Below are 115445 nucleotides of genomic sequence, written 5' to 3' on the forward strand. Positions count from 1 at the left end.
CAGTTCCAATCCAGATGTGTTGGACATTACTGAGACGTGGTTAAGGAAGAGTATTTTGAATACTGACGTTAACCTTTCTGGTTATAACCTTTTTTGGCAAAACAGATCTATCGAAGGTGGGGGAGTGGCAATCTTTACCAAGGATCACCTTCAGTGCTCGATTGCCTCTACCAAGTCTGTCCCCAAACAATTAGATTTGGTGGTTTTCAGCATTAAACTTTCAAATAGCTCTTTATTGACTGTTGCTGGGTGCTATCATCCTCCATCAGCAACGGCCTGTACCCTATCTGCCTTAAGCTCTCTCCTGGCCCCTTATAATAAGTCTGAATTTGTCCTGCTAGGTGACCTAAACTGGGACATGCTTAAACCACCTGAACAAATCCTAAAGCAATATGACTCCCTAAATATTTCTCAGATTATTACCAATCCCACAAGGTATGACTCCAAACACCCAGAAAAGGCTACTCTCCCTGATGTTATCCTCACAAATAATCCAGATAGGTATCAGTCTAGTGTTTTCTGTAATGACCTTAGTGATAACTGTTTTACAGCCTGTGTTCGTAATGGTTGCTCAGTGAAACGACCTGTCCTAATTTGTTATCATCACTTGCTAAAAAACATTAATGTGCAAGCCTTCCTTCATGAACATAGCTGAGCTCTTAAATCACCACTTCATTAAGTCAGGATTCACATTTGACTCAGACATGCCTCCTTGCTTGTCCAACATTTCCTCATCTCCTACACCTGCCCCTCTACAAATTTTCTCCTTGCAGCCAGTCACTGAGTCCGAGGTGCTAAAGGAGCTCCTGAAACTTGACCCCCCAAAAAAACATCTGGGGCAGATGGTTTAGACCCTTCTTCTTTTAAGGTTTCTGCCCCTATTATCTGACCTATGTATCCTGTCTCTCCTTTCTGGGGAGGTTCCCCTTGCTTGGAAGGCAGCCGCGGTTCATCCTTTATTCAATGGGGGAGATCAAGCTGATCCTAACTGTTATAGGCCTATTTCTATTTTCCCCTGTTTATCAAAAGTTTTGGAAGAACTTCTCAGAAATCAACTGACTGGCTTTCTTGATGTCTGTAGTATTCTCTCTGGTATGCAATCTGGTTTCCATTCAGGTTATGCATGTGTCACTGCAACCTTAAATATCCTCAATGATGTCACCATTGCCCTTGATTCTATGCAATGTTGTGTTCCTATTTTTATTGACTTGGCCAAAGCTTTTGATACGGTAGACCATTCCATTCTTGTGGGCCAGCAAAGGAGTATTGGTGTCTCTTAGGGGTCTTTGGCCTAGTTTGCTAACTACCTCTCTCAAAGAGTGCAGTGTATAAAATCAGAAAATCTGCTGTCTCAGCCACTGCCTGTCACCAAGGGAGTACCCCAAGGCTCAATCCTAGGCCCCACGCTCTTCTCAACTTACATCAACAACATAGCTCAGGCAGTAGAAAGCTCTCTCATCCATCCATTTGCAGATGATACAGTCTTATACTCAGCTGGCCCTTCCCTGGATTTTGGGTTAAATGCTCTATAACAAAGCTTTCTTAGTGTCCAACAACCCTGTCCCATCCGTCCAGAGATTGTTTTCAATTAAAATGTACAAAAATATATTTTTTAAATGGCTTCTTATGAAAGAACAATTTCTCAAGCAAGAGTGGTCTGAGTGGGGAGGGGAAAATGGAAAATTAGCTGTTACTGGCAGAGAGATTTGGAACTCTCTTTCTTATTAGTCTATTAAATAACTTACCGCATGGTGATGTCACCATGGAAGGCCAAAACTTCATCCCACCAAAGCAGGCTGACATTTTACACTAAAAGGCATTATTATAATTTTCTGAATTTCATAGTATTATTCCAACCTCATTTGTGGAAATATACACTCAGCGAACAGTTTCTTAGGTACACCCATCGAGTACCGGGTCAGACACCTTTTTGCTTCCAGAACAGCCTGAATTCTTAGAGGCATAGAAATGTTGTTTAATTGGTATCAAGGGTCAACTGGTATCAAGGGTCCGAAAAGGTTCTGCACACCACTATTGTACTGCGCCGTTATTTGCCTGTTTGTGTCCCGCCTGTTAGCTTGCACAATTCTTGCCATTTTCCTTCAACCTCTCATCAACAAGCTGTTTTCTCCCACAGGACTGCCACTGACTGGATGTTTTTAGTTTGTCACACTATTCTTGGTAAACCCTAGACACTGTCATGCGTGAAAAGCACAGGAGGCCATCCGTTTCTGAGATAATGGAACCGGCGGATGGCACAGACGATTATGGCACACTAAAAGTTGCTTAGGTTACTAGTTTTGCCCATTCTAACACTCAATTGAACAGTAATGGAATGCCTCGATGCCTGTCTGCCTGATTTATATAGAAAGCCATGTTTCTTACCCATATTTATAATGGATGGACGTGTCTCCTATTGGAGCTAAACATTTTCGTTAACAGGGTGTTGTACCTAATAAACTAGGTACTAATTGTGTATAAAACACAGGAAAATAACTGGGCCTTTAGCATCCATTTTAGCCTCTATCTCTGCCTGTCATATAAGTTTCAACATTAACATAATAGGAAAATTCTCTGTTATGACGCTTTATGAAGGGAGCATGTCGCTTACGCCTAGCCTCATCTTGGGAACTGTCTGTTGTGCTTGAGACCTTTCGCAGCAGCCTTTTAAGCCACTGGAAAGCTTGGAGATGATATACACTACATGGCCAAAATACTACATTTTATTATGTTTAATTTTGACTTAAAAAAAACAACATGTTTTTGCTTTTATATTTGACCATCATTCTATCTCCCACACAGCAACTCCACTGCCACTTGTCTCCAATTCCATATACCAACCCACAGCTTCCCTCAGCCCATCCCATCTTTCTCTGCTGGCCACCCACTCGGGTTTCTACGCAACGCATATCTTTCAACTATGCTGTGATGTTTAACGTACAATTTCAATCTATCTAATCGAATAGATTCCACAGATTGCGAGTTGAAGGTAAATACTTTTACTAAGAGTATTAGTATATTAGTCATTTATTGACACGGTCTCTCCATATCTCCGAACAGTACGATTTCTAGGGTCAATTTTAGATCAAAGGTTCAAAAAACATTTTTGGGGGCATACCGTGGTATACGGTATGATATACCATGGCTGTCAGCCAATCAGCATTCAGGGCTAGAACCACACAGTTTATAAAATAAAATAATGGCAAGGGACTTGTGAATATATCTTGCCAACTAACAGAACAAGCCCACGGAATGGAGCATATGGAGTCTTCATATCATAATGTTTCCTTGGACCTGACCAAAATAAAGAATTAATTTATTGTGATTGTCTATATTACATTTATTTGTTATTTGTTTTGTTTTTTTCAAATGTAAATGTCCAAAGGTGTGCATCAGTGGCATGTATTCAGCTTGTTTGAATGTAGGCCTGGAGATGTTAAACGTGTTAATGTCAATTGCCGTGAGACCATCAGTATTTTGCATGAAAATAACTGGCTGACAAAATGTCATGACCACCACAGCCCCCTTTTCTTTTTTTTGTACCTTCATTTTTAACTCGGCAAGTCAGTTAAAGAACAAATTCCTATTTACAATGACGGCCTAGGAACAGTGGGTTAACTGCCTTGATCAGGGGCAGAACGACAGATTTATTTTACCTTGTCAGATCGGGGATTTGATCTAGCAACCTTTCAGCTACTGGCCCAAAGCTCTAAACACTAGGCCCTACTCCGCCCTTTACTACTACAAAAGAACAGCGTCTCCACCGTTCCACATTTATATGGATCAAACAAGAGCTTTACGCCAGAGCTACCAACTCTTCGTTTCTTGGGCACCTCCCTGCAAGGCTATGCCCCTACCTCGTCAACGACTCTCCTGATGGATAGTGGAGGCTTTTATGTTGGTTTATAATAGCAGGGGTTTACAGCCCTTGGATGGCCTGAGGGCTCACTCCACCAGAGGTGTGGCTACCTTCTGGGCACTGCGTCTCTTTACAAGAGATTTGCGATGCTACATGTTGGGCCTCCCCGCATACATTTATGAGTTTTTTAATGACTAGATGTCCCTGCACCTTCGTTGTTGCATACTGGCCTCAATGTCGAAGCCAGTGAGAGTTGCTTATGTTGGGATTGCCCTGGCTTTGGAGAGCATGTCTGCGATATGGGACTTGGCCATATGCCAATGTGATACATTGAAGCAAGTATTTAAAAGAGAACTTAGGGTTACTGCCTTAACCCTGATTCTCTGATAATATGAGTGAGATGTATCACCGCATTTCCCTGCTTGCAGGAACGCAAGGAAGAGAAGCACGTTCGAGAATAAGCAGAGGGCGGGCAGTGGTGCCTATAAGTAGGGGATGGACTCACCTCACTTGCCACTCAACCTGTCTTTCTCCAACAGACGTGTTGTGATTGATTCTTCCCCGAGTAGTGATTCTAAGCATATCCCAAAGTCATACATCTGGCTCATATTATCAGAGAACTGGGATTATGACATTATCCCTACATTTCAGACACACTCTTTACAAAAGTTAATGTTAGAATTTGCCGTAGTACTAAACAGGGGCAATATGGATCCTCTTTCTTCCCCCCTACCAGAGGGCCTCTTTGACAATTAGAAAATAAGAGCTCACACTAAGAGAGAAAAATGGGGTAGCGAATGTAGGAGAGGAAGAAAGAGGGTTCTGGAGATCGAGAGAGGGGGAGAGCCCTTCAGAGTGACGGCCAACTCCCCTGGACTGTAGAAAACATACATTTTGATGCCTGAATGTTTATTTCATTTTACAAATATATATTTTATACTTAACAACTAAATATTGATTGTTTTTAAAACAATTAGAAATGTTGTATTTTTTGCTGCAGTATTTTTATAACTTTAAAATGGGTACATTTTATTAGTCAGCATACTCAATTTAGCATCAGTCTCACACTTCTACCGCAAGTTCAACAGGCAAAAGAAACCCATAGCATTCGCTTCATGTCGTGTGTACTGTAGGTGCTGAATAAAGAGTTATCCATGGCACCAGTCATAATCCATCTTTCAAAAGAGCCAAATGGAAGGGATAAAGTTTCAGTCAAAATATTGTTTTTGGACTGAGGTGTGCACACTCCCTCTTACCCTCCCACTTCATCTCTTTCTTATTTTTCGTTCGTTCTTTCTTTCTTTCCTTTTTTTTCTGTCTTTCTTTCTTTCTCTCACTCTCTATGTCTCTCTCTCTCTATATAAATAGATCTATATCTATATATATCATTCTTTTGCTTTTCCTGTGCTGTGTTTTATCAGCCAATGTCACAGGGGCCTTCTTAGAAAACCAACAGTGCTCATCAGAATAAGTCTTCTGAGGAGGGGGTCTAGTTGGTCCATTTTGAGCCAGGCCGGGCTGTTGGGGCTGCCTGCGGGGAAGAGGTATGTGCTAGGTGGTGATTGTGAGCTGCGGTCTGCCCTCTGTCTCCAGGGCCGAACACACACAGAGAGACTTTGTGTGAAGCAGAGGGCTGAGAAGACACGCTGAAGTCAGCTCACGCCACACAGAGCACAAACGCAGGAAAAACACACCGCCACCGCTGACCCCCCCCCCTGTCTTTCACACACACTGTACATACGCAGATGTGCAGACACACACACACACACACACAGAAACACACACGTCACCTAAGGTAAGGTAATACTTTATGTTACAGCTACAGTGCTTTCAAAAAAGTATTCAGACATCCCACATTTTGTTAAGTTACAGAATTGTTCTAAAATGGATTGAATATGATTATTTTTTCTCAGCAATCTACACACAATACCCCATAATGACAAAGCGAAAACATTTTTTTTTAGAAATGTTTGCAAATCTATTAAAAAAAAAAAAAAATAGAAATACCTTATTTTCATAAGTATTAAGACCCTTTGGTATGAGGCTCAAATTGATCTCAGGTGCATCCTGTTTCCATTGATCATCCTTGAGATGTTTTTACAACTTGATTGGAGTCCAGCTGTGGTAAATTCAATTGATTGTACATGATTTGGAAAAACACTCATCAGTCTATATAAGGTCCCAAAGTTGACAGTGCATGTCAGAGCAAAAACCAAGCCATAAGGTTGAAGGAATTGTCCGTAGAGCTCCGAGACAGGATTGTGTTGAGGCACAGATCTGGGGAAGGTACAAGAGAATGTCTGCAGCATTGATGAACCCCACGAACACAGTGGCCTCCATCATTGTTAAATGGAAGTTGTTTGGAAACACTAAGACTCTTCCTAGAGTTGACTGCCCGGCCAAACTGAGCAACTGGGAGAGAAAGGCCTTGGTCAGGGAGGTGAACAAGAACCCGATGTTCACTTTGACAGAGCTCTAGAGTTCCTCTGTGGAGATGGGAGAACCTTCCAGAAGGACAACCATCTCTGCAATACTCCACCAATCAGGCCTTTATGGTAGAGTGGCAAGACTGAAGCCACTCCTCTGTAAAAGGCACATGACAGCCCGCTTTACAGCCCCCCAAAAAGCACCTAAAGACTCTCAGACCATGAGAAACAAGATTCTCTGGTCTGATGAAACCAACATTGAACTCCAGGCTTTCACATCTGGAGGAAACATGGTACCATCCCTACGGTGAAGCATGGTGGTCGCAGCTTCATGCTGTGGGGATGTTTTTCAGGGGCAGGGACTGGGAGACTAGTCAGGATCGAGGCAAAGATTAACGGAGTAAAGTACAGAGAGATCCTTGATGAAAACCTGCTCCAGAGTGCTCAGGACCTCAGACTGGGTCGAAGTTTCACCTTCCAGTGCTCCCCATCCAACCTGACAGAGCTTGAGAGAATCTACAGAGAGGAATGGGAGAAACTCCCCAAATACAGGTGTGCCAAGCTTGTAGCATCATACACAAGAAGACTTGAGGCTGTAATCGCTGCCAAAGGTGCTTCAACAAAGTACTGAGTAAAGGCTCTGAATACTTATGTAATTTTTTTTTTTTTTTTTTTTTTTCAATTTTATACATTTGCAAAAATGTCAAAAACCCATTTTTGCTTTGTCATTATGAGGTATTGTGTGTAGATTGATGCGGGGGTGGAGGACTATTTAATACATTTTAGAATAAGGCTGCAATGTAACAAAATATGGCAAGTGCATGTGGCATGTCTCATGCCAATCAGCATTATACAATATTTACTCACATGCATTAGTCACTCATGAACCCACAAAACGGAAATGATGGACAGAAACATAAACACAGACAAAAAGAGAAGTAGAAGTACAAATGAATCAGGTGACGCTGAATCAGTAGCTCTCAGCCCGGCCGGCCAGCAGCAGTAGTGATGTTATAAAAACATGCATAAATCCAGCCGGCCTTCCACAAATCTGTCAGTGGTTTCACTATTATTGTTCATAATTACCATAATTTGCTGTTGATGATTTAACGATAAAGCAACAGAAAAAATGGGAAAGAAAACGATGAAAGGAGTTTTCAGGGGAGGCGCCATGCCGAGTTTCCTATCGATCTTCTGTCACCTTGTCTTCGACAGAACGCTTTGTGTTCCACCTCTGGCGCAGCCTGCAGTCTCTAGAGCAGTGGCCCGTACATCCAGCCACACCCTCTGTCTCTCACACACACACACACACACACACACACACACACACACACACACACACACACACACACACACACACACACACACACACACACACACACACACACACACACACACACATGCACGCATACACACTATCCTTGTGGGAACCAAACAATTGATTCCCACTCAAAATCCTAGTTTCCCTCACCTTAACCGAACCATAACTTAAACCCAAAACCCTAACCCAACATGTAACACCTAAACCTAACCCCTAACCCTAATTCTAATTCTAACCCTAACTGTAACACTAAACCTAACCGCTAAGCCTAAAATAGCCTTTTCCTTGTGGGGACTGGCGAAATGTCCCTACTTGTCAGAATGTTTGTTGTTTTACGATCCTTGAGAGGATTTCTGGTCCCCACAATGATAGTATAACTTAAACACACACACACACTATAAAACACAAAAATACTCAAAGAAACACATTCTCACACATAGGGCCATGGTGTGGACAGACAGAGTCTTCAGACAGGCCAGATAGGTCCTTGTTTAAGAGGGACAGTACGTTTGCTGGTACCCCTACTAGCTCCTGCGGTCCAGTACTGTACACTGTACCAGGCAAAACTGCCATAGAGTGCCAATCCCTCTTCCTCCTCCTCCACCTTGCCCAGACCAACAGACAGACAGCCAGGCTCCGGGGCTCGGTCTCCCCTCATTGGAGCAGACTCCTGTGGGGAGAGAGACAGGGGAGAGAGCTCAGGATCAGGCCTCCAAAGCCTGGCCCAATCACGCTGGGCGGGAAGCCCCAGCCAAAATCAAGACGGCAGGACACCAGTTAGTGTTTGCGTGTGTATAGGCATGCGTGCGTTTTGTACTCTCTGGGAGTATGCTTTGCCTTGCAGACCAATGGAGAGAGCATACGCTCTTGAACACAGAGAAGCTTGTAAAAGTTAGTAAATAATATTGTTTAATTCCTGTGATGATTCAATGTCCTGTAGTGGTATTGTTATGGACTCTATCATACATTAGTATAAATATTGTAGACAAAGAGATCCCCCTCACTTAAAAAAAACAGATAAGTGAATTTCCATTGTCCAGAACCATGTAAACAATATAACAGGGTCAGATCAATACTAATGTGTTTGCACAAAGACAACAGCATGATTCCCTAAACATCAGAGGAGGCCGGTGCTCCAACCCAATCTTTAATAACAATGTCCCCCTTTTCTGTTTAGGAGGAATATTCATCCATATTTCACTCATATTTCCAACATATCACCCCTCATTTAATATTATCTATCTGTACATCAGTTTTATTGATTACAGTGGAAGCATGAAATAATATAGGAGTACCAATCAATATTGTTAGATTTTGAGATTGTCATATTTCGTCACTGGAAAATAACCACGTAACAAGAAGTTCCTCTTCTGAACTCTTCTTTTGTGATTATTTAGTTGATACTAAGGCTTATTTCATTTATTCAACTTTCTTCTAGCTGCTTTGGATGATTTTATCAGGTATTAATTTAACTATTTCCTGAATATTGTGGTTATTTTTAAAAATACAAGACTGCAATTTGTTTTATTTTTTTTGTGCCCCTTATTGGACGGCAATATTATTTGGGGGGCAATAATCTAGCGAATATATGCCACCGCTGACAAAGGTCTGGGTGTCACTGATCCCTCAGAGGACTAAATATACTCAGGAGTGACTGAGGCAGGTGGACCGGCTGGAGGGGAGAGGGGGACATGGGGTGGGGGTGGGTGGGTGGTTGGCCAGAACAACTCCTGAGTTCAGTGTGGAAAGAGATCGGAGGCTAAACACAACCCAAAACGGGGGTTTCTGTTCAAAGCCAGCTGGTCTGGCTTTTATACATGCAGGACATTTTTTGTTTTGTTTTTCAGTTAACTTTTTACTCTTCTTTTACTTTTTATCTCTAACATGTATCTCTTTTTTTCCCACTTGTGACTGTTTGATTGAGCTGGCCTTCAATTGGTTCTGTAGGGTGATACTTCCTGGAGAAGCAAAGTACGGCACGGGTGAGTTTACAGAGCACAATCCCACCTTCCCCTTTTCCTCTCCATGGTGTACTGTGACTTTCTGCCTGTGGAAAAATCAGATTCTGGCAGTGGTGCTCTTTTTGCCATAGATTGAATGATGGCATGTTCCAAGCCACCGGCAATAAATCTGTCAAACAACTAACTCTCTTGTAATATAGTATTCGCATATTGTTAGTAAATTATTCATTTTGACTTTATTGAAAAGTGCAGCAATCATTTTGTTGTGTTATCGAACCCATATGGACGGACAAGGGCAGATAAATGACGCTAGGTTGTTTTACCTTAGGTATTTACACTTAGTGCGTGACAGAGAACCAAGTGGATGGAAAATCTTAAGGGTTGAGCTATGCTGAAGCTGGAGATCGGGCAGTCACTAACAGCTGTTGCCAATCACTTCTGTGCGAGTGAATGGCCAATCGAGGCTCCTGTAGCTAAATTTGTCTACCTTTTTACTTCTCTAAGGCATGACAAAAGGTTTGACTATCTTCCTAAGGTTAATTGCTAATAACACCTCATTGCGCAATCTGAAATCCTCTGTGAGTGAAAAGCCCCTGGATTCAACATGCTGTTTTCCTTACAAATGGCTTACACCTGCAAGGTAGCTACCTAAATGGCTGCTGCAGATGTCAATATCAATTTTTGTCACACAGATTAACAGTAACAGGCAAACGTCCTAAAACAACCAGGAAGAATTCCATATCCAAACAAAAGTTTAGTTCGATTTTTATGGATGCTGAATGGCTTTGTTAAACTTTTTCTTCAGACATTTGATTTAAGGAAGTAATTCCTGTATTGCCGATTGGGCATGTGGGAATGTTCTGGGAGCCTAATTTAGCAACCAGATTAAAGACAAATGTTGATGGCCCATCAGCAGTCAATTCAGTAGCAGTAATATCTATTATAACAATTTAATAATATCCATAATAACAATAATAATAATAATAACAGAGTTACTGCAAATGAACAAATGTATAATGGTATACATTGTACCATTCTTATTTCTCCCACCAAGATGATTGGGTTAACCCAGAGTCATATAGAGTATTAACCTAGAGTCGCTGTCCGTGCCCCCTCAGAAATCGAATTAGCATAATATAAAAATCCCCACAAAAATCGGTCAGTTTTAAGCGAGACATATCTGTTTTCTTTTGCATCAATCAACTGTTTTAGGACATCGTATTTCCGCATCGGCAGTGAAAGGTGGCAGAGATAGAGCGGTGTTTGTCAGACCACAAAACTGTCTGTAGTGTCCGAAAGGTTTGGCCTACAAAGAAAGATGAGACTCTCCCTCTATGGAAATATGAGACTCTCATGAACACTATGTGGTGATCCCCCCCCAAAAAAAACGTCTTGGGACTCGTCTGAAGTTGGTACAGATGATTTTCCATCAAATACTTTTTTCATATATTGTTTTGATACTTCAAGGGATCTTAAAATTCTAAATCAAATAGAAAAATGATCATTGGTATGACCTTCTTAAAACAATTTCATATAGCTTAGTAGTAGGTTCAGGCATACATTGTGAGGCACAAACTTTTTTTACCTCTTAACATTAACCCTGAAAAGAGGAGACATCTCTTCTAACCAGTTTACAAAGATCTCTCTTCACTTACAAACTTTTTGCCACCAAATTCCACCGCTTTGATCGGAAGCGGAGTTGAGGAAACCCTCTCTGCAGGGTGGCGAGCTCTCTTACGCAGGCATCTCTCTCCCTTTGAACCTCCAACCACCACCCCCATCCTGTCGCTTCGCTACCACTCTGTACCATTTCCTGTGTCACTTTTCTGTACCTACCCATCCTCTTGGAAGCTTCTCACAGTCTTGATCCACTCCAAATTGACCTTCTATCCGTAATGACAAATTACGCTTATTGTGGGGTCAGTAGTACACCTGACAATCACAGCAAAAAGATAACCATGTGTTTAGGTCTTTGTTTGATTCTAAACTTGGCTACCTTAATTACAGAGATTAGACTTGAGCACATTGTCCTGGTCATTTTATAAGTCTGGTGCAATCGATATGCTTGTTTGGATTTACATTAAGCCTTACGTAGAAAGTAGATTGCGGAGAAAGCAGGATCTATAGGCGTCCATAGCTACTGTTGTGTTTTAATTGCTCTTGTTATATGGCTTGGCAGTAGTTGTCATGGTTGTGCTGGATATTGCTGATCCAGACACCATGATCTTTGGATACACAAGCCATGTTATCGTAGAAAGTACAATTCATATTCAAAATAAATGATCACTTAACCAAGACGTATTATACACTTGGAAGCAGTTTCATCGCAAAGGCATAGAAAGGACAAGTATCTTTGTTCCACTGTAATTGCTTGCAGTAACGGGCCTAGTATATATATTTTTTCCCTTTCTCTTCTACTCGCTTTATTATTTCATTTCAAATTTCCACGTCCCAGCGGCAGTCAGGCCTCGTTTATGAAAAATACCTTTCCAGTCTAAGTCTACCCCCCTGAGCAGTGTCGGTGCCGTTTGTACAGTACGCCGCTCGGTTTCTCTGCCGCCCCTACAGAGTGCCAGTGCACTGGGGCTGCCTAAATCTACAAAACATTAATGGTGCTCGCACTACGCGAGGCAGCGAGCCTTTTGATCTGCAGCTAATCTCAGTGGCTTGCCTCCTGTCTGATGGCGTCTGAATAAGAATAAGTGTGCCGCTGGAGGCACGGAGAGATTAGACGCCGCCTCACGTCTGCCACACTGTGTCTCCCTTTGCCGGGGGTCGCGGGGCCTACTGGATCATGTTAGGGCTGAGTTTCACATTAAAGCACAACGGCTTCCATTTGCTTTGCTTCACAGCTAGATGTTATCAGAGTCAGTTGCTGTATGTGGGAGACACATGCTGCATAGTTCTGCCGAGTGATGTTAAGTAGTCAGGAGAATGGGTGGAGGTCACTGCTGCTGTATGTAGTTGTGCTGTGTAGTGGTTGTCATGGGAATCATCAGTCCTATTGTCCCGTCCCCAGACCTCATGCCCTCATTATAGGCCCCAGCCTTACTGATGCACAAACAGCTGTACCACTTTAACCTGGTGGTTTACAAGCCATGCAGGTGTCTGAAAGGGCCAAAGCCTTGCATATGGACTGACCCTAGATCAGGTCTGGGCACAGTATTGAGAGGTCCTGGGGCCCAGGCTGAACAAGACCTAGGTGGAAGGACATCCTTGTCACGCAAGTGGCCTGGACTCTCAGATTTCATTTGAATCATTTATGATTGGATTTCTTTCCCCCTGTAGCGTGCCAAAGGAGTAGGGCAATATCACCACAGGGCCCATCCCCACTCATACACATATTGCACTGTACACCCCCTAACCTATCAACCAATTCTGTTACACCACTCTTCTTCTGCGCATTATACCAGCTCTTATGGTTCTAAAGCAAGGTGTGCACTTGTGTTATGTAAGAGTATACATGTACTGTACACAAGTGTGTGTACGTGTGTGTGTGCAGCATGCCTAATTGCATGTATACTTCAGGGGCAAATATATCATTTTATATAAATTCAGCAGCTGGTGAAGAGCATTCAGACTGTGTAAACATATTGCATATGCTGTATAATAACAGCTCAAAACTACAAATGATGATCATGTCAGATTCTTAAATATGATTTACCTTACGGCAGTAGGATTTATGTTAACAACGACAATACTCTACCTTGATCGGTTTAAATATTCACATTATGACCATGACTGCTGAAATGTCAAATCACGTGTGTGATCTTTCCAATGCCACAGGGTAACACACAACATCTGTCAGGTACAGCCTTTGCTCAGCCTCAGGAAACACTGGTTGGCACCCCTCCACTGGAGAAAAGAAAATGTTACGCTGACATCCCCACTACACAGGCTCTGTTATAGAGGGGCTGAAACCATAAAATAGCTATGCCTGTTTCTGAGCAGTCAGGAGCGAATGACTTTCCAGCCGTTCAAAAGGAGGAAAAATCATTAGCGAGGGAGAAGCCATTCTATTTTTCTCCCAGGAAGTCATCTGGAGACAAAGGGGACGTTGAGTGAAAGACTGACGTGTAGAGCGAAACCACGGCCGTCCTGCGTTCTCTGAAGGGAAGAAAAGCGGGGAGTTTAGGCAGCGGAGACGACTGTCCCTGTCAGCATTTGCGATTTTAGCAGCTTGAGGGGCTACAGCAAATGGAAGTTTATGTGAATATTAAAACGCTTCATGTATTGATTAAATATGCAGCACTATTAATGAGGCTGTGGGATGCTGTCTACAAAGGAATGGCAATTCTTAATATTTTACGACCCATTGAAACAAAGATAGTAGCAATGACATGTATACTTTCCATTAACAAGAAAACTGTGTGGGATACGATCATTTGCAGTTTCTTGTTAGATAGTTGAACAATGAGTCGTCATAAGTTTCACTGGCCAGTGCCACGCATAGCTCATTTGCTAAGCCAATTGAATCAGCTTTGACAAGGGTCTATGGCTCCCCTATAGACAGCACCTATAACTGCATAACAACTCAACATACTGTGCATTGGTCTCCACATGGAGGACATAACAATACTTTGAGCTTTCAACATCAAACCCTGGGAAAGCCATGTGATTATCGTATCATTATTAGAATAATGAATGAGTTTATCTATATAATGACCAGCCAAGATTTGTCTTGGGGGCGTATGTTCAGTCGTGAACCGTTTGGCAGAGCAGGGTAGGAGGTGGTTACCTCAAGGTGAAGACCCAACACGTCCCCAATGCTGGCCTCACCCTTCAGTACCAATAGCAGTAGTTCAGCCAGCGAACACAGTCACACGACCGTGGGCCTTCTCCTGTGGGGTAACAGAAGTGTCAAGCAGAATAAAGGGAGAGCTTGTCCTGCTGCTTGTGCCTCATCCATAATGTATCAGAGGTGTAGTGTTCGGACGCTGTTTGAACAAGACAACACGCAAGTTACCAAAAGCATCTCTCACGTGGCAAAGCTCTGTGCCGACTTCACCACTTACTTCACCAGTCGTCACGCAAAAGTTGTGAAAAACCTTCAGCGCGCGGTTACGATAGTCCGTCGACGATATCAAATGAATTCGACATCTAATAAGCTTTTAGCATCGAGAAGTACAATTGTGAACACGCTACCACTGTATGTGCATTGCGTCGTGGTATTGTAGCTTTCGGCCTACCAAAAAAATGTAATTATACATGCCTCACCCAGAAAATTGCCTCTAGCTAAATTAAAGCTCTTTAGGACTTTATGGGGGAAATAATATAAAGTACTGCCACAATGAATAGTGAAAAGACTGGATCTCTGCATTGTATGGAGGAATATTTTACAGTGCTCTTGATCCACTGCTGGTGGGGGGAATAGTGAGGGGGTCGGGCAATTAAAAGAAAGATAGCAATGCTAGTTGAGCCCTGTATTGGCTGTAGATCTGGGGGTTATACAGTACAGTATAATCCCCATGTGTCTCCTGCTAACGTTACACTGCTTTTTATGGGTGAAGTCAGTGGCTCAGGCCAGAGAGGGGGACTGGAAAACCACTAGGCCGTACTGAACCAATAGTATCTTTGGGAGTTCTGAACCATTAGTAGTACTGAACCATTTCTCACTTCCTGTAGAGAGGGGAAAAACCCAAACCAAAACATATTTAGATATTTTTCTGATACTTGACTTTTCTGACTTTTCAAATCCTACAGTGTATACAGTGAGCGCCATACACAACCTTTTCATAATTCACCACATGAAAATGCACTTCGTTGCACGATGTTGTCAGAATCTCACCCTTGAAATGTGGGAAACTATTGTGTCATTGTGTACAGAAGTATATATTAAACACAATTGTCTTGCATAAGGGCATATGGCATCTGTTAATTAAAAAGTGGCTTTCTTGCCGTTGCTTTTCTAATTATACTGTACAGTGGTATCATTCTACAACTGTAATTACTAATGATATTGCCTTCAGAGTTTCATTATGAGCTTTATTAATAAGGCAGACAAAATTATATGTAATGAAATGCTTTGGATCACTTACACAAATACTGCAGAAGAGGGGAAGAGAAAGTTCCCACAGTGTAAATCTTTATCTCTGAATATTCTCCTGTGCACTGTGCAGTGAGTATTGTATTGGTGTATCTTCCATGAGATCAATAGCCAGTACATATGGTGGACTGATCTAGAGATCTCTGGCAGTTCCGCTACTGTTTAAGCACAGTAACGGAGATTGTAGTGTGGTATGCAGAGACACGCGTACACACGCTCGCACGCACACACACACACACGCACGCACGTATGCACGCACGCACGCACACACACAGGCATAAGCACTCGCACACACACACACACACACACACACACACACACACACACACACACACACACACACACACACACACACACACACACACACACACACACACACACACACACAATCTATAGACCTATGGATCCTGTGTGAAGTTAGCCTGTAGGTCACTACAATGCATTTGGCCTCATCATGTAAAATCAAGCCAATGTCAAAACAACACCTGTCTCTCTCCAACTCATTACGGAATAGGAGACAGAGAGAGACTGTTACACACCAACAATGGGAAGCCTCTTCAAATATGTCACTGCAGCGCTAAGCTGATTCTCCGGGGTGGGACTGAGTGCTTGACAACCTTATCAACTGTGACAGGCAGATTGTGTTTTCACATGAGCATGATCGACAACAGATTACACCTGGCCTGGGCTGTTCCTGTTTACCCAGGAAATGTATCGGTGTTTACAGTGCTCTTATGAAAGGCAGACCGGCTCCCTTTTTTTCTACCCATTACAAAAACACACACACATCAGGCAGCCTATTATGTGTCACATGCTATAAAGTCACTCCCAGAGAATTCTTTAAAGACTATCTGAGTAAGATCAATATCCGTAACCGCACTTGTGTGTTTGACTCACAACCAGTCATCGTTTATCCTCATCTCCTCCATGCACAATTCATGCCAAACCTCATGAAATTGCATTCGACCAAAAGCCTACCGTGTGTATATACAGAGTGACATATTTCAAATTGCATAATCATTCTGGCAAATAGTACATTATATGCATGTGACTGTCAATTCCCTTAAAGTGCTAAACATGTACAGGTTGGGAATTTCTCATAATGGGGGGGGGGGGCAGTGGGATCCAGGGGGGCTAAATGTTGTTTTATTGGAAATATAGGTCTATATGCTGTTGTACACAAAATAGTAAACTCGACAAATATTCTATGTTAAAAGCAAAGTTATGTTGTATATTATGCGCCATGACCCTGCTTCAATTAGATGACGTGACGCATTACTCTGGGAATTAGATTTACTTAAATATGGTTAGTTGATTAACGGACAACATTCAACATTATATATTGTGGCAAGATAAAATTAGGGTGTAGGGGTTGCTATCAGCGGGCCATAATGATATGTCAGGCTAGTTTAGGAAACTAGCAAGTCAATCTATTTACAAGGCAGGACAAAGACTATGAGGAGAATGGGAGACGAGAAGATGTAACAATGTCCTGGAATGGCTGTTCACATGAAAAGAGAGTGGCACAACAATGTCTTCAGATTTGTAACGTTTTTGTCAGTAACCGTATACCCACAAGACAAAACAGACTCAGTTAGATGTGCTGACCCGATCATTCTCACGCCTCTCTGCAATACGATCAAGTGCTATAATAACTCAATCCCTATATAAAGTTATCCAATATAAATGATATGATAACATTGCATACACATAGTGTTTGCCCATGATGCAGAGCACGGACTACTTTATTACTATTTTCATACTGTTCAGAGGCCATTGAGTTATACATTGTGCAGCCATAGTGGCATCTAATTTTCAACTCCTTCGAGTAAGTTCAGTCATTTGTGTGCGTTGACTGAGCAAGTCTCTTTACCATAGACTCCTCCCTCTAGATCCTCGCCACTTCAGGTCAACTTTCCCAATAGTTGTATACTTTCAATATAGCCATTGCATCTCACACACACTCTTCTATAAGTGACTGGTTTACTCAGCATTCTCCCAGTCTGATTACCATCCTCTGATCTCTCCAAGAGCCAACCATTTGAAGACGACCTCAAACACTGATGAATTCGGATGAATTACTGACAGACTACAAACAACACACACACCACAAAGGGCATGGAGTTTGACGACTGAAAACGAAGGAATAGTGAATGTGGTGGGTGCAATCTCCCATAAATTGTACAGTCTGTCAATCCATAGCAACCCCCAACACATGACACAATAAAAATACACAGCACCACCCTGTGAGCAAGGCTCCACAAATGATCACCATAACACTCAAATTCAACTATCCTATACAAAGTGATATGATATGAGTTACTATGTGACCTGTGTGTGTGTGTGTGTGTGTGGGGGGGGGGGGGGCATGCTGAGCTTCAAGGCCTGCCATTGATAACTGTCATGTTTCGTGATGGGCCTACTATGTCTAACACATTCTAGCCTATCAATTATTCTGGGGTTTAGTCGGAGGATATGCAATTAAAGATGAAAGGGTCACGTGATGTGAAGGTGGTATCCCGAGTTATCGGACACCACAAGCTTCAGTTGCAGGCAGTAATGTGTAACGTCAAGCAGATTAGCAAGCGTGATTTATTTACGTCTAATTTCATGTTTCCCCCTTTTCTCTGACTTGCCTTGTATTGTACTGAGGTGAAAGGCCTGTAGAGGGGTTAAAATAATGCTAAGCGAGTCTATGGCCAGGAATACTGTTTGACAAAAAGGGGAAATTAAGATGGTTCTTTTTCCAACTACTATTCAAGAAACTTGAGGCTGAGATGCATATCATTTGAATATAATAGAGTCCTGTATTACCAGGCCTATCTGGGATCATCTCACAAATAGGTTTGGCTCCTCTGTCTTATCTGAAGAGGCATGCTTGCTGTTTTTATTGTTATCTTCACACTAATAGAGTGGATGTTTTCAAATCATTTGGTTGGGGGATAACACTTGCTAATTTCCTCATGCTTACTGTCTGTGTCAGGCCTTATCTTGTGAGATAACTGGGGACTGGAGAATGATTGGCAGATGCAGGACAGCTCTTGTAGATCCTGAACATTGCATTTTCTCACAGAAACATCTACTTATGCAAAGATCTTGAATGTTTTTAGAAAATATCCTTTGACAAATTGAAACAATATATTATTATTATTACTATTATTATTAGTAGTAGTAGTAGTAGTATTGTGGTTGTTTCATCTAGGCCTATAGGCTATGCTGCATCCGATAAATAAATAAAAAACAAATTAAAGTCAACTATATTTAGCGCTTAATTAATGTCAGTGCGTAAATTTAATATAATATATTACAAGGACAACAACAACAGTTTGGTAACTTGAATTTGATGTAGTTGAAAACGCACCCTCCACGGTTATTTAGATCGCATAATCATACACTGACAGTCCTTTCACGGCGCTTAATTGTCTGTCCTCTTGATCGGGTTTGAGATAGTAATGCATTATTGCTATGCCTCTTTCATTAAAGTAGTTGGGAAATGTGAGCCCGCCCCCTTTCAGGAGTAAAACCGATTATTTCTCCTCGCGCTAAGAGAGGGTGAGTGAGAGACTCGACCGGGATTGTGGGAGCGATCAGAAACAGCCCTCACAACATCATCAGCTACAGACGTCCACGGCTTTAACCGTCCCATTCCTTTCGCCGACACATCACTGGAGACCAAGCAACCATCCCCACTGTCCTCAAACACACTTTCAGACGAGAGACCGACTTGTTTTTTGTTGTTGTCATTTTAGACACACATAGGCGACTTTTCGGCACGGTTCTTTTTCATGTTGCGTTCCTGCCCGTGCTGGATTTAAGTGCGTCTTTGCGAAGTCCATCCCTGGCACGCAACGGCTTCCTCTACGCTGTCATTCGGCCGGACGACACAGCCGGAGACTGCCTGTGGTATCTCACACTTACCGGACAGATTTCATGCATAATAAAGTGAGTAGCGTGCTCCTACATCTATAATTCTTTTTGTCATATCCAGAGGACACGTTGTATCTCGAGCAGCGAGGTCTCTTTATTTATAATTGTATGTGTCAGTTTGACATCACCGGTATACTTGAGCGCGATTTTGAAGCGCGTTGCCTCCCAACAAACTATACAACGTAACCATGACCATTGTATCTCCAGACCTATAGGCTAAACGCAGCAAAGTAGCGTTTTATGGAGTCTATTTACGAGAGTCAAGGTTTTGTCTTGTGGTATTGTTAATGTGTGCTTTGACCTTGAAGTGTTTATTTCCCACAATATCGCAACGCCGTATCAACAGGCGCACAATGGGCTCCTAGGGCGACTCATATTCTCGGTATATGACTTATATTATGTAGTATTTAAAAATGATTACTCTGAAATATTCGTATAGGCCTATTCGTTTCAATATATGTACCGGTAGTCGCGTGTGAATCTACTGAAGCCTATGCATTTATAACGGGTCACAACCCAGAATAACATTCACCATTTCTGCGGGTCCCACAAATTAGGAAAGTATGGACTGTTAATAATTAAATAATTGTAGGCTTATTTGAGCGGCTCGTGTTCTAGGTTGAATTCAATTTGTCAAAAGTTAGGCTCGTATTAGATAAACACATTTTACAATTCGACAAAGTTTTCCAAAGAATTCTGAATGAATCCAACTCAACATCACATGTTTTTCTGGCATATTATCAAGATGAGGGTTAGTTATTATACCTTACTGTTTTAAACAGTGTACAATAAGTCACATTCACACCCGTTAACTTACATTACTGCCAGGCCAAATGGTTCAGCTTCTCTATTGTATTTATAGTACAATGTCCATGTGGAATTATACTCAGTCTCTGGAAATTCATTATTGGTGCAAAGTAAGGCGCTCAAGCAATGTAGCCAAATTGTGGAGGAAAGATAGCTTGGTGATGACTATTCTGACAAACTGAAGCTTGTCTGTTTTCTTGGGGGTTAAGGAAGATCTAGTAGGTGGCCGTTTCTACCCATCAGAAAGATAAGTACTTATTCAGCTATGTGTATAGTGTAGATGGTGCTTGTAAATCAGGGCTCTATATTAATTGGAGAAATATATTTGAAATATATATTATACATAACATATCGATATTGATAGCTTTTGGTTACAGTAGATAATGTTCTGTAAACTTTTTTTTCTGACCGTTTTCTTGAAATGTGTGTGTCTCTTTTACCAGGCTAATTTGACTTTGTCATAAAGGGTGGGACAGGGAACACTACCTCAAATAACCTGTGGCAATTGCCATTGCTTTTAAGAAATGTCAAATACATTTGCATTCATATTTTGGCATCGAACCCCTTATCGATATTTTCACATAGAGTAAGGCTTGTTTCACATATTAGATTGTGGCTCTGTACTTTTCATTTCTGTTACCATAGGGAAACAGTGGGTAGAGGCTATAGCTAAGACTGTGTGTGTCAAAGGCAGATCGTATGCACACTATAATTGTATTCACTCGTATATATAAGATTAATATAATGCAACTTTTTATAGGCTACCTGTAAATTAGTGTCATCATTCGAGATGCAAATGAACTATTTACTCAATGTCATGATTTCTGCAAATGATTCAACTTTATTTAACTACCTTTTTTTTTGCGAAAAGTAATTGAGTAAAGGTGGTGATGGTGAAGACATGCTGGAAAAGTACAGCCACATCCAGGGGCATTTGGTGTTGCAACCATCTCTGGGTTGTTCTGTGACTACTGTAAATACAAGCACAGCTCAGTGCAAGGCTAATGTCTCTGATTTTATAAGTTCTATTAGCTTAGTAAGATTTCAGTAAAGTGTGATTTGTTTGCTTGATTTGAGGCGCCATTGTATTTTTGGATTACTCAGTGTTCTTGACGTTCTGCTGTGAAATAACAGAGGTGAAATTGCCTTTGGCAAGGAGCAAAGGACGTACGCTCGCGCCTATACTCTACTCTTTCCCACCCCCCACCCCCACCATCAATGAAGTTGTTCTGTGTGTCGCTCGCCTGTTGCTCTCTCGGGATTGAGCGTTAGGTTAATCTGCTCAGAGGGAAGGTGAACGCTCGCATGTGGACACACGATTACACACAGAGGACTCTCTCAGCCAAGCTCTGTCATCTCAGAGACACACACATATACTCTCCCTCTCTCTCTCTCCCTCTCTTTCTCGCTCTTTCCCCGGGTCTGCTTTGTTTCTCTTACTCTTCTCAGATCTGTCCTTCCTAACAAATCATTGGGGATTTTGGCTGCCGATTCACAAAACCAACAGTGACAAAACACTCTTACCCTTCTCATAAAGAGGGATTAGGGGGTCACGTGTCACTCTGATTGGCCAGCGCATTGAGCCAATTGTCGGGGCACGTTGCCGTACACCAGGGCCTCATTAAAGCTTTATTCAAGTGAAGGGACACCTTTTGAGCCAGGATCAATGCTTTTGCAATAATCCCAAAACGTAGCTTCAGCCTCCTCTGAGTGGCCAGTGTAGTTAGAATTTGTAGTAGTAATTTATGAATAAAGAGAAGATTTACTGGTTGATATTCAACAGCATGACCTGAGAGAGTTCAGCTCTCTGTTGGCATTCAGTGAAATAAGGGAATCTGTCAAAGAGTGCTTGATTTAAGGCGTACACTAGCATGCTCCATAAACTCTAAAAAGGACTGCTAAATTTGTCCGCTTAGGTTTGAAGGGAATAGTCTCGACGTTGATACCTATGAGCATATGCTATATAAAGCATGGTTCAAAATAGGCTACCATCCTAACGAAGGAAAAAGTAAATCCATGAAAATATATATATAAATAGAAACATCACATGCGTTTACGTTTAAGCAAATAGTTTAATAGCCCGTATTGGTGTACTTTAAAGTTGTATTTCTTTTTGTTGCAATGGTTGCAAATGTTTTGGAAGGGGTTTGCAGAGTTTGCTCAGTTAAAGGTCAGTAAAACACTTTCATTTGCAGTTTGCAGGTTTGCAAGATCTGGTGGTAGATACTGAAGTACTCTTTAAACCCTTAGGCTTGAAGTAGTGAGTGATATACGAAGCAATTATATTTCAGATGCGGAGGGCACATGAAAGTTTACATCATATTCTCACAAATGACTTTTGTATTTTTGGTTGCTTTTCCCACTCTAAACGTAACGATCATACACCTAGGAACTCAATCGTACAGGACACAGGAGTCGCCGGGTAACTCAGCGAGTTTCAGTATGAGCCTGTGTTTATTTTACAGCAGGTGTTCCCTCTATACGTATGGAAGGAATAGTGTTCTCTTTTTGCACCATTTCTATAGCTCATGAAAAGTATCCGAGCCGACCTCAGCATCTGTTTATTTAGTAATTTAGTGCAGATCTCATTTTTATTTTCCTAACTGTTGTATGTGTTAGACATATTTTCCCTGGTGTTTGTGTTTTTTTTGCAAGCATTGTCTCCGTATCTTTATTAAGATGCAATTACTAATACAGTTAAGAAATAAGCACAAGAAAATAATGTAGTCCTTGAATGGTTTATGATGTATTTGAATGCAGATATGAGTGTGTCCTGGTTCGCATAACAATGCAGTCTTCTGTCTCTATCTAGTAATTAGCCATGACGTTCAGCAACTTTTCCTCAGCACTGTAAGTGGAAGAGGGTGTGTGGGGTTTGTTCACTAGGGTGTTAAAGATCACAGAGGAATAGCTCATGCTTTGATGTTTAATTGTATTGTAAAACACATTTTAGAATATTTCAGCATAAAGTAGAATTCTAGCTGTGCTGTGCTGTGCTGTGCTTTGTGTTTGGTGTTCCTTTTGTGTGTGTGTGTGTTTGTTTGTTTGTTTGTTTGTCTAAGTTTTCTTGTGTCCGTTGGTACACATTTAAATAAAAATTAATGTATTTTGGTTTTCTTTCATTCTCACATGGAGGAATTGATGTCTGGAAAGATGGAATGGTATAGAAGAAAGTGTCATTGTGAGGGCTGGAAAGATAAACCGAGGAAAAACAAACAGTTGTGAAGAGAAAGTAAGGAGACAGAATTGAAATACTTAAGAGATTGGCACGGTTGAAGAGCGTGTAGGAGAGAGGGAAAGAATAAGTGTTTCTGTCTGTTGGGCAGAAATATGTCAGTAGATTCATCTCATAACGTGTGAGAGAGATGTTGTGTTGGGATCCAAACGGTCAACTAGACTAGATTAACAGGACTTCCGGCCTGCTTCTTCCTGTTTCCTGTTTCCTGTCAGGCCTGGTCATCATGGCAGCTGCTCGCTGGGTGGTCTGGGCAGGACAGGACCAGGATGGACAGACCTTAGCGCTACTGACCACGTACACTAATCATGTCACCAGCTCTAGCTTTTGACTGCATACAAGCCAGGCTAAGATACACCTTAAACACCCACATATGGAGCTCACCATATAGACCTCCACCCTTGAATATTTGGATTGAGAGAGGAGGACAGTAGACAACAGAGAAAGGAGGGTTGGGTGTGATAAGAGGGAGAGAAACATTTAGAGAAGGATAGGGAATGTATTTTAAACAGTACGCGATGCATCCAGTAAGTTTGACAATTATATTATGAGCCAGGGTGGTATTTGTGTAGAGTAGATATGAATGGCTTTTACTGTATTCATGTATGTAAGTGTTGTCAGTAAAATGTAGTCTTCAGCAATTAGAAAAGCCAGACATAAGCCATTAAAGACTTCACGTTTTATTTTTGATTCTATATATTTACTTTCAATAAAATATTCCCTGCGGTACATTTTTTTTTTTAATAGCTGACTTATTGCAGACGAAATCCAGACACCTCGTACTGTAACGTGGGAAGCTAGTCTCCCAAAAAACAAATATAGCCTGCCTGGATCTGGAAGGGTCTATTTGACCTGCCCTAAACGTGGTGTGAAATAAAACTGGAATTAGCTCCAAATCCTTTTTTGGGGGGGTGGGTCAGAGGGGTTAGTTGTTTGCTCTTGGTGCACATAAACTCTGAGATGGAAGGCATGTTCCATGATAAAAACACAGTGGCTGACCTGTGTCTCTGCCGTGGTGTGGTGTGGCGTAGCGAGGGACGACTTCTCCCTCACTGTTCAGACGCAAGTCCCACCTCCCCCTTTGGTGTGGCATGCTGTTGGAATTCACCCAATGACAAGAAGAAGAAAAAAGAGGAGGGGTTAAAAAAAAGTGCACAAATACTTTCCAGTGGCTGTAATTTATCTTTGTCACCCCTGCAATATAGCCGAGTCACTCTGAAACATGGTCCGGTAAGACACACAGAGGTTCCTCTGTGCCCTGGCCTCACATAATCTAACATCCATCTGAAAGCCCACCGCTGCCACAAATGCTGCCTGCCTGCCGCCACTGCCTTCTGCCTGCCCCAATGCTTCACAGCTCACTAATGGGTATTTTTTTTGAAGATTCAGTGTTCACAATGGAGCCAGAGGTGTAGGCCCCTCTATGCACCCTGTGCTGTTACAAAACAAAAAATAGATGTTGTTATAATAGTTGATTTTGTAATCGTTGACTGATGTATAAATGTTAATAATATTGGATCCAAGCTGATTATCAAGTGTACATTTTTTTTAATGCTCCAGGTTATTTTATGTCCCCCCAAGCCACAGCTCCGTAACCACTAGATCTCTAAGCAGGAAGTGCTCCGTCTGAGTCCTCTGTTCTGCAGAGCACACAGCTTTACCCAGGCAGTGTCCTTGCCAAAGTCCACAACACTGTTGCTTTCCACTGTCATCGGTGCCATTCCCCAGACCAGGGTCCGAGCCTTGAAAGAATGTTTCGTACAGGGCTGTCTCGAACACTCAGTGCCGGGGTGAGAAAAAAGAGGAACAGGGAGACGCAGAGAGACTGAGAGGGGGAGAGAATCAAAGAGAGCGACAGACACGTTCCTAGAGCTGACTTCATCTGGGTGTTATATGGCTGTGAAGGGCCGTCTGTTTGTGTTGCTCAATGTTAGACAACACTGACCGTCTTGAAGAATGTACTCTTTCTACTGCCATGTTCTAAACAATTGGTAACGTCTTTTCATTTTTTTAAAGGAGTTCAACGTTTCGATTGTCTGAAATCGTTCAAGTTGTTTCCAGGTAGATTTTTGTTGCATTTGGAAAGAAAAAAAAAATGAAGAAAAAAAACTTCACAGCATATTGATAATAACAGGTAAATATAACTTATTGAGCTGTGCCACGCAGAAAGGTACATATTCGGAAACTCATTTGGTTCAGAGTGAAATGAGGATTTCAACAAGTCAATATTCCAGAATGCTATAAGGTTCATTAATAATGTTTTTCATTTCCTTTATTAAATGAAACAAGTTTTATTTTATTATTTTCTATACTAAGGTAATAATTCTTGAATTCAACAATATGTTTAGAAGCTTTAGTTAACATTTAATAAATCTACTTTATCAGCTAAACTTCGTGCCAAATAGGAACTTGTGCCACTGAAATATGCATTTAGGATAAGTGTGCTCCATCATATGAAATTGTGTAACTTTCCTGTGCAAGTCTACAGAGAAACATGTATAGGTGTCACCGCCTGGCATGGAGGGGTAGGAACGGACAGGGAAAATGACTTATAAAAAATACAGTATATCTCTCTCTCTGTCTCTCTGTCCCTCTCTCTCTCTCTCTCTCTCTCTCTCTCTGTCTCTCTGTCCCTCTCTCTCTCTCTCTCTCTCTCTCTCTCTCTCTCTCTCTCTCTCTCTCTCTCTGTCTCTATATCTATTCACTTTTTAAGGGTTTTCTGTCGCTGTTTGCTTTGATACATCGACTTTTCCTACAGTGGCTCTTCCAAAGTGCAACTCGTGATGTCATTCGTTTTATTCACACTTTGCAGATGCAATGTCTGGAGAAAGTGAGAAAGTGACAGCGAAAGAAAGGAGACAAGGAAAGAAGGAGAGACCAGAAAAGATGGATGGAAAGAGAGAGTGTTGCGGAGAGGAGATTTGCAGTGCGCTGTTTCATGTATAATGAATGAGGGGCCACTTTGTTTGAAACTTCAGCCTGGCGCTTCACTTCAAGCTTTGCTGGGCAGAGTGGGGCCTTGTGCTCAACACCAAACTCCCTCTGTGCTCTGCTGATGGATGCTTTCACCTGGCTGCCACTGTGGACCAGCCCAGTGGAAAAACAAATAACTCCTCTATGTGTGTGTGCGTGCGTGCGTGCGTGTGTATCAAATTTGATTTGTGACACGCTTCATAAGCAGCAGGTGTAGACTAACAAGGAAATACTGACTTACGGGTCTGTTTCCAACGATGCAGAGTTAAAGATAAAGATTCAAAATAACATGGCCTAATGCAGGGAGTCAATGTGCAGGTGTACGAGGTCATTGAAGTAGCTATGTATATATATGGGTAGGGGTAAAAATGACTAGGCAACGGGATAGATAACGGTGCCTTTGTGTATCTGTGTGCATCAGCTCAGACAATAAGACAAGGGATGAGGGAAGAGGGAGGGCTAGAGGTGAAGAGCAATGAGTGTTTGTATAGGAACAGAGCTGCAGTGACACCCAGGCTCCACTAAGGAGAATACTGGCACCCAGCTCACACTAGTGTTCTCTACAGAAACTGCCTTGTCTTGTTATTGACTTTTGGCTGGGGGGGGGGGGGGTGTATCGCGCTGTTTAATGGTCATTTAGGGTCATAGTGTTATATTCTCTTGATTTTGGCATCGTTGTACCTACCTATCTTTCTATTACAGCGTGTTTATGTTTTTTCGTGTGTGTGAGTGAGCGGTATTGTTTGGGCTAAAAATGGCCCCAGTCTTTTTTTTTTGGCACTGTCCTGGGCTCGTGGTTTATAAATAGTTGAGGAAGTGTGGGGGGGATACCTACCGTGCTGGTCGCCCTCCTCCACAGGCCCTCTGAGGGCTTCTACGTCACATCCCGACCCCATTACAGTGCTCTTTCGCTGGGCTACTCCAGTTCAGCCCCCATGGGGGACTACCAAACAGGATAGGACTCACATAGAGGGTGTGAGAAAAGTCAAGCCAATGAGAAATTCCTCTACAGTTGGAGACGTTGCTGTTGTCGTCTTGGAGTGTAGATTTGAGCGTGGTCGAATGAGGTGACATTTTGGAAAATGAGGCTAGTGAACTGGTGATAATTGCATGTCTCTCTGATTGTTGAGACTATCAGCAGTGATGACAGCATTGGGCTGTGAGGGTGGTGTTGTGAAAGGAGTGTAAAATGGGTAGCGCTGGAGATGTCTTTTCTGACACCCACTGCGTCTGCGTGTGTAAACTGGAGGCGCGATGTCCTCACTGTTCTTTGCCATCTATATGCAGACCTGTCATGTTAATTTCATTTCACAGACACTCTTTTGCCTCCCTTTAGAAATAGTTGTTTTCACACTGCACTCAGTCATTGGGTGATCAGGTCCTCCCATGTCTAGGACACGTGTGGAATCAATCTTTGAATTGATCTGAGTCATATTTATCACACTTCTGTTAACTGCCGGTGATGTTCAGTTTGGTTATGCAGCAGCCAAGGTGGAAGGAAGAGCAGGGCTGCATGCACCCTCGCGTAATTTGAATTAATGATGTCGAGTGATCTGAGCTGAGTGGACAAATACTAGTTCTGTTGGTTTTTCCTGCTGCCTCTCAGTTATCCCCAGAGGTCCGAGGTCCTTCCCTCATGCACCCATCATAGCCTCCCTAGGATCCAGGGAAGGAGGCCTTGAACCCCCCCCCCCCCCCCCCGGCCCCAGAGAGAGAGGCCCGGGCTTCACCCTGTCCCGGCTGCAAAGGGCATCCATAGTACGTCTTTTAGAGAAGCGAATTGGCTTCCTCTGAGTAATTAACTCAGTTCTGAGGGAGGGTAGAGATCTAGATAGACAACACACACGCAATGCGAGTAATTCCATTACACATACCATCCCTGCCTTTGGCATCTTACCTCGGCTTATTGTTCTCTTTCTAAATGAGCAGTACTGTGCACTGTGGTCCTCTTAATGGTGGGCCCATTATTATATTAACTAGGGCATCCTTGTGAAGAGATGGAGAGAGAGGGAGGGACGGAGTGAGAGATAGGAGGGAGAGAGAGAGAGAGAGAAGGGAGAGAGAGAGCCAGGGCTGGCAAGCCTCACTAGTAATAATCAAGTAATAGAGCAGTGTTTTCTTTTCTGAAGGGAATAGTACTGACTGTTATGAATGTGCTTTTGACAGCTTAATATGATAATGGGGCTATGATTATTCTCAGAGAACAGACCGTTTTTTAAAATGTTCTTCAAAAGGATGCCTGTCGATGACCCACTTCTCAGATGGTCGAAAACAAGGAAGAGCGAAACTCCACAGGGAGATAGGAAGAGAGAGAGAGAGAGAGATAGAGCGAAGAGAACGAGGGAGAGGTGGGAAGAGAGAGAGAGAGAGATAGAGCGAAGAGAACGAGGGAGAGGTGGGGAGAGAGATAGAGCGAAGAGAATGAGGGAGAGGTGGGAAGAGAGAAAGAGAGAGAGAGAGAGAGAGAGAGAGAGAGAGAGAGAGAGAGAGAGAGAGAAGAGAACGAGGGAGAGGTGGGAAGAGAGAAAGAGTAAGAAGGAAAAGCTCTTGTTAATATTTGCCGGAAGTAAATTCATAATCCTATTCTGACTCCCCTCCTCCCCTTCCTCCATATTTTTACTTCTCCTCCTCCTCCTCCTCTACGGGTTAGCTGCCTACCTTCCTGGTCTCCTCTTCCCTCTAGTCTAATCGGAAGAGAAACGCTGGGAACGATAACAGGGATTAGCTTCCGATGCTCGCTAGCTCCCCTCGGTTAAGTACACATGTAATGAGTTGTTTATTTGGGATAATGCGCAGCAGAAGCGGCAGGGGCCCAGAGTTGCCTTTCCCCCCTACAAACACACACACACACAGCCCTGGGACAGGTCGCTTACTGGACTGGGTGGGTCAGGGGGAGAAGAGGGGGAGGAGGGTCCTTCATCATTCTCAGCCCATTCTTGAGGTCATGTGGCCTGGAAATGTTTCTCAGGCTGGAGAAAAAAAACTTGAAACTATGAGAAAATTAAGGGAGGGAACGGAGATAGAGAAGGAGAGGGAGCGAGTGAGGGAGAGATATGTGCCCACCAGTGTGAGTGTGTGAAGTGGAAAAAGCCGTTGGTTAGCGAAGGGGACGTGCTCTGCTATCATTGTCCGAGGGTGGGGGGGGGGGGGGGGGCGAGGTTATGTGAACGGAGCAGCTGTGCTCCGAGCTGAGGGATTTGAGGGGGGGAACTCCAGCTATGCAGCCAGGTTCTTCACTGTACTGTACGGTCGGACCAGAGCTGAGCCTTGTGAACCAAATCCCCCCTACTCAGCTAGCTCTTCACTTCCCAAATAAGAAACAAATAAATGTTGATGGCAAGGATAAGACTGCAGAAGTGAAAAAAACACAGACATGATTTATATATGCCTCTCTAGGCATTTGCTGTTTTCTTATCTCTTTTTATCTCTGGTCTCAAGAAACAGTTTTCATTCAGTGCAGATGGAAATTAGGACCAGAATAACAGTCAAAATAAATGAACGAACGTTTCTGAAAGCACTATTGAATGTTTCCTTTTTAGTTTGATATGGTCGAATCTACAGATCGTCAGCGGATCGTCAGATAAAGACCAAACGTCTCTGTCACCATTTCTGATCACATGCTACAGAAACAGGACCAGCGCGGCGACAGTGAGACAAGAGAGGGAGAGGGGGAGAGAACAGAGCAAAGCCTCACTGTGCTGTGCTAATGCATACAGCCTGCCACGGTATCCAACAACAAGACAAAATATCACACATCTTCACATCACACGCTACTGCAACAACAACGACACACACAGACAGGAACCTAGCTCAAGAACCCGAGGAGTTGAAAGCAAGCAAGGAGGATATAATGTGAAAGAAGTTGTATGGAAGTTTCTGGCGGGGAAATTAAAAGAGAAAGAAAATTCTCTTGTATGTTGAGAGCAAGAGTTAACAAAAAAAATGCCTTGCTTACATGGCACAGCATACCCAGTATCACTTGGTGAGGCAAAAAGGAGGGGGAGTACCTTGACAGATTTTCTCATGGTGCGCTGTGGGCTAAAAATAGGGCTTGGCCAAAGCGGCAGTAGGGTTTTTGGCAAGAGGGGCCATCTTTGTGTGATACAGTGGCCTTTGCGATAGTCACGTACAGAGAGGAGACGAGTGCCTCTGCCAAGGCGTGTAGCCATGCGGCAGTAATTTAATATTTGTTTGTCTCTTTTCATTTTCTCTCTCTCTCTTCCTCCTCCTCCTCTCTAGAAGGGGTTAAGTAGCAGTAAGCTTTATCAGATCACCCGGGCTGAGGTCTCTTTCAAACCTCTTTTTGCCTTTTTGATTTTGTGCAGCTGTGCGGGCTCTTTAATCATACGCTATCATTTTTCACTTGCTCTCCTCTCATCCCTTCTTCTTCTTGTCCTCCCTCCTCCCCTAACATATGTTAATTCGCTGCTTTCTGTGACAAATTACGAGCGCTGTCTTTGATGAGGTCGGGTTGTGATGGTGCGGGGAGTGGAGTACGGTGGAGCTGCCAGCCCCTCGCTGGTCCCCCTAACCACTCCAAACAGAAGCGCGGCACCCAGCCGCCGTCTAATGAGAGGCTTGGCCTGGCTCTGGCATGGGTCTGGGCTTGGAGGGGCCGCCCCCCAGCCTCATTCAGCTCCACTAACAAAGTGTGATCTGTAGGTACGCCGCCTGCCCACCCGCTCTCCACACTCAACACAAACTTTACCTCCCCTCCTCACAGACACACCCCACTGTTGCTTAGAGGGCTGTAGGAGCAGGCTGCAGCTCAGCTACTAGGCATGGATTGAGTTTTTCTTTCAAACTCTGTTGATATACCATTGATATACTTAAGCAATAAGGCATGAGGGGGTGTGGTGTTTGGTCAATATACCAATGCTAAGGGCTGTGCATGTATACAGCCCTTAGAAATGTTATATTGGCTATACACCATAAACCACCTGGGTGCCTTATCGCTATTATAAATTGGTTACCAAGGTAATTAGAACAGTAAAAATAAATGTTTTGTCATACCCATGGTATACAGTCTGATATACCACGGCTTTCAGCCAATCACCATTCAGGGCTCGATCCACCCTGTTTATGATGTAATTGATATGATTGTGGGTAGAGTTAAATATACGTATACACATACTCATTCAATTAGTTAAGCTAAAAGTGTCCATTTTGTTCTCTGTCTGTTTTACTCTATATTCTGGCCAACTCTGAATTGAAACAATGTGTTGTAGTACAACCTAAACTACTGCTGTGGGGACATTCAAACTCTTTGTGTGTCTCAAGTTTACTGTGTGTGTGTGTGTGTGTGTGTGTGTGTGTGTGTGTGTGTGTGTGTGTGTGTGTGTGTGTGTGTGTGTGTGTGTGTGTGTGTGTGTGTGTGTGTGTGTGTGTGTGTGTGTGTGTGTGTGTGTGTGTGTGTGTGTGTGTGTGTGTGTGTGTGTGTGTGTGTTACAGAGATACTACCCGGAAACATTACACCAGTCTTGTTTAAACAGACACTAACTGGAAGACTCGCAGTTTAATGATGTGCAACGTCAACAGAGCAACAATGCTGACCAATAATCAACCCAATCAGCTTGTGGTAGGCAGAAAAAATAAGAGGAACTGTGACATCATGCTAGCTGACTGGATCACATATTTTCCGATAAGCCAGGGAGGGAACAAGGGATCAGAGGGGTGGGGTATCAGAATCAGTATTTTTTTCAGAGCTCTCTCTGCTCGACTCTCTACCCTCTTCCTCTCTCTCTGCTTGACTCTCTCTCTCTCTCTCTCTCTCTCTCTCTCTCTCTCTCTCTCTCCACTCTGCGATCTAGGTTACTCGGTTTCCTTATGGAGCACAGGGACTTAAAAAAAAACAACAGAAGGTTGAATTTATGAAGGACATCCTTGTTGAAGTGTGCAACCTTCTACTTCTTTGCAAATTACCTCCATGCTGTGCACAGTCTCAGTTCAAGGCTGTGGCTCTCGCTTTGGATCAGCCAGACTGTTAGAGAGAGATACATAATACCACTGTAATGTTACACAAATAGGAATGCAAAGCATTGTTGTTCATCATTGCTGTAGTTTGAGCAAAGCGTGTTAAAATAATACCACATTAGTCTTGCAAAGGAATGGTTGACGTATTTATACCTAATTGAGGGTAATACAATACAATACAAGTAACAGGTAATCATCAAACCTCGATCCGAAGTCACAGAGAGGATGCTTTTTGGCTCAAGGCTCTGTCCGTTAAGGAGGTTGGTAAAAATATCCTGGACCATTTACAGTAGCAGTCTAGCCGGCCTATTCTGGTAGATATACTCAGCATTTAGCTTCTAGTGGCCTAAATGTTACCATGGAGCCTGATGTGAAGGGTTGCCATGCCAGTTTTTTTTAAGGCTTACTTGACCTAGTATACCCGAAACCACTCCCCAATCGCGCACACACACACACACACACACACACACACACACACACACACACACACACACACACACACACACACACACACACACACACACACACACACACACACACACACACACACACACACTCACACACACACACACACACACACACGCACACACACACTCCACAGTCAGAGTCTGCGATCAGGTCCAATCCAGGCCTACGTCATTGCCTCCAAACACCCCATCCCCTTTCATAGCATAACCAACATACAGTACCAGTCAAAAGTTTAGACATACCTACTCATTAAAGGGTTTTTCTTTATTTTTACTATTTTGTACATTGTAGAATAATAGTGAAGACATCAAACCTATGAAATAACACATATGGAATCATGGAGTAACCAAAAAAGTTAAACATATCAAAATATATTTTTTATTCTTAAAAGTAGCCACCCTTTGCCTTGATGACAGCTTTGCACACTCTTGGCATTCTCTCAACCAGCTTCATGAGGTAGTCCCCTAGAATGCATTTCAATTAACAGGTGTGCCTTGTTAACAGTTAATTTGTGGAATTTATTTCCTTCTTAATGGGTTTGAGCCAATCAGTTGTGTTGTGACATGGTAGGGTTGGTATACAGAAGATAGTCCTATATATTATGGCAAGAACAGCTCAGGACATGAAGGTCAGTCAATACGGAACATTTCAAGAACTTTGAAGGTTTCTTCAAGTGCAGTTGCAAAAACCATCAAGCACTATGATGAAACTGCCTCTCATGAGGACCGTCACAGGAAAGGAAGACCCAGAGTTACCTCTGCTGCAGAGGATAAGTTAACACTATTTTTGTCGCTACGTGATTCCTTGAGTTATTTCATAGTTTTGATGTCTTCCCTATTATTCTACAATGTTAGAAAACAGTCAAAATAAAGAAAAATCCTTGAATGAGTTGGTGTGTCCAAACGTTTGACTGGTACTGTATGTGTGAACAGTAGAGCAGAGAAGAGGTTATAAACAGGTCACACTTTAGTAGCACCTATGACTTGTTTTAGTGTTTCCTCATAGACTCTGCTAATAGGTCTATTGTCTATAAACACTTGCATATAGAACTTAGTATAGACACCAAGACAGCTCATGATGCAACTTTTGTGTGCTGATGGATCCCAATATATATATATATATATATATATATCCCTCAACTTCCCCATATTTTTCTCTGTGTCTGTCTTTCTGGAACGGCCAAGGCGAACAGAGGGGGAGAAAAAGGAAGCAACTTTGGAAAGTTAGTCCCATAATGGAGTATGCAAAATAGATTACTGTACACGATAACACAATACCGCATACAAGACAGAAAGTGCTAAAAGAAGGTGGTGAAAAGTGAATAGAAAATAAGCTGGCACCCACGCAGGAGTGTTAGCCATGTTAGCTTTAGCTTGTGTCTCTAATTGGGGCCAGGAGGGAGCATTTAGTAATTGCTGTCAGAAGATCACATTTTATTCTCTTCTTCACAGTCACTGCTGTAGGGTAGAGTGAAACAAATTGTCATCAGAGATTTCTAAATGAACAAAGATTTTAATTAGGCTGATTTAGAATGAGCAAAAAAATAGAGAAAGAAAGTGCGATGGAATCATCGGCGGATCGTCGTCGGGTGTTAGAAGACGCCGCCGCCACGAGACGTCACGGAAGTTTGCAGCGTTTGAAAAGGAGACAAAGCGGGCCCCACCCCTATCCCCTCGCCGTACCCCAACCCCAACCCCCACCCCCGAGCTGCTGAACATTGTTAACTATATCAACAGACATTGTCATCCTTGGCGGAGAACATAATTGGGGGAATATGTCAGTGATTTGTGTGTTCTTAGTGACATGGCCGTGGGCTGTTATCATGGGGGTGGGGTAGTAGTTATTGAAGGGAAATGCTTTTATTCTTTATGGCTTGCTTTCCTTCCTCCTTTCTCTGTCTTAGTACGATAAGATAGTTTCGTAAATGGTGTTGGTTTACTTCATCAGCATCTTTATGAGTTGAAGCAAGTCAAAAATCTTTTGTGACTGTAAGGATAAAGAGTGTGTGTGTGTGTGTGTGTGTGTGTGTGTGTGTGTGTGTGTGTGTGTGTGTGTGTGTGTGTGTGTGTGTGTGTGTGTGTGTGTGTGTGTGTGTGTGTGTGTGTGTGTGTGTGTGTGTGTGTGTGTGTGTGTGTGTGTGTGAGAAACGAGAGTCTGTGTTTTTATTTTATTTTTTTATGTTCCAGTCCAGCAGTCTGTGCCTAAATGGTGGTTGCACCTGGGGCCTACAGACCTATGTAGCACCATGTGATGTTAGGCAGTGGTTGGACGCTTACTGAAAAACATTACCCCTTCTCAGATGTGTATGCTTGAGGTGAACGTACTGCACAGACTGTGGGGAAAACAACGTGAGAGAGAGACAGGTGGAGAGCGATAGAGGAAGAAGGGGAAGCTGCGGTGATCAGCTGAAACTAAAGCAATGTGATTCAGCGTTGAACAATGGTTGCTTTCTCCACCACACATGACATCGCTTTCATGTCCCTAACCATTGCACCACCACTACCACCTCACTCTTGTACACCTTCATCCTCCTGCCATCACCCCGCACCTGGAGTCTCGTTTATCAAAGGTACACAAAAAAAGACCACGCCTTGCGTACGGCAAGGCTAGGATATTTATACATTTTTAACTGGGAAAGTGTCTGTATCTCCACACAAATCTCAGACCATGCGTACGACCAATTACTATTGGTTGATCAACTGCATTGCATGCTTTTGGGGGAAATGGAGGTGTTTGGATGCGCTGGAATTATAATAACGGTAGGCTAATGAAAACATTCCAATGTAGACTTGATGATTAAACAGATGCCTTTTCCAATGGTGAGAAGATCGCATAGCAGCATGTTTCGCCGAATATATTTATTGAACTTTTGTTATATAGGCCTAAATCATAATCATATTACAGGACATGTCTCGCCTTTTCTGACAAGACTGGTTTATTCCCGCTACACAACAAATAGTAGGCTACCATTTATCCAGAAACTATATATGTTCTAATATCTCCAAATAATACAGCAAATGAGGCCATTTTTTGTTACCAAAAAAGGTGAATGGAGGGCGTTTTCCAAGCAAGGTTGTAGCACTAGTTCAAGAGCGCACATATACGGCTCCGATTTTTTTCATGGAAACGTGTATGTATGTTGCATGCAACAGTTTGATCAATCCCAATCATTTGTGGCACACGCAAACCCTTGAATCTACACACACGGCAGAATTGAATAAGACATTTACGCACGGGTTGATAAATGAGGCGCCAGGACCCTGTCCACCCTGATGTCTTTTCGCAGTGTGGCAAGGATTGTTTTACTCAGTCCATCGCCCTCTTCATCTTTACTCATGCCAGGGAAAAACTGAAGGCTCACACCGCAGCGGTGATTCATCAGAGCCTTTCTGGGGCCTTCCCAAATCATGGTTACCGCTACTTCTGCTTTTTCTGCTCTTCGCTGCTGCACTTTAGTCCACCGTGGCACACAGACATTGGTGTGTCAGATTCGCCAGTCTGCCCACTTACTTCATCTGCCACAGCACACAGGGAACCAGCTTCTACATGAACACTTTATCATTCACAACATTCCATTATTGCGCAACGCTCTTCCAAATAATATCATTGGCCTCTAAACCCACCATATTGTCCATTGGGGTATCGTGAATGCTTTGATTGTGGTTTTAATCCAACCACAATCCAATAAACCCGCTCAATCCATGATAACCTTATCAGCTATTGCATGCATGAACTGTAGCTAGTGTCCCAACATCACGTCGCTAGTCCTGATGCAGCAAAAGCCGACAGGCAGGCAGGCAGGCAGGCTGGCAGGCAGGCGACAGGGAGCAGTATTCAGCTGTCCGGCAGCTCTCCTTCTCACTCACTGCTTCCATTGGGCCCATGAAGCAGCTGCAGTTATACAGCTATTGGCCTGCTTTCAAAGGGTGGTTGACGTATTGTGTCAAGTCCCCTCATCCTTGGGGGAGTCAGCAGTGGGCTATGGAAAGACAGCTCTCACCTGTCTCCATTTTGGCTCTGACAGATGGCTACCTGTCCGCCATTCGGGCCCTGTTTCCCTCTGCCTCCTCCTCCTCCTCTCCCCCTTGCTCTACCAGGTCAGAACACAATACTGTAGTAGTCAGCGCTGGACTTAAAAGCCCCTGTTACCTCACAGCCTCTCCACTGAGAGAGGAGTTAAAAAGGTGTTTATTTGTCTCTCAAAGCACAAATAGATGAAAGAGGAGACCACTGTGTGCTGAGTGGATTTCCATAGGTCTAATAAAAATGCATGGCAACAGAAGGCTAGTTGGAAATGCAGAGGTTCATTGATTGGATGAGGTTTCGCAATAGACATCTTGTAGCTTTTTTAGGTAAGTCAATAACCAAGCCTCTATCATTTGAACATAATTACTTGCATATGCCACTTTCTTAGTGTGTGTTAATAAAAATATTTTAAATATTGTCTGACTGAAAAAACTGACTTATTGTCCACTTCACATCAGAAACAAAGTATAGACACATCATCAACCTCCTTATATATGTTTTGTTTTCTGTTTAAAGACATTTGAAGGCTTCATGTTTTTTTTCTACTCAAAAACTCATCGTGGGCGGGCAGGGTACTGTTTGGAGCTGCAAAACCAATTTCCACTTGATGCAGTTTTTGTGGAGGAAAGCAATTGCAGTTTGAGGTGCTGAAAGGATGCTCTGTAATGCACAAATACAAATGCTCCTCTCTCCTATAAGGGTTTAATCTAGCGTAGTAACTAAAAAGGCCTCTATTCACCGCCACACAAATATGCACTTCATCCATAATGTCACACGATCACTTATAAAGCCTTTAGTTTGCTCTTTTTTCCCTCCTGTTTTTTTCTAAAGGACATTTAGAGAAGGCCTAACGGGTGTTTTGAGAAACCTTTTATACAGTAGGGCTTTAGTCCTCTCGGTTCAGGTTTCACAATCACAACGATGTGTCCTGTTGCATCATAAGGAAATACAGATCTGATGGCGGGCAGTGCGGTTGTGGTGATTTTTTTCTCTTGATGGCTAAAAGCTGGAGAGATTTCTTCCAGAAGTATTTTTGCCACAGACGTGCCTTGTTTCATGACATGGGATATGGAGGGAACCTCTGTTGGTCTTCCCAATGGTCTTCCCAAGGGTAAAACGCTGACTGGTTGAGGTGGGCAGAAGACTCAGACATCTCTTTTTCTCCAGGCGGAGGGCTTGGGAAGCGCAGGGAGTTTAGGGAAGGAAGCACCTTTACACCTTTAATTGTCTGTGGCTGCGGATGTCACATCCTTCCGCTGCGTGTGTGTTTCCTGCCTTTCTGTCCACTGAGGTCCTGGGGGCGACTGGGGTGAGGTAGGGGGAGTGAACGGGGGGTAATGGTGGGTTGGGATGTGCCATGAGGCGAGTCTTTGGGTTTGGGGTTCGGGGTGGGTTTAGAGTGGATACAGGGCCGTGGAATTGAAGTATAATATGCCGTTAGTCTTTAATGATACGCCTAGATCCAGTTCACCAGCTAATCCAATCAATGTCAGATAGAATAGACTTTGTGAAAATGAAGAGGCAACTTGCCTCCCTTCTCTCCTTAAAGCTGCAATATGTAACTTTTTGGGCGACCTGACCAAATTCACACAGAAATGTGAGTTATAGATCTGTCATTCTCATTGAAAGCAAGTCTAAGAAGTTTTAGATCTCTTCTATGTGAACTATTTCTAAGTTTCGTTTTTGCGTCTTTTACTTTTGGTTTTGTACACCAGCTTCAAACAGCTGAAAATACAATATTTTTGGTAAGGGAAAATATATTTAATTGTGATTTAGATGGTACAATGACTCTACACTATAAGTGCTTGTTTTGTCACATTCACTGAAATTAGGCAAACTATTCAAAGTTTTTCATCCAGGAAATGGCGGAGCGATTTCTGCATATTGCACCTTTAACAATAGACAGTTCTCTCTCCTCAAAAACATCTCTGTCTGCTAATGATCCAACTGTAACATGAGTTAATAGAAAGAGGCATGTACCACACACACACACACACACACACACACACACACACACACACACACACACACACACACACACACACACACACACACACACACACACACACACACACACACACACAATCTACACAGCCTCTGAATTGGAAGAACGCTTGAACACATTACACCATGATACACTGCTATCAAGCTAATCCCAGATGTACATTCTGCTAATCTCTTTAGCTGCTAACGCGTTAAATTAGCCCTAATATTTGGTGTGATTCACCACCAGCACAGAGGCCCACCTACGCACGGGCGACAGCCCAGGTTTAGGTCATTCTCTCATGTGTGTTCCTAAAGGACATGGGGACGTTGAGGGAGGGAGAGGAATTGATAGCCATTCGTCACCGTGCCTATCTGGGCCTGACAGGCGGAGAGCTCTCCGCTGCTTGATGTGCCACACAGAGGAGTCACTGCCTGTAATGACATTAGAGACACAATGAAAGAGGCAATACACAGTCCCCTGGCCACTGTCTCCCCTCTCCCTCCCACACCCAGGCAACACACAGATAATCAGCTGCACCTCCACAAACAGTACACAACTCTAAACACTAGCCCTGCGTACAGTATGACATTTGTTTTGGGGGGGGGGGGATTAAGAGAAGATATATGACAGGGATTCTGAAGCGAAACAGAGCCAAGAGGGTATGTGTGTGTGTACTCATATTCAGATTGTTCGGAAACTGTATTAAAGCAGTTTTTCCCTCCTCTTCGAGGAAATGGGAGTTTATTTTAAAAGAGAGAGGGTTTATTTAATGTAGCACACACCTCCTAAAAGGTTTACTTACTGCAGTGTAATATGTTATTTCAAATCCTCACAACCTAATGTCCTATGAGGATAGAGGATACTGCAGTTTTTTTCACTGCACATGCTATTAGCAAACGTGTATCAGATGTGCTATGGGGAGAGAGCGGCTTCGCCGCAGAGGTGGGGTTCTAGGAAAAGCACTCACCAATCATGTCATGATAAATGTATTTCTCCAATTCTCAGCATCATAGGCCTACCTCGAGTACGTTTGAAAAATATCAAATGTCAGCATATGTTGGTGTATGTGTTCTTCATGAAGAGGACCTGGGATTTTCAGAGTTGTGGTCCCTCATCATTCAATATATGTTCTTGACATGTCTCTCTCTCTCTCTCTCTCTCTCTCTCTCTCTCTCTCTCTCTCTCTCTTTTCTTCCCGCCTCCTCTACCAAAAGCCTTGTTTTGCACCATGTACATTCCTATCAAAGAGAAAAAGTAGAGTTGAGGACCAGCCTAGATAATGTTCCTCTTTTTTTCTCTTCACTCTTTGATTATCTCTGGTGCAGTCCTCAACGACAGAACACGAAGAATACCCTTCCTAATATTGAGTTGCACCCCCCGCCCTCAGATCAGCCTCAATTCGTTAGGGCATGGACTCCACAGGGATGCTGGCCCATGTTGCTTCCAATGTTATCCCACAGTTGTGTTAACTTGGCTGGATGTCCTTTGGGTGGTGGACCATTCTTGATACACACGGCTCCTCCCCTTCAACGACACTGATTGAAGTGGATTTAACAAGTGACATCAATAAGGGAGTATAGCTTTCACCTGGATTCACCTGGTCAGTCTATGTCATGGAAAGAGCAGGTGTTCTTAATGTATTGTACACTCAGTGGATACTGTGTCTATTGAGGCGAGAAGAAACGCTGCCGACGTGCTGTATATTGGTTTTTGGTGACTAAACACTTGGGAGTGAAGTGACCTAGAATCAAGCCTCATGGTGTACTGAGTGTATGTGTTCCCATCACCCTCCCAGCTCTACTTCTGAAAGAGAGAGAGAGAGTTGGTGAAAACAGAAAGAGTGTTAATTAGTGTTCATTAGATCTATGTGCTGAATCTCCCTCTCTCCCTCCCTTTCTCTCTCCCTCCGTCTGCCTAACAGATGGGAGGGTTGTGGTTAGAGCTCTTCCCCTCCCCCCTGAGAGGTCTGGTGCCTGTTCATAGATCCCTCTTTCGGCTTTTCTCTCATTTTCTCTCCTCTCTCTCTTTCCCTCTGTCAGCTCTCTCTAGACTCTGCTACTTTTGAGTCCAGACTATTCTGTATAGGTATGGCCACCATTCTTCATCCCGCTCTCTCGCTCCCTCAGCCCATAATTTCTTTCCCAATGTCCACAATGACTTTAGCATTTACCTACACTGGCCCTCCTCCCCCAGTTGTGCTGGGATGCGAACATGCCATCCGTCTCACTTTGTTAAGGAGAGAGAGAAACAAAATCGTTCGGTCTCTCCTTCCAAATCTCTTTATTTTGTCTGCTCTGTCCTCTCCCAGTATGGTTTGGTTTTGGATTAGTGAATTGGCTTAGTGTGGCGTAGAAAACGTGTTAGTCTTGTAAGTCTTCTCTCTTCCTCTCTTTTCACTCTGCCCTCAACAGTGTCAGTCTCATTCTTCTGTGGAGTACTCTTTGAGTGCATAAATGGCCAATAACCTCAGCAAAAAAGAAACGTCCCTTTTTCAGGACCCTATCTTTCAAAGAGAATTCGTAAAAATCCAAATAATTTCACAGATCTTCATTGCAAAGGGTTTTGACACTCTCTTTCCCATGCTTGCTCAATGAACCATAAACAATTAGTGAACATGTGGAACGGTCGCTAACAGCTTACAGACGGTAGGCAATTAAGGTCACAGTTATGAAAACTTAGGACACTAAAGAGGCCTTTCTACTGACTTTCCACTGAAAAACACCAAAAGAAAGATGCCCAGTGTCCCTGCTCATCTATGTGAGTGTCCGTACTGTGAGACGCCTTAGACAGCGCTACAGGGAGACAGGACAGACAGCTGTCCTCGCAGTTGCAGACCACATGTAACAACACCTGCACAGGATCGGTGCATCCGAACATCACACCTGTGGGGCAGGTTCAGGATGGCAACCATAACTGCCTGAGTTACACCAGGAACGCACAATCCCTCCATCAGTGCTCAGACTGTCCGCAATAGGCTGAGAGAGGCTGGAGTGAGGGCTTGTAGGCCTGTTGTAAGGCAGGGCCTCACCAGACATCACCGGCAACAACGTTGTCTATGGGCACAAACCTACCATCACTGGCGTCACTGTCAAACCCACCGCCACACAAACCCACAGGGCTGGCAAAAAGTGCTCTTCAATGACGAGTCACGGTTTTGTCTCACCAGGGGTGATGGTCGGATTCGCATTTATCATCGAAGGAATGAGCCTTACACCCAGGCCTGTACTTTGGAACGGCATCGATTTGGAGATGGAGGGTCCGTCGTGGTCTTGGGTGGTGTGTCACAGCATCATCGCACTGAGCTTGTTGTCATTGCAGGCAATCTCAACGCTGTGCGTTACAGGGAAGACATCCTCCTCCCTCACGTGGTAACCTTCCTGCAGGCTCTTCCTGACATGACCCTCCAGCATGACAATGCCACCAGCCATACTGCTCATTCTGTGTGTGATTTCCTGCTAGAGAGGAATGTCAGCGTTCTGTCATGGCCCGCGAAGAGTCCGGATCTCAATCCCATTGAGCACATCTGGGACTTGTTGGATCGGAGGGTGAGGGCTAGGGCCATTCCCCCCAGAAATGTCTGGGAACTTGCAGGTGCCTTGGTGGAAGAGTGGGGTAACATCTCACAGCAAGAACTGGCAAATCTGGTGCAGTCCATGAGGAGGAGATGCACTGCAGTACTTAATGCAGCTGGTGGCCACACCAGATACTGACTGTTTCTTTTGATTATGACCCCCCCTTTGTTCAGGGACATATTATTCCATTTCTGTTAATCACATGTCTGTGGAACTTGTTCAGTTTATGTCTCAGTTGTTGAATCTTGTTATGTTCATGCAAATATTTACACATGTTAAATTTGCTGAAAATAAACACAGTTGACAGTGAGATGATGTTTTGTTTTTTGCTGAGTTTAGTTCTACCTTGTTGGGGTGGATTTCTCTCTCTCTCTCTCTCTCTCTCTCTCTCTCTCTCCCGCTCTCTTTTTCTCTCTCTCTTTCTCTCTCTCTCTCTCGTTCTGGCCGCAGCGTCTCATGGTGGGAGGGCATCAGAGGGGTAAATCAGATTGAGCTGCTCTGTGGTAATCTGTCAGGGTGGTGGGTGATTACTGTCGCCAGCCATCCCTCCCTCGCCAGCCCTGGAGGAGGTAGAAGGGAGGGACAGAGAGAGGGAGTTGATGTTTGGGAGGCAGTGGGCGATCTCAGGGAGGACTGAGTTGCCTTGCACTCAAATGGGATGGTAGCAGGTGTGTGGGAAAGGGGGTTGAGGGTTGAGGGAGCGTTAAGGAGCTGGGGGGATGTCGTGTTTGAGGGGAAGGAAAAGGGAGGAAGGGGGATCACCGGCGTGGGGCTAAGCAGCCGTACCTCACATCAGGCGTGTTGGTTGCTGGAGTCAAAGCCCAGATTAGATCTTCCGGCGCCGACAGAGATGGCCGCCTCGCTTCGCGTTCCTAGGAAACTATGCATTTTTTAGTTTTTTTACATGTTATTTCTTACATTAGTGCCCCAGGTCATCTTAGGTTTCATTACATACAGTCGAGAAGAACTACTGTATATAAGATCAGCGTCAACTTACCATCAGTACGACCAAGAATATGTTTTTCGCGACGCGGATCCTGTGTTCTGCCTTACAAACAGGACAACAGAATGGATCGCATGCAGCGACCCAAAAAAACGACTCCGAAAAAGAGGGAACGAGGCGGTCTTCTGGTCAGACTACGGAGACGGGCACACCGTGCACCACTCCCTAGCATTCTTCTTGCCAATGTCCAGTCTCTTGACAACAAGGTTGATGAAATCCGAGCAAGGGTAGCATTCCAGAGGGACATCAGAGACTGTAACGTTCTGTGCTTCACGGAAACATGGCTCACTGGAGAGACACCGAAGCGGTGCAGCCAACGGGTTTCTCCACGCATCGCGCCGACAGAAACAAACACCTTTCTGGTAAGAAGAGGGGTGGGGGCGTATGCCTTATGGCTAACGAGACATGGTGCGATGAAAGAAACATACAGGAACTCAAATCCTTCTGTTCACCTGATTTAGAATTCCTCACAATCAAATGTAGACCGCATTATCTACCAAGAGAATTCTCTTCGATTATAATCACAGCTGTATATATCCCCCCCAAGCAGACACATCGATGGCTCTGAACAAACTTTATTTAACTGTTTGCAAACTGGAAACCATTTATCCGGAGACTGCATTCATTGTTGCTGGGGATTTTAACAAGGCTAATCTGAAAACAAGACTCCCTAAATTTTATCAGCATATCGATTGCGCAACCAGGGGTGGAAAAACCTTGGATCACTGTTACTCTAACTTCCGCGACGCATATAATGCCCTGCCCCGCCCCCCTTTCGGAAAAGCTGACCACGACTCCATTTTGCTGATACCTGCCTACAGACAAAAACTAAAACAAGAGGCTAACACGCAGAGGTCTGTCCAACGCTGGTCCGACCAAGCTGACTCCACACTCCAAGACTGCTTCCATCACGTGGACTGGGACATGTTTCGTATTGCGTCAGATAACAACATTGACGAATACGCTGATTCGGTGTGCGAGTTCATTGGAACGTGCGTTGAAGATGTCGTTCCCATAGCAACGATTAAAACATTCCCTAACCAGAAACCGTGGATTGATGGCAGCATTCGCGTGAAACTGAAAGCGCGAACCACTGCTTTTAATCAGGGCAAGGTGTCTGGTAACATGACCGAGTACAAACAGTGCAGCTATTCCCTCCGCAAGGCTATCAAACAAGCTAAGCGTCAGTACAGAGACAAAGTAGAATCTCAATTCAACGGCTCAGACACAAGAGGCATGTGGCAGGGTCTACAGTCAATCACGGACTACAGGAAGAAATCCAGCCCAGTCACGGACCAGGATGTCTTGCTCCCAGGCAGACTAAATAACTTTTTTGCCCGCTTTGAGGACAATACAGTGCCACTGACACGGCCTGCAACGGAAACATGCGGTCTCTCCTTCACTGCAGCCGAGGTGAGTAAAACATTTAAACGTGTTAACCCTCGCAAGGCTGCAGGCCCAGACGGCATCCCCAGCCGCGCCCTCAGAGAATGCGCAGACCAGCTGGCTGGTGTGTTTACGGACATATTCAATCAATCCCTATACCAGTCTGCTGTTCCCACATGCTTCAAGAGGGCCACCATTGTTCCTGTTCCCAAGAAAGCTAAGGTAACTGAGCTAAACGACTACCGCCCCGTAGCACTCACTTCCGTCATCATGAAGTGCTTTGAGAGACTAGTCAAGGACCATATCACCTTCACCCTACCTGACAGCCTAGACCCACTCCAATTTGCTTACCGCCCAAATAGGTCCACAGACGATGCAATCTCAACCACACTGCACACTGCCCTAACCCATCTGGACAAGAGGAATACCTATGTGAGAATGCTGTTCATCGACTACAGCTCGGCATTCAACACCATAGTACCCTCCAAGCTCGTCATCAAGCTCGAGACCCTGGGTCTCGACCCCGCCCTGTGCAACTGGGTACTGGACTTCCTGACGGGCCGCCCCCAGTTGGTGAGGGTAGGTAACAACATCTCCTCCCCGCTGATCCTCAACACTGGGGCCCCACAAGGGTGCGTTCTGAGCCCTCTCCTGTACTCCCTGTTCACCCACTACTGCGTGGCCACGCACGCCTCCAACTCAATCATCAAGTTTGCGGACGACACAACAGTGGTAGGCTTGATTACCAACAACGACGAGACGGCCTACAGGGAGGAGGTGAGGGCCCTCGGAGTGTGGTGTCAGGAAAATAACCTCACACTCAACGTCAACAAAACTAAGGAGATGATTGTGGACTTCAGGAAACAGCAGAGGGAACACCCCCCTATCCACATCGATGGAACAGTAGTGGAGAGAGTAGCAAGTTTTAAGTTCCTCGGCATACACATCACAGACAAACTGAATTGGTCCACTCACACAGACAGCATCGTGAAGAAGACGCAGCAGCGCCTCTTCAACCTCAGGAGGCTGAAGAAATTCGGCTTGTCACCAAAAGCACTCACAAACTTCTACAGATGCACAATCGAGAGCATCCTGGCGGGCTGTATCACCGCCTGGTACGGCAACTGCTCCGCCCTCAACCGTAAGGCTCTCCAGAGGGTAGTGAGGTCTGCACAACGCATCACCGGGGGCAAACTACCTGCCCTCCAGGACACCTACACCACCCGATGTTACAGGAAGGCCATAAAGATCATCAAGGACATCAACCACCCGAGCCACTGCCTGTTCACCCCACTATCATCCAGAAGGCGAGGTCAGTACAGGTGCATCAAAGCTGGGACCGAGAGACTGAAAAACAGCTTCTATCTCAAGGCCATCAGACTGTTAAACAGCCACCACTAACATTGAGTGGCTGCTGCCAACACACTGACACTGACTCAACTCCAGCCACTTTAATAATGGGAATTGATGGGAAATTATGTAAATATATCACTAGCCACTTTAAACAATGCTACCTTATATAATGTTACTTACCCTACATTATTCATCTCATATGCATACGTATATACTGTACTCTATATCATCGACTGCATCCTTATGTAATACATGTATCACTAGCCACTTTAACTATGCCACTTTGTTTACATACTCATCTCATATGTATATACTGTACTCGATACCATCTACTGTATCTTGCCTATGCTGCTCTGTACCATCACTCATTCATATATCCTTATGTACATATTCTTCATCCCCTTATACTGTGTATAAGACAGTAGTTTAGGAATTGTTAGTTAGATTACTTGTTGGTTATTACTGCATTGTCGGAACTAGAAGCACAAGCATTTCGCTACACTCGCATTAACATCTGCTAACCATGTGTATGTGACAAATAAAATTTGATTTGATTTGATTTGAGATTAAATGTTCAAGACACTGTCAGGTTCTGATGATTGATGTATGCTGGCCTGACTGGGGGATTTATATGTCGTTGTACATGTACTGTAGTTGTTGTGTCTGTGTCTGTGGAGTGTTGAGCACCACTGTTAGGCTCTAGTGTTAGTTTGTCTGGTGACACTTTTGTCTTCCTGAAAGCACGTTGTTGTTTTTACTGTGAATACTCCTTAAGATTTGTTCAGTGTAACCATAGAAAGTGTCTTGGAAGAATGAACCACTGTCTGATTTTTGATGCTTTTATCATTAGTGCCGTTGTTTCCTATGGTTGCTAATGCAGTCAGTGGTCTTGTTTCCGGTGCTCCGTGATCGTGTCATTCGCAGTGGTGCTCCAAACCATCGTCACATGAGTGTGGTTTTGTCACAAGGGTGCGAAAGAAGAGCACGCCTTTGTTGAGGCGTTAATGGGATCATTATGCAGAGAGAGAGAGAGAGAGAGAGAGAGAAAGAGAGAGAGAGAGACTCTGCATGCAGGATTCTGCAAAAATATCCTCCGTGTACAACAAAGAGCACCAAATAATGCAACTACAGAGAGATGAACCTGGAGAAGAGTCCCCTAAGCAAGCTGGTCCTGGGGTTCTGTTCACAGACACACCCCACAGAGCCCCAGAACAGCAGCACAATTAGACCCAACCAAATTTTCAGAAAACAAAAAGATAATTACTTGACACATTGGAATGAATTAACAAAAAAAACAGAGCAAACTAGAATGCTATTTGGCCCTAAATAGAGAGTACACAGTGGCAGAATACCTGACTACTGTGACTGACCCAAACTTAAGGAAAGCTTTGACAATGTACAGACTTAGTGAGCATAGCCTTGCTATTGAGAAAGACCGCCGTAGACAGACATGGCTCTCAAGAGAAGACAGGCTATGTGCTCACTGCCCACAAAATGAGGTGGAAACTGAGCTGCACTTCCTAACCTCCTGGCCAATGTATGACCATATTAGAGAGACAGATTACAATTCGAAAACAAATCCAATTTTGATAAACTACTGGGTGAAATTCCCCAGTGTGCCATCACAGCAGCAAGATTTGTGACCTGTTGCCACAGGAAAAGGGCAACCAGTGAAGAACAAACACCATTGTAAATACAACCCATATTTATGCTTATTTATTTTCCCTTGTGTACTTGAACCATTTGTACATTGTTACAACACTGTACACACATATATATATAATATAAATATATGTATAATGTTTACTGTTTACTGTTAAGTTTTTATTGTTTATTTCACTTTTGTATATTATCTCCCTCACTTGCTTTGGCAATGTTTAACACATGTTTCCCATGCCAATAAAGCCCCTTGAATTAAATTGAGAGAGAGAGAGAGAGAGAGAGACATATCAACAAAATATAAGAAAGCTCAGGAAATGGTTTTATAGTAATTTTACCATGGAATGATGTGTATACATTTGATGTGGAACTACCCCCGTTCACTTCCATGTATTTTTCAGCCCCATAACGGGTTACCTTTAGACAAGTCTTGTGAAGCTTGTTGATGCGGTAGAACAAAACAACCAACATGTACGTGTTCGTGAGAGTCTCAGCTTTCACGTGAGTTTTTTTTTTTTTTTAGCTCAACCCGTTCGACTCGTTGGTACACCTGTTGGACCGACTTCAGAGAAGTCCCGTGACACTTGTGGGGGTCGTAGAGCAAAACAGAGAACACCGTCGTGTTCATGAGAGTCTCAGCTTTCCATAGTGGGTTTATCGTTTCTAGCACAAACCGTTTGGACTCTGCCAATTGTTTTCGTGACAAGACCGATTTTCGGGATGTCTCCTGGTCTGACAAACACCGCTGACATTGATGAATTGGGTGGGTTGAGATGCAACCCATGCAGAAACGAGAAGTCTCGACCTTAAACAGACAGATTTGTATTTATTTATTAAGCTAATTACATTTCCGCGCGGGCACGCCAATTGACTCAAGGGGACAAGCTTGATCGCCATGATCGCCATGTTGGAATGAGCATGTGAAGCCTGAGAAACTGTCAACCATTAGGAGCCATCAGGCTATGGGCTATGTCTAACTGGCTTGATTACCGCTCGCGCCACCTCTCAGGAGAGATGGCCACACTAGTGGCATGCAGAAGGACAGGTGTTTTGAACCTGTGCTCTCCAATGCTGAGGATAATTCTCACTTGTGCTCCTAAAGCAAGATCAGATGGGAGTGTTACAGGGAAGACTTGTGTTTCCGCTCAAGTGAAGGGTCAAACATGCAGCAGTGTGTTCACTATGGGTGGGGGGCTTTCCTGTGCTTTATGTCACTTAGTAAACACATGGATTCAGGTTAGAGGGAGATCAAACAGGAAATGAAAGATAGGGGTAGGGAAGTGTGTGTGTGTGTGTGTGTGTGTGTGTGTGTGTGTGTGTGTGTGTGTGTGTGTGTGTGTGTGTGTGTGTGTGTGCGTGCGTGCGTGCGTGCGTGCGTGCGTGCGTGCGTGTGTGTGTGTGCCTGTGTGTGTGAGCAGTAGAGAGAGAGAGCGAGAAAGACTGACATGTCTTTTGGTGAAGCGGTGTTGTCTTCCACATCAATGTATCCGGCTCATGCTGCCAGGTGCTGGAAATCTGGTTCAGAAAGGAGAGAAAAGAGAAGAGGGAAAGGGGGAGAAAAAAAAGCAAGGTAGATGGAGGGTTTTTAATACGACGGCTCTGACAGCTCCCTGCATTGCACTGAGCTTAAATAATGGGATGCTCATTTGCATAACGAGGGACGTTATCACCTCTACTGTCAAAAGAAAACACAACAACAGCTCTTCTGCTCTTCCCTGAGATAGATTGGGTTGGCCTACTTTAGCACTCTGGAGAGAAGCACCAGAGATCTGGCTTACCCAAGCGCACACACACACACGTATTCACAACCTCTTTGGAAGTCAGCTATTTCACTCTCATACACACCATCGGTCCAGCTCAGCCCACACACAAATGCGAGTGCATGCACTGCACACGCTCAAACACAAATAGACGCGCATGCACAAACAGACAGACACACAATGCACGCATGCTCATACACACACACACACACAGACAGTGGTGTGAAGTACTGAAGTAAAAATACTTTAAAGTACCACTTAAAGTCGTTTTTTGGGGTATCTGTACTTTATTTTACTTTACTATTTCTATTTGTTTTTGTTTTATTCCACTACCCTCCCATACGTTTTCCCTGACACTCATTGATGTCCAAGTTATGCAACTATCATTATAGCCCGTCAAAATCTCTACTGCCTCTGATCTGGTGGACTCACTAAACACAAAAACTGCATTTGTAAATGAGGTTGGAGTGTGCCCCTGTCTGTCCATACAATAAAAAAAACACACAGAAAATTGCGACGTCTGGTTTGCCTAAAGATACACTGGGCAGCCATTTCCTGGGAGCTAAAATTCTAATAGTATTTCACTTTATGTGATGAAACAAGCAAGTATAGTGTAGGGAATCATTGTACCATCTAAACCGCTGTGAAATATATTTTCCATTCCCAAACTATTGTATTTTCAGCTGTTTGAAGCTGGTGTTCAAACCAAAAAAGTAAAAGATGCAGAAACTAAATGTAAGAATGGGACGCATAGAAATAGCGTACATAGAACAGATCTACCACTTCTTGCGTAGATGCTTTTCAAGAAGAGTGACAGAACTTCAGTAGTATTTTACTGGGTGACTTTCACTTTTACTTGGGCAATTTTCTATTAAGGAAGCTTTACTTTTACTCAAGTATGACAATAGATAGAAAAATCCACCACATATATCCCAGACTTTGGTACAACACACTCGCACATACACACACACACACGCACGCACGCACGCACACACACACACACACACACACACACACACACACACACACACACACACACACACACACACACACACACACACACACACACACACACACACACACACACACACACACACACACACACACACACACACACACACACACACACACACACTGTGTCCAGGTGGTTTAAGTTCTGTTCTTTATGGAATTTGGTTGTGTGGAATCAGCTCTATTGCTGTGATTTTAAAGGTAAAATCGATAGTGTTTTTGTCTGAACAAGGCAAGGCTAGGTTTTATATCAGCATCCAAGCCATTCTCCATGGTTCCATTCTGGAACCGTATTGGAGGTAGACGAGACTAGTCATACCTTGCTGTCGTTCTGTCAACAAACTGCTGTTTTTCGGGAGGAACAAACTGTATTTCTTAGGCTGGAGGTAATGTTACACTGTAGGTGATTAGAGCGTTTAAGTTAGCAGCACTTTCAAAACACTGTCAAACTATCTGTGAACGAGGCGAGAGCCTGACAGCACTGTCTCTCCTCATAGTCGGCACGGAAATGCAACAAACCTGATTTGCATGATATCAACAGTGAAAAACACAGCGCTGCTTTCACAACATGTTGACGGATTCTTTGTCTTTCTTCACCCTCCCCTGTGGCTGCGATGATGTGACTTTTCTCTCCCCCCCAATCCCCCCCTGTTTTTTTTGCCATATTTCATTTCACTTAATGTTTATCCTCTCTCTCTCCTTCTCTCTCTCCTTTTCTCTCCCTGTCTCTATCTGTCTCTTTCTCTCATGCAGATACGGATGCTGGAATCTTTGAATTGATCGGAGCAAGTAAAGAAGAAGAAAGAGCAGTTTGAGGAAAGGCAGAAGAAGAGCAAGGAGAGAAAGCGCAACGTTCTTGAGGGAGAGGAGAGAAGAAAAGGACGGGACGATGGGGAGGAAAAAGATTCAGATCACGCGGATTATGGATGAACGCAACAGACAGGTAAGCCCCATGGAGAAGGGAGGATGGATGAGTGGAGGGGTGGATAGGAGGAGGAGTATAGGAGGGGGTGGGGAAACACCTTATTGTGGGCCTGGGAGAGAAGACGGTAGGTGTGCTGACTGAAGTCTTCAGGAGTCTGGATAGGATGGTGTCTTAGTGGTGGTGGTGGGGGGAGGCAGAAGGGTGTAGGTGGGATAGCAGGGTAGCCTAGTGGTTAGAGCGTTGGCATGTTCAAATCCCCAAGCTGACAGGCAGTTAACCCACTGTTCCTAGGCAGTCATTGAAAATAAGAATTTGTTCTTAACTGACTTGCCTAGTTACATAAAGGTAAAATAAATAGCAGGATGATTGCTATGGGTACCCTGGGGGTAGTAGTTTACATCGGGGTAGTAGTGGGTCTTGTTTTTGTTAAATCTAGAGGCCCACTCTGAGGCTAACGGGCAACAAACACTGGTGGCACTCTTTCATACCCTATCACACCATGCCACCCGCTTTAGGCCATGGCAGTTTAATATTACTATGCATGAGGGTGGGAAGGGAGGGGAAAGGTGGTAGAAAACACAAACAAACAACCAAACAGAGACGGGCTGGTCCAAGGTGGCATTTACTTGCCACACACTGCAGAGCCCGAGAGAGGTGGGTGGAGCTGAGAGAGGTGGGTGGAGCTGAGAGAGGTGGGTGGAGCTGAGAGAGGTGGGTGGAGCTGAGAGAGGTGGGTGGAGCTGAGAGAGCACTGAGAGGCGGACATGCTCCCTCTGTGGCTGAGCTAGTTATTGGGGCTTCTGTAGTTTTCTTCTCCCGGTAGAGATCTTAATTTGATCAGTTTTTCACAGCAGGTAAATAATCTATGGAGCAATTTCAGTGCCAACCAAAAGTGTATTTGAAATGTATAATTTGGAATTTCTATTAGGATATTGAATTGGAATGTAATATTTTGGAATGTTTAATGCACAAATTGAATCATTGAAGTCACAATTTTAACTTGTATTTCATGATTTCAACTGAATTGAATGAATATTTGCATTCAGGTTTAAAATGAAATATCTATTTAATTGAATATTCAAATTCAATATTTAAACATACATTTTCAAAATGGTATACATACATATATATTGCATTAATTGTCTGTGTATCAAGTTTACAAACCATAATTTCAAGTAAACCAAAGTTTAAGATATTCAGCTTCTCAGATGCATTCAGATTCAGATTACGAATTCAGTTCTCTAAATTCAGATTCGAAACCAGTGACAACATCCTGGTACTTTGCCAGCTAGGAAAGGAGAAGAGATAGATTCAAATTCTCTCTGTTGTAAACAGAAGCTTCAGGCGGTTTCTGAAGCCATTCTGAATTTATTTACCTTCTATGAATTTGGCTCTAACATTTGAACCGCTTTGACTTTAAGCTATTATGACCCCATTCCTGAAAGCTAAGACTCTCTGGAGCATGGATGTGCTCCCCTCTATGATGATCACAGCTGGTCGTGAGTTGCCCTAAGTGCCAGACGGCCAGTCCGCCCCTGCTTGAAACTAGACTATGTCAAACACAAACTGACACATCAAACTAACACGTCTTCGTGTCTCAGGCAAGGTTCTCGTCACATAAGCCTGGATCACCAAACCACGCGAGTAACCTTGCTGGATCTTGACAACGTGCACTAGCGTAGCAGATGGGGATCTGTGAAACTCACAACTGAAGTGTCGCCCCTAGCACGATTGAAGAAGGCCTTTTTTGTAATAGCGTGGTGAGTTGAAATGTTCAGGAGGGCGGGCACAAGCTCTAAATCATTTAGACAGTAACCCTCCAAAAAGTCATTCATAAACCTTTTCATTTCCATGTGTACTATGAAGCTAAGGGTTTGTTTCTTTGGCTTCAGGAATGTGACTCAGGTCTTGAAAAATAACAATTTTTACTGATTGAAGGTATAAGGGGATATCAGGGAACAAATGCCGTGGTCGAGACTATGACGGCACCAGTACAATGAGTGGAGCTTCCTCGGGTGTTCAAAAGTGCTAATCAGACCAAGAGCCTAATGCTTCTTAGGTAGTTCTTGATGCGAAGCGACAGTTACAATGATGGTAAAAAAAAACAGCTTGGTTTCCATAGCAACGTCAGGGAAATTGGGAAGAAGGAAGTGGTGCTTCAAATAAGCAGTTCAACAACATATTTAATTGAGCCTCTCATTCTCCTTAATTGCCGTTCACAACACATTACGTAAAGTTTGGATACCGGACATCCCAATAAATTGGCAGATGCAAATGGATTATCATCTTTAACAGTTCAATGAGGGCTTGAACAAAAAAAGCTGTTTCCGATTTTGTTCATACTGGTGACTGCTGACTTTTGAGTTGTGTGGTTGCAATATGAACAGTCCCTTATCTCTGGTATATCTTAGAATGCATCATTCAGTTTAAAGTTTAAATTGTGTGCAGCGCAATGGAAATATTATGCACAATGTCTCTGGAAAGACTGTCTGGGTTGGAAATACTCAGTAGAGAAAACAGTCAGGCCCGCAACCTGGACCTACATACAGACCGTGGTGAAAACATTTACAAACAAAAATGGAGGACTTAAGGAGACCAGGGTATTGGCCAGACAAAACCTGCTGAGTTCAACAATAAATAGTGGGTGAATTTATCCTCAAGCCGACTACTTAAAAAAAAAAACATTTTAAGCTATTTGATGTATCATTTTTTTATTTTAAAAAGTTCATGAATAGCAGCTAAATAGCAGCTAAATATGGCATATAGATAGTGCATTGCATAATGAAATAATCCCTAGTAAGTGAGTGTTTTAAGGGTGGACTGACTGTATTGTTTGGCACTAGGCTGGATTTACGCACAACAGCTTTCTATCCAAGCTGGGAGAGAACGCGAGGACGGCTCATGTCATGCAGGTTCATGTTGTCTATACAAGACAGTTGTATATTCTAACACATCTATTGTAGCTGATTAGTATGATGTTGCATCAAACATATATTTAACCATCTGCAATGTTTGAATTTCCAACTTTAATTACAGAACACGTAATTGCAATACTGCCACCAGCCAGCAGGCAAAAAGTGGCAGCATTGCAACACTGTGTTTAGCTTCGTGAAATGTTAAGACTTGAGAAAATGACGATAAAATATGCCCACCAATAATTTTATGGCTATTAGCTAATGCAATGCTATACATACCCTGGTACCACAGAAAGCCTATAATCGATTCAACAGGCATGCAGCTGCATAGATATGTCGCAATTTCAGCACCATGGACAGCAATCGGTAGTCTGTACTTTGTGATAACAAAGGGTCACCCCACCTCTGTTTTGGCAAAGGTCTGAGGGATGGACCTAGAGAAATGTAACAACTCTCAAATTCATAGACAGAGCTATGGATACAAGGACTGACCATCCATGATATCAAAATTATAGTTTTAACATGGTTTGAGGCTAAACAGTGTTTGACTAAATGTACTTTGTTTTCAACCATTGGCATAAAAAGAGCTTATATTTTGAGTTCTGGTGGGGTATGAGAATTGAACTACTCTCATGAGGCATTTACAAGTTGTATTTTTTAAGAATAAATAGGTATATAGCTTTAATTTATAAGTCCAAAAATGTATGTAAAACTCAGGATTCTAGATTTAATGTTTAATAAATTTTAGAATATGAGGCAAAAATGTAGATAAAGGCAAAGTATTTACCATCAATATCACACAGCTGGCTTCATTTGTGGCCAGATCTTAAAGTTAGTTTGCAGTTTTTTAAGTGTTTTATTTCGCCAATTTATGCTTTGGCCACAAACCAATATAAGATGAGTCAACAACATTATTTTAAAGGTGAGATTTTCAATGGACAGTTAATTTAAACATTAGCCACACAACCCAGGAAATGGATGGAGAACAACTTCTCTCTCTCTCTCTGCCCTCCAGGCCCTCAATCCATCACTTCCTGTGGCACCAGTGACCACCGCCACTCTGTCAGCTCCCTGTCAGTACAATTCGATCCATATGCTGCTAACGTGCCCCCTCCCCTCACAGGTCACACACACCCAGGATGTCCCTCCCTCCCCAGTACTCACCACTCTGTGAACCATTATCCCATGCAACTTAGTGTCACAATATTCAATGGTTATTACATCCAGCACAGTTGTTGAAAGACTATCTAAGATCCTTCTACTGTGCTTGTCATTCTGTATGGGCTAACATCTAACAGAGTGGCTCACTGACCCCTCTAACCTCTGACAGTATGATATCCCCACATAAACACTGTCATTGGGCTCTCTTCACACTGCCTTTGTGACTTGACATAAAAATGTGCTAGAAATCAATTGGACTCCCCTGAAGTGGCTGTTGCAGCTGGGTGGACTGAGTGCTCATTAGTGAGACAAAAGAAATAAGAGAAAAGGAGAGAAGATTGGTGAACATAGGAGGAGGGGAGTGGAGCTGTCTTAAACTGTTATTTCCTACTTGACTTTCTGGGAGATCTACAGTTGTTCCCAGACATCAGTGACAGGTCATTGGAGTCAGTGTGTTGTAGTCAAAATGAGGAGAGAGAGAGAGGGAGTGTGGAGGAGGTCAGGGAGTTTCAGTGGAGAAGGCTATCACGTTGCACCAGTGCCCACTTCCTGTCTGCTGTTATCTCAGTCTCCTTTCCCTCCCTCCCTGTCCCACCGCAGACCGGGCTCACCGGTCGCACCAGGCACTCCGGCTCCCGAGGATGAGGAGGGGAGAGGGGGAGACAGGAAGGACACCTGAGGGGAATCGATGCCACAGATATCCGGGTTTCGCTTACAGAGAGAATGGGAAGGAGGGAGAAAGAGGAGGGGGTTGAGAGAGAAAGAAAGTGAAAAAGCATATAACAGTTTATACCTGAGGTCTCATGTAAGTCATTTTACACAAGCCTTTTTACACATTAATTTGCATTCATATTGATATAAATTCCTGATGTAAACCTTTTAATCAACTTTTGAATAAGCTCTTTTGCTTTTTGCCGTACATGGCAATGGTGGTAAAATGACATCAGTTCCCTTATGTCTGAGCCAAGCAATAAGGATATGAAGGTGACCGTCACAAGACAGACAGAGGCCTTTGGCACACAGAAACATTATTTTTTTTATTGTCGAAATGGCTGCCTGGCCTTTGCATATTTTCACTTCCCCTTTGAGGAAACCTCTGTGCGCTTCAGCCAAATAAACATCAGAGGTGTTATCTTTAGCCTCCACATTCTTCGCATGTTTGTGTTATTTTCATGCAAACGAGCTCCCAGCCTGCCCTGAACAAAACTCTTATGACTTAAAATCTACTTAACACTCTCTAAATCACAATCAATCCATACACATGAAGGAATAGGTCAAAATTAGTTTGAAGAGATAGATCTTAGTTTCACTCTGACTGGTATGTGGGCAATCAGGCCGATGTGGCTGTCGACATTTGACCTCTCATTTCATAATATCATTGCTATTGCGGCACAATGTAGACATTAAGGGAGCCTTTCACCTCTACTCACTAGAAGCATCTGCTCCCCTGCTCTCCCTGCCTTTTATTGAGTGGCACCGTTCTGTTAGGGCTGTCAGCACCACCCACCGGGCTCCGTAGCCCACCATGGCGCCATCATCGCGGGCACGGAACCTCCGTCTCTCTGGGCGGCCACTTTGGCCTGCCACCTCCGGGCCCCGAAACACTTCCCCTGAGCAGGGGCACCACGGCCAGGCCTCCCTGGCGTTGAATGCCTGCCCAGAGCTCTGGACAGAGGGCAGCAGTGTTTGAGCCCTGGCTCCCACCCCCCCGGCCACTCAGACCCTCTCCCAGCCCTGGGCACATGAAAGAGCCCCCTGTGCCATAAACGCATGGGCCGCAGACAGAGAGCAGACACACACACACACACACACAAACACACACACACACACACACACACTTACATACATTTGTATTTAACACACACGAGCACATGTACATTTAAGTAGAAACACTGAGGTAAACACATCTACCGTTCGTCTTGTTGTTAATATCCAGGGTCAGCCATCATGGATTCCAGCTAATTGGGTATAATTGAGTGTAATGCAGAGTGACAGTTCAGCCGTGTGTGTGTGTGTGTGTGTGTGTGTGTGTGTGTGTGTGTGTGTGTGTGTGTGTGTGTGTGTGTGTGTGTGTGTGTGTGTGTGTGTGTGTGTGTGTGTGTGTGTGTGTGTGTGTGTGTGTGTGTGCTTGTGTGACAGTGGGGGTGGTGGGTTGCAAAGGGGAAGAGCCCCTTTGGAGGGGTCATAGGTTAAACATGGATGAGGTCATCAGTCACAGGAAGTAGACCGCTGAACCCCAGCAATCGCATCCCTCCCCAATCACATCCCCCAGTCAGGACTCAGAGAGAAGCGAACACAATGATATATTTCCTTTCTTATTTGTCTCTTATCGAGACAACCACAGCACCGCAGAACGAGACATGGTTCTTTCACTCACGACAATTGTGCCATGTCTCCAATCAACAGTGGTGTGGTGAGGAAGCTTGCAAGGTAAATTAACAGCAGGAAAATAATGAGGCCCTCAGGGTATTTCGTCACCCCTGCACTCCTCTTCCCCAGTTTCCCACCTTTTCTCTTCTCCTTCTTTTAGTGATCGTTACCTATGCGAGCCAGGCTCCTCTGTGCCAGCCTGCTCAACCCAGAGAGCGCTCGCAAAAATACCTCACCCTTCCTCCACTTCATGCCCTCTTTTGTCTTCTTATCTCTTTTATCTGCCTCTTGTGCTCCTCTTGTGCTGCCATTCTCTACTTTGTCCTCTTTTCGTGCATTTTTGTTTCTCGACGATTCACATGAAAGTCAAAATAGAATTATTGGTGTTTCCCTTTTTCCTTCTTTCCCCTCTATCGTTCAACTTGAGCTCTGTGCCACGAGGCATTTTCATCCTCACAAATGAATGAAAAGGAAAAGCTATTTTGGTGAATCTCGCCACCAACACGGCCCTTGCACGGCCCAGCAGGCAGTGGATATATGACTTTCCACTTGTGGTTTTACAGAATAAGCAGGGACATACAGAGCACGACCATACTCGGACAGGAGTGCTTTTCTCAGAAATCGGTGCCTCTGGGAAAATAAAAGCCAATGCAGTCTCTGCATTCGCCATTCTTCATATTGTAATGTCAACAAAAAAATGCAGACATTACTTATTGATAGACTTCAATTGATTAGCTTCAATTGTAATGTTCAAATGTGACCTCTTGCACAGGACCGTTGTTTTTTCTGTACTCTGAAAGTCTAGGACAGGCTATTATGATGGGTGCTGGGTGGTGCAGGGGAGTAGAGTAAGCATATATTAGAGATGTGAGCTGGAACAAAGCTCCTGTTGTCATCCTGCATCTCCAGAAGCCTGTTTGGCCCAGAAGGAGAGTTCAAGCCCAGGTCTCGGGTCTCCTCTCCTTAATCCTTTTGTGTGAGGAGTCCATCTCTTCCTGCTTTGGCTTCTGACAATGAGTGTCTGTGTGGAGGGCACAGGGCTGTGGCGGTCATGAAATGTAGCATCTCCAGGCTTCCACGCATATAAGCTGCATTCAAGCCGGCTGACGTGCGCCTTTGGAGCGTCTACATTTAAAAAGTCAAATAAATAAATGTAACAACACCAACACAATAAACCCATTATTTATTTTAGTCAGGTCTAAAGAAACCTTATGATATGAAGAAAATGTATGTCAGAAGAACAGAATATGTGTTAGCCTACTGTATGTTATCTGGCTATGCTCCATGCCATAGTCTGTAGGTTTGTTCTTTTAGCAGAGCAGACATGTGCTTATTAGTCCCATTGCATTATTTTATATTTTATGATTTTATAATCAGAAGAATATAATTTAACTTAGCTGAATAACATAGAAAGATTATTTTTCCCATTCCGGAGCAAGTGTGCATATGAAGTGGCTATGTTAAGTGTAAGAGCAGCTGAGAAATACATATAACAACACTTATTTTACTCCACCCATCAACCACTGTTTTGCAGAGTAGGCTCTCGCTACGCGACAGGTGATAATTCCGCTGAAACTCGGCGTGCCATGGGCTCTCCAACCCTGTTCCTGCAGCTACCCAGTGCTTAATTTGAGAAACCAAGGGAAATCGGTTCGGGAACATTGGCAGTTTTCACAACGAAACATATTTCACTGAACTGTTGACAGCCCCTCTGCACACTTGAGAAAGGAATAAAGGACAGAGAGAGGAGGAGATGGAAACTTATGGCGGTGAGATATTCTGTATTGCTCAAGGTAATGTTTCAGCCTATTAATGATGAAAATATTTTTTTTAAATCCCTATTACTTGGCTATCCAAAATCATATACAAATTCAACAGAATTGTAAGCCGCCCTGCACAATCAATGAACCAACAGCATCATCGATGGCATTACATTCTCTCCCAGACTCGTGGATAGAAATTTTGAAGCACAGCATAAGGTAACCCAGTCTGTCCAGTATGCATAGTAATATAGTCCACACTCAAAGGCGATTACTCAAAATCTGAACTTCAATCAGTTTACTTTGTTTCTCAGCAATGCATAATATGCGGTAGGCTATGTATTGTATTGCAATCGTAATTTAAATTCAGGTATTTTTTTCGGGCTTGGACTCACAAGCCTATGCATATGTATAAGTTCAATGGGTGTTTGAATTAATCATCACCTTCGAAAGCACTGTCCATCTTGTCGTGTTAGAATTTGAAACAACATCCACAATGACCATCTTTCTTCAAATCGATCGTCAGAGTGAGGCGAGTTTTTAAAAGTATGATTGGCGTACTCTTTTGATGATCAGTGTTTGATGTGATTTTCGATTATATTTGCATTAACATCAGAGTGGTTAGAGGGACCATAGAGCCCTGACTACCAGGCCATTAGGGACCGAATGGTTGTTAGGGTACTTCCAAAACATGTCCTGAGGACATAAGAGGAGATTACCGTGACTCAACGGTCACGTGAAATTTTACTGCTGTCATGACTCATGTGTGGCGGTAATACGGTCACCGCAACTGCCCCAGGAGGGCCATGGTAATGAGTGCTGGCGTGCATGAGTCTTAACAAAATGTTGTGTGTGTGTTTGCTTTGTTAAAAGCCTGCTCTCGGTCCCTGTCTTTCTCCTCCTCCCCCCCAGGGAAGTGCAGGCAGGAGGTGGGAAGCAGAAGCGAAGCCATTGTGAAGGGGAAGCCAACGGGCTCTTCCTGTTATGAGAGGAAATGCATACAAATGTGTTTCCTGTGCCCCCCCCCCTCGCTTCATCCTCCCCGTATGCGGCAGAGAATCAGCCACTCAAATCAAATCAAATCAAAACTTTATTTATCACACGCGCCGAATACAATAAGTGAAATGCTTACTTACAAACCCTTAACCAACATTGCAAAAGAGTTAAGAAAACATTTACCAAATAAATTAAAGTAAAAAAACAATAAAAAGTAACAACAATAACGAGGCTATATACATTGGGTACCGGTACCGAGTCGATGTGCTGAGGTACAGGTTAGTTGAGGTAATTTGTACATGTAGGTAAATGGAGCTCCTTGTGGTAAACATGTTTGTCCTATTTGTTGATGCTATCCGTCACGAGGGGACAGGGAAGGAGGGTGTATAGTATGTGAGGAGGCAGGATGTTCAGCCTCTGACCCGTTGAAGTCCTCTAGCAGACAATGCCAAATCGTGTGGCCTTTGGTGGTTATAATGCACACGGTATATTCTCACTGTGCATCCTAAGACCATGAACCATTCTGTGCAACAATAGGTTTCTAACTCTACGGCCCGTGAGAATTCTGCTGTGAAAACACACTCATTCACAGTTTGTTTGGCTTACACTGTTCTCCCCACCAAACCTCCAGCCCTGATAGCAGCAAAGGTGCTACAACAATGTTCTGTTATTAGCATGTTGATATTGCTGACAATGGGCTAGGAGATATTGCTAGTCCTCCACTGGACACTCCATTCAAGGCAAACGTAACTGACTAAATTTGATTACAGAGTGGAAAGGGGGACCAGAACATTGGTTAGAGATCCCATAGCGACAGGAAGTGCCTACGGTGACATCACCGGCACAAGGGTCGTGTCAGACGGTTAATTGTGTTCACATGTGGGCATTATGTGAGGTCAGTGACTCACAGTGCAGCGTTTCGCAAGCCAACCAGTGAAATGCACCACCACTAACTAGGCCTACCCACTCCATGTTGTAGTAGATCAATTCACATGCACATATGGTTGATCAGATGCATTACTTGTATTTTCTATTTCCATGTGAAAAACAAAACAAACATAGTTCCTTGTGATGTGTGAGGCTGTGGTGCGTGTGACTTTGAAAGGGTGTCAGTGTGTACTGTTTATACGTGTGTGTGTTTTTTTAGGTACAGTATAGGTGTTAAGATTATGGTATGGGTTAGGGTTGTTATTTTCTATGTAGGTGTTACTAGATGATTTTTTTTCTTTCTAGGATATAATATGAGCTGGAGACACAGACCCCCACTGTGCCATGTGTGCTACCAACCACTTAAAAAAGAAAAGTTTAAAGTGAGTGGGTGATGCCTCCTCTGAGCCTGCATGTTCGCTCAGCTACTGTTCTTCCGGTAGAATGTACCTTTCCCTAAAGCCTCTGGCACCAGAACATCAACTTCCTGTAAGTTCCTTCAACTTCCTGCCACCTGAGGAAGACACCACTTAGGATGTGTTCCAAACTAGCCTCACATGACCTTCGAGTGGTGTCTTGTTGAGTTTGTCATGTAGCAAGTAGCCAGCAGCCAGCAGGCCTAGTTAAGCCTTGGTGTTTGTATTTCTGTCCCACTGCATTATAGATTCCAGTGGGCTTGTTATGACAGTTAATCATCCAGTCGCTACCTGCCTTTGGTCCTTGCGTCTGAACGGGGGTTTGTTTTTTTTAGCATTTTGGTATGACTGTAAATGTCACCATGGTATTTAAAGCCCAACGGAGCCATTCTGTGGTGAATCATTTGAGTTGTACTGAAGTCTAGAGCCATTTTCCATACGTCATGGGAAGGGGAGTTGAAAGCGTGTCCTGTCTCTTCTTTCAACCTCTGTTGTCTTGAGCCTTGGTGGCCATTCGATATGGAGCTCATTGTGGTGTGGTGACATCATTCCCCAACTCAGAGGGAATGCTGGAACAGGGTCTGTAGTTCATCTGAGGTTGGCCTATACAGAATGGCGCTGCTCATATCATCGTAGAGAAGAGGATGTCGATTGATATTCGATTTCCGTGGTTCATCCTGTCAGATTTCATTTCAGGAAAGGAAAGGCAAAACTCTATTGATATCTATCCGTCTTCTTCTCCTCTTTCAGTCCTGAGAGATTCTCAGCTGCTGAAGACCTCAATGATACGCTGAAGGACACTGTAGGAAAGATCTGTATTGATACATTTATTCCTTCACTGGTACATTGATCTGGTCCATCCATATCTGAAGTTTTTGACTCCAGAACTTTCACACGAGTAGACCGAAACAGTTGGCAGTGCTCCTAATCTCTTCCAAGTCATTTGTATTCAGGACGAGTGTAATTGGTTTGTTATTGGGGAGGTTTAGCTCTTGTGTTTTTGGCTCATGTAAGGTGTTGGTAGAGAACAGAAGAGACAAACGCTTCAGTTAATCAACATGCCTCGATCATTACCAACCAGCTGGGCACTGTTCTGGAGATCTCTCTCTCTCTCGCTCCACTCTCATCAGCTTCCTGCTCCAGTCAAATATAAAGGAGAGAGAGAGAAAGAGAGAGAGAGAGAGAGAGAGAGAGAGAGAGAGAGAGAGAGAGAGAGAGAGAGAGAGAGGGAGAGGGAGAGATGTAATTGAGTATCTATAGTCTTGGTGATCTGGAGAGGTGCCAGAGAAGTCGACACTTGAACGTTTCTTATTGTCCTATGAGACCCCAGGTAATTATCATGTTATCACAGGGTCGTGAACCAATCCGATTCCTCCTCCATGCAGAGAACCAGTGTAAAAGCACGGGATAGTGTTTATGAAGCAGACACCTAGTGGGTTTCACCTACACCTAGTAGGTTTCACCTACTGCGCTGGTATGGGTCGTGAGGCCCTAAAAATTGTCAATGCCAAGTTCTCTCTGCTACCGCATGGCAAGGGGTACCGGAGAGCCAAGTCTGTGACCAAAAGTCTTTTAAAGCTTCTACCCACATGCCATACGACTGCTGAAGAGTTAATAAAATGGCTACCGTGACTATTTGCATTAATCCCTTTTTATTTGCACTAACTCTCTTGCACTAGCTCTATGCACACTCACTGGACTCTACCCACACACTCACACATACTCTACTCCAACACACATATACACACACATACACACACACTACATACGCTCACACACACACACACACACAAAACACAAACACACACACAACTCACACATAGACACACTTTCACACTCTTTCACACCCTTCACATACGCTGCTGCTACTCTGTTTATTATCTATCCTGATTGCCTAGTCACTTTTACCCATATCTACATGAAAAAAAAACGACCGTGCCCCGAACATAGAAATCAGAATGTTTCAGATTAAAATAACGTACTGAACAATATGTGTTATTAAATGTGCTAACTATAAGCTTCTGCTGCTCTATACTACAATTGTGCAGATTTTTAGTTTCCACCTTCATCCACCTTTGCCTATATTAACAGTATTGCAAACATGTTTGGTTCCTAATGTTAACAGAAGCTGTGTGTCGTGATATTTTTATGGTGCTTCATTCTAAATAACTACACAACTGGTGACTTGTTTTTTTAGTATATGGTATTGTCGTCAGTTTTAATGAAGCATTGACCAATGATCCATGTTTCAGATGAAGAATGTATTACCAATTCTTATAAAACAAGGCTAACCCTCTTCTGCCCTATGCATAATTCATAAACAATATGCCTAAATAACGTACCCTAAATTTAAAAAATAATCCTGAGCTATGTGGACTATAAGTGGTACCTACAGAGAACACGCTTCTGTGAGACTGCAACTGTAGTGTCAAGACATTAGGTGGGCATTCCTGAGTAAGTTCAGCAGGAGATAAACCATAGCAGAAAACGACAGTATTTTGCCCATCTCCGTGCAGGCTTGGGCAGAACAGGTTAAGGCATTTGTCCTTGTGTTTGTTCCCTGTAAACAAAACTCTGAGGCTACACTGCACCAAGAGCCCAGCGTCGAGCCTTCTTATGGGCAGACTCGTTTACAATGTCTTTAAAGTTTCATTTACTAAAGCTAACTGGTTTTGCAGCTAACTGGATGGCAAGGCTGTTCAACCCGTCTTGGCTCATTGTAGATCTTAGATAGTTCTTTACAAGTTTCAGCTTACTGAAGGCACGTTCCCCTCCAGCAACTGTTACAGGCATTGTGAAGAAGATTCGCGGTGCAATGCACACCTCTCCATAAATGCTCTGTCGCTGCATCTCGTGGATGCCATTTAGGGGCTCTACAGGACAAAATACCATCTGACAAAAAGTGGCACCGTGTATCGTCTTTATATGTCGCACTTTATTTTCAAATCCATCTGTGAGATCTTTTGGAGTACTTGCTTCTCAATTTGTAGCAAGATAAACTAATTTGGTTTTCAGTCATTTTCCTAAATGTAAGTATTGGTGAAAACTCCTCGCATATACTGCTGCAATCGCGTGGAACCGCATGTCCAAATGACTGATTGTCAGGTTAGATTACTCGTTGGTTATTACTGCATTGTCGGAACTAGAAGCACAAGCATTTCGCTACACTCGCATTACCATCTGCTAACCATGTGTTATGTGACAAATACAATTTGATTTGATTTGATTATACTATCCAGAGGCCACATAAAACACTGTGTTGCGAAATCCAGTGTCTGACTTCTGTTCACCTGCTATATGTCATCTTCAGTCTCATCGGGGAAACGTTTTCTTTTCTTTTATGGCTGCTCCTCTGTTCGTGGTGAAACTGAGTAGTTACACCCATTTCATTTGCCACCGTGGAGGCTTCTGCCAGAAGAGCGTCCCCATTGATTACGCAGAGCCTGTATTTCTTTGCCTTGAGTGTGAGCTGCTTCAGTGTCCAGAGAAATATTTCCTGACTGAAGAATTAGGCTTCCATTCTCAATACACTGCAAAACGTTTACCCAGAAAGTGAGCAGGAAGATTGCCTTCTCTGGCCACAGTGCTTGGATCATCTACAACCTTGTCTTCCTCACTTCGAAACTGTCCATACTCTTCCTTTCTTTTATTGCTCGCTTGTTCAATCTCGTCTGTCACTCCTTCACGGGCATTGCTGCTACTCTTTAGCTCCTCTTCCTCCTCCCTGCTCTCCTCTGCATCAGAGTCTGTCTGACAGCTTTCTGCTGAGATCCTGCCTACCTGGGGCTCTCTGGGCACTAGGAGGTGAGTAAACAAAGGGAATGCTAGGTTTCATGTTCGCTCCTACAAAAGGTTACCATACTAAAAATCCACTACTGAAAGAAAACACTGAAGGGCTACTTTTAGGTTTTAATTTTAGTCTAGCTAGCTAACAAATGTCACACAAATATTGGGGAATACAGTTATAATAATAGCTAAATAATAGCTAATTGGCTAGCCATAGCTGGTAGCTCATCATCATCATGTTAATAATTACTGCTCTGACTGAGCCGAGTGAGTCCACTGTAGGCAGCTAGCTACTTGTAGCTAGCAAGCTGTCAAGCAGAAAGATGCCTGATCTGATTATGGTTATACCTTTTAATTTTCATCCCAGATTGTTTTTGTCTAACATTTTTTAAATGATAAACAAATAATTTTCAAAAAACCAGGCTAGGGCCCCATGAATCATTCATGTTTTCCTCCCCTTTTCCTACTTTTTAACTCTGCATTGTTTGGAAAGGGCTCGTAATTAAGCATTTCACGGTAAAGTCTTCACCTGTTGTATTCGGTGTATGACTAATACAATTTAATTTGATTAGAGCAGTGTTATCCCATCACGGATGGTAACAGACACATGAATTTTAAACAACTTGCATGGTTCTATTTGGAAATCGAAATGGTACATTTTATGTGTGTGTGCGTGCGTGTGTTTCAAGATGATGTGCTGAGGCACTGGGCCTCAAACATGCATGCACGCACACACAAACACACAAACACACAAAGGTTCCTATATGTGAAGACGGCCTGCATGGTTTCTGTGGAGCAACATTTATATCTACCTGGTGCTTCAGGCGCTATATAAAACAAAGCTCAGCGAGCAAACCCCTGGGCTATTTTTACCAATACAAAGTTGCATTTCTAAGACTGTTAGAAGTCTCACAAGCGCACAATGGAGTTAGTGTGTGTGTGTGTGTGTGTGTGTGTGTGTGTGTGTGTGTGTGTGTGTGTGTGTGTGTGTGTGTGTGTGTGTGTGTGTGTGTGTGTGTGTGTGTGTGTGTGTGTGTGTGTGTGTGTGTGTGTTTGTGAGCGAGCGAGCGGTTGATACGCTCCAATCATATGAGGGGTCGAAAAAAAGACTCAGATGATCTATAATAAAGTGCAGTATGCTTTGATGTCGCCCACAGATGATAAACTGATCTGGCTCATTATCTCTTTAAGACAGATCACTCTCGGTTCCTTAAAATTCTATTCAGCTTCTTTTTTTTTCTTGCCCGAGTAGATGGACTGTTACAGTAACCTCTCAGTGGGAGGTCGCAGTGGAGAACAGCCCTGACTGTTGAGAAATTCTCTCATGCAGCTTCAGTTTCATGATTTATGAGTGGAAAAGCTATGATTGCGCCAGATTTCTCTTTCTTCACACATTATGAAGGAAAACAGAGGTCAAGGATGGTGTTTTATTCTATAATACAAAATAATTAGATGTATTTATGAAATGTGTTAATAATAAAATGTAGGATCACATGTGGGAAAATCCAGTTTGGTGTTGACACAGTGGGGTCTGGTCCGGTCAGGTGTACAAGAACTGAAAGCCCCCCCATTCCAACCCCCAACAAGGAAAACACAACACACATTCCAGTGCTGAAAACCTGCCTCCCCCTAAATTCACACTCAGACGTTCACCCTGTAAACTCTCTCATTCTCTCTCCTCCTCTCTTCTTTCTCCCTCTGTCTTTCTCTCCCTAGGTGACGTTCACCAAGAGGAAGTTTGGCCTGATGAAGAAGGCGTATGAGCTGAGCGTGCTGTGTGACTGTGAGATCGCCCTCATCATCTTCAACAGCACCAACAAGCTGTTCCAGTACGCCAGCACCGACATGGACAAGGTGCTGCTCAAGTACACGGAGTACAACGAGCCCCACGAGAGCAGGACCAACTCTGATATCGTGGAGGTGAGTCCCCGGACACCGTACACACCACACATGTTCACACACACACTCACACACGCACGCACGCACGCACGCACGCACGCACGCACACACACACACACACACACACACACACACACACACACACACACACACACACACACACATTGATACTCAATGACCATGGACTACAAAAGAGTAAGGCATCCATCCAAAGTGAACAGACAACTATCCCTTGGGCTCTGTCTTATAGAGACAGGCCCCTATAGCCCGTGGCATCGGTAAGGCCCCTATAGCCCGTGGCATCGGTAAGGCCCTACAGCCCCTGTGAGATTTAGCGCATAGTTAGTGTCCCCTTGGCATTGTTGTGACTCGCGCTCCAGGGGATGTGTTATCCTAGGTCGTGGCGTGGACATGGGTGATGTAAGCCTGGCTCAGGAGGACGTTAAATGGCTGTGTCAGGTGAGCCGCACACCAGGCCGCGGGGACAGGCCAACATGCTCCAACGTGATCAACATGACCCTGGTTACACAACAGTCACCATGCTGATCTGCCTGAACCTGGTGGCCCACATACAAACACAAATGCACTCACGCACACACACACACACACACACGCACGCACACACACACACGCACACAGTGACTTTAGATTACACAAAGGTTCCCTCTTAAACCGACACAGGCACCCGAACACACAAACCCACATGCCTGGCTGCACACACAGCCACGCAAAGACAACATGCGAGACGGACCCTTGACACAGAAGTACAGGATGATTATGTTTTAGGGAGACATAAAAGAGAAGAAGAGGGTTATTTCTTAGTGAAGTTTACTGACCGCTCCAAAAGTATTAAAGATTACACAGAATAATGAATGCATGCTCCATTGTTGTTGTTGATGTACTTACCATTTCAAGTAAAAAAGGAACATATCCTACTTGGTATCGCTTCTATCAAAAGACAGTGCACTCAAAGCATTCTCCACATTAATGATGAAAACATAGACACACCAGACCGTATTCATTAGCATAGAATGCATTTAAGGAGGCATGTACCATATATCATGTTGGTAGCCTTAAGATATGCTCTGCTTGCTATTTGAAACGTACTCTTACTTTGCAAATGCAACTGTACCAGATGTATTAGATTATGTTGTTTAAATGCATTGGGCATATGCATTGCTATGTATTAATTACTGGAAAATTATACATTTCAGTGGAATTTCTTTAAAGAACACATTTTATCCAGTAGGCCTAGATACGGCCCATCTATAATATAGTGTTTACATATACTGTATGTAGTACCCCCAAGGCCTCCTTGTGTCCTTATGAAATACCCTAATTTCCCTACCATGCAGCGGCATGTAATTCATGTCCAACTACACGCAGAAAGATAACAAGCCTGCTCTCCGTGTCATTTATTTTACATTTACAAATTTAGCAGACACTCTTATCCATATCATAGCCTACATATCCAGTCTCTGCATATAAGCCCTTCGGCAACTGTAGTCGGTGTATTAGTCTCTCCTACAGAGACTGTGAAGAGAGCCGTCACATGTTTCAACAAGCACCCGTGACCAGACCTGCAGGGGCTTTGAAGCTCTTTATTAGCCGAGTGGAGGATGGCTAACGCGTAAACAGCTGTGTCTGAGGAGCACGCTAAAGAGTCTAACGGGGGAGTGCTGTGGCGCTGGCTTCTGTGATCCCGAGGCGGACATAGGTTCCGCTCGCTCAGACCGGACTCGCAGCGGGAGAAATCGATCTGAAGAGGCCATAGCCTTAAGCCGCGGCGTGCTTAAGGGATTGGCCACAGGGCACCCGCGAGCACGTTTAACGTGGGAGGTGGGTGGGTGGGTGGGGGGGGGGGGGGGGTGGATGTCTCCTGCCAAGCCTTGTGTGCCGCTGCTAAGTTACGTCACAGGTGGAGGATGTGGGTGGGTGTGAAAGACGGGGGGGGGGGGACAAAGGAGACTTCCTGTTGGGTAGGAAGAGCAGCGCATGGGGACAGGAGGACAGTATGACAGGGAAGGCCGGTCGTAGCAGGAGGGTGTAGGCCAAAGACCAGATAGCAATAGACTACCATGTGATGTAGTTGATATTAGTGTATGACTATAGATCTGCAACTCCTCAGATATAAACACAAATACACACACACACACACACAAACAGAGCATCTCAGTGCTTTGCGATGGGCTGCTGTGCCTGGAGGTGTAGTGGGAGGAGAGGCAGTGGTGGAGGAGCACAGTGCAGCGTGTGGGCGGCTGGCAGACAGGCCTGCTACATTAGCAATAAAGCTCTATGTAATTATCATGTCTTTGGTTGATAATTAGCGTTGTTGGGAGAGTGGCACTGAGCGGGTTGCACAGCCTCTCCAGCTACAGTATGTTTAAAAGGGACTCCAGGGCCCTCTCTCTCACTCTCTGTTTTTTTCCTCCTCTCTATTCTTCATTCATCTGGCCGTAACTTTGTTCAGTAGCTGCTATCAAGCTAATCAGGGCCGTGCACAGACCTTTTGGGGTGCGTGTGATTAAACAAAAAAAAGGGCACCACCCCCCCAAAACAAAATTCCCACAACCACGGTCACAGACTTATTGAGCAATTAATACAAGAAGAGGGGGAAAGCAGCACAATCTGTTCAGTAAAGTATTTTGCAGAACTACTTTGAACTGGAAAAAATGAGAAATACTGTACAGATTTAAGATATTCATTTGATCACCCTGTTGCAGGAGAAAATGTAGTGTATTTTGAGGTTTAAAGAAGCTTCTGAAGTTTGTAATTTCCACTTAGAAATTTCAGACTTGATTCTGCCTTACGAAAAGTGTATCAACCCCAACGAAAATGTCCATGAATTATAATCCATATAATAATTAAAATTTCCTTTTGTAACAGGATATTTTTCCTGCTGTAGCAAACAGGCTCAAATCACTTAGGAGTCTGGGCGCAATTTAGATTTTGGCCACTAGATGGCAGCAGTGTCTGTACAACGTTTTTGACTGATCCAATGAACCATTGCATTACATTTAAGACATCATTTAAGTCATTTAGCAGACGCTCTTATCCAGAGCGACTTACAAATTGGTGAATTCACCTTCTGACATCCAGTGGAACAGCCACTTTACAATAGTGCATCTAAATCATTAAGGGGGGGTGGTGAGAAGGATTAGGATTACAGTTCAAAATGCATCAAGTCTCCCCAAATGTGCCGTATTGGTCAATTGATTAATTTGTATAACTACAGAGAACATACACAACTTATATGGTAATAAAAAATGTAAGTTTACACACTCCCAAAAATGTCATAAATGATGGATAATTAGCTTCCGTACAGAAAAGACACTAACCTTCACACATCTAGATGACCAAAATCTAAATTGTGCCTAGACTCCTAAGTGATATAATGGCCTTTCTCTTGCATTTCAAAGATGATGGAACAAAAAATACATAGAAAACACGTTTCTTTCTTTGTATAATATTTTACCAGATCTAATGTGTTATATTCTCTTACATAGTATTCTAACTCTGGCCTCTCAAACCAATGTGAACATTCTGGTAATATCTGAAACTCGGCTAAATAACAATCCGACCGTGCCGGGTACTGATGTGTCTCTGGCTGGCTATACTGATTTTTTTACAGAGTGGGCAGAGGTGGAGGTGTTTCCGTATTTAAACAAGACAACGTAAATGTGTCTGTTTCCCTGTCCCTAAGCAATTTGTTTATCTAGTCCTAAATGTGGGCCAACTCCAATTAGGGGAGGGGTGGTAGGATTAGTGGAAAATAATAAAGAAGATAAATATATTTTTACAATATATATTTAAAATAATATATATATATTTAATTTTAAAATGATATGGGGTATTGGAAATGATGCAGAAAATTAAATTGATAGAAGCCACAATCTATCTGCAATATTAAAACTCATCTACAATCTATAAAATAAAATTTAAATAAATTATAATAATTCCCAATTTACGCCAGTGGGAATTTATCGCCCTCCCTCTGCCTCAACATGTGCCCTTAGCCAATTGTCTGACTTGCTATCTAACTATGGTAAATCTGAACTAATACTTTTGGGTGATCTTAATCTGGATTGGTTGATGCCAGCTTCTGATAGGCTGAAAGATATCTGCATTACGCTAAATCTAGCTCAGTTGATAACTGAACCAACTCGGCCCAACTTTAAACACCCTGAAAATTCTACAATATTAGATATATTTTGACAAATACTCCTGTAAGTATACAGCCAATGGAATTTTTGCTCATGAGTTGAGTGACCATTGTCCCATTGCCTGCATAAGAGATGCAAATCTACCTAAATCGCACCCTCACATTATTACAAAGAGAAAGTATAGAAATTTCAATGAGATACAATTCTTGTCTGATCTGGAATTGTGTGAAAGGGGGTTGTGTCAGATATCACTGACTTGGATCAGGCCCTAAATTGTTTTACTTTTTTGCTCAACTCTATTGCAGATAAGCATGCTCTGTTAAAAAAAACAAAGGGTAAGGGATAGAGCTAATCCCCGGTTCACGCAAGAACTATCAAATAATCTTCAGAGAGGAATTTAGCCGACAGATTCTACGTCTGACTGGTAGTCCTTCAGGTGCTTGAGAAATAGATGTCAATCCCTGGTTAGAAAGGCCAAATTGGTATCCTTCTTGAACTGTGTATCTGAGAATGGTGGGAATCCAGATGACTTCTGGAAGATAGTCAAATCTCTCTCTCAAAAAAAAACTCCAACCCCTCATTACCCCAGCAGGTTATGACAACCTCTGGTCCCATAACAGATAAGATGGACATCTGTGGTGCTTTTAACAACCAATTTGCCTCAGCGGGCCATCTATTTGATCAAATTGCTTCTGAAAACTCTGATTCCAGCAGAGGGAGTTGACTCGCCTGAAGTCAGGTCGCAGAGAATGATACAATCCCAGGTACACATTCCTAACTTTAATTTAAGTCATTTGATGTCTACGATGTACAAGTGCCTTACTGAAGATCAAGGTAAAGGCTGACTCACTTGATCCCTTGATCCCTTGATCCCTTGATCCCTTGATCCCACAAAGGCGGAGATTATTTACAACCCCCCCCCCCCCCCCCAAAAAAAAAAAATACAAATAAAATTATACCACCACCAAAAAGGGCACTTTTGAGACTGGAAAGGCAAAGGGACATGTGCTCCACACAAGTAGAGCCCTATCTGTGCATGTGCCTGATGCTAATCCACCAGGGAGATGATTGAAATAGACAGAAGAGGGAGAGAGAGGAAGGGAAAAGGGAAAGAAAGAGAAGAGGGAGATAGATAGAGAAGGAGGTTGTGAATGGGCTCGATGACTCACTTAGGGAAAACTGTCTCAGCTGAGGATGACACGACCACAAATATATGTACAACCAAAGAGACCAAGATACCAATGTTGTTCTCAGCGACGTTCTGCGTTTTGAACCTTTTTGACATCATCAATTGGAGGGAGAGAAAAAACTCTTTCAAACTGTAATATCATGAACAAGCACTGCGGAAAATTGAATCAAGATGGCCACCAAAGTCTAAGCAAGGGAAAATAGCTCCCTGCCAATTACTGTGATTGGAGCACAGCAGCCAGGGTAACAAGAGATTAATGATCCAATCCAATGGAAAATGGATGTTCAATTGGAACATGATAGGCCCATCTGTTTCTGAGTATTTTCTAGTTGCCTCCATTGAAGGATTTAGGTGGACTCTAGTATTCTTAAATATCTTTAGATTCTCATTTAAATAGTCCTACATGAGAGCATCAGATGCTAGAGAAAAGTTGGGAAGGTCCACATAATTAAAGTTAAAGACATTAATATTTAGTTTATTGAATTCATTAATTTAATCAATGTTAAAAAAACAAACACGCGTAGTGTACACACAGCTAGGCTATCTGGTTGTGTTGTTGTCCGAACGGCCCTCTGAGTCTCCTCTTGGCAGGTCTATAGTGCAGTTTGCCACTGGCTCCAGATGAAAAGCTCCAACACACAGATAGATTTCCTATACTCTCCAGCTGCCAGGGCGGTTTCCTGGACATGTGAGCAGCATTAGTGGAGAAATGGGAAGCCGTGTTGGGAAATGACAGGAGAATGGATCTATCCTTTCCTTTTTTATACCTTCTCACCAAGAGTCTTCTCCGAGTTCTCATTGGAGATTTACGACATGAATATGGGGATTCTTAATTGCCAGTGCACATGAAAGACCTTTTACTTCTAGTGGGTAGACAGAGCCAAGCCAAATGTGGCTGGCGCTCAGTGCAATCGAACAGCCCCAGTCCAACGACACACTCTCTGTGCAGCCTCTGCCAAATCCCCATTCCACAACGTGTTTTGTTTTTCCTCTGTGAAACAAAGAGCACACGTTTCAGAAGGCACTGGAGGGTGTAGATTGAGGACCAGCCTAGAGGGGAGGGTGGGGTTTGGCTTGATAGGGGATAGTAGGAGGTGTGGCCGTGATGATGGTCATAACCTCAGCCTAGTTTAGTGCCCCACGCGCCGAAGCAGTGGCCACGGCTTCACATGGGGCGCCACATCGGCACGTGGCACAGCCCTCATCCAGGAGAGGAGGGAGAGGAGGAGGGCAAGTGGCCAATCCCATTCCACCCCAGATTAACCTAATCTGAGAGTTCACTTCACCCTTTAATCTTAAAGAGCAGCAGCGAGAACCTGCCTGACCACCCTCCCTCCCTCTCCCCTCTCCTTTATCTCTCTCACTCTCTATCCTCACCTAGCGGGAACTTCTGAATGAGAGGGGGGGGAGCAGAGGGATGGTGAGAGGAGGGAGGGAGGCAGGCTGGTAATTATTTCCAAAGGTCATTCTGTTAATGACTACCTGCTTGGCTAATGAGATTCAGTAAAGCTCACTCACGATGTTTCGCTGGCGTATGTTTCGCCCGTGTGCCGAGACGTGTGAGGAGAAGCACAGGTGTGACTGCAGCCCAGCGTCAGTCCATCGGAGGGAGGGAGGAGAGAAGAGAGCAGGAGAGAATGGAGGTGGGAGGGCATGAGCGTGAGAGAGAAAAAGAGAAATGTACCAACATCCACACACATTTATTATATGCCTCGCACAACATTTAATTTGGCAAAGAAACGTGATTTTTTTTCTCCCACATTTATAAATACCAGGGAGACTAATTATCTGCGTTCAGTCTAATTTGCCTCCAAACTTTTCCTTACGACTTAATTAAAGCCTTTTTTCTCCATCGTGTTCTTGCACGTCAACAGACTCCGAGCATGTGATATCCCTTTCAAAGTGCCAGTGTGCTCTTGCCTTATTTCTTGTGAAAATATTTTCAAGCATGTGTGCTATTCTATGTACTTATTTGGATTCTAAACAGCAGAGAGAACATTGGCCTTAAGGGGTTTTCTCTGTGGATTGCTGCTCAATGACTGCTTCTTCTGCCTAACAAAGAGCCCTGCTGTCAACTCCTCCAGTTGCTGTAAACTCCTCCAGTTTAAATGCCTGCACTAATTTACCTCCCCCATTTCTACACATATCAACGTCCAGGAGAAATAAAGAAGTTATGATACGCTGTCTTACAGTTGTCCAGGTTGATGTTGGGCTTGTGTTTGAGGTGCTGTGACAGACAGACAGACAGACAGACAGACAGACAGACAGACAGACAGACAGACAGACAGACAGACAGACAGACAGACAGACAGACAGGGTGTGTCAGCAAGAGGCTGTGGATAGATCAGCCACGCTGCTTGTTTTTCAACCTGAGTTGAGGATTAAAGGACAGAAGCTGCTTCGACTGCCTAAGTCAATTAACCTTCTGACCTTGGCATGCTAACGGCATAGGGATAGGTCAAAACAAAGACTGGCATGCCATTTCATCTTTATCTGCCACATATTACATGCTTGTGAAACATCTTCCCAGGGTTTCGCGTCATGAATTCCATCAACTTTGAGGCATTTCTTTGTACTCTTCCAGTCAGCCCTCCCTAAACACCCTGTCCCAAGAGCATTTGCGTATGTTTTTTTCTCTCTCTTTCCCCCCCACTCCAGTCTGTGTTTTCCTCGCACTTCCCTGCGATTATAAACAGCTGCGGAGTTCAAGCAGTGCCACGTTAAAATGTGTATGTTTCAGATGTCCAAACTGGGAGCCCCCACACCTCTCCCTTCTCCCTCCCTCTCTATTTTTGTCATTCTTTTCCCCAATAAATGCCTCAAAAACCGGTAGTGGTCTAAAAATAGATTGTGGCGGAGCTAAATATAGTGCTTAGTTGGCGGGGCTGGCTATGAGAGTGGAGAAGAATAGGCATGGAATAGCTGTGTGTGTGTGTGTGCGCAAAGCGCCAGGTTGTTCATTCAGTCTCCCTCTCTCACGACAGTGAACACTTGCCTCCAGAGACCACATGCACATGACCCGGGTGGTCAGAGACCCAGTGGTGCCAATAGACATTTGATACTCGGGATAAAGGATTTCATTCACAGCTTTTTTTCTTTCTCTCTTAGACTCCCTGTCCTTTTCTTCTCCTCTCAGAGAAATGAAAGGCACAGCTTTCTTGAAGTTTATCATGCTTTATGAGCAGCCTTGTTTCAATAACACACACACTCCTATGCATCAGACATTTTAGTCATTTAGCAGACACTCTTATCCAGAGCAAGTAAGTTTCATGTTCAAGGGCACATTGGCAGATGTTTCACCTAGTCAGCTCAAGGATTTGAACTAGCAGCCTTTCAGGTACCGGCCCAACACTATAAACGCCAGGCCGCCGTGTTATGTCACACGGAGACAAATCTCTATTATTTGTTCATCAGGTTTCAGGTAGTCAAATGTTCAAGGGGTAGTTAAAGTCCTGTTGGGAGTAAAGGCTTAATGACATTTGTCACAAGGGTTGAGAAGGGAACTAACGGCAGCTTCACCTCCATTGGGGCTCGAAAATGTCAAGTCGTTTTCACACAAGTTAATTGGCAGGTAATCACCCCTAGCAGGAGTTACAAATCTGAGAGATGTCACCCACCCCCACGGCCAAGGCAACCTGCTGGTGGAACCATAATGAGGCCTGCATGCTAAAGATAAGCTAAAACCTCTCCTCATCATGACTTCACGGCAGCGCACGGTATTGTACAGAGCCATGATCGCATGGAGCTCCCTTCCATCTCCAATTGCTCAAGCAAACTGCAAAATTACCTTTAAAAAAAAGAAGATTAAACAACGTCTTATGGAATGGCAGGGACTGTGAGGGGACACACACATGACAACAATAAAAGTCTCGCTTGCTTTTAGATTCCTCTTTTGGGAGAAGCACAAGACAACATGGCAGTGTGCGCATGCTGATTACAGTCCTTAGCTCAGCATTTTGTTCCACATCAGACAGACAGACAGACAGCCAGTCCAGAAAAGCAGAACTCCTGACTAGGAACTACAAGTAGCGTTTTGATCATTGCAAACATTCTAAGGTCCATACAAGCGGAAGTCTGAGGTACAACAACAAAAAAAGGCCTTTTAAAATAGACCTTTTGAAATGTGTCAATATTTTGTCCCTGTGGCAGTCCACTTCTGAGGCCACACTGCCAAGCGCAGGCTCTTTCACTACACAGCCCAAAAACACTTCACGCCAGTCATTAAGATGAAATGATGCCTTATTCTTTGAAACTATTTGTGGAAAACTTTGAATATTGAATATCTATTCTTATAGCTGGTGTTTCCTGCCATGCCCCTCCCATGGTGGCTGTGGACAGCGAGGGAGGGAGGCAGGGAGGGTGTGGAAACTCAAGGTCACAGCGTGGAGGTCAAACGGCTGGTCATTGTTACTCAGGGCCTCCAGGCCTCTTTCCTGTTGTGGCACCAAGCGATAAGCGACACAGAGACAAAAGACGATAACGATGAAGATTGGTGGGCCACCGAGGGGACGGACGGGGTGGGGATCAAGACGACAGGGTGTAGACTTACTCATTACAGCCAGAACCAATCATTCATGACCAGCCCTTATGTAGCCAGGGGGGCTACAGTAAGTACAGTTATTCTCCTAGCGTTACTGGTCAAATACATGTTCTTGGTGTCCCATGCAGAGTTTTTTTTTAAACACTGAGGGCTAGGAGGGGAGGACATTAGAGATCGGGGTACAAATGTCCTCTTTATCCTTCTTCACTGTGCTGGCATTGTGCCTTTATAGTGGCTGGCTCATTATGAGTGATTCACTGTGAATGGTCACACTGTCCTCCTGACTGAGGATGCTGCTTCTGCTAACAGTCTGATACAGTCTGATATTGACATGATTTGGGCCGCGAGTGTTTCTTCCTTATGGACAGCACAGTCCTCTTGTACAGTGGCTGAGACTTGTCTCTGAAACACTCCTGTTTCTCTTTGGACTCCATGACTACTCCACCAGAAGCACCACATCCATGTCCCCTTTCCCAGTTTGAATGGGATGAAAATGAATTGACAGAGGACACGCATGAAAACACACTCTGGCCATTTCGCATTCTGCTTTTCGTTTAACTCATCCTCCAGTATGGTGATCCCAGAGAGCTGTAATTGCACACTTTGGAGAGCGATATTACCAAACGGATTCTAACTGCTAGCCTTTGATTCCTGATTATAGTGTTCCAGAATACCAGGACCAGGGGGCTTCAAAGCAGCCAAATAACTGAGAAGTCATTGATGCATTTATTCATTTTTTAAACGTCGCCTCAACCCCATTGCAGTGGGATTCACAAATTATAACCAAAAAGTATTCTGAATTCGGGGTCCAATAGATTGCCACACATGCACACGCAGATGCGCACACACACACACACACACACACACACACACACACACACACACACACACACACACACACACACACACACACACACACACACACACACACACACACACACACACACACACACACACACACACACACCACCTATCTCTGGGCATATCCTCTCTCTCTACATGGTACTGGCATGTTCAGACCACGCTTCATGAAACTGTGGCCTTCCTGTCTTTGGTCTGCCATCTGCTTCCAATAAGCTAAGCCCGGCTGATCCCTCTGATGTTCCCCCACTTGCACAAGTGGCTGAGAGAGAGAGAGAAATAGAGAGAGGGGGAGCTAGCAGTCCGAGCACTCTATTGCTGTATCCCACCGCTGGCTGCCACCAACAAGGCATCTGTGAATGTGCTTAGAGTGCAGTAACATGACGATGGGGCATGAATCCACAGTGGGCCCCTGCTATCTTGTTAGCTGTGATGGGAAAGGACATTGTTTCTCCCCATAGCTCCTAGTCATTCACAATGGGCTGCTCTCACCAATCTGCTCGGGTGAAATTGAGCATGGTACTTTGTAATGGTGAGGGAGCTCTGTTCTCCGCCCTGTGGCCTCACCCCACACACTTTTGCACACATGGATGAGAGGTTGCCACACACTGGTATGATGGTCAGTGTGTGTGTGTGTGTGTGTGTGTGTGTGTGTGTGTGTGTGTGTGTGTGTGTGTGTGTGTGTGTGTGTGTGTGTGTGTGTGTGTGTGTGTGTGTGTGTGTGTGTGCGCACCATATTAGACCCAGACAATGACACTCTCTAGGCTCAGTCAGAAACGTGACCAGTAAGAAGTTGTTTATCTCACATAACAATCCCTCATGATTTTCCCTTTCTTCCACACACCAAACATGATTAACCACAAGATACTCTGTTATTAAAACCCTTTAATGTGCTTATTTGGCCAAGTGTTTTTCCACCAGCAAGTGCTGAATTTGACCACAAAAGTACAAGAAGACATACAGTGCATTCGGAAAGTATTCAGACTCCTTTACTTGTTTTTCCCCTCATCAATGTTCACACAATACTCCATAACAACAAAGCAAAAACAGGTTTTTAGACATTTTTGCGCAAATAATCATAATAATAACTGAAATATCACATTAAAATAACTATTCAGACCCTTTACTCAGTACTTTGTTGAAGCACCTTTGGCAGCAAGTACAGCCTCAAATCTTCTTGGGTAGGACGCTACAAGCTTGGTACACCTGTATTTGGGGAGTTTCTCCCATTCTTGTCTGCAGATCCTCTCAAGCTCTGCCAGGTTAGATGGGGAACGTCGCAGCACAGCTATTTTCAGGTCTCTCCAGAGATGTTTGATTGGGTTCAAGTCAAGGCTCTGGCTGGGCCACTCAACGACATTGAAACTTGTCTTGAAGCCACTCCTGCGTTGTCTTGGCTGTTTGCTTAGGGTCATTGTCCTATTGGAAGCTGAACTTTCAACCCAGTCTGCAGTCCTGAGTGCTCTGGGGCAGGTTTTTATCAAGGATCTCTGGACTGCTCCGTTCATCTTTCCCTTGATCCTGACTAGTCTCCCAGTCCCTGCAGCTGAAAAACATCCCCACAGCATGATGTTACCACCACCATGCTTCACCATAGGGATGGTGACAGGTTTCCTCGAGACCTGACGATTGGCATTCAGGCCAAAGAGTTACATTTTGGTTTCATCAGACCAAAAAAAATATTGTTTCTCATGGTCAGAGTCATTTAGGTGCTTTTTGGCAAACTCCAAGCGGGTTGTCATGTGCCTTTTACTGAGTAGTGGCTTCTGTCTGGCCACTCTACCATAAAGGCCTGATTGGTTGAGTGCTGCAGAGATGGTTGTTCCTCTGGAAGGTTCTCCCATCTCCACAGATGAGCTCTGGAGCTCTGTCAGAGTGACCATCGGGTTCTTGGTCACTTCCCTGACCAAGGCCCTTCACTCCCAATTGCTCCGTTTGGCCGTGCGACACAATCATGTCTCGGAGCTCTAAGGCAATTCCTTTGACTTCATGACTTGGTTATATGGTTACCTTATATAGACAGGTGTGTGCCTTCTCCAAATCATGCCTAATCATTTGAATTTACCACAGGTGGGCTCCAATCAAGTTGTAGAGACATCTCAAAGATTATCAAATGAAACAGGATGCACCTGAGCTCAATTTCGAGTCTCATAGTAAAGGGTCTAAATACTTATGTAAATAAGGTATTTCTGTAATTATTTGTAATACATTTGAAAACATTTTTAAAACCCTGTTTGCACTTTGTCATTATGGCGTATTGTGTGTAGATCTATGAGGAAAATTATTGATTTAATCGATTTTAGAATCAGGCTAACACTTTCCGAATGTACTGTATTTACAAGAAAAGTATCGTTCTTTCGGTTTTCACTGATCTTTATTAGATAAGGCCATAGTCATTGTCCATAATTTTGTCTCTGCTCTCACCCAAAATCTATGCAGTTAATGTTGTTGGTCTTGAGGACCTTGCGAAACATCATCCCCCCATCTGTCACCATGGGTCATAAACACATTATTGAATGTACGCCTTAGCCGTCATACCCCACTGCCAAGATAACCCAGGGATGAGGCCACTGGAATGATCACCAGTTAACACTCCCAAAATACGAGCCAATGCCCCCACCTGGGCAAAGGTTGTCTCCAACAAGCAAACGAGAGAGAGAGAGAGAGAGAGAGAGAGAGAGAGAGAGAGAGAGAGAGAGAGAGAGAGAGAGAGAGAGAGAGAGAGAGAGAGAGAGAGAGAGAGAGAGAGAGATGGTCTGGGTGGCAGAGTTCCCAGCAGCCGAACCCTGGTATGGCATGGGCTCTAGCATCAGCTGTCCCTCACGCTGCGTAAAACTAGAAACCAAAATAACCTGTAGTATACCCCTTGAAATACCCACCCAAAATCACCCTGATTACAAGATAGCATGTTCCAAGAAATATTATTATGCATTACATAAGTGTGCATTGAATTCGTGGTTTTGTAATGTACAGTGCCTTGCGAAAGTATTCGGCCCCCTTGAACTTTGCTATTCAGCCCCTTTACTTTCAGTGCAGCAAACTCTCTCCAGAAGTTCAGTGAGGATCTCTGAATGATCCAATGTTGACCTAAATGACTAATGATGATAAATACAATCCACCTGTGTGTAATCCAGTCTCCGTATAAATGCACCTGCACTGTGATAGTCTCAGAGGTCCGTTAAAAGCGCAGAGAGCATCATGAAGAACAAGGAACACACCAGGCAGGTCCGAGATACTGTTGTGAAGAAGTTTAAAGCCGGATTTGGATACAAAAAGATTTCCCAAGCTTTAAACATCCCAAGGAGCACTGTGCAAGCGATAATATTGAAATGGAAGGAGTATCAGACCACTGCAAATCTACCAAGACCTGGCCGTCCCTCTAAACTTTCAGCTCATACAAGGAGAAGACTGATCAGAGATGCAGCCAAGAGGCCCATGATCACTCTGGATGAACTGCAGAGATCTACAGCTGAGGTGGGAGACTCTGTCCATAGGACAACAATCAGTCGTATATTGCACAAATCTGGCCTTTTTGGAAGAGTGGCAAGAGGAAAGCCATTTCTTAAAGATATCCATAAAAAGTGTTGTTTAAAGTTTGCCACAAGCCACCTGGGAGACACACCAAACATGTGGAAGAAGGTGCTCTGGTCAGATGAAACCAAAATTGAACTTTTTGGCAACAATGCAAAATGTTATGTTTGGCGTAAAAGCAACACTGCTCATCATCCTGAACACACCATACCCACTGTCAAACATGGTGGTGGCAGCATCATGGTTTAGGCCTGCTTTTCTTCAGCAGGGACAGGGAAGATGGTTAAAATTGATGGGAAGATGGATGGAGCCAAATACAGGACCATTCTGGAAGAAACCCTGATGGAGTCTGCAAAATACCTGAGACTGGGACGGAGATTTGTCTTCCAACAAGACAATGATCCAAAACATAAAGCAAAATCTACAATGGAATGGTTCAAAAATAAACATATCCAGGTGTTAGAATGGCCAAGTCAAAGTCCAGACCTGAATCCAATCGAGAATCTGTGGAAAGAACTGAAAACTGCTGTTCACAAATGTTCTCCATCCAACCTCACTGAGCTCGAGCTGTTTTGCAAGGAGGAATGGGAAAAAATGTCAGTCTCTCGATGTGCAAAACTGATAGAGACATACCCCAAGCGACTTACAGCTGTAATCGCAGCAAAAGGTGGCGCTACAAAGTATTAACTTAAGGGGGCTGAATAATTTTGCACGCCCAATTTTTCAGTTTTTGGTTTGTTAAAAAAGTTTGAAATATCCAATAAATGTCGTTCCACTTCATGATTGTGTCCCACTTGTTGTTGATTCTTCCCAAAAAAATACAGTTTTATATCTTTATGTTTGAAGCCTGAAATGTGGCAAAAGGTTGCAAAGTTCAAGGGGGGCGAATACTTTCTCAAGGCACTGTACCTTCAAAAAGCATATATTCTCAGCTTAGGGTGTGAGTTGTGAGGTGGGGTGTGGATGCGAAGGGTACAGATGAAGAGTGTATGGTATGTAGGACACAGTGTCTACACTCCTCCTTCTGCACACAGGCCCCCTGACAGGCCGAGCCAGGAGGGAACATCATGAGGAAGGAGTTTAATTAGGAGCACGCCTCCAGAAAGGGAGAGACAGGGACAGAGACACAGAGCCAAGCAGCCGAGCAGTCTTTCCTCTCTCGCGTTCTTGCTTTCTTTCTCCATCACTCCTCTCTCTCTCTCTCTCTCTCTCTCTCTCTCTCTCTCCCTCTCTCAACCCCTCTTTTCCTCCTGTCTTGCTTCCTCTGTTTCTCATCTCTCTCTTTTTCTCTCACTTCAAAGTGTGTCCAGGATAGCCTATTGTCTGCTTTGTTAGATTGATCTCCCCTCATCAATATAGCTTTGGACTGTGGATCACAGAGCTTTTATCTCCAACTGCTATTAAGATGTCAGCATCTTGGTCTTCGTACCGAGGTATTTTTCTCCCCTCACAATTATTATTTTTAGATAGACAGACGGGAAACATTTGATGTCAGTGAAAATATGTGGGAATAAAACAGCGTTGATTTGAGCATTTGACGTGAGTGAGGTGTTTTATCACTATGTTTGCATTATCTACATATCCCCTGAACAGTTGTTTATTTTCCTGCCATTTCTTGACATGGTGTATTTATCTTTCTTTCTATATCGACTATGACTACATTAGCGGGGAAATGTATATTTTTACTTTTATTTATCGTTTTGATACACTGGCCACTTATTTTCTCGCTTTTGAGATGATGTCAGTGGATCTAAAACAGCAGGCCACGATTGGAGCAGCAGTGGATGACGGAGTAGACTGGGTAAGAGATTCAGGGAACTAAGGAGAGGTCAATGGGCCACAACGACAGAGGGAAGCGAGACACTTCCAGAGAGAGAGAGAGAGAGAGAGAGAGAGAGAGAGAGAGGCCTTCTATGGCCATGTCATGGCTGCATTGCCTCTGATTGGCTGCTGGGCTGGATGGCAGCACTTGGCAACAGGTGTGATGTCCCTGACAGGTGGGCATGTCTGGGATGAGTGGCATAGTGACCTTGCATGGCACCCTTAAACTGCTGAGCCCCGGTGGAAAGCTAAGCCAGGGCCACATGCCTCAAAGTCATATGACACTCCCACCCTCCGTCCCACTACCTCATCAACACCCCCAGACAGGCCCACTGCCCCATATCAGTCACGCCATATGGGTCTCAAGTTTGTAGTACAGTTTGTTACTGTACTACACAACTACACTAAAGACCAGAGCAAAGTACTCAAATATTTGAAAAAGGGACAGAGAGAGACAGAGAGAGACACAGAGAGAGACACAGAGAGAGACAGAGACACAGAGAGAGACAGAGACACAGAGAGAGGGACAGAGAGGCTTGTGAATCTTGACACGCTACCTCACCACGAGACGCCTCCGGCATCAAACAGCGATCTCACAAACGAAGCCCTCAGTTCACTAAAACCACACTTTAAAAATAGCTTTATTCTCCTGACATCAGAGATGACTGGAGTGTTATTTGTTTTAGAAACAGGCGGCTCACTCTTAGTCACTTCTATCAATTTACAGTAGTGCGCTTCTCTGCTTGCGACGACAAGCAGAGTGTCACACAAATGAGGAGAATAAAATGGTGAGGTTAACTTATTTTAGCATCTCTCTCTCCCATTATCTCACTCTCTCTATTTGTCTCTAGCATTGAGACACACACACACACATATGATCACCATCAAATCTAAGCTGCATTAAAGATAATGTAGTTACAGTGGTGGGTGTGATAGGGAAGCCCAGATGAAAGCAGCGTGAAGCGCCGTCATCTGCTCAGACAGGAGCGGGTCTGTGATACTCCTCCTGTAGACTAATCTCCTTTTATTAAAGCCGGCCTCTGTGGAGGAGAGAGCGAGGGGAAGGGAGGGAAGGGAGGGAAGTGGGTCTTTGATGGAAGCTCTAACTATCAGTTGCTACACCTTTCATTTCACTACTTCACTCACTGTAAATCTAATCGACACAATATGGGACACATCTCTGCACTCAAAACACCAGTGTGTGTGTATGTACACACACACATAAACAAACACACAAGCATATGCAGGTCGCTCAAGAGTAGGGTTGCAAAGGGAGGGTATTTTACTGGAAACTTTAGAAGTTTACCAGTAAACTACCAGAATTTTGGTATCTTTCAAGAATTTCATGTAATCTAATACAAGACATCTCGTGGCCTTTTTGGGTACTTCAGATTATCACAGGCGTCTGTAATTATCTCTGGCCCTCTGTGTGGCCTTCACATGTAAAATATATGAAATAATTGAATAAGATGATTTAAAAATAAAATATAGAATGACAAAGCTGTAAAACATTATCCGAAATATAACCATCAACTTACCATTGGTGTTTCAGCATGACATTTCCTTTATAGATTTGTTTTTACAAACTGTACTTATTTTACTATATCAATATGTATTTGTTGTCAATGTTTTGGCATCAAACTGGCTGCAGTTGTGAATAAAGTCAATAGTTGGAAGAGTTGCAGAGTTAATTGAAAATAATGCCATTGCTGATTAGATGCTTTGTCCATTAATTAGGCTATTTTCTTGAACCATATGGTCTATATACTCAAAACTCATGGACAATAGGGACACAGATATAACAAATGAATGCTATATTGTCTATGACTGAATTATGTGTGATGTTTTCCTCTAGAGGACACTCGTTTAAAAAAAAGGTGTTTTAACCCTATCCCAAACTTTAACCCTTACCTTAACCAATCGGAATGAGTGCCTGAATGTAATGTTTTAACCCTATCCAAAACCTAATCAGAAGGTTGCGTGTTTTTAGTTTTTTAGTTTTAACCCTATCCTAAACCTTAACTCTTACCTTATCCATTCAGATTGAGTGCCTAAACGTTATGTTTTAACCCTATCTAAAACCTTAACCCTTAACTTTCAAAATGTGGTATTTGGAGAAACTTTAAAATGTGTTGTTTTGGAGAAATGTGGATAAACGTCGTCTAATTCTGCAGTGAGACTGTGAGAGCTTGTTGCTTACATACCTAAACACACAAATTAAAACACACGTGCTGTAGATACACAAAAACAACACGTGCAGAGAAACGATGTTAGATATAATTGTATCACTACCACTTTAGTGAGATACTGTATATCTTGGTCTAACGAGGGATAGAAAGACAGCTCTTCTCTTCCCTTTCCTCCTTCGGTGGCATTGAGAGAAGGGGGGGGGCGTGCTGTGGCCACAGAAACAGGATCAGGTGGCCATCAGGTGGCCAAGAGAGAGATTGCTGCCTGTATACACAGTCTGTCAAACACACACTCTTACACTACCACAGACCTGCCACACACAAACCCAACGCACACATACATCTGTAGCCATAACAGTCCCATTCTGGCCTCCTCGGCTGCCAATGTCAGCAATATGTTTTATTTCGATGTTCGACTGTGTCTCTGTGTGATTACAATGTATATAGTCCCCATGGCGCCTCATTTGAGAGAGGAGTATGGATTTCATGTATTGTTAGTGAATGCTATTAAATCATTTATGTTCTTCTGACTGTTTAGCTACATGTTAACTTGTTGACAAGGACACCGCTATGTCCCCACCCCACTCCATCCCATCCCACATTGATGGACATGGGAATAGATCCTGTCAAAGCACTTTATGCCACACCAAGGACCACATCCCATTTAGCCCGTCAGTACCCACTTTAACCTCTATGACACATTAGGCACACACACACACACACACACACTGTTTTTTTGTTTTTTTACACATCTAATTCATTCCTTCGGTCAGTTGAGTCCATTCTCAGGATCCATTCTAACAAGGGCCTAATTCACATTCCCTCTCCCCTGCTTTACTCTGGGCCCTGTTCCCCTGCCCTTCAACTGTGTTGTGCGACTGCTCTGTTTACAGACGTTGAGAAAGAAGGGTCTAAACGGCTGTGACAGCCCCGACCCCGACGCAGACGACTCGGTCGGCCACAGCCCCGAGTCTGAGGACAAGTACAGGAAAATAAATGAGGACATTGATCTGATGATCAGCAGACAGAGACTGTGTGTAAGTACCGCCCGACACTCCCTGAGCCTTCTTCTCACCCTTCTCTCCCCCCTCTCTCTCTCTCTCTTTCTTGTCTTCCTTTCTCCCTTCCTCCATCCGTGCGTCTGCTGTCCATATGATGGATTTTTTTGGGCGGGACCCGGCAGGCATTAAGCAAGAAGGAGAACAAAGGTGGCGAGAGCCCGGAGCTCGAGTCTGCTCTCACCCTCACCCCGCGCACTGAGGAGAAATACAAACAGATAAACGAGGAGTTTGATCATATGATCAAAACTCATAAGATACCTGTAAGTACTGGACTTACACAGCATGCAGTCTCAGCGGGCTAAATGGAGGACGCTGAGTAAAAAGCATCCAAATTAACCCCCTATTAGCCCAGCATTGTGTGACACTGCACTGCACGTCTGGAGAGAAAAAAAACACAAGAAAAGACTTCCTCATACTTTGAAGCACCTATACATGCGTGTATTCATAGCAGCTAACTCATCTAAGTGGCATTACCTTAGTGGTTTAGTTCAAGTATAGTGCGTGCTTCGCCTCTCACACTCTTTAACCTCGGGGTCCATTTTTGACATCACACCTTTAACCCTTTACCCATGATCCCTTGCCTGGCTCTCAGGAGTGGTGTGGTTTGCATGCAGTTCCTCTTCTCCTGCGCCCACGCTATAACACAGCTCAGTCACCCGAAACAACAGAGGGACAGATGCTAAGACTCGAAAACAACAGGCACATAGGCACACACACCTGTGCAGAGGTGCGCATGTGCACACACAAACACATACGCAAATTCACACCCTACTGTAACCCTCATTACATAAATGTGAATAAAACATTAAATTGAAGGCCCTCCCTCACTGTAAAAAAAAAAACCACCCACAAGTCTAGTTGATTCAACTCATTACTAATAAGTATCTGGTTCCAGACTTCTTTTGTTTACTCAACTTTTGGTCAAAGTGTTCCCAGAACAACAACAAAAATTGTTGGCCCAAACCTGGCTCCAACTTGAGAAAACATTGGCAGAAATTCTGTCAACTTACGTGTTTGCTCACCTTGTCTCATACATTCTTTCAACCACAAATGATTATTTGGGCATCTTACCTCAAAATAAAAAGGCTGTGAAACTAGTTACACAAACAGTGCTTTTAATATACAATGTTTTCAACATACATGCATTATTTGACACGTGGACATACATAATTGCATTGTGCATGTTCTTTTGTACAGTAATTATTGTTCATGTCGCGCCTGGGATTGGAACACACAACTACTTCTTCATGGCATTACTGCCACGCCACCATGTTTGTGTCAATTATCAGTTAATTATCATTGCTTTGTTTTACTTATTTAAGCAATTTTAATTTTTTCTATATAGTAGTCAAATTTTTGTATGGCATATTATTCAATTTTAATGTTACTCCTTAAACACTATGATAAATAAAATAGTTTTCCTTGAGTGTACTTTTAACAGAGCCGAGATTTACTTTGAAGAGCACAGTGTAGCAATACAGATGAAATCAGTTATTGACACAGAGATGGAGGCGTAAGCAGGAATATTGGAATGCTGTGAACCAAGAAGTTGTGAGTTCAAATCCCAGGTGAGGACATGTATAAAGGAACCTGCACAATGTGATCATGTGTGTCAAATACGTAAGTTGAAAACATTGTATGTTAAAAGCGCTTTGCCTTTTTTTTAGGTAAGATGCCCAAATATACATTTCTAGTTGATTGATCACGAGACAATTTAAACAAACATATCACTTTAAGTTGACATCATTTTTGACTATGTTTTCTCATGTTTGGGCCAACAACATTTTTTTAAAGTTCAGGTAACATTTTGACCAAAAAGTTGATATTTTTTTTAAGGCAGTGGAACCAGTAACTTAATAATATTTATTTGATACAACATTTTTATTTATTTTTTTACAGTGGGGAGGGCGAGGAGTGCAGTTGTAATAATGAAAATCACATCTAATCAGTAGCAATATATTACCTCGCTGTGATTCAATGATCCCTCAGTTGTGACTGTAGAGATGGACCAGTGTCGACCATAACTTCAACTGCACAGAGTAAATAAAGGTCTTAGCAGTTAGTCAGTCCCAAACAACCACAAAATGAATGCCACTCTAAATGGAAGCCAAGTGTGCTCCGCTCTCCATACAAACGCCCATATTGGAATGGTTAGCATTATAGCCATGGAGATAGAGATTATTCCACAGTAGATCATCGAAAGAGAACAGTAACCTCTGGCAGAGTACTGTAGAGAGGGTGGAGGGGGTGTTGTGGTTAGAGGCCCGGGTCGGGGTGAGGTTGGGTTAGGGTTGGGGTTTGGATGGGGGGGGAGCAGGGGCAGTAAGGGTGTCTGCACACAACAAGTGGCAGTTCAGTATGTGGTCATGACGTCTGCCTAGCATAGGGCCTCTGGGTCACAGGGGAGGATGAGTGAAAACAGGAAGGATGGCACCACTGAAATGACAGCTTGCAGAGCGGGCCCACTGTACGCGCACACACACACACACACACACACACACACACACACACACACACACACACACACACACGCACACACACACACACACACACACACACACACACACACACACACACACACACACAAAACACACACACACACACAAAGACATTATGAAAATATTTAAGCGTGAAATAGTATAGGAGGTGCTGGCTAACCCGCGTCTTCAAAGGGCTTCAGCAAAAGCCCCAAAAGAGTGTGAGAGAGAGGGAGAGATGGCAATGAAGACAAGGTGAGAGTGAAGGCTTTTGGACCCCACAAAATTCTATTTGTGTGGCTCAAAGGGAAACGTTACAGGGGAGAGAAAATTGAAAAAGAAGACGAGGTAGAGCTCATATCCGATTTCCCCTGGCTGATGCTCTCACTGATGAGCTCTTCCATCGCTCTGGGACACATGGCTACAATTAGGGCTTCTTTATGCTAACATCCAGGAGCGACCACTTCCAGGGCACTCCCAAGGTTAAGCCCTATGGTGGAGTGACACGATAAACATGACGAATCTGTCGCTTGGGGCCTAGGGGCCTAGCTCCCAACCAACCTCATCCACATGCTGCTAGTCTTACCTGCCACTTAAAAAACACTTGATCTCGACATGACAGAGACATACCTCTATTTTAGTAAAAACCTGAGAATGGTTTTTATATAATATACGTTTACCAAAATCATATATAGATTTCCAACATCGTGCTCCACAAAATTGAGCAAATTCAGAACGAGTACATTTGTAGTAGATGATATCAGCTTCCCTATCTGCTTCAAAAGGATCTGTGTATTGGAATGAGAAACAATGACCAAACAGTGAAAAGTTGTTGTTGTTGTGTTTTCTGAGATTCACTGTGCTTTTCCCTGGAAGTCAGCTACGTTAGGAGGTCACCATGTTAATCAAAGGGTGAAACAGGCACAGAGAGTCAACGATGGGGACGTAGAGAGACAAGTATATTCACATTGTAGACGGTGGCTGACCCTTTAAAGATGCCACTGTGGGAAGAGACAGTCCACATTCCACAAACACATTGTTTTCCCTCATTCCTGGGTGATAAGTAAAAGTCCCTTTCAGTTGTGACATTATCTGGCCGTTGACCCTTTTTTTGTATAACTGTTCTTTCTATCTCCTTTTATCACTTTCTTTCTCTCGCTCACGGTTTCATTCGAGCTGTGATATTTCTTTAGCATTGGATTCTTTTGGTTCTCTCTTCCACTGTAATCTTTAACAGTTATCTCTATGCCTGTGTATTCTATTGTTGTGTTCTTTTCTTTTGTCTCTCTATTGTGTTTAATCATGCGTTCTTCCTCTTTTGTCTCTCTCTCTCTCTCTCTCAGCAGGGCGTGGCCCCCTCCAACTACGAGATGCCGGTGTCCATCCCCGTTAGCAACCAGAACAGTCTCATCTACAGCCACCCAGGAGGTTCCCTAGGCAACCACAACCTGCTGCCCCTGGCACACCACATGCAGAGGAACAGCATGTCCCCTGGTGTCACACACAGACCTGCCAGTGCAGGTAACACACAAACAAACACAAACTCTTTAAAGAGAAGCCCTCCATAACCATTCAGGGGAACGCACAGAGGAAATAAGGTCAGCTCTACTGATTGATAGTTCATTTAAGGGAAGGTGACTCAATATTACATTCAAACCAAGTCAGCAATCCCCTCCATTTACTGTGAGGCCCTGTCCTGGGGATGTCAGGCCCTATGTATAAGTTTTAAGTTGCTGGTGACATAAGCACATGAGGCCTGTCGGTTTGTTATTGTTGTCTGAAGGCTCTATTTTGTCCCTCTGGGCAGTAGCCTGCTGCCCACACCCTCACCCTGTCATTAGGCCTGGATGCACCGCGCACCGGCACAAAGTAAATATGAGTTTTGGCGCTGCCACCACCACACTAACCGCACACGCTCACGCTCCTCCCACTCCTCCACCTCGCACGACTTAAAAATACAAATGTGTCATTTTTTTGGGACGCTATCGTCCAGTATCCACTCGCAGCGTCCGTTTGACTAGAACTTATGGTTTGTTGGAAAGCTGTGGCATTTGGGTTTACACACACACACACACACACACACACACACACACACACACACACACACACATCAGCCCTGGCACAAAAGAAGAAGGGGATGATGGTTAAAGTAACTTAGACAGAGTGTCACTGAAAGGCGATAGAGGAGGAGGGAGCTGATGGGATGTGGGTGTGAAGGAGGGAGGCCTCTCCTCTAATGTTTTCCTCTTTTCCTCTCATCCCTCTTTCATCTTTCAGGTGGCCTAATGGGTGCTGACCTCACCACTGGTGCGGTTAGCAGTGCTGGTAAGGATGGCATCCTCCTTCTCACACACACAGATAAACACGCACACAGGGCACCCACTCTCCCACCCAGACCATAAAACGCATGACTAATACCAACCTAAACTAAAATTGAGTTCCTGTCCTTGACGTGTTGATTTTAATGGTCTTGGGAGTTCCTTAGGGAATGTTTGTCCAGTTCTGGGTCCGTGGTACATCCTGGTCTCGGCTCAGCAATTCTCTAACAAGTGGAAAAAGGAAAGAAAATAATATTAGAGTGGGTAGGAAGACATTCAATCACAAAAGGGAAGGTGCTGTGTATGTGAGTTTTAGGGATCTTAGGGATCAGAGGTGTTATACCTATGCTTTTATTTATCCTTCTGTCTTCTGCACTCTCTTTCTATGTGTCAAATCAAATCAAATCAAATTGTATTAGTCACATGCGCCGAATACAACAGGTGTAGACCTTACAGCGAAATGCTTACTTACGAGCCCCGAACCGACAGTGCAGTCTAAAAAAATACGGATAAGAATAAGAGATAAAAGTAACAATCAATTAAAGAGGAGCAGTAAAAAAAAAAAATATATAAACAGGGGGGTACAGAGTCAGTGTGTGGGGACACCGGTTAGTTGAGTTAGTAAGAACAGTATATGTAGGTAGAGTTAATTAAAGTGACAATGCATAGATGACAACAGAGAGTGGCAGTGGTGTCAAGAGGAGAGGGGGGCAGACAATGTGAATAGTCTGGGTAGCCATTTGACTAGGTTTTCAGGAGTCTTATGGCAGGGGGAGAAGCTGTTTAGAAGCCTCTTGGACCTAGACTTTGTGCTCCGGTACCGCTTGCCGTTTGGTAGCAAAGAGAACAGTCTATGACTAGGTTAGCTGGAGTCTTTGACAATTTTCAGGGCCTTCCTCTGACACTGCCTTCAGGGCCTTCCTCTGACACCGCCTGGTACAGAAGTCCTGGATGGCAGAAAGCTTAGCCCAGTGATGTACTGGGCCATTCACACCACCCTCTGTAGTGCCTTGCGGTCAGAGGCTGAGCAGTTGCCATACCAGGCAGTGATGCAACCGGTCAGGATGCTCTCGATGGTGCAGCTGTAGAACCTTTTGAGGATCTGAGGACCCATGACAAATCTTTTCAGTCTCCTGAGGGAGAATAGGTTTTGTTATGCCCGCTTCACGACTGTCATGGTGTGCTTGGACCATGTTAGTGTTGGTGATGTGGACACCAAGAAACTTGAAGCTCTCAACCTGCTCCACAGCAGCCCCTTCAATGAGAATTGGGGCGTGCTCGGTCCTCCTTTTCCTGTAGTCCACAATCTTCTCCTTTGTCTTGATCACATTGAGGGAGCGGTTGTTGACCTGGCACCACACGGCCAGGTCTCTGACCTCCTCCCTATAGGCTGTCTCGTTGTTGTCGGTGATCAATCCTACCACTGTTGTGTCATCGGCAAATGTAATGATGGTGTTTGAGTCATGCCTGGCCGTGCAGTCTTGAGTGAACAGGGAGTACAGGAGGGAACTGAGCACGCACCCCTGAGGGGCCCCTGTGTTGAGGATCAGCGTGGCGGATGTGTTGTTACCTACCCTTACCACCTGAAGGCGGCCTGTCAGGAAGTCCAGGATCCAGTTGCAGAGGGAGGTGTTTAATCCCAGGGTCCTTAGCTTATTGATGAGCTTTGAGGTCACTATATTGTGTAATATGTGTGTGTGTGTGTGTGTGTGTGTGTGTGTGTGTGTGTGTGTGTGTGTGTGTGTGTGTGTGTGTGTGTGTGTGTGTGTGTGTGTGTGTGTGTGTGTGTGTGTGTGTGTGTGTGTGTGTGTGTGTGTGTGTGTGTGTGTGTGTGTGTGTGTGTGTGTGTGCACGTGTGCACGTGTGCGCATTATGTCTTAATGAGCCGAGCATCATCACACTGCATTATACGACCCTTTAACCACTGTTTATTTCCTCTATCCTGACAACACACACGTCTCATTTTGTTTGGATATTTTAAGTCATTCATAGGCTATCTACTATCATATGTCTTGAGCAAAATACATTTAACATGGGCGTGCCTCGCAATGCCATAATGTTCCTGTGGAAAGTAAATCAGGTCATGTGTTTGTGTGTGTCTGCATTTATTTGCATGAGTTTGAATGGATTTACATGTGTGTTTGTGGGGTCATATGTGGTCACAATTTCCTGTACAGATTACATTCAACGGTTTGTCTTATAGTCAGCTAATAGGCAATTGGAGAAGCCCTCACAGATAGGGCACAGACAGCAGAAGGAGAGGGGAGAGTATTAGACTGTGTCTGGGGGGGTTAGTTTCACAGTAAGGGTTAGGGGGGGTCAAGGGAGCACAGCTGGGCAGCCCTGTCTGGTCCCCAGGGCTCCCTGGTAGGGGTCAGAGCCCGGTCCCTCTGTCTGGCCCCTCTCACACTCACACACACACACACAACAGAGTCGTTTGTTGAAGTGTGTGTTCCGTCGGCAGCGTGCTCCGGAGCGTGCTTCAAATGTAGCCTTTGTGTCACCGCGGCAATGAATAGAGGCACTCTCTGAGGACCCAGTGCACTCAGCCGCGGTGAAAACACGCCATGGAGAGAGATTCATGTGGAACTAAAAAATATTCCATTAAAGTCCCTCTTAAATCTTACAGGGGGAAAAACCCCATGATGAATATTCAGCCATTCATGTGTGCAGGGGGAGAAACAGGGAGAGACACAGATGGAAGCGTTCTGTGAAGCCGGTCATAGGTTTTAATGATGTTCTGGGTTGTGTGTGACTCAGTGTGAGGTGGCCGCTGTTCCAGAGGTTATTTGTTCGCTTTTGCTTTGAAAAGCAAATTGTCAGTGGTGAGTGTTTTGACCTAGTGTTTGTTGCAGATGTTTGATTTTCTTATCAAATGTCCCTCGTTCTTAGAGAAACACACACACAGCCCCTTGTGCCACTCATGCCACGGGTGCCAACATTGTTAGACAGATTTGATTGATAAGCAACACATGACACAGTTTGATACTGTAAGGTCGAGTTGTCACCTCCTTGGTGTAAAAGCGGTGTGGCAGGGACTTGTGTGTGTGTGTGTGTGTGTGTGTGTGTGTGTGTGTGTGTGTGTGTGTGTGTGTGTGTGTGTGTGTGTGTGTGTGTGTGTGTGTGTGTGTGTGTGTGTGTGTGTGTGTGTGTGTATGTGTGTTTTTACAGAGAGGTGACAAGGGCTGGTTCATTCTCCTACACGGTGAAACAAGCAGGCAGAGCAGAGATCAAACTGCTGCTGACAGCTACATACTGCAAATACACAAATGGACATGGAAGGTGTTCTAAAGCTGGGAGTGGGACACCCTTCATCGACCTGCTCTCATTGTCTCTCTCTATATCTCCATAGGTTACAGGCACATGCACACAGGCTTGACACACACAAACACACGCACGCACAAACACACGCGCGCGCGCGCGCGCGCACACACACACTGAGTGTAGAAAATATTAGGAATACCTTCCAAATATTGAGTTGTACCCCCTTTTGCCCTCAGAACAGCCCCAATTTGTCAGGGCGTATACTCTACAAGATGTCGAAACCGTTCCACAGGGATGTTGGCTCATGTTGACTCCAATGCTTCAAACAGTTGTATCAAGTTGGCTAGATGTCATTTGGGTGGTGGACCATTCTTGATACTTACGGGAAACTGTTGAGCGTGAAAAACCCAGCAGCGTTGCAGTTCTTGACACAAACCGGTGTGCCTGGCACCTACTACCATACCCTGTACAAAGGCACTCAAATATTTTGTCTTGCCCATTTACCATCTGTATGGCACACACACACAATCCATGTCTCAATTGTCTCAAGGCTTAAAAATCCTTCTTTAACCTATCTCCTCCCCTTCATCTACAGTCGTGGCCAAAAGTTTTGAGAATGACACAAATATTAATTTCCACAAAGTTTGCTGCTTCAGTGTCTTTACATATTTTTGTCAGATGTTACTATGGAATACTGAAGTATAATTACAAGCATTTCATAAGTGTCAAATTATTTTATTGACAATTACATGAAGTTGATGCAGAGAGTCAATATTTTTAGTGTTGACCCTTCTTTTTCAAACCTCTCCAATCCGACCTGGGCCACATCCTGACTGATGGCAGCCCATACTTGCATAATCAATGCTTGGAGTTTGTCAGAATTTGTGGGTTTTTGTTTGTCCACCTGCCTCTTGAGTAATGACCACAAGTTCTCAATGGAATTAAGGTCTGGGGAGTTTCCTGGTCATGAACCCAAAATATCAATGTTTTGTTAGTTATCACTTTTGCCTTATTGCAAGGTGCTCCATCATGCTGGAAAAGGCATCGTTTGTCACCAAACTGTTCCTGGATGGTTGGGAGAAGTTGCTCTCGGAGGATGTGTTGGTACCATTCTTTATTCATGTCAACCCCACACATTAATGGTCTCAGGATGCTTTGCTGTTGGCATGACACAGGACTGATGGTAGTGCTCACCTTGTCTTCTCCAGACAAGCTTTTTTCCGGGTGCCCCAAACATTCGGAAAGGGGATTCATCAGAGAAAATCACTTTACCCGAGTCCTCAGCAGTTCAATCCCTGTACCTTTTGCAAAATATCAGTCTGTCCCTGATGTTTTTCCTGGATAGAATTGGCTTCTTTGCAGCCCTTCTTGACACCAGGCCATCCTCCAAAAGTATTCACCTCACTGTGCGTGCAGATGCACACACACCTGCCTGCTGCCATTCCTGAGCAAGCTCTGTACTAGTGGTGCCCCGATCCCGCAGCTGAATGAACTTTAGGAGACGGTCCTGGCGCTTGCTGGACTTTCTTGGGCGCCCTGAAGCCTTCTTCACAACAATTGAACCGCACTCCTTGAAGATCTTGATGATACGATAAATGGTTGATTTAGGTGCAATCTTACTGGCAGCAATATCCTTGCCTGTGAAGCCCTTTTTGTGCAAAGCAATGATGACGGCATGTGTTTCCTTGCAGCTAACCATGGTTGACAGAGGAAGAACAATGATTCCAAGCACCACCCTCCTTTTGAAGCTTCCAGTTTGTTATTTGAACTCAATCAACATGACAGAGTAATCTCCAGCCTTGTCCTCGTCAACACTCATACCTGTGTTAACGAGAGAATCACTGACGTGATGTCAGCTGGTCCTTTTGTGGCAGGGCTGAAATGCAGTGGAAATGTTTTGGGGGATTCAGTTAATTTGCATGGCAAATAGGGACTTTGCAATTAATTGCAGTTCATCTGATCACTCTTCATAACATTCTGGAATATATGAAAATTGCCATCATACAAAATGAGGCAGCAGACTGTGAAAATATTAATTAATATTTGTGTCATTCTCAAAACTTTTGGCCACGACTGTACAATTATTGAAGTGGATTTAACGAGTAACATCAACAAGGGATCATAGCATTCACCTGGATTCACCTGGTCAGTCTATGTCATGAACATAACAATGTTTTGTTCAGTGTAGATATACAGTACACAGAATAGACCCTGGCACAGCTCAACAGAAACATAGATGCACTCTGTCCTGTTTGCCAATCCTCTCGTCCAAGATAAGAGCCTTGAGATGAAGACACAAAGCCCATTCTTACAAAAAAAGCTCAATGATCCCTATATCTTGGTCCATAGTCTGCATAGATACAGTAGAAGGTGTTAGTTAGCTAACTAGCATGGCGCCATAGTTCAGTTGGTGGATTCAGATTTCAATGCACGTTAGGCCAAACCTCAACAGAAGTGCCTGCGTATCGAAAGTGGAATGGAACACACCCGTTAGACCACAACAGGACATCAGAAATTGTTCAGTAACAGTTAAATGTACATTGGTTTAACCACACCAGCCATGTGTGTGTCTTGTGTTGTCTGTCTGTCTGTCTGTCTGTCTGTCTGTCTGTGTGCGTGTGTGTGCATGAGGCCCAATAGGCATATGTGGAAAGTAGCACCTTTAGTCAAGGCAGCCAGTGTGTTAGAGTACAGTCCCAGTGTGGCATCCCCAGACTTCCTCTGCCTACATAAATAGCCTTCACCTTTGCATCTCCACTTCAAATCGGATGATGTCGCTGACTCTTATCTGGACAGCGAGTTTTCATTTGGGTACTTCCTCAAAACGGTTGCTTCTTGTCTGCCTCAACTCACTGCTCTATTCTGCAGCGTGAGGTGGTATCGGTAGAAGGAGAAAGGTTTGACTGTCAGTTTCAGTGTCGGGAACGATCATGTCTTGATGTCTTGGACTCACAGAGCTGCTGCATGTCTGTAGTCAGATGCTTGCTACTGTATTTGCCTATCTGTAGCCAAGTTGTTAAGATCCGTACCCAATCCATGTTATAATCCAAGTGTCTTCAGTTCAGATCAACCTACTGTAAACCAGTCACTAGCAGCTGTAGAGAACCTCTAGCATCCACATCGCTTGCCAACTGCCTGCCTTAGGTAATAAATCCCATCTCCTGGGCTATAGCCAGTCTCCAGTCATATTTAGAGCCTGAGCTGTAAAATGGCTGCCTGAAATCCCTTCCTCACCGTACACTCAGCCTCATGGCCGGGAGCTATGAATCAGATGGGCTGTACAGTAACAGCCTTACCTTGACTTGACCTGACGTACGTTGATAGCTGTCACGTTCACGTTTTTTAGTCTGGGATGTTTTGGACAGTCTCAGTTTTTCTACGCGTAATTCCCCGATATTTTCTAGTCTTTCCCGGCTGTTTTGATTCGCTATTCATGTCTCTCCACGTGGGCTCACTCCACAGCACAATAGTCCAGCGATGAGGATGAGAGAGAAGCAAGCAGAGCTGATGAGGCAGCTGGATGGAGTGGCTCTAGGAGAGGCTCCCATACAAAGCACACAGGTGCATCCATACACGTGCTCTGTGCACACATACACTGTCATGCACAGACACACCTCAATGGACACATGCATTCATCATTGACATGTACAGTAATAGACACATTCAAAGTCACACACACAGACAAGTACTATCAGATACACACACACACACACACTCACACATAAACTCTATGACACTATATTAACACAGATTTGCACATAGGGACCCAAGCATGCAGACACACGCACACACACACACACACACACACACACACACACACACACACACACACACACACACACACACACACACACACACACACACACACACACACACACACACACACACACACACACACACACACACGCACACAATAACTCATACATGGATGCACACACTGTTTTTCTAGTTGTTGTTTTTTGTCACAGCCTCATTTTCTTTCACCGCTAGCGGTCGTTTACTCTTCAGATTGTTCAAATTGAGCTTTCGAGACTTTTCATTTCCAAACAACAAAAACCTCACTCTCAAATTAAACAAAGATCAGCAGGGGGAAATTGCCCAGGAAGACATCTGCGACTCATTTTCCCCTGGAGTATATGATTAGGAAATTCATTTATGTCTAACGTATAATTCCTGCCCCTCTTTCAAGTGGGAAACGTCCATACTGCGCTCTCTGTTCTACCCCTAGGAATGGGGGGAAAAGCAAGGCTGTGGGATTGGGTTAGAAACAAAGCATATACACTGCTCACTCTCTCTCTCTCGTTTTAATAGGATGTTGCTGGGAGGGTGCCCCACTGGTTTGTGTGTGGCGTGGGTGCTAAACTCAGTCCTCCAGTCAGTCTGTCGGAGGAGGAATGTGGATTGGGTGTCTACCCCAAAGCAGGGTCTTTGTCTAGAAGAGGCAACACATGTGTTTAGCGCTGATGGTCAAATGATGGGTCCTGTCCCTCTGTGGTCTCCAAGGCCATAATTTGATGTTTTTAACACGACTCACTGGCTAGATGCAGGGTAAATGACAGTGACAGAGGTAAAATGGACATTTCTCTAAGAAAGGAAAGAATATGTCCTCACAAACCAGCCAAATCAGGCGGATATGGGAGAATTGTGTGGGATCACTGGGTGAAAATGACCTCTCTCTCTGGCTCTAGGACAGTAGCATCTCCACTCCTCCACTAGTTGAATAATTGTAATATTTGAAGTAATGGTTTCCGCAGTACAACGTCAAATCAAACTTTGCTTGTCACATGCGCCGAATACAACAAGTGTAGACCTTACCATGAAATGCTTACTTACAAGCCCTTAACTCTTCTTAACTCTTAACTGTTGGTTAAGAAAATATTTACCAAATAAACTAAAGTAAAAAAATAAAACAAAAACGTAACAAATCAAATGTATTTGTATAGCCCTTCGTACGTCAACTGATATCTCAAAGTGCTGTACAGAAACCCAGCTTAAAACCCCAAACAGCAAGCAATGCAGGTGTAGAAGCACGGTGGCTCCCTAGAACTCCCTAGAAAGGCCAAAACCTAGGAAGAAACCTAGAGAGGAAGCAGGCTATGAGGGGTGGCCAGTCCTCTTCTGGCTGTGCCGGGTGGCGATTATAACAGAACATGGCCAAGATGTTCAAATGTTCATAAATGACCAGCATGGTCAAATAATAATAATCACAGTAGTTGTCGAGGGTGCAGCAAGTCAGCACCTCAGGTGCTGAACAGTTGAAACTGGAGCAGCAGCACGGCCAGGTGGACTGGGGACAGCAAGGTGTCCTCATGCCAGGTAGTCCTGAGGCATGGTCCTAGGGCTCAGGTCCTCCGAGAGAGAGAAAGAGAGAAAGAGAGAATTAGAGAGAGCATACTTACTTCACACAGGACACCGGATAAGACAGGAGAAGTACTCCAGATGTAACAAACTGACTTTAGCCCCCAACACATAAACTACTGCAGCATAAATACTGGAGGCTGAGACAAGAGGGGTCAGGAGACACTGTGGCCCCATCCGATGATACCCCCGGACAGGGCCAAACAGGAAGGATATAACCCCACCCACTTTGCCAAAGCACAGTCCCCACACCACTAGAGGGATATCTTTAACCACCAACTTACCATCCTGAGACAAGGCTGAGTATAGACCACAAAGATCTCCGCCACGGCACAACCCAAGGGGGGGGCCAACCCAGACAGGAAGATCACATCAGTGACTCAACCCACTCAAGTGACGCACCCCTCCTAGGGACGGCATGAAAGAGCACCAGTAAGCCAGTGACTCAGCCCCTGTAATAGGGTTAGAGGCAGAGTCTCCCAGTGGTAAGAGGGGAACCGGATAGGCAGAGACAGCAAGGGCGGTTCGTTGCTCCAGAACCTTTCCGTTCACCTTCACACTCCTGGGCCAGACTACACTCAATCATATGATCCACTGAAGAGATGAGTCTTTAGTAAAGACTGAAAGGTTGAGACCGAGTCTGCGTCTCTCACATGGATAGGCAGACCATTCCATAAAAATGGAGCTCTATAGGAGAAAGCCCTGCCTCCAGCTGTTTGCTTAGAAATTCTAGGGACAATTAGGAGGCCTGTGTCTTATGACCGTAGCGTACGTGTAGGTATGTACGGCAGGACCAAATCAGAGAGATAGGTAGGAGAAAGCCCATATAATGCTTTGTAGGTTAGCAGTAAAACCTTGAAATCAGCCCTTGCCTTAACAGGAAGCCAGTGTAGGTAGGCTAGCACTGGAGTGATATGATCAAATGTTTTGGTTCTAGTCAGGATTCTAGCAGCCGTATTTAGAACTAACTGAAGTTTATTTAGTCCTTTTCCAGGTAGCCGGAAAGTAGAGCTTTGCAGTAGTCTAACCTAGAAGTAACAAAAGCATGGATTCATTTTTCTGCAACATTTTTGGTCAGAAAGTTTTTGATTTTTGCAATGTTACGTAGATGGAAAAAAAGCTGTCCTTGAAACAGTCTTGATATGTTCGTCAAAAGAGAGATCAGGGTCCTTCACAGTTTTATTTGAGACGACTGTTCAACCATTAAGATTAATTGTCAGATTCAACAGAATATCTTTTTGTTTCTTGGGACCTAGAATAAGCATCTCTGTTTTGTCCGAGTTTAAAAGTAGAAAGTTTGCAGCCATCCACTTCCTTATGTCTGAAACACAGACTTTTAGCGAACGATAACATAGTAACACAATAACATAAAAATAACGAGGCTTTATACAGGGGGTACTGGTACCGAGTCAGTGCGGGGGTACAGGTTAGAGATAATTTGTACATTTAGGTAGGGATGAAGTGACTATGCATAGATAATAAACAATGACTAGCAGCAGTGTACAAAACAAATGGAGGGGGGGGGTCAATGTAAATAGTCCGGTGGCCATTTTATTAATAATTCAACAGTCTTATAGCTTGGGAGTAGAAGCTGTGAAGGAGCCTTTTGGTCCTAGACTTGGAGGTCTGGTACTACTTGACGTGCGGTAGCAGAGAAAACAGTCTATGATTAAGGTGACTGGTAGCTCTCTCAATTTTATGGGCTTCCCTCTGACACTGCCTATTATATAGGTCCTGGATTGCAGGAAGTTTGGCCCCAGTGGTGTACTGGGCCGTACACACTACCCTCTGTAGCGCCTCTGTAGCGTGGTGATGCAACCGGTCAGGATACTCTCGATGGTGCAGCTGTAGAACTTTTTGAGGATCTGGGGACCCATACCAAATCTCTTCAGTCTCCTGAGCGGGAAAAGGTTTTGTTGTGCCCTCTTCACGACTGTCTTGGTGTATTTGGACCATCATTGGTGATGTGGACACCAAGGAACTTGAAACTCTCAACCCGCTCCACTACAGCCCCGTTGATGTTAATTGGGGCCTGTTCTGCCTTTTCCTGTAGTGCACTGGCACCACACTGCCAGTTCTCTTACCTCCTCCCTATAGGCTGTCTCATCGTTGTCAGTGATCACTCCTACCACTGTTGTGTTGTCAACAAACTTAATGATGGTGTTGGAGTTGTGTTTGGCCACGCAGTCGTGGGTGAACAGGGAGTACTGGAGGGGACTAAGTACCCACCCCTGAGGGGCCCCAATGTTGAGGATCAGCATGGCAGATGTGTTGTTGCCTACCCTTACCACCTGAGGGCGACCCGTCAGGAAGTCCAGGATCCAGTTGCAGAGAGAGGTGTGTAGTCCCAGGGTCATGGGCACTATGGTGTTGAACGCTGAGCTCTAGTCAATGAACATTATTTTCACATAGGTGTTTATTTTGTCCAGGTGGGAAAGGGCTGTGTGGAGTGCGATTGAGATTGCGTCATCTGTGGATCTGTTGGGGCGGTATGCGAATTTAGGCAGGTTATCTTCGCTTCCTTTGGCCAGGGACAATGTTTGTCTGCTTGAAACATGTAGATATTACAGAGTCAGTCAGGGAGAGGTTTAAAATGGCAGTGAAGACACTTGCCAGTTGGTCCATGCATGGTTTGAGTACACGTTCTGGTAATCCATCTGGCCCCGCGGCCTTGTGAATGTTGACCTGTTTAAAGGTCTTGCTCACATTCTCTAACGAGACCGTTATCACACAGTCATCCAGAACAGCTGGTGCTCTCGTGAATGCTTCAGCGTTGCTTGCCTCAAAGCGAGCATAAAAGGCATTTAGCTCATCTGGTAGGCTCGCATCACTGGGCAGCTCGCATTTGGGTTACCCTTTGTAGTCTGTAATAGTTTTCAAGCCCTGCCACATCCGACGAGCATCAGAGCCAGTGTAATAGGATTCAATCTTAATCCTGTATTGACGCTTGCTTGTTTGATGGTTCGTCTGAGTGCATAGCGGGATTTCTTATATGCATCTGGATTAGTGTCCCGATCCTTGAAAGCGGCAGCTCTAGCCTTTAGCTCGATGCAGATGTTGCCTGTAATCCATGGCATCTGGTTGGGATATGTACATAGGGTCACTGTGGGGACGTCGTCAATGCACTTATTGATGATGCCGATGACTGAGGTGGTATACTCCTCAGTGCCATTGGATGAATCCCAGAACATTTTCTAGTCTGTGCTAGCAAAACAGTCCTGACCACTTCATCTGACCACTTCCTTATTGAGTGAGTCACTGGTACTTCCTGCTTTAGTTTTTGCTTGTAAGCAGGAATCAGGAGGATAGAATTATGGTCAGATTTACCAAATGGAGAGTGGGGGAGAGCTTTGTATGCATCTCTGTGTGTGGAGTAAAGATGGTCTAGAGTTTTTTTTCCCTCTGGTTGCACATGTGACATGCTGGTAAAAATGTGGTAAAACTGATTTAAGTTTGTCTGCATTTAAGTCCCCGGCCACTAGGAGCGCTGCTTCTGGGTGAGCATTTTCTTGTTTGCTTATGGCCTTATAGAGTTGGTTCAGTGCGGTCTTAGTGCCAGCATCGGTCTGTGGTGGTAAATAGAAGGCTGCAAATAATATAGATGAGAATTCTCTTGTTAGATAATTTGGTCTACAGCTTATCATAAGGGACAATACTTTGAGACTTCTTTAATATTAGACATTGCTCACCAGTTGTTATTGACAAAAAGATACACACCCCTACCCCTCCGTTCTGCCGGTGCATTGAAAATCCCTACAGCTCTATATCATCCATGTCGTCGTTCAGCCACGACTCGGTGAAACATAAGATATTACAGTCCTGTTGGTAGGATAATCGTAATCGTAGGTCATCGATTTTTTTTTCTCCAATGATTACATGTTAGCAAGTAGAATTGATGTCAGTGGGAGTTTACTCGCTTGCCTACGGACTCTCAAAAGGCAGCCCGATCTGCGCCCTCTTTTCCTCTGTCTTTTCTTCATGCAAATGACGGGGATCTGGGCCTCGTTAACTCATTAAAGGAAAAATCTTCCTCCAGTTCGTGGTGAGAAATCCCAGTTCTGATGTCCAGAAGTTATTTTTGGTCATAAGAGATGGTAGCTCAACATTATGTACAAAATAAGTTTTAAAATAAGTTACAAACGACGGAAAAAAAAGAACCAAATTGGTTACGGGCATGTAATATGTCAGCCATCCTCTTCGGCGCCGTCTTTAGCAGCGCCGAATATGGCAAACATGCTTTAACATGCTACTGTTGTCTGAGGACAATCAGACAGTAATGACGGTCTTTTGAACAGTATAACTGATGGCTCCCTCTCTCTCTCTCTCGTCTCCCTCTCTTCTCATTAGGCAACGGCTACGGGAACCACCACCGTAACTCGCCCGGTCTGCTGGCCTCTCCGGGTAGCATGAACAAGAGCATGCAGGCCAAGTCACCCCCACCCATGAACCTGGGCATGAACAACCGCAAGCCGGACCTGCGCGTGCTCATCCCCCCTGGAGCCAAGAACAACATGCCCTCCATGGTGAGTTGCTCATTCACTTTACCCCCAGGCCCAGTTCCAGTACTGATTCCATCCCACCTCACCCCTGTTTGTCCTTCATCTTTTTTTTTTTTTACATATGTCCCTTCAGTTGATTTTCTTTCTATATGTTCTATTGTCTTCTTGAGTGTTTGTTTTAAGTGGCTGAGGTTGTCTGATATATGTGCTGTCATAAGTTATGATTTTAATAAGATAGATAGGCTGTTAGTGGAGTACAGCAGTAATAATTCATTTCCTTTTTTAAATGAGCTGCTGTTTAGTAGCTTCACTACTAGCAGTTCCATCCTTAGAACCACACCCGCCTGCTACCTCCATCCAATGAAACTAATTTGAATGTATCGCCCTCCCCTCTAATGCCGTCAGTCTGAGGATGTCAATCTGCTATTGGTAAGTTGGCCCGTCACTCAAACTAGCAACCAAAAATAATAACAATCTCCAAACACAGATGTCATCCACCATCCTCAGTTAGATAGACGGGAGAACAGTCATTATGCTTTAATTAACAATAGAAGTACATCAACCCTAACTGAACCAGTGCCTTATAGTTCTATGGGTGTAATTGTGTTGCTCCCAAGAGCTGCTCAAATGTCAGTGATTACCTTTTACGAATTTAAGGTTAGGATTGAAGTAAAGAGTCAGATGATCCTCGTTGTCCACAAAGGGGCAACCTCCATGATCTGCGGCATGCGTTGTACATGTTGGGATGAGGGGGGGGGTTTAGCCAGGACCTAGGGTGACACCTAGTGGTATGTCTGCGCCATTGCATCATATCATCTTTCCTCTCTCATCCCCCTCATTTCAACCCCCTCCCTCATTCTTTCCTTCTATGTCTGCTTGAGGGGCATTGCATGGCACCTTAGCATACATACTTCCCCTCTCTCAGAACCAGGAAATGAAAGGCAACAAAAGGAACACTTTTATATGGCATTAAACCGCCATAATTTCTGCACCACCCTGCCGCAATAAAGTGCCTCTCCCAGCCGTCGCTGTTTCTGTTGCCGTGGAGACCAGCAGGGTTACTATAGAGACAGCGGAACCTCAGAAGGGGTGGTAAATGATAGGGTTGGCAGGGTTCAGCAGTGCCGCGTGTCAAGTGATTAATTTCCAAGAAGCTGGCATCTTGTTCATTCTTCTAGCATCTGCGGAGCAAAAAAACAAAACAACTAAGTCTATTTTTATTCTCTTTTTTTTTTTCTTTGGTGCTGACTTTATTTGTGATGGCACTCATGCTTTTCCGTCTCTCTCTTTTTCTCTTCCCCTCATAGAACCAGAGAATAAACAACTCCCAGTCAGCACAGTCATTGGCCACCCCTGTGGTTTCAGTAGCAACGCCCACCCTACCAGGACAAGGCATGGGCGGTTACCCATCAGCCATCTCCACTTCATACGGTACTGGTAGGTACCACTGCTTTTACATGTGTTCTACACAAACACACATGCACATACACACAAACACAGTCTTTGTCACATATAAACTCAACATCAGTGTGTGTGTCCTTGTTACTACTTTCAGGGTATCAATAAGTCTGGAAAGTGAACTATACATGGCACACACTCGCCCCGCTATTTATATTTGTATTCGAGGATTTATTTGATTCTTATTGATTTGATAAGATCTATATCTCACACATACAGATTTGCATGACTTTACACACATGATAGTTATTGCAAGCATGCTCATTATCAAATAAATATAGCATTTTCATGCAAAATCAGGTAACAATAAGTTGTCCGGCCCTGAAACTTGGCTTCATCGTAATGTGATGTTAAAAACATTTAATTTCCAAAACCTAACAGCAGGTGGTGGTGTTCATACACATATATCCCTCAATGCAACACTCCCACACCCACTTTGTGACTCATTGGCACCTGTGTTGGCCCAGCAGGAAAAAATGTATAAGGAAAAAGAAATTGACTGTTATACTATTCATTTCAGTAGCCATAATACAAAACTAATGTACTTTACAAACCTGTTTGAACTGGCCTGAACTGGTTTTGACTGGTTGCCTTCTCTCTCTGTGTATGTCTGTGTAGAATACTCACTGAGCAGTGCAGACCTATCCTCCCTGTCCGGCTTTAACAGTGGTAGCTCCCTCCACCTGGGCTCCATGAGCGGTTGGCAACAACAACACCTCCAGAACATGCAGCATTCGGCCCTCAGTCAGCTAGGGTGAGTATATGAAAATACAAACGAGCAGTAGACAAATCAAAGAGAAGTGAAGCTTGAAATGAAGCTTGTTGGTGAAACTATAGTGAAAATACTGATACATATTGATATTATTTGACTAGATATGATATATGAATGGGGCGATTTGGAGTAAACGTGTGTGCCCGTGTGTAACTGCGGGTGTATGATCATGTTTCTTTACTCTGTAACCCCTTGTGTTTCCTTTCCTTCCTACAGAAATTGCAATAGCAATCACTTATGTCAGAGTTCAAATCTCTCCCTGCCTTCTGCTCAAAGCCTGCACATCAAGTCCGAACCTGTTTCTCCTCCTAGAGATCGCACCAGTAGCACACCGTTGTGCTACGGCATCCATCAGCAACATAACCCGTCGTCCCGCCAGGACTCGGGCCACTCCCCTGTTGACAGCCTGAGCAGCTGCAGCAGCTCCCATGAGGGCAGCGACCGGGACGAGCACAGGAACGAGTTCCACTCTCCACTGGGACTGTCTCGGCCCGCCATGGACGAGCGCGAGAGTCCCTCGGTCAAACGTGTGCGCCTGTCTGAAGGGTGGGCCACATGATAGCCCAGCATTGGCCGTTGCCCAAGCCCTGCGACGTAATGATGCCTCGACACCATCGCCCTCTATATCAACACGCGACACATCACTCACCCCCAGACCACGTGCTCTCTCTCTCTTTTTCTCTCTCTTTCTGTTTCATTGGAGGAAGGGGGGCACGCTTTTCTAAATTTAACAGTAATGTTTTCTTTTTTCTTTTTGCGGAGTATGTGTGCTATACATATTGAAGTTCTATAAAGCAGTGGGGATGGGACTGGTGATCCAAGATAAAATGGGTGTTGGTTGGGGTTAGGGATATTTTTGCTGGGGAGCAATGCATTATTTGTGCCGCGTGGAAAAAAATGATGCATAGATATTTACACGTGTGTGTATGTGTAAATATATGCATATCAACAAATAAACAACAAAAAAGTCAGGTACTCTGTTTTGTAAAAGTACTTACAACTTGCCTCAATGATAATCAGTGACTGAAGGAAAATTGAGAGCATATGTTGCTGATCGAACAGCCTAGCACTTGAGTTGGTCAACCAATACATGTGTACAGAGTCAATTTCATTGCTAACTTTCTCCGTAGTTCTCCCTTGCAAAATGTATGTTACGATAGATGATGTCATGTTGCAGGTTCAACGTATTTATGTAAATAGAGGGGGCAGAGGCAAAGGGGAGGGGTCAAACGTGGCTATACATTACAGATTATTCATATACAAAATGAAAGCGAATATGCAACATTTGAAGGATTGTACAGGTATACCCCACAGGCCCATTGGTAGATGTGAGGAACCAATATGAGAGAACCCATGCTAAACATAAAGCTCCTCATCAAACATGGAGCACATTGATAGGACCATCCTTTTACCCAAGAGCCATGTTAGTTGAATCAAGAAACCCTGGGTCTTGTATGAAATATTCAGTCAAAAAAAAACTGATGTACGATAGACTTGCTTATATTTTCATATGAAAGGTATACAATGCAAAGCAATTTTGTGGCTTTTTGTAGTTTCTATAAGCCAGAATGTGTTTTTTGATAGCTTTGCTAATATAAGACGGATAGTCCGATGAGAAATTAAAAAACCCTAAGCCATGAAAACAGACTGAGAACCCATGCTTAGCTGAACTGTTTTCTCTTTCTAGAGGTTTCGTTTTTAAACGTGTTTCTAATTATATATAATAATGATAATATTAAGAATCTTTAAAAAAAAAAATCTGTGAATTAACATGCTTGTGTATAGCTTTCTAATATATAAATATATATAATAATGTTTTCTTTCTTGTTTTTTTCTTAGTGGAGTTTTCTATGTGCAATTGCACATATTGTCTGTTTTTTGTTTTATATGCGCCTGGGACAGTGCTGTTCAGAGGCGTATTTAGTCTAACCTTGAGAACCAGTTGAACAGAGTTGTGTTTGTGAGTAAATTCAGAAAGATAGATCTCTTTGCTGACAAACAACATATTTGTGGAAACTGTGTGGGGATTGGAACTTGGGGTTAATGCCCATGCAGATGACATGCGTCATGCCAAATGAACATTTTTGACATCACCCATGATGGCCCATTTGTGCATGTGTCAGTTTCTACAACAATGTCCAACAAAATCCTCTTTGATGGGACCTTTGGCCCATGTATTCTGTATATTTTGAACATTTTATTTAATCTTTTCACTGCAAATCCTTTGCCAATTATTACAATGAGACCCAAACTTGTGTGCAGGACACCACATAAATCCAGATTACAATATTTATTTGATAGTTCCAAATTGTATTTGTGTCAAATGATCAAGCTGTTGAGTATATCGGTGGTCTATTGTTAATCACAAGGAGTTGTGTCATATTTGACCCTACTCAGTCCAATCACCAGCGCAGTGTTCCACAACCTCCTCAGCAGTGTAACATGAAGCATTCAAACAAGATGTTGTAGGAAAATGCTGGTTTGGGAGAAGTACAACAGTTGATTTCAGACAAATATATATATATATCTTCTTTTTTTTACATGAAACTAGTCACATTTCTCTCTGCCTCTCACTCCTCAGTCTGTTGTCACTCAAGTGTTATGGTATTTCTATGTGCATATTTCATGCAAGTTCACTATGTTGTTGCTGTATACAGTCTGTGTAGTCAGAAACAGGGGCAGAGCCCCTACTGTGTTCTTTCTTTCTTTTTTATTCAATACAAATGGTTAAAAAAAAACACATGATATTTCAGGCAGCATATGTGTGGAAAACCAAAGCCAGTGGCATTTCTGTGTTGTAATATTATTCAACTTTTATTTTCACATTCATTTATGGTTATTGCAAGCATTGAAAAAAAAACATCAATAAAAGCATTTGCTCAAAATGTAGAATTGGTTTCCCATTTCAATTGGATTTGGTCATACTGTTCATAGTTGATAGAGGTTGAGAATACCATCACATGTCCTCCTTGAGACATGGCAGGTATAGTAGCTAGTACTTAGTAGCTATAGTGTCGTGTTATCAGAATGCATTTCCTTGTGAACTGCAGGCTAAAATCATAAAACAGAAGTGTAATTTTTTTGTATATTCATTGAGTCATTGAGTATCATGGAAAAGTATTTTTTTCAAATCCCACTTTTGTTAATTAATTTAACTGATTGAGTTACTTTGCTGTTTTGTGCCACCTGCTCACTAATGAATTACGGAAAACACAACACCAAGAGCTCCCTTTATTTGAGCTGTGGTGTGTTTTTTGAGGTGTAGGTGGCATTTATTGATATTGTGTAAGCAAAGACATTGAGCATGCTTGATTTATTTCATATTTTATTTGGGTTATGGATTTGAAGCATCTGTATTTCTTCACCTGTTGATCAGTTGTAAAATGCCATTATTCTGTATTAGCCTCTATACTAGTCCCTCTAATTGACTCACCCCAGTACCTCAGCTACCGTTTGATCGGTCATGTCTAGTACAAAGGGGAGACCATACACTTGTACAGTAATGTGGTATACATACACTTGTACAGTCATGTGGTATACCATTGCCAACTATTACCAACTATTCACTTGGGATTATTGGATTGCTCCACCATGTTTGCGATTTTCTTTATTTTAGTAGTATACATTTAAAAAGGTGGGGGGAAAATGAGTAGCTAAAAATGCTTAACAGTCTGTAATAACTTATGTAGCTTCTAGAAATCTAAACGTTGGAGAAGTCTGAAGTTAGTGTTTGGAAAGCGAAAGTGGCTTTCAGCGGCATAAGCTGGCCTTTGTTGCCACTTGAAGATAAGATATTATTCACTTAAAGCCACATCTCTGTATCTCATAGGACTTGATTCAGCTACATGTAGTGAAAAAGTCTGGATCCTAAAATCAATGTTTCTTCTGCTGGGGAAAAGATATTTGTATTTTGCAGAGAATTCAGTAAAATGACTGGCTTTCTTAGTTACCCTGATGTTCTGGTGTGACTTTATTGTGTTTGTCAATTTCTCTCCGTGTATGCCCTTCACCTTGATAACTGAACACGGTAGACCCAATATAAAAACGGATACAATATATATACAAAAGTGTGTGGACAGCCCTACAAATGAATGAATTTGGCTATTCCAGCCACTACTTTTGCAGACGGGTGTATAAAATCAAGCACACCGCCATGCAATCTCCATAGACAAACATTGACAGTAAAATGGCCTTATTGAAGAGCTCAATGACTTTTAACATGGCATCATCAAAGAATGCCACATTTCCAACAAGTCAGTTTGTGAAATGTCTGCCCTGCTTGAGCTGCCCCGGTTAATTGTAAGTGCTGTTATTGTGAAGTGGAAACGTCTAGGAGCAACAACGGCTCAGCCGCGAAGTGGTATGCCACACAAGCTCACAGAACGGGAACACTGAGTCCTGAAGAGTATAGCACGTAACACTCGTCTGTCCTCGGTTGCAACACTCACTACTGAGTTGCAAACTGCCTCTGGAAGCAACATCAGATCAATAACTGTTCGTCGGGAGCTTAATGAAATGGGTTTCCATCGCCGAGCAGCCACACACAAGCCGAAGATCACCATGCACAATGCCAAGCGTAGGCTGGAGTGATGTAAAGCTCACTGCCATTGGACTCTGGAGCAGTTTAAACGCATCCTCTGGAGCGATGAATCACGCTTCACCATCTGGCAGTCCGACAAATGAATCTGGGTTTGGCGGATGCCAGGAGAACACTACCTGCCATAATGCATAGTGCCAACTGTAAAGTTTGGTGAAGGAGGAATAATGATATGGGGTTGTGTTTATGTTTAGTGCCAGGCCCCTTAGTTCCAGTAAAGGGTCATTTTAACGCTACAAAATACAATGACATTCTAGACGATTCAGTGCTTTCAACTTTGTGGCAACAGTTTGGGGAAGGCCCTTTCCTGTTTCAGCATGACAATGCCCTCAGGCACAAAACGAGGTCAATACAGAAATGGTTTGTCGAGATCATATTTCAATTTATGTAACACTTTTTTGGTTACTACATGATTTCATGAGTGTTATTTCATAATTTTGATGTCTTCACTATTATTCTCGAAAATGGTAAAAATAAAGAGTAACCCTTGAATGAGTAGGTGTGTCCAAACTTTTCACTGTATATTTACATAAAATTAACCAACGGTCCCCAGACAATGACTGCGAGAGTCTCAATTAATGTCTGGTGTCATTGAGCTACAGTGGCTTGCGAATGTATTCACCCCCTTGGCATTTTTCCTATTTTGTTGCCTTACAACCTGAAATTAAAATAGATTTTTTGGGGGGGGTTGTATCATTTGATTCACACAACATGCCTGCCACTTTGAAGATTAAAAAATATGTTTTATTGTGAAACCCCCCCCCCCAAAAAAAAAAAGTCAATACTTTGTAGAGACACCTTGTGCAGGAATTACAGCAGCAATTATCTTGGGGTATGTCTCTATAAGCTTGGTACATCTTGCCACTGGGATTTTTGCCCATTCTTCAAGGCAAAACTGCTCCAGCCTTTTCAAGTAGGATGGGTTCCGCTGGTGTACAGCAATATTTAAGTCATACCACAGATTCAAAATTGGATTGAGGTCTGTCCTTTGACTAGGCCATTCCAAGACATTGAAATGTTTCCCCACCACTTGAGTGTTGCTTCAGCAGTGTGCTGATCATTGTCCTGCTGGAAGGGGAACCCCTGTCCCAGTCTCAAATTTCTGGAAGACTGAAACAGGTTTTCCTCAAGAATTTCCCTGTATTTTGCGTCATCCATCATTCCTTAAATTCTGACCAGTTTCCCAGTCCCTGCCAATGAAAAACATCCCCACAGCATGATGCTGCCACCACCATACTTCACTGTGGGGATGTTGTTCTCGGGGTGATGAGAGGTGTTGGGTTTGCACCAGACATAGAATTTTCCTTGATGGCCAAAACCTCAATTTTAGTCTCATCTGACCAGAGTACCTTCTTCCATATGTTTGGGGAGTCTCCCACATGCCTTTTGGTGAACGCCAAATGTGTTTGCTTATATTTTTCTTTAAGCAATGGCTTTTTCTGGCCACTCTTCCGTAAAGCCCAGCTCTGTGGAGGGTACGGCTTAAAGTCGTTCTATGGACAGATACTCCAATCTCCACTGTGGAGCTTTGCAGCTCCTTCAGGGTTATCTTTGGTCTCTTTGTTACCTCTCTGAATAATGCCCTCCTTGCCTGGTCTGTAAGTTTTGGTGGGCGGCCCTCTCTCTGCAGGTTTGTTGTGGTGCCATACTCTTTCAAAAAAATGTATAATGGATTTAATGGTGCTCAATGAGATGTTCAAAGTTTTGGATATTTTTGTATAACCCAGCCCTGATCTGTACTTTTCCACAACTTTGTCCGTGACCTGTTTGGAGAGCTCATTGGTCTTCATTGTGTCGATTGCTTTGTGGTATTGCAGACTCTGGGGCCTTTCAGAACAGCTGTATATATACTGAGATCATGTGACAGATCACGTGACACTTAAATAAAGTCCACCTGTGTGCAATCTAACTAATTATGTGACTTCTGAAGGTAATTGGTTGCACCATTTCTTATTTAGGGGCTTCATAGCAAAAGGGGTGAATACATATGCACAGACCACTTTACCATTTTTTTTCCACTTTACCATTTGGACTATTTTGTGTATGTCCATTACATGAAATCCAAATAAAACTCTGTTTAAATTACAGGTTGTAATGCAACAAAATAGGAAAAACACCAATGGGGATGAATACTTTTGCAAGGTACTGTACTGCACTGCGAAAATAAAGGAAACAGCAACATAAAGTGTCTTAACAAGCGTTGGGCAAAAACAAGCCAGTACAGCTTCAATGTACCTTGGCACAGATTCTACAAGTGTCTGGAAGTCTATCGGGGGATGCGACACCAATCTTCCAGGAGACATTCCGTAATTTGACGTTTTGTTGTTGGTGGAAAACGCTGTCTCATGCGCTGCTCCAGAAACTTCCCCAAGTTTTCAATTGGGTTGAAATCTGGTGACTGCCGATCAAACCACTCAGTGACAACTTGTGCCCTGTGGATTGTGGGGCATAGCCATGGTAGCCAAAATAATGGCTTGCCAGGCATTTTTATACATGCATGATTGAATATTCCACACCTGTGTGGAAGCACCGGCTTTCAATATACTTTGTATCCCTCATTTACTCAACTGTTTCCCTTATTTTGGCAGTTACCTGTAATATAACATAATATGGATGACACCACATTGAGACACGGCAATGGCATTTTTTGCTTTATTTATTCCAACTGTAGCGTAGTAAGGTTACCAAATCATGGCATTGAGTCATGGGAACTCAAATGGCAGACTTTTATTTGACATTTACAGCTAAGGTTTATTTCACTTCACATTCAGTGATACATTTTGCCAGTAAACATACATTTATTCTGAACATATGCAATAAAAAAAACGCATTATCCACATTTCGGTAAGACTGATAATAATTCCCCCATCAAACTCAATGGAACAACGGTCACAGAGTACTAAAAATCCCAGACAGCGTGAGCGGTTAATTCAAAGAAGAAGAAAAAGCATGTATTGAAGGTGCTTCATCATGTTCGTCTTACATTGAGAATGGTTGTAGCTATTATGGTTGCGGAATGGTTGTAGACTAGTATATGCCGCTCTAACCTTTAATTGTCCTGGTGTAGCTTAATAATGTACGATTTCACCCTTTTACCTATCAGCCTGACAAACAAGAACATATGTCCATAAATGGTTGGGGAAAACTTGATATCAAGAACAAGACTTTACAGGAAGACACATTTTCGCTGAAGATGAATTAACTGGTAGAATTAATGTGTGGGGTTTTATCCTGAAAAACTAGATCTAAAATGGATGCAAATGTGTGAAATTTGAAACATGTGAAACCAATACCTGGGAAAGAGTCATTGGGCTATTTGCTACAAAACGATTAAGCAACCTGTGCGCAATTTGAAGCAGAGAACTAAACTTAAATGACATTTGGACAAAACAGTTGAAATACAATTGCGCAACCGACTGGGCAAAAACTGGTTGAATCA

The 115445-nt window shown here is 43.7% G+C and overlaps 1 protein-coding gene across 4 annotated transcripts; it reads left to right on the forward strand.

Moving 5' to 3' along the window:
* The first annotated feature begins 19101 nt into the window (after positions 1–19101).
* On the forward strand, positions 19102–110301 carry LOC135514382 (myocyte-specific enhancer factor 2C-like). Of its 4 annotated transcripts, XM_064937830.1 has the most exons (11): positions 19102–19555; positions 51507–51696; positions 67726–67929; positions 87096–87239; positions 87386–87523; positions 91084–91261; positions 92018–92065; positions 105028–105203; positions 106487–106616; positions 107256–107391; positions 107626–110301. In XM_064937830.1, exons 2-11 carry the CDS (start codon positions 51643–51645, stop codon positions 107966–107968), a joined length of 1551 nt encoding a protein of 516 aa, XP_064793902.1. In that variant the 5' UTR covers positions 19102–19555; positions 51507–51642; the 3' UTR covers positions 107969–110301. The 4 variants fall into 4 exon arrangements, with proteins under 4 accessions (XP_064793902.1, XP_064793901.1, XP_064793899.1 ...); XM_064937829.1 differs by lacking the exon at positions 87386–87523 and having other exon boundaries at positions 19107–19555; positions 91087–91261; XM_064937827.1 differs by lacking the exon at positions 87386–87523 and having other exon boundaries at positions 19110–19555.
* The last annotated feature ends 5144 nt before the right edge of the window (positions 110302–115445 follow it).

This window comes from Oncorhynchus masou, chromosome 25 (genome assembly GCF_036934945.1).
Source record: "Oncorhynchus masou masou isolate Uvic2021 chromosome 25, UVic_Omas_1.1, whole genome shotgun sequence".
NCBI classification, from domain to species: domain Eukaryota; kingdom Metazoa; phylum Chordata; class Actinopteri; order Salmoniformes; family Salmonidae; genus Oncorhynchus; species Oncorhynchus masou.

What these genes read in the sequence shown, in the direction of transcription:
- LOC135514382 (XM_064937830.1), top strand. Translation starts at nt 51,643, where the DNA reads ATGGGGAGGAAAAAGATTCAGATCACGCGGATTATGGATGAACGCAAC. An exon ending in TCAAAACTCATAAGATACCT is followed by an intron (nt 87,524 to 91,083) that starts GTAAGTACTGGA and finishes TCTCTCTCTCAG; the next exon opens with CAGGGCGTGGCCCCCTCCAA. An exon ending in AGAACAACATGCCCTCCATG is followed by an intron (nt 105,204 to 106,486) that starts GTGAGTTGCTCA and finishes TTCCCCTCATAG; the next exon opens with AACCAGAGAATAAACAACTC.